The sequence below is a fragment of the Gambusia affinis genome, linkage group LG17 (genome assembly GCF_019740435.1).
Source record: "Gambusia affinis linkage group LG17, SWU_Gaff_1.0, whole genome shotgun sequence".
In the NCBI taxonomy this organism is placed as follows: Eukaryota; Metazoa; Chordata; class Actinopteri; order Cyprinodontiformes; family Poeciliidae; genus Gambusia; species Gambusia affinis.
Genome location: NC_057884.1, coordinates 6477226 through 6581774, shown reverse-complemented (window position 1 = coordinate 6581774; position 104549 = coordinate 6477226). Strand labels below are relative to the sequence as shown.

Below are 104549 nucleotides of genomic sequence, written 5' to 3'. Positions count from 1 at the left end.
TTGCAGAAGTTCTTGTTTGAATCTGACAACTGGCTGGAAGAGATGGGGATTGTTGGAGGGGGGAGGGAGAGGTTAGCTAGGAGGACAAACATCCACACACAGATACACACCTTGTGCAGATGGTGCGTTGACCATTGATCACCAGAGTCACCGGCGGCTCTTATCCTGTTCCATCGGCTGTCCGCAACGATTCACTTTCACAGTCTAATCAGCTCACAGTGTTTATCTCAAACTCGTGTTTGCTAACTCGGAGTGTGAGTGGGCGAGCGCAGGAGAGAGGGAGGTCAAAGGGCAGGAGTGGCGGAGTAAATGAGTAGCAAAGTAGAAAAGGCTGCAGATGGCTTCAGCAACCTCTGGCTCTCCATCTTGGTCAGGAGACTGACACCGTTCCCTGAAATCACACAGCTGAGGTGGTGTTTGTGTCACCGTTGTCTTTGTGTGTGCATTTATTTCCACTGTAATCTTAATTCATCTTTTCATACTTCAGATTATCTTTGAAATTTTGTCTGAAAATGTAAAATTATACATATATTCTCCATTCCTTAAGTTAGAATTACGTGGGATTTTCCTCAATAGTAGTAATACTGCTAATAAAAAAAAAACATTTAAATGTGTTAGTTCATAAGACAAACACCCAAAATGAGACTTAAGCCCTTCCTCTTTGATAAAACTCATACATAAGAGTTACACATCAAGGAACCTTTTCCTAACTCTGCTACATTCTGCCTCTACTCTCCAATTTAGCTTTTTTTTTTTTTTTTTTGCTGTTATTTTAGCGTTCAACTCAAACAATAACCGGCTGAGAACTTTTCAGTTTAGCTCTCTTCCAACGAATCTGTCTGTACAAGCTTACATTTCTCCAGTCAAAGCATTTTTCTGACTGTTCAACAACATGCTTAAAGAAAAAGGTAAGTCGAAAATCATCTACATTCTAAACTTAGAAGACTGTCATTTTAATGTTCTTAGCAAATGACTGATTATTGATTTCATTTGCTGTAAATCAATCACATACCATAAATCGTAAAGAAAACTATCCAATACATTTAAAAAGGACTCTAATTAGAGAGATGAAAGAGATCCCCAACAGGAAAATAAACTCTGACTGATTTTTGATTCACCCATTTTACTCTCAGTATTTACAGTTTTGCTTTATCCTGTCCAAGATCTCACCATCGACTCCACCGCCTACGAAGCTGTGTTACTTTACTTGGCCTAAAAGTCTTGATTTACACACTTTCACTCGCAGGACTTGAAGATTTCTTGTGCGCTCAGACAGTTAACCCTCAGTAGATAATATAAAACAGCTGCCAGAGCAGGTGGATGTAAAACCAGCCCCATGTTTGTTTGTTTCTCGCCCCTACTACCCGTCCTTTCCCCTCCTCCCTCCCCAGCCCCTTTCATTTATTCGGGGTTTCCTCCTTTCCGTCTCTCCGCTCCGTCTGTGGCAGACTGTTCCCAAGCCCCCTCTCACAGTAGGGATTCACACATGGTACAATAGTTGATGGCTAGATGATCTACTACTGTTTCTGACCTCGGAGAAACCTTGTGACACTGTAACCACAGATTTTGGGGGTTTCTGATGGCTGGATGGACTGTGAAAAATTGTTTTATTGTGTTTCTTGTCATCAAGAAAAGCTGTCAGGACCTTGCTGGGATTCCTCCGAGACACCTGTGTGAAGAACTTGTGACCCCAGTTCGATTTGTGTTTGTCTGGCTTCCAGACCAGAAGGTCACTCAAATACTCCAACAACAACAATAAAAAGAAAAAAAAACAAACAAGTGAAGGTCAGCACAGATTGGTTTGATTGCCCTGTCCTTTAACTGTTACTGCTCCTAAAAGCTGGTTTAGCATCTCAACTGTCTCGCTGACTTCTTGTTTGCTCACAACTCACATGACCTCACATGACCTCACATGACCTCACATGACTTTTGAAATCAGCTCAACTTTCATACACTGAAGGATCTGTTCGATCTGATCGGTGCGTAAAGCTTTTTGTTTTAGTGTTATTTTGGTAACGCCCATGCCCGACATGTCACTTAAATTCCCCAGACAGTTAAAATAGTGTCCCACATGAAGCATCCATCCATTCATCCATGCCTGTTCTGGGATCAATCACAAGTGAGACCAATAACCAATCTGGTTTTCTTAAACCTAGCAAACCTTTTTCCATGAAGTGGTACTAAGTTCAAAATGTACAGAAATATGTTTGCTTTACAAACCAAAACGATTCACAGACAGGTCTTTCTCCACTCTGTCCAGTCAGCACGTTTCTCTGCGTGTTACATGTGGATTTGCTTTAAACTGTACCAAAACTTGACCCTTAAAGCTTCCTCTCAAGTTTTATGAAGCATGTCTGCCTTTTCGTCAAACCATTAGCTCGCTGCTTGTGCTCTCCAGCCTTGTTCCCCACCTGCCTCACTGTAAGCTGATTTCTGTATATTTCTTGGCTATAAGACACACCAGAATTTTCTCATGAACTAAGAAAAAAACCCCAATTTATTTATTTTTCTTTCTTTTGCCACACAATCAGTCCTCTAGATTTCACAGTTCCAATGTTATGATGTGATTTTCCATTTCCACTAATCATCCCAGAATGAAAATTAAATGGAGAAACTTTTTTTTTGTATGATATCATGAATATTAAATACTCTTTGTGGAAAATTTTGGAAAACACAATTGCGATCCAATGTATGTTTTCTGATGGAATCCACCAGAGGTTTAACTAAAATCATCTGGTCTTTAAAGTCTGATACCAGGTGATATTTAATACAAATATTCAGTTTTTTACACACCATCAAGAAGTTTATTATTAGCGATGCATGTTTTCCTGTTTCACTGGGATAGAAATTAGCCATTTTCCACAAGTAAATAAATAAAAAATAAAAAATAAAAAACGAGATCACTGGAAATTCACACAATGGACAACAACAACACAAACATTTAGATCACAACAAGATTAGGCAAACGAACGAAGTGACCCAAACAGAAATGTGTTCATAAATAATAATAATAAAAAACAGAAAGTGTTTGCTGCTTGTAGCATTCAGTGGCATCACAGTCGAACCTCTGCTTCCTTGACCCGGGAGGTCCGCTGCCAAGAATGCTCCCCACCTGAGAGAGGAAGAGTGCGGCGGACGCTGGACATGAAGTCACTTCCTGTGGGGGAGTCTGAATATAGTTGCGTCTCGCCACAGAGAGAGGATGTTTAGATTATGTACCGCTGCTCTGACACAATAGGGACGGCTAAGGGAATGTTTGTGAAATGACTGCAGGCATTGTTGCCAAGGCACGGTTTTTTTGTCCTATTGACAATCCTTGGTGTAGAATTTGGGGCCTGTCGTTTTTTTTTTTTTTTGTTGCCCTGCATTGTCCTGGTGCATGATGGGATGTGAGAGTTCCATCTCGTCGCTGCGTGGCGGACATTCACGTCCGACACGGGAAAACCGTCCCAAGGTCGAGGATTTTAACTGCTGCCACCGCAGCGACTGGCATGACAAAAAAAAAAAAAAAAAACTGTCTCCGCGGACATGTAAAAATCGGTTTTGTTTACATGGAAACCAGCAGAAAACCCCCGTCGTAATTCACTCCCTGCTGAGGCTTACACACATGTGGGGCATCCGTTTGGATCTGACAGCAGGTGTTGCAGATTATCCGTGGGAAGCCGAGCTTCATGCAGGTTTCTTCTCCTGGCGGAGGAGCAAACCAGAACACAAACACAGTTGGTTCTGGTGTTTTGAGTTACCTTTGTCATATTTTATAAGAGCTTAACTTTTTGCCCTTCGATAATCATAATCCATCACGGAGGAGATGCTTTTGAAACGTTTTCTTCCTCTCTGCTCTGTTTTTACTCCATGTGGCGGCCAGTCATCAGAGTTTTTAGAAATCCTGGTTCACGTTTGATTTTTAAATTTACCGCAAAACAAATAAGACAGTAGTTTAAGATAATGTTTTTCCACCCACATACCGAGACTGGTGGTTGCACTTTAGCCTGTCAGTTAAAGAGCAATATGTTTGTCCCAACGGGGAAAGACGAAGCGTCTTTTGCTGTAGAATTTAACTTAATAAAATATCCAAGAAATTATTTGTCTCAAAGAAGCACCAAATCTTAAAGTCGGTATTCCATGCAAAACTCTAACACACCGCATGAAAATATCAGCACCAAAATATATCAATAAAATTAAATTGCCTAAAGATGGACCAAGTAATTGCTTGACGGTCACAATTGGCCAATTTTCAAACTGATTGATCCTCCCAGGTGAGCGACCAGTTGGAAAATCACAAATGAAATCTTTTTCAGAGCAATTAACACAACACACAAAAGCACTACCGAGTTGTGGTGACGACAACAATCTTCTCCAAGTAGAAGTGAACTGTTTAATGTCTGAGGCGGAAGAAATAAATAGATGTAAGAAGACATTTCAGCTCTCCGTTCAGGATGCTAACCAGTAGCGGTAAACTCAAGAGGGCGTCGGCCTCAAGGTCTTGGTAGAAAACAGGAAGCTTAAACGTACCCAACCTCACCTCTGTTGTTCATAGCATATGTTGGAGTTAGACATATTTGAGAAAAACATTAAACTATCCTAATATGAAGATGTTGATCAATTTTAAGGCCACACTAGGTTTGTCTTAAAAGGGTAAAACCGTGTTTTACTGTGACTGCTCTGCCCCGTATGGTGGGACGACGTCTCTGCTCAAAACGTGTTTATTGACTTGTCATGGCGGAAAAAGAAGAAAAAAAAGATTCTGCATTGACTAAACTGCAGATGAGAATTTACAAATATCTGATCTGTGAATCCGTAAAAATAAATTCCTGGGAAAAGACCTGTTAGCAACCCAGAACAGGGATTAGAACAAATTAAAAATCCAGAAAAACTACCTTAGCAGCTGCGTGTTAGACTCCTATTCTTCCAAACCAGAAAAGGAATTAGAGCAGAGGATACTTACTTATACTCATCTACCAACCCTGAATAGGAGTATCTAGTTTATACACTTTAGATCAACATTGGATTCTTTTTCTTCTTTTGCTCTTTCCTTTGGTTTATTTGGTTTGTATTTCCTTTTAAATCCTGTAAAGCACTTTGTATCGCCTTGTTGCTGAAAATGTGCAATATAAATAAAACTACCTTTACCAAGTTTATAGCTTTATTTCTTACTGCAACAACACTCCATTAACTGAACAAGAAGAGGTTAGATTTGGTTTTAGAAAATCAAGTGTTGTATATCGTTGCCCAATATTGAGATCAATTTAAGTTTTGTTCTCCCTTCTTCTCATCATATCAATGATTTTGAATTTTTGGCAGTTTTTTCTTGTACGCCAGCAGGTCACTCTTTCTTTAGACCAGAGTGACATTTGTATTGTTTTCATACGTTCATTAAACATGTCTGGGTTTTTTTGCCATTCCCCATTCAATAAATATTGCAACCAGGGATTGTCGAATGTGAGCCTCCCATTTCACTCCTGAAAGCAGAACATGATGGAACTCCCTATAGTTTCCGCCGAAGCTTGGTATCACTAAAATGTGTTTGCAGCGCCACCATCAGGAAGAGCTTAAGTCCCGCACAGATTGCTAGTTTTACAACAGATCAAACAGAGGCAACAAAATATAGCAGTGCTGCCCCCCTCGCAAAAATGTGTACTTCATTTTATGTTTTATATTCGGAGAGCAATATGAAAATTGCAATTTCAAAATGATTTAATTTCCTAAGGTGGCGGGGACATTAACACTGACATGACAAGTCATTAGATTTTGGGGTAATTTCTTTTTCCCAGTGAGACAGCGTGGGAGTGGGGAGCTGGAGGATGGAGGGAGCGTTTTAGTGTGAGTGGTGGTGGCACTGCTTTCTGTTTATAGAAGGATTAAAGGTTGACCTGCGCCCTCTGGTAGCCTTCTCCTAACTACTGTGGGAATATGCGCTGGAGAAATGAAAGGAAAGAGCAAAGAGCTCCAATCATCCAGTCATCAGCTCGCATCCACACGCTGCCTATTCCCACTCGATGACGGCTGAAACGGTGACCGGATTTTTCTGGAGGAAGTCTTATTAAAAAAAAAAAAACAACCTGCTTCTACAATTGGCTGCTTACTTGTTTATTTATCTTTTCTGAAAAGAATCTCCATTGTTTACATGTTGATCAATACCAACCTGGAGGAATGACTGATTTCAGATGCAACAGTATCTCCATGGCACCAGCAGTGATGTTTTATTTTGTCACAGTATTCATCCAGTTTCTGTCTTATTTTCTGCATCCTAATGGAGATGAGTTTTTTTTCTCTCTTTCTCTTTAATTTTTTTTCTATGCTTTTATTAAAGTTTGGTTGGAATTGTGTGTTTGGTGCGTTTTATGTCTGGTTCTGAATCAATGGGACCTCTCTCAGCTGTATTGTAGCGCCACCATGCGGCTGATAAGTCTCACTTAAATGTATTTCGTCTGGTGGCTTTTTTTCCCCTACATTTTGCACCTAACGTTAAAAAAAGTTGCATTTGGGTTTGTGGAGATATTTTTACTATAAGAAACCAGGATCCATTTATTAAGCAGATGACATTTCTTTTAAGCTTATTTTGCTTTATCAAGAGCTAAACAAAATATATTTTAGCAGAAAGGTTAAGAATATGCATATAAATAATTATTATTTTGTGATGTGAAACACTATGACGTGTCTTACAGCCACGTCATAGTGACCCCAACTGTGAAACAGTGGTGTTCATATGATCTCCAATGATTATATTTAAGCAACAATTTTGTAAAGCGATAAAAAAAAAAAAAACAATCAGTCTCGAGTGACTTGTGAGAAAGGTATGTCTGTACTCCAGGGACTCAGGGGCTGAAAGAGTTAGGGAAACTCAGCCATTAATGTCCAAACTGAACTCCTTTAAGAAGAAGAAGAAGAAGAACCTTTGGACCCTGACGTCACCAATTTAACAACAGCAGCTCTTCCCCTTCGAGACGCTTCGCCATAACAACGCCTTCCTCTCGGTTTTATCCCGGTTTGCCGTCGTAAAAGAAATGCAGCCGAGAAAGCAACACGTTCTGCTCCTCTGGTTGCTTTTCTACTCCAGCATGGCGGAGGCGCTGGAACCCATTAGCACCACTATCGCAGTAGGAATGGCTGCGGCTCTCACGGGAATTTTAGCGAGATACCAGAACATTTTCTACTACTTCCACGAGTGTTGCCGACCCGAGTGGATATCATTCAATATAACAAGTAAGCTAGCAATCCTGCAAAGACTACTGCTTTTCAATGTTGGTGGGGGTTTTTCTTTCGCTTTAATCATTATGAGTATCTAGTTTAAACAATTTTTTCCACCCTGACTTGAATGAAGCTCAAAACATATAAAAAACAAAAAAAAACAATGACGTAGGCGGAAGCGCCCGTGCAGGCTTTCCGTCGTTTTTTTTTTCTCTCTCTCGTGCTCTCCACACCATTTTATCCCGCAAAAACGTCTTATGTCGGAAATACACCTTGTGGCTCGACAATGAAAGTTCCGCATATCTGTTTGTGGGTGACATTGACATTCAGCGGGTTGGTGAACGCGTTTGATCCGATCACAACAACGGTGGTAGTCGGTGTCGGGGCTGCGCTGGGGCGGACTATCTTCAAATACTTTAAGGAAACATGCGATCCAAAATGGATAGCTTATAATGCAACAGGTGAGCTCGAATGCAACGTTAATACTTGATCTTGATGTAAAAAATCTACTTTGTTATTCATTTGCACTAACGGTAAAAGACGGTAAAATGGCGCTTGTGTGTGTGTGTGTGTGTGTGTGTGTGGCAATTGGGGGGTAATGTAAACTGAAACCGAAAAATATTGCCTTTTTAGCTAGTGGTTCTAGAAAATGTTGCAGAATTTCTGCATCTGTAGATTTCCACAGCAGTGTAGTGCACATTAGAGGGCTCAAGAATTAAAAAAAACTCCCTCATAAACAACAAAACGGACATCAATAGTTAATACAGCTTGTTATTCATTATCGTGGCATAGAGGTGTTGTTACCCCTTTTCTCCTTCTTCTGCAGCCAACTGCAGTAGCAGTCTGTTTCGCAACGAATCTGCAGAAACCTCTGACTGAAGACACTTTAACCTTGTCAACCTTATGGCACAATATCCAGGGAAAAAGAAGATATTTACAGTAGTATATTCGGGATGACATCTCCAGTTGTTGGCAAGCATTGCTAATCCGCCTTATTTGCTTTTGCAGCTCCTCTTTAAATCTCTGTCTTACCATATTAGTTAGAAATCCAGGCAGAGAGACATTGGAGTCAAGGTTGTGATCCTTCATAATTTTGATCAGTGGGAAATATCTTGTTGCCACAGTTACGCATCATGACAACCGTAGTAGGAAAGTGAAAAACCAAACGCAAGAAAAATCAGAATCGACTTAACGGCAACCAATCCTGATGCCTGTCTTGTCTAAACTCTCCAGGGCTCAAGACGGATCTGGACAACAAGCTGTTCGGACAGCACATCGCGTCTCGCATCATCTTAAAAGCCGTGAACGGCTTCATGAGCAACGCGAACCCGAAGAAGCCCCTGGTGCTCTCTCTCCACGGGTGGACCGGCACCGGGAAGAACTTTGTGAGCCAGCTCATCGCCGAAAGCGTTTTCGCCGAAGGAATGCAGAGCCGCTTCGTCCACGTGTTCACGTCCACGCTTCACTTCCCGCACGCGGACCACATAGCCACCTACAAGGTGAATTGTAGTCCATGTAGAGTTTTACAGCAGATTTCAGCCGTCTGACCTGTTTTACTTGCTTGCTTTTGTCCTCAGTCTCAGTTGCAGCAGTGGGTCAGAGGCAATGTGACCAACTGTGAGCGCTCCATGTTCATCTTTGACGAGATGGACAAGATGCACCCGGGCCTGATTGACAGCATCAAGCCATACCTGGACTACTATGAGAAGCTGGACGGGGTTTCTTATCGGAAATCCATCTTCATCTTCCTCAGGTAGACGACTAGGTCTTCAGAAGATTTTGCTCGTGTCTGAGGAAATGAATACTACTGGTTTTATTTTGATTTTTGTCAATGTAGTAAATGAAGAGAGACAAGGCATTTTTCTGAGTGCTCTATAGTGAACTACAAGTGAACTCCGTTTCCTAATTACAAGACTTCAAAAGGCGATTGGTTGCACTGGATTTTATGTACCGCTTCCGGTTTTCACCCGACAGCAACGCAGGAGGAGACGGCATCATCCAGACGGCCCTGGAGTTCTGGAAAGCGGGAAAAAATCGAGAAGAGATCGAGCTCAAAGACCTGGAAACGACACTCTCGCTGTCCGTGTTCAACAACAACAAAAGTAAGCCGAGGTCACGTCGCGGTTTCTTTAAACAAAACAAAAAAAAAGTAAAGTTCTTGAAGTAGTTTTCCGTTTCTCTTCCCTCAGGCGGCTTCTTTCGTACAAGTTTGATCGACAAGAACCTGGTGGACTTCTTCGTTCCCTTCCTGCCTCTGGAGTACCAGCACGTGGTACAGTGCGCCATGGCCGAGATGGAGGCCAGAAAGCTCACACCGAACCCCGACGTGGCGGACAAGGTGGCCAGGGATTTGGTCTACTTCCCCAAATCCGAGCGAGTGTTCTCCGTCAAAGGCTGCAAGACGATAGAGAGCAAACTGGACTTCTACACATAGATGTGCGCATCTGAAGGACATGAAAATGAGTCACTAAGTGCACTTTTTTTTTAAGAAAAAGAACTTTGCAGCCAAAATGACTAGAGACAGGAAGCCAATCTGGCTGAAGAGAGCTAAGTGACGGTTTCTCTGTCTGACCTTGTGGCCATCATGCCATCAGGAGCCCTTCTCACTTTCACTCAGCGCCAGCCGGATGAAATATTCAAGCGGTCGGAGCGATTTGTCGCTTGCTAAAGAGCTTAATCTCCGCTTTTATGTCGCCAGTCTCGGACGGTTGTGTCTGCTTGCAAAAACTCTTAAATATCGATGTCTTCTTGTCAGGGAAACCCGTTTCCCTTTGGAGCCGTTCTCCGTCGTGTTCTTGATGTGAACGGACTGCCTTAAATCTTTATCTCAGTTTCTAGTAGAATCAACAGCGGTTCATTTACCTCAATAAACGAGCAGCTGGAGGTGTAGGTGAGGTGAAAACAAGAAGTCTCTTTTTTTAAAAAAGAAAAAACTAAAAAACTTAAATCTAGTGTTTTTTATTCTGCACTGTTAAACCTCACTGCACTGCAAAGATTACACAAGAGAAATGAAGTGTTGTAACGTGATTTGTATTTGAGAAACTCAGAATGGTCGTCAGTTCTGATCGTCTGAATGGAAACGGTTTCGGTTGGCGTTTCCCAATCGAAGCGTTACATTGCGTGTAGCATACAGTGATTCTCAAAAGCGAGCGCTCGCTTCTGAAAACGTCAGGTTTTTGTTACGCAAAGAAAACGAGACCATGACAAATCGCTTTAAAACATTTTCACATGTAATGTTGGGGATAAATTTATCGTTACGACAACATAATGCAGTGTAGTCATTTTTAAAAGGTAAAGGTTTTAGGGAATTAACTTAGACATTGACCTGGAGCCATTTTGTAATAAATCCCTGCTAAGATGGACATTTATTTCATTTTTCCAACACTCAGACAGATAATTTTTGTTTTCAGTAAACCACAAGCTGAAAGACCTTAACACTTTATTTATTTTATTTTTATTTTTTTACTTAAACACATATCGCATAATTTTGTACAACTCTTAACACAGATCAGCTGAAAAATAAATAAATCATTTGGAAAGCATTAGCTTAGCTTCAGTAGCCTAGTTTTATAAACTATTAATTTAAACATCTGGGCATCTTTCATCCAGCATTTCAACTTGCAACAGTTCTCCAAGTCTATTTCATGAGGCGATTTACAGTTGATGTTTGTTCTGAACTTTAGCTTGGCCATGACAAAATATCATTGCAATATCAGTACGTGCAAAATCAAAATTAGCGGTGCACCGACAAATTGGCTGGCCAACAAATCAACCCTGATTTCTTTTGTTCGGCAATCGGCCGTCACGTACATAAATCCACCGATCTTATCTATCCCCGCAAAAGTCTGAAAATTATGTTTCGTCATCCTATTGCTGCCAACTTGGTGTCTTTGTTGCTGTATTTAGTGACTTTATAGACAAAAAAAAAAAAAAAGCCAAAATTGGAATCGGCAGGTCATTCATTTAAAAAATTGGTCAGTGATCGGCCAAAAAACTGCAATCGGTGCACTCCTAATTGAAATGGCAAAAATCTGCCTTAGACACAATATTTGCTCTTGGTGTTTTTGATGTATTTGACCAACAGGATGCTCTTAATATTTACAACTGATGTATAGTTTTAGTGGCTGAGCTGCCCATGGAGGACGATAAAATAAAATTTGGGGTAATAATTAATGTTGCTGGAATTTTCGGCAAATCATAGATTTTTCTGGTATTGTGCAGACCTAGTGTTTACTCGCATAGAGTGAATGATGAAATTGAATCTACCACATTTTAAGTTTAAGGTTATTCAGAATTATTAAACTGCATAAAACCTTTTCAACTGTTTTTTCTTTTTCCTTTAGTTGACTTGTACAGAATAAATGTTACATTAACGTTGGAAAAAGTTTAGATGATTCCTCATTGTTTCAGTGCTATAGGGGCATCTATTCTTTTTTTGTAGCTACTGTATTCCACCTGTTAAGCAGCGGGATGAAGTACACGCTCTGTTGGTTGTACAAGTGTTAAGAAGAAAGCAAACATTTGCAGTACGACTGCTACTGTTTACCTCTGAATGTGAACGTAAGTTTCTGCTGTGACACACCACCAAGAAATCATTCAGATCACAGCTAATAATAATAATAAAAAAAATGTTTTTGAATATCAGCTTTTCACTCGTTAATATAAAGGGAACACCACATTCCACCTGATTCAGTGGCCACTATTTCATCACTTCAATAAACCCTTCATGGGTTGAAAGTTGTGTAATCATCAAACATCTTGCATCGCATGACTGTGCAAAGTGCAACTTCGGGTGAAACTGTGAAATAAAAAGTGTAAAACTGATGCAGCAGGAGAACCACAAACACTGTAAACCAAAATAAGTTGGTTATTTTGTAGGAAAAAGGCTTTTTTCATGAAAAATTAAGTACGTTAAAACAAACCTCACTTCTATTTAGAAATAGCTTTGCACATTCAACGTGTATTATCATGCCATTATCAATATATTACTTGAAAATGGTCAACATTATCATTTATCCCAATAATTACTGGGACAATTTATTGTCCAGCAAAATATGTCATCATTTCAGGTTCAGCTAAAAACAGTCTTAAGATTAAATAATAGTATCCACAGATCTGAAAAGCTGTCTGTGTTCTTGACCAGTGTTAGTAGTTTCCAAGTTATCTTGTGCTGCTATTTCTTTGTTTTTTTCTTTTGTGAAAATATTATAGTTCTTGGAGGGAATTGTTCACAGTTAATTGCATGCCATTTGTAAGCTTTGTCACCGTTCACTTCTGAATGGTGGTGATTCAGAAATATGTCTTTGTTCATTTGTTATTTATGAGCAGAACTAGAGTTTAACAATAAATACCACGTTAAATGTATCATCCAAACATTTGCTCACACTTTAAAATTAAGTCCTAGCAGCTTACAGTGTGTAAATTAACCCGACTAATAAATGTTGGTAGGTTTCTGGGTACGTAGTTACGTGGCAGTTATGACGTAGTTTGTAGTTTGTTAGTTGATGGAAACTTTAAGGAAGTGTTCCTTTGATTACAGCTCGGCTATTTTGCATATGATTAATCTATCTTAAGTAAAGGGACACACACCACAAGCTTTTAAGATAAATGAAACAGTATAAGGCACCTTTGGACCGTTGCATGACCACTTTTACAACAACAGCACTTTCCCTTCGAGACGCTGGTTTTGTTCCTCTGTTCTTCGTGGTTTTAACCCAGTTTGTCTTGCTAATCGAAATGCAGCCGAAAAAGCAACGTGTCCTGCTCATCTTGCTGATTCTGTCGTCCAGCATGGCGCAGATGCTGGATCCCTCTGAGATCGCTTTGGCAGTGGGAATGGCTGTTGGCGCTGTTGGTGTCACAGGAATTTTATCGAGGAGCATTTTCTGCTACGTCAAAGAGTGCTGCTCACCCGTTTGGATATCCTTCAATAGAACAAGTAAGCGAATAAATTTCATTTCATATGAAACAGTACAGCTTCTGAGTGTTGTGGGTTTTTTTTGTGTCAAACGTAATTCTACAAAAACGTCTTATGTAAGAACAAAATCTGAGTGGTTCGACAATTAAAGTTTCACATGTATGTTTGATGAACGGGTTTGTTTGTTCTATGAAAGCGAAACTGAAAGCTGTTTGGCTCCAGCACCTGTGGCAATACTTCTACATATATCACCTCAGCAGACTGTGATCATTCACAATTTAGGATATTTTAAATTTGTTTTTGTTATTTTTTATTTGTTTGAAATAAACATTCATATTCAATATTCAGTCTGCCACAAAAGCTAAAAAGCCTTTCCTCAATCTCAAGGGCTCAAATCTGTTGTTCCAGTTTGTAAGAGGTATTCATTCTTATGCATTCATTCTTATTAATTGACAAGACAACAGGGATTACTCCACAAATTCAGAAAAAAAATGATGGCGTTCCTGCAAACCTTTCCTATAAGACTCAAGTGGTTCCAGCCACTAATCTCCTGATCAGCTTTTTGTCTAAACTCTTCAGGGCTCGAGACGGATCTGGACAACAAGCTGTTCGGACAGCACATCGCGTCCCGCATCATCTTAAAAGCCGTGAACGGCTTCATGAGCAACCCGAACCCGACGAAGCCCCTGGTGCTCTCACTCCACGGGTGGACCGGCACCGGGAAGAACTTAGTGAGCCAGCTCATCGCCGAAAGCATTTACAGCAAAGGAATGAAAAGCGACTTCGTCCACTTGTACACATCCACTTTTCACTTCCCACATAGGCATATGTTTAATATCTACCAGGTGAGGAATACCCCACATCTCTAGTCAAGTCAGTTTTATTTGTAGTTCAAAATTTTTTACTTAAAAAAAACATAATTCTGAAACCAATTAAATTGTGAACAGCAAGCAATGAACAATTATTACATTTTGTCAAATAGACTAGATATAATAACGAAATGTTTTAACATTTGGTGGTGTGATAATTGCTGTTTTTAAATCCTCTCAGTCTCAGTTGCAGCAGTGGGTCAGCGGCTATGTGACCAACTGTGAGCACTCATTGTTCATCTTTGATGAGATGGATAAGATGCAGCCGGGCCTGATTGACAGCATTAAGCAGTACCTGGAATACTATGACAACCTGGATGGGGTTTCTTATAGGAAGTCCATCTTCATCTTCCTCAGGTAAGACCACACAAGATTCCGGTTACATTTTAAAGAAGACCGCTATAGGCTACTGTTATTTTGAGTTATGATGGATATTTGTGATCATGAAGTAAATGCAGAAAAATACAGCATTTTTTTCCTAGTAGTTTTTATATAAACAACTCTGAAACTCTACTGAAAGTGGGTCTGGTATTCCGACACATGAATATGCTTTGACCAATGCTTCCATTGACGCTCTGACCGTGTTACTGGAAGATGAACTTCCACTACAGTGTGAACTCCTTTGCAACCTCAAGCAGGTTTTCTTCCAGGCTCCCCAAAAGCTGCCATGATGCTGTTGGCTTCTTCTGTGGTTTATGACCTCCATGCTCAGGTTCAGTTTAGGTTGGTAGCTTTGCTACTGTGTGAAGCTCGTCTTTTTTAAGATGATACGTTGTGAGATGTCCACAGCTTGGGATATTGCTTCAGAACCTAATCCAGTTTTTAAACGGTTTCATCTCTAACCTGTCTGTTGTGTTCTCTAACTTCATGAGATGGGTTTTTCTCTGATATTCTTGGAGACTTGTTAAAAATGTTAAATCATACAAGTGAACTCAGTTTTGTAATTACGAGACTTCTAAAGGCGATTGGTTGCTCTGGATTTTCGTTTTAAATTTCAGCAAATCGTTTCTGGTTTATATCTGACAGCAACGCAGGAGGAGACAGCATCACTAAGAAGGCTCTAGAATTCCGTAAGGCGGGAAAAAGTCGAGAAAGGATCACGCTCAAAGACCTGGAACAAACACTCTCGCTGTCTGTGTTCAATGACCAAAATGGTAATCCCAGATCTTGACAACTTTTCCTTAAAATCAATAAAAGTGCTGAGTCCTTTTCCGTTTCCTGTCCCACAGGGGGCTTCTTTCACACAAGTTTGATCGACAAGAGTCTGGTGGACTACTTTGTTCCTTTCCTTCCTTTGGAGAAAACACACATAGTCAAGTGCGCCATGGCCGAGATGAAAGCCAGAAACCTCAGACCGAACCGCGACGTGGCGGACATGGTGGCCAGAGATATGATCTATTTCCCTAAACATGAAGGAGTCTTCTCTTCCACAGGTTGCAAGACGGTACAGCACAAACTAAACTTCTACAGATAGATGTGTGCATTTGAAGGGCATGAGGATGAGACACTATGTGACGTGACGAATGTGAACAAACTACAGGAAGTAGCCGCCTTACATCTTTGTCTGTTTTTATTGGAAGGAACTTTGCACTTCAGCAGCTCTTTGTTTACCTCAATAAATGACCAGAGCTGTTAAATCTCATGGCACGCTGCTAAAAATTGTACAAGTGAACTTAAATGTCATAACAAGATTTGTTTTTAAGAAACTCAGGATTGTCATCAACTCTGATTGTCTAAATGGAAACGGTCTTTGTGTTGATGCTTCCCAAGCACTACATCATGTGAAATATGTCAGGTGATTCTCAGAAACAGGTTTTTGTTATGAAACAAAATCAAGACCATGATAATTGTTTTAAAGCAATAATATAATATATTATAATGTATTTTTATGAACATGTACAAAGCAGAACACATTGCAATCATATAGGGTAAATATGGGAATGTATTAATTTAGACTTTGACGTGAAGCAACTTCTGTAATAAAACATTGTTAATATGGAAATTCATTTAATTTTTCAGCACATATCACATTTTTTCCTAAGGTCATGCAGCCCTAGTAGAGAAGTAAATAAATCACTGAAATTCCCATGTTGGAGTCTGTGGAAGTGAAGACAGTACAGATGTACCTAAACTAAAATAATCAAGATCAGATCTTTCTAAATATTATAATTGTCACTTTTGGTTCATAATCAGCTTCAGAATTGTCATCTGTGGAGAAAAACAAAAGTGGTAAACCAGATTGATGTTTTGCACCCAACAGTTTATAGCACCACAGAAGTTAGCATTCATTCCAAAAGCCCAGAATTTAGAAAGGCAACTTCTGTTTTATTTTTACTAGACATTTTTCAAACACACCATCATCGCAATATTTTTGATTATTCATGTTTAATATGGCTTTAAGCGTGGGGCCAGCCTCTTCTCAGACATCATATGAGCTTCATGAAAGACATGAGCAGCTTCAGCTTTGAGTTCTAATACAAATTTTGATATGATGTGAGGTTATTATTCTATTGTTAGAAAGTCTACAAGGAAGACACAAAAGTCAGGGAAATATCTGGTGGCATTTCAAGTTTATTTATATCAAACAATTTCCTTTCAGTGTCCTTTTTGCTGCAGTAGACGTAGCCAATCACAGCTCCACCCACCTTCCCAACGGTTTGGTGAATGTAGGTCCACTGTTAATCAATGCTCTTGGTGTAAACAGGAGTAATCAGGCAGGTAGAGAGTCTTATACCAGAAGAACTGCATTAATACATCCATCGTTCTCTGGGTTATTTGTCACCTGGGCGTATTTACCTGAGAAAGAAAAAAAATCAAACATTTCAACGTGAAGATCTTCACTTGGTATGACGTATCAGACGTATCAAAAGATGAGGAATTTCTACTTTTGTTAGAAATATGCAAATAAAAAAACAGAAACAAAATTATACTGTAGTTATAGTAGTTCATAGAAAAATTTTTATTGAAGAAAAACTCACCCCAGATAACCTTTCCTCCTTGTGTAACCAGGCCCAGCTCACTGACATTAACCTCTATCACCGTTCCCTTGGTGATGACCCCCAGAGTGGTGTAGAGTGGTGACGAAGGGTTCTTCTTCACTCCCAGGATGGGAAGGCAGAATGTTGCTTTCAGTTCTGGGTGTGTGACGTGAGCCTTCTTAAAACGCAGACCCTAGAGAGAATGATATGTGGCTGACTGAGCTCAAAGTAGATCACAGGTTCTCACTACCAATACCGGAAAAGAATTTTTTATCGGTTATTGGTCACCATGTGACCGACCACTAATTCAGTCTAATTTTATGCTTTTTGCTTTGCTTGCTTCATTACTTAGTTTACATTATATTTAGAATTCCTAATTGCACTTTCTGAACCATTTGAAAGGATGTTTGTGGCCGTTTGTTTTTGTCAGCTTCAGTTTCTTTAAAATTTATTTCACAATGACTGTTGCAACGACCAAACAAATAAAAGTTGTGCTGTTTTCACATGTTTGACCAAGCTTGTCAAGCTATTGGTGCATTTACGTGCACTGTACTGGTGCAGAGATAAATTTGTGCATCAGTACTTATGTCTGAGTTTAGAAAAAGAAATCTTTTAAGCCAATTCAGCACTGTTTTTCTGCATCAAATCGGTACCGGCCGATACTAAACCTGATATATCTGTATCGGAAGTGCAAAAAGTGAATGGGTGCATCGGTAACGAGGAGTAGAAAACATTTTACCTCAACCTGTACTGTTGGCTTACCATAGGTCTGATGAAGCGTTCGTACTTCGGAGGTTTCCTTGTGAAACCGTCTCCAACAAAGCAGACTTTAGTGACCATCCTCTTCCAGGCTTTCTTTTGTCTCTTTCCTGTTCGGATGACTTTAAGAACTTCTGTCTCTCCTTGAGCGCGAACCTTTGGCAGGGGCACCTCCCACTTGCCCTACAAGCACAATTATGTTAATTTCATACAAATGTTTACAATTACGAAGAAGTAAACCAAAAATAGGTATATGAGCACATCATGAAACATCACTCACGGCTTTCTCTTTCCTCTTCTGTTTGATCATGTTGGAGAGGACCTTTGCTCGAGACTGTCCCTCTCTGTCCAGCAGATAGGCTGGGACGGCTCCTTCTGGGGTCTTGTCATCGTCCTTCTGCTTGGTCTTCCTCTGTTCGTGCATTTTGATGCTGAAAGCAACGAAATGAAATGTTACCAGGGTGAAAACAGAAGAAGACAGAATATCTTCCTCCATACTCACGTCTTCTTCATCTGGATCTTCTCCGCATGTCTCTGTTTGTGGTAGAGCTTGGCCTTCAAACCAATCATCTTCCTGGCTTTGTGGGACCGCTCGTGGGCTTCTCGGCTCTCCTTCTTCCGTTTCCTCTCATGGTGGTCCAGGCGGTAGCCATGCCGCTTGCGGTGCAACTCGATGTGCTCGTTCTGAGGCTGAGAAGCAAGACGGACACGCGCGTTCAAACATTGCTGTACGGAAATCAACTTTTACAGACTCGATTATAAACTTTTGTACAATAAATTGTGGCAGAAGGATCACAGGTTCTTAATCTGTTTGAGTACGATGTAAAAAGCTCTGTTTAAAGTTTCTGTCAGATATTTCTACAGTTGTTACCCTTTCAATATGTCACCTTTAAAAACAGACATTTTAAGGAAATAAGGTTGGATGGTTTCAAGGAAAAAAAAACAAATGAATATTGATTTAAGGCATTGAGACTGAGAACAAAATCACAAGTTAAAATTATTTTCCAAGTTCAATTTTCTTTACTTATGCAAGAAATATTTAATCACACGCAATATTTGTTCAGAATTTTTCATTAACCTTTCATGACTGGTTGCCTAAGCAAAAACTGCGTAGCCCTCCTTTCGTGTGTAAAATATACCCTAGATATTGTAATGACATCATAGACCTGAAAATAACACAATGAAGTGAATTTTGAGACAAACAGTTGAAATCCACCTTAGTTCACAGTAGCGCCTGCCCTCGCTGCCACATGCTGACGAAAGCTAAAGCTAGCTCAAGAAAAGCTAGAGCGTTAAATTGTCTCATACTGGCGAATAAACCGGATTTAGACGACTGGGTTTCTTACCATGTTGTTCTTCGGAAGATACTTGTTTCAATAAAGACGTTGCTTGTGGTTACGCCAAGTGAAGGCACGGTGTTTTTTGGTGTTTTTTGCTTCAGGCTGGGGCTCTTCTGATGTTGTTATCCCCGGAGCCGATACGTAGAGGAAGTGCGTCACCACGCTGAAACAACGTATTCGTTTTTATTTTAAATCTTTTTAGAATCGGCTTTGTTGTCAAATACTGTAAAACGTACCCTTTGAAAAACAGCTTTAATTTATTATCTTTGTAAAATGTGCTCAAAGATTTAAATTTACTTAACTGTAAAATAAATGTGAATTTACTTCTAAACGCGGAACCAAATGACGTAGCCTGAGGGACCCAGGGGATGTATTTTGGTGTCGTGCCTTAAACGAGCTCTATGAGTAACAAAAATGATTCTGGTCTCAAGGGTACTTTAATACATTTCCTTTTCTGTATTATTCAAATAAATTATTTCTATTTCTTCTGTAACGAATGAGGTGACAGATCTTCGTCCAGTCTCATTGTCTTTAAAGCTCCGACAGAAAGGCAGTAAGGAGCTTTTATAACAACCAGAGATGTCTGTCAGAGCCTTACAGACGCTCAAGGGGATCATATGGGTAAGACATATCATATTTATTTTACATATATGCTGCTATTAACTGATCCGATTAATAACGGTGTCGTTCACAGGGACGATGCTTCTTGAGAGCTGGATCACAGAGCTGCAGATGTCATTTAAGAAGACATTATGTCGCTCTACCAGGTGTGATAACTTAATACATATATTTTCATCACTATTAAAGGGCACTGTGGATGCATTACTATAGCAGAATATTTTGCTCCATTCCTTAAGTTTTTTTTTTTTAAGACTATTTGGGATTTATTTTTAAGGATTTACAGGAATATCTTTCTCCGTGCAGCTTGGAATTAAGTTGTATATTCATTTTGTCACTTCGCCACATCAAATTAAGATCCATATCTACTATTAGTACTCTTTCGTCAAGGGCATATTTGTTGAATACACAATGAATAATTGTCCTGTCAACAGATTTTATCTCCTAAGCTGTGGATCTCTGGTGCTCTGAAAATGCTTTTCGAGATTCATTAAACAATCATTTATTTAAGTGGATTTTATTCGAGGGTATTAAAGTAAAGTAGGTTAATACATTTGCACACTACACTTTTTAGATGCTTTTTCTGGTCAAATATTTTTTTCACAAAAAAGCCCAACTAAATACGTTGACATCTTGTGTCTGTAATGTTATAAAATGAGAAGTTCAAGAGCTGAAAATACATTTGCAAGGCATTCAAGGAATTTATGCAAATAACTCTTTTTTTTTAGACATTTTCTGTTTTTTTTTTCTTCCAGTAAGTTATGATGTACACAATCATTTTGGTTATTTTGGTACATTTATGACAAAATTCTTAATTTTCTTTAAAAAAAAAATACACCATTGATTAACTTGGATTTTTGTCAAAAACTCAGCATTTACCTTCTTGCTAACTGTCACAGATGATATCAAATCTCTGCGGGCTGTGCTCAACCCCGACATTTCCAAGTAAGGCGTTTTTATTCAGCAGGCTACTTTTATTGGCTATTTGCTACACGTTCTGTTAGAAGATCGGTGTTAAGGTGTGCTGTGCTTCTGCAGGATCCGAAACATCGGCATCATGGCTCACATCGACGCAGGAAAGACGACCACAACAGAGAGGATGTTGTATTACTCTGGCTATACGAGGGCATTAGGAGGTGTGTGTCAGACACAGACAGCAGCGTGTGGACGTCTGTTTTCCATGGTGTGAACTGCTGCCGCTTTTGTTTCTGTCAGACGTGGACGACGGGGACACGGTCACGGATTTCATGGCTCAAGAGAGGGAACGTGGCATCACCATCCAGTCGGCAGCGGTCACGTTTGATTGGAAAAGCCATCGCATCAACCTCATAGATACCCCAGGTGAATAAATAAAAATAAAAAAACTTTTTAAACCTAAAATATTGAAATGAAAGTGTAAAGGAGCGTAGAGTTTGTGTGTTTGCAGGACATGTTGACTTCACTCTGGAGGTGGAACGGGCGCTTCGCGTTCTTGATGGGGCTGTTGCCGTGTTTGACTCGTCTGCTGGCGTCGAGGTTGGCAAAGCAGATAATGTTTTTGTATTTTTAAAATCAATTTTCCCCATGTAGTTAGCAACTTCCGCCGCCTTTGGAAAACCCTAACAGGCCCAGACTCTGACCGTTTGGAGGCAAGCAGAGAAGCACCAAATACCCTGCATTTGTTTCCTGAATAAGATGGACAAACCTACAGCAGAGTAAGTGACTTAGACATTTTGTCTTCTACAAACTGTGAGTTTATTTTAGATTATATTAAAAATGGAGCTATATCTTATAATTTTTTTTTACAGCCTAAATTTCTCAATGGAGAGCATAAGACTGAAACTGAGAGCCAGTCCAGTCCTCCTGCAGGTACATCTGTACATCAACATTCTCTCTAAATTGTTCATTTTTGCTGAATAAAACCCTTTTATTTCCAATTCTTGTCTTCAGCTGCAACATAAACATCTTTGTAAATAAATATGAGGTTTTATTGCAAGCTTCTCCTAAATCCATCCCTGTCTAGATGCCAATTGGCAGCGGTAAGAACTTCACAGGTGTGGTGGACTTGTTGACCAACCAGAAGCTCATATGGAACCTGACATCGACACGAGACGATGGACGAACATTTGAAGCCAAACCTCTCGGCCAATCCGAAGACCCAGAACTCCTGGAAGCAGCCGGTGAGGCCAGGACGGCACTCGTTGAGCAGGTGCACATCCTGAAATTTGTAGCAACAACTACCTTTAAAAAAAGAATGGTGTTTGATGAGCGTTTTTTTTTTCTTCCCTGAATCCCAGGTGGCTGATCTGGACGATGAATTTGCTGAGCTGCTGCTAACGGATTTTAGTGACAATTTTGAGGCAGTTCCCGCGAAAAAAGCAAGTCTTCCATTCCAAAATAGAACTTTGTGTTCAGATGTAATAATATTTTACAAACGTACCTGCGTTAAATCTGATGTTCCAGCTACAGGAAGCTGTGCGGCGCGTGACGCTGGCCCGGAAAGGCGTCCCGGTGCTGTGCGGGAGCTCTCTGAAAAACAAAGGCGTTCAGCCTCTTTTAGACGCCATCACTGCTTACCTGCCTGCTCCTAATGAACGGCACCATGACCTGGTGTGAGTGACCTCTGAAACCTTTTTCAGTCATTTTATCTATTAAACAGATGTCAAATTATATGTAGAACCTTACATTTGTTAGGTCCCCTTTGGAACAGATATGGAAAATGATAAGGGGAGGAAATATTTTATCGGAAAAGTGTGATCTCGCACTGAAAATCAAACATTTTGTTTTAGTTTATTTAATGAAAATCATGAAGAAATATCACAGTAAGAATAGTTCCTCTCCAAAATAAAAATAAAGGACAAGAAAACATGATCCAATTAAGTGTGGCAGATAATATTCTGAATGTCTTCGTGTTGGGCTACAAGAAAATCATTTGTTTCTTTGCAAACAGTTAAAACAGCCACAGCTAGCAGGCATCTGATGGTGTAAGAAGAAATCTTTCTCTTTTTTTGCATCCATTTCCTTTTTTGCCAATTACAAAAAAATAGCTGTTGTTATAGAATATAGATGTTGCAGAGGTCATTACAAAATGATTTGGGTGCCAATAGAGGGTCATTAAAGAGAAAAATGTTCACAATAACACAGCTAGCGTATATATTTGCATATTTTTCACAAATATCAAATTTGTTAGCTGTTAATATATAAATCAATGCATAAAATGTACAAAAAGGTAATATTTTGATGCCTGAACTTAATTTGTTTGTGTTGTGAAAAATGAATGGTCACAGTGTTCTTACCTCCAGCAGCGGTTCCCAGATCAAGTAGAGGTTTGGTTTTAGCTCGCTATTTGGCTATTAGCCTGAAGCTAACATGCGCTGCTGTCGATAAAACACACAAATTACAACTTTAATTTTTTTAAATATTTAATTCTATTGTATTTTTCATATTTCAGTACAATTCTTTTAGGAACATACATTTTAAATTAATTTCTAAGTAAAATATTAAGCATATTTTAAGGGTAATTTTTCATATTTTTTAATATTTCTATGTTGTATCAATGTAAATATTTAACAAGATCTGGATAAACTTTCTTCTATGCATCATCGTGAATAATGTGATGATATTTTAAAAAGATTTTTTGGAGAGGTTCTGAGGGTTTTATTTTCAAGGATTGATTTACTTTATTTACTTGATCTAAAAGTGGGTGCTAAATTCTTAATTTATTATGGAAATTGCAGACTTTCAAATAACACGTTGTTGTTTTTAATGAACATTATGTCTGTGCCCGACCAGCAGACGGTGGTACAAAGACGACCTGTGCGCCTTGGCCTTCAAGGTTCTCCACGACAAGCAGCGCGGTCCGCTGGTGTTCCTCAGGATCTACTCTGGAACCCTGAAAGCACAGACGGCCGTCCACAACATAAACCGGAACAGCACGTACGTCGTTTCCATCCCAGCAGCCGCGGCGTCGCTTATTCTTACGACACGGAGTGATAGAAGTGTTCCGTCTGCAGGGAGAGGATGAGCCGACTGCTGGTGCCGTTCGCCGACCAGCACGTTGAAATCCCCTCCATGAGTGCGGGGAACATCGCCCTGACCGTAGGACTGAAGCAGGTGACCCGTTTACTCCCCACGGCTTTTTCGAATATTAAAGAGTTTGCTCACGTTTTTGCGCTTTCACGTCAGACGGTCACGGGAGACACCATCGTTTCCTCCAAGGCGTCCGCGGCCGCCGCTGCTCGTCGAGCGCAGAGCGACGGCGGGACGGGGACAAAGCGTGGAGACCGTTCCGACATCGGCATCGTCCTGTCTGGAGTGGAAGTTCCTGATCCTGTCTTCTTCTGCACCATAGAGCCCCCCACCATGGCCAAGCAGGCAGGTCGGTGCTAGAGTCAACAATCACACAATTAATATTCTTTTTTTCCTCTGAATTTAAATATTTCCAAAAATTCCCTCCATCTTGCCCACGCAACAATAGATTTTTTTAAAAAGAGTGTATTATTTTAATGAAAATTATACATGACATATAGCAACACCGTAACACAAGTCTGATATTAATATTTGCTATTATTTAGCTTTTTTGGGGAAAATTACTTTCTATTTTCTTGGTCTATAAAATGTTTTTAGTTTGTTCCCAGCAACAATTTTCTTTTAAAGCCTCTGCTGTTTTTAGCCAGTCAGTGGATGGGTCTTGTCCAGGTCTGTTGTATAGTGAAAAGTCACTGGATGTTTGTGGCCCCGACCTACTTTGACATAAAAATAAAACCAACCAAAAAGGCTAATAAAAGAAAAATTACTTGTGTTGCAACAAAAACTCTCATCCCAAAGTTGATTTTTAATTTTTTTTTCCACGTCACAATTCTTGCACCGCTTTGTGTTGATCTCCCGCGTGAAACCCCACCAAAATCCTTCAAGATGTATACCCGTAAAGTGACAACATTTTAGTATAGTGTTTATCTTCACTCCCGGAAATTTTCCAGTCTTTCAAACTTTCTGTATTCACTAAAAGATCTGGAGAATGCGCTGAACTGCCTGCAGAGAGAAGACCCCAGCCTGAAAGTCAGAGTTGACCCCGATTCTGGTCAGGTAATCGCATTTCTTGGATCTGCTAGAGCTTTGTCCAGAGCACAGCGCGTCAACGTTAAAGATCCTGTTTTTTCTTCGGTGCCAAGACCATCCTGTGCGGGATGGGAGAGCTGCACATCGACATCGTCCACGACCGAATCAGACGAGAATACGGCATCGAGACTCATCTCGGGCCGCTGCAGGTGGCCTACAGAGAAACCATCCTTCAGGAAGCCTCCACTGCAGGTACGCCGCTTTGACGTTCATTTCCAGTAGGCTGGAAATATCATCTAATGAATCCGCCTTTGTTAGACACACTGGACCGAACCATAGGGGACAGAAGGCATCTCGCGGCGGTCAGTCTGAGCGTCAGACCGGTGGACTTCGCCTCGTGTGAAGTAGCATTTACAGAAGAACTACGAGTGCAGATCCAGCCAGAAATAAAAGAGGCTGTGGAAAACGGAGTGCACAGCTCATACCTGCAAGGTAAAAGAAGCTTTGATAATTCTTCTTTATTTCTAAACATAAAACATCCAAACACCAAGGCAAAGGTTAGTATTAAAAATTCTCCTACAAAATGAGAAAAAAAAAAAAATCTAAATTCAGGACGTCAGTCTGCGCTCGCTGGAAACTGAAAGCTATCTTCTATTTTTTTTTTACCCCCATTCATTTTCTTTTATTCACTCAATAATAAATATGAATGCTTCACGTAACAACTGAAAAAGTATCATGAATGAAAAAGGAGCAGAAAGAATGATAAACTTATATCACATGAAAAGAAATCAACTATTTAACTAAGACTATTATAGCCGTATTTGAAATACACAAAACGAAACAAAAACAGCATATTCAAAGCCATATCGATTCACCAAATATGATTTTTTTTGTTTTGTTCTTTTCACCCCCAGGCCCGCTGCTGGGTTACCCCGTCCGGGGCGTCTCCTCTCTGATCCACAGCGTTTCCGTGGAGCCGGGGACGTCTGCAACCATGGTGTCGGCCTGCGTGTCCCGTTGCATGCTCAAGGTAGACCCAGAACGTTTGTTCACGTTAAAAAGCGCAGCGTGTTAGACGCCATCGCCTTAACGGTGTCGCTTCGGGAACCCAGGCCCTGAGGCTGGCAGGGGCACAGGTCCTGGAGCCCGTCATGTCCCTGGAGGTCACCGTCGGGGAGGAGCACCTCAGCTCGGTGCTGGGGGATCTGGCCCAAAGACGGGGGACCGTCAGAGAGATCCAGAGTCGCCATGACAACAAGGTGCTGCTGGCAACCGTGCCCCTGGCTGAAATGATGGTGAGATTCGGCATGATTTAAATGATATATCTGCCTCTACTCTCTGAAAATCATTTAATGATTATATCTGCTGACACGTTTAAAGGGCTATTCCACGGTCCTGCGAACTGTGACCTCTGGGAACGCCACTTTCTCAATGGAGCTGAACGCCTACGAAGCCATGAACCCCCATGACCAGAGCGCACTTCTTAAAAGAATCTCCGGTCTGATGTGATCACACATTTTTACAGTTTTCTTCATATTTTAGAAAAAAAAAAGCCATTTATTATGGTAAATATTGAGATTACATTGAACGAGGACAATGTCATACTCCTATTATGCTGCCAAATGAATCCGCAGCCGCTGTATTTCTGTATAGTTTTTTTTTTGCTAATAAAAACAAAAACACAGAAGCAATTACAATTTCAAGATTTATTGAAATCTTTAGAAACATTCGCACCAACAAAAACAAAAGCTTATAGAAAAAAAAAAAAAAAAAGAATCATTCATATCGACATAGAAACATCAGATTTGTGAATCGCATTCAGTAGGTACAGTGACAGCTCTGAAGCAGAAGCTCCTCGTTTGATTCCCCAGCATTACAAACCAAGCACAACGGTTGATTGTGAGTGCATGTGCTTCCCTTTTTTTCGGTCCCCAGACCAGCACGTCAGCGCTCAGACGCCTTTATATTCACGCAGGCAGAAGCTGGGAGACAGCGGCTCAGCTGGTATCCCACGCCTTGCAGAAAAGAGGGGGAAAAAAATAAATAAATCTCAGTATCTCTTGTAACCTTACCGTCCGTAACAGATAGTAATAATATCCGTTACGTACTTTAACGGTTTCTCGATACTTACTCTACCAAGCGACAGCGGTGTAGAGAAAGTCTGCTGTAGGCATCGCCGGTGTCTCTGACCTCTTTAGCGCTCCACAGACGCTCTGCTACAGCACTGGCTCGAGGCCTAAGAAAATATAAAATAGCATTCTGATATTATTTATGCTTACAGTGCTTTGAAACAAAAACAAAAAAAAAGTATCAACACTTGGAGGTCGACAACATGGACTTAGAATTTTCGCACGATGTTTTGTATTACCATTGAGAAAACGATAAAAATGAGGATTTAAAAAACCCCACTATGCATTACTTCTTCTTTTTTAGGTCACTGCATGGCACACAATTCATAGACCCACAAACATAAAATGTTGCTCTTGAAAGAAGTGATTATATCACTAATCTGCATATAGGGACTTCATTTAATCCCATTTTTATTGACACTCACATGGAACAGAAAAAAAGAAGAAATCAGTAAAAAAAATAATAATAATATATATATATATATATATATATATCAGTCCGTTTTTAAACATTTACTGGAATTTATTGTGACAGCGATAAATCAAAATTCAAGAATTGTGTCACGATAAACGATGTGTTAATTAGGTGTTAATTAGGGATAAATGCACATCCCTAATTAACACCTCTTGAACTTTTTCACACCGTGTCATAGTGCAACCAGAAACCTTCCCGTTTGGTAGACAGGATTTTGATACAAGAGACCAACAATCACATGGTTCATAATTGTAAAGAAGGAAAAGTGCCTACATATCCAGTACAATTTAAAAACCATGTATGTTTTTAAATGATGCACTACTTTGTGTTGATCCCTTAACACAACAAAAATACACTAAAGACGTTTGTGCCTATGAACATGACAAAAAGTGGAAAAAACAAAACAAAAACATCTTTAAAATAAGCCAAGACAGACGTATTTTACCAGAGTCTCGGTGTCAGATTCGTAGCGTCCACATACTCTCCCCACAAACAGGCCTCTCCACCAATCACAAGCTTCTTTTGTTCTTCAGTTCCTGTATTTTTTTAAAGCATATTTTCAGTAATTTCAACTTCCTTTTCATAAGCACAAGCACATTTTCCTGCTCTTTATTCAACAGGCTTACAAAAGTTTGCACAGGAGTGACAACACTGGGACATGTCGGTTTTAGTTACAGGATTTTGCTTCATTTTAGCCAAACGCCGGCTTAATGATAAAGCAGGGTAAGTGTACTAGTGCTGATCATAATCAAGGCATTCCCCGCGTTTCATACAGAATAGTGACACAAATCCATGCAAATGTATACTGTCTAAATATTTTCAAACATTCCCGGTTCTTGTGTTTTGGCTCCTATTGAACGGAATTTGAGCCAGAATTTTCTGGCCAATTGTTTGAAACGCAAAGTCTTCAATCTGGTTTTTCTCAAAATGTCTGTACGCAACACGGTTTACATCGTTAACACTTTGACTTTGACTTTTAAAAAATTATTTTTAACACTTGAAAAGGTAACAACCTCAGTGCGAGAAAACATTTCTCCCTCCGAGACATTTTAATTTTTACTTATCAAACTGACAGTTCGTCAAGCAATGAGCTGTGCTCCATTTACCTTTGCCCAGCTTTATCTCAGGAGGACAGTGGTTGATTTATGAATCTTTCTGTAAACAAGCCTGATCCATTAACCTTTGCATGCAGAGCCACATTCGAGTCAGCAAAGCGTCTCCAAACTGGAAAAACTTTTTGACTTTTAGACATTTGCAGCAATAAAACTTCTTGTTTTACGGGACTGTTGAAACACATGACTTGGTTGCAGATTAGCCTGTGGTCTCTAACGCCCGGGGCGTTAGCCAATCGCTGCTTTTCTAACTACCTGCAGATGCTAGCTGTGTGGCAATGCTAGAGCTAGCTTCCAAGTGCAACCAGGTGAGGCGTAACTAGACAAAACGGGAAGGTTTTCCAGCAACGAGTAGATAAATAAAATATTTATATCATGTGGACACAAACCCTGAAAATCTTGCGGGTCGGCTTTGTAAAAGCCCGGCCAATCCTGGCCGTAGGCGATACGGTTCAGGTACCAGGGAGCCGACAGCAGGGTCTTGTACCCTGCCAACGTAATTCTTGCCATCTCAGACTGGTATGCCTCCTGGGTTCCTTTCCAAATGTGGATTAGTGTGTCTGGTTTCAGCTACAGAGTGCACACACACACACACACACACACACACACACAAGTATAGAGAGGGAGACAGATTGAAATAACAACCCACAACTAGAAAGTGTGCATTTCCCATGAAAACGCAAGTGTGAATGCTGAATGCTTTTGTTGAAAATGGCAAAAGTGTTAGAAGCCGACCCGAGACATAAACTGTGGAACACAGCCGACATTTTATATTGTAATCCTCAATTCTGCCATGCAGCTGTTTCACCCACTTCTATGGGGTGAAAAATTCATAAAAAGGCTGATTATAAAAAGTATGAAGGTTATAAATGCCAAGAGATGCAGCCGGCATTAGGAGAGCAAGCTGAATAGTATAAAGGTTGAATGTTTAATGTAGCACAAAGTATACAGGAGAAGAAGAGCTGCAAAAAAAGAGCAACCAGAATAATAAATAAAAAAAAAAAACCAATACGTTTTTCCATCTGACCCCCCCCCCAAAAAAACTTTCCTGAATCTAAAAAGGTTCTGAGCACCTTTTGTCTGATGATAGATGTTATCTGACGTTATCTGATCTGATCATTGCGGAACCAAAGATTGAAGTCGACCAGTCGAAACCACCAACCACACTGCCCCATGTTCACACACTGACTTCTGTTGTCACAACTGTGCAGTTTCTTTAAATTTAAGCCTGTTGAACAAAAACGAGCTGAAAAGTGATCCCCCCAATCCTCAATCATGAGAATGATAGGGGGGGAAAAAATAAGAAAAGAAATCATCACAATCTTCATCATTATTCTTATTAACTACTAAAACTGACCGTTGAAGTTGAGCGGCTCAACATTGTAGTACTTCAGCCAGTCCTGTCCCGTGCTAATGTAATCTAAGTACCATGGGGCAGAGAGGATGGTGGTGTGTCCCGCTGCCGTCACATTGCTCATCTCTGAGTTAGTCCCACTGCCGATCCACACGTGCACTACTGTGTCGGGCTTCAGCTGCAATTGTTACAAGTCAAACTCATGTCTTCAACTCGCATGCGGAAAACATAGCTTAAAAAGAAAGGTGTTAACCAGCTGGAGGGGAATATATGAAAGAAATTGAAGATTTCCAGGTGATTTTTTTTTTTTTTTACTTACTGTAGAAAACAATTGCCAGTAGAGACTCATGTTTTATTCGAGTCCAACTGGTTTTGAGCAGCTACATAGAAATTTGAATCAATATGCAAATATTTCCAGAATGAACTGTAGCCGAGCTCAGTACAGATGTTACAAAGAAGCCACATGTTCAGCTTCCCAAATAAATGCTCCCATTTACAACTGAAGCAGAAAAATGCTAGTACTAGCACTCTGTTTGATATGACTTGTTGATAATGCAGCACTAAATTTCGACAACATTGTAAGGATGTTGCAATTGGTGGACCAAACCAACACCTGGGATTGGACGGGACAACATTAAACAACAGCAACTTAGAAGCATCTGCAGAGCCCTTATCAAATAAACTTTTTCTGAATTATTCAATAAAAGCAGAGTTAAAAACAACAGACTGCGGTTTAACAATCATTTGACACCATTTTAAGTGACAAATTTTGCATTCATTTTACAAAAATAAGAAAAATAGAGGATACCTTAACTCCATTGTCAAAGACCTCCTGCCAGATGATGTAGCCTTTATTGGTAGCAGCGACAATGTCCAGAAGTCTATTATATGAACAAAAAAAAATCAATCAATAAAAAAGAAATACATGAATATTATCTAAAAAAGAAACTAAAATAAGATGCACACTTTTGGATGTAGAAGGACTCCAGTTTCTTGTAGTCCTTTCCAAAGCCTTGCTGCTCCATGAACTTCTGAATGTCTGGATTGGACTGCCTGTAAAGATAATAAATAAGTAAAAACACAGCCGCTGACATCTCTCTGGTCCGTTAGACGGATCAGGGCTCCTCACCAGCACGTGAAGGACACCTCGTCACCTCCCAGGTGAACGTAAGCGTCGGGGAAAACCTCACTGATCTCTTTGAAGAACTGCTTCATGAAGTCGTAGGTGGAGTTGAGGATGGGGTTCACCGGTCCGAAGGTGCCAGAGGGCTTCGAGCCGGAGTAGCAAGGCGTGAGCAGGTCAGTTTGACCTGAGAAGGAAACGCGTGGAGGCGGACGTCAGGAGAATGTAGAAGCTGGAACTAAATGTGGACGGCAAGAGCGAGAGAACTCACCTTTACCCCAAGACTGCGTGTGTCCTGGGGTGTCAAACTCGGAGACGACCCTTATGCCTCTGAGGCGGGCGAACTCAATCACCATTTTCACGTCTGCGGGTGTGTACACGTGGGTGTACGGGTGGTAGGCGCCCTGCCAACATTGTGATGGGATACATTTGTGTCAACGCAGGGACATGAAATATTTGGGTCAACGCAGATAATAGGTTTGTTCTGGAACCTTTTGGCTCAAGTTTGGGAACGTCCGGCTCAGGTAGGGAAAAGACTGATCATCGACGATGTGCCAGTGGAAGACGTTGAATTTATTCATCGCCATGACTTCCTGCAGGGTGAAGTAAAGGTGGAATACATTTTTTAAAAAGTGACGATAAATTAACCACTTGGTACATAAACAGGTGGTTAATGTACCAGGTTTGTCAGGATGACTTTGATTGGAAGGAAATGCCGCGACGAGTCCAGCAAGATGCCACGGTGAGCAAATCTTGGGAAGTCACTGATAACCGTCGAATTGATGGTTTTCTGGAAAAAGGTTGCAGAAACAACATGAACTGCAGCTTAAACACTTTGTGTTGGGAAACGGTTCAGCAACAAGGAGCGAGACGCAATTCATCTGTCTCACTTACAGCTCCATACTCATCCTCATAGACCAACTGGCTGAAAGTCTCCAGACCTCAAAAAGGAGAAGAAGACATAAAAATACATATTCCCAAGCAAGTTCAACCCCATCTGGAAAACCCCTGATGTTTGGCTGCGAATACTTTTGCAAAGCACTGCAAATTGGTTTAAACGAAACACAGAGAAAAGAATCAGAGTCTGGTCAAAGTTCATTTAAAAATGTCCCGTACGTCTTATTCCACAGGATATAAGAACTAAATTTAATTTTGTTATGTCCTGCAACCTCACGATAGAGGGGAAAAAAAATTGCACTCGTCATTTGATGATGATTTAAAACCAGGCACATGGGTAAATAAACTCCTACCATGCAGGGCTCCCCAGACCTTCGGTGCTTTCAGGACAGCGAACGGCTGATCCACGGTCAGCTCATCTGCAGAAACAAACAGTAGCAGTACGACCTGATAAAGCTTTCCAGGAGGTTGAATCAGGACTGTAAGCCATGAAACATTTGGTCTGGGTTCATTCTTGAATTTGCCTTCCAGGTAATCTTTACTTCCTCCTTCCCGTCATGAGTAGGATAAAGGATGCATGCAACGTATTCACCAAGTAAAGCGCATCTTTTTTTTGTCCAGCTCTTTACAAATTCCTCTTTCATCAAATATTAGATCAAGTGGAGCCAAATCGCTCACTGAAAAAATGTCACCATGGCGACTGTTTAACGTTTCATCGGATAAGATTATCCAAGTGTCTCATGCTGACTATTAACTACCATTAGGACTTTCCTAATGGTAGTCCTCCCTACGCTTCGTTAGTCAGGTTTTGTCACTACAATGGGATCAGCTCCATGAAAATATTTTCATGATCGAACATTAGTAGAAAGCAGCAGAGATCAAGCCTATTATAATGTTTTAATTTTTTTTTTTTTTTTTTTTACTTTTTAATGCAGAAGCACAATATCAGGGTGAAAAACAAACATTTTAAGAAACCATTTAATTAAAATATTCAATGCAATGTGTTTTATGTGTCCTTTCCTAATAACTTGAGTCACAATCTGTGGCTAGCTTTTTTCTAATCCGATAAATGCTAATAAGTTTTGAGAAAGTTTTTTTTTTTTTTTCTTTTTTTTTTTAAAGCAATCCAGTACTTCCCATTTCCAGTGTGTAGGTACAATGGGCAAACTTCATTTAGCCACTCTTCAAAATGGGAAAGATGGGAGAGAACATGTCATTCTGGTAAAGGTGAGAGGCCAATTTCAAGGTACAGCTATGAACGTTTTCAGAACTACTCTGATATAACCCATGTTTTCCACAGCTTAAACACAATTTGATTTATGCTACACAAGACTCGGATCTTTAAAAAAAAGATTTAAATTTAGGGAGATAAAAACAAAGCAAAAATCTACAACGATCGCTGTTTGAAGTCTGCAGCAGAGAATGGCACCTTGGGGTTTCTTCAGGTTTGTCTCCAGTGATGATTACCATCCACAGACCAACCAGTAGCTGGGGAGGCATGCCAGTCATTTTTATTTGTAACTTTTCCACGTTTTCATGTCGTGAAAAGCCTAGCATGACTTTCCCTGGGACCTCAAGCTTTAATTAGCTAAAAAGATAGACACTTTTTTTGGGGGGAGGGGGGGGGGGTTTGAATGTATAACACACCAGGTAGGCTGGGGGGTAAAACACAAAACTCAGTGATAATCCTGAAAACGGGGCTTTCAGCAGGATAATGACCCACCACATGCAGCCAAACCAACGGCAGACGAAGTTTCACTTTGGTCCAAAGTCGTTTCGGTCCTACAGGAGCTAAATCTTTTAGAAGAGCTGCAATGTGAGCTGAAGATATATTGACAGTTTATCAATGAAAGGTCATTTTGTAAATTTATATTAATATTCATGGCATATTCCCCTGAATATGTGTACAAAATTTTTATTTCTTTGTCTGAAATTACGATATGATCACAAAAGTGAAATTTGTCTTTCAAGATTAAAATTGCAATAATACCATTATGTTGCTGAAAGGCAACAATACTAATGTTATTTTGATTAATTCAACCAAGTGAGTTTTTGCTATTCACACATTACATAGACAATATGTAGACAAAAACCAATGATAAATGAAACAGTAAAAGACGGAAAGCTTTGCTTTATCAGCTGCACCCTGCAGAAAATAAGTCATAAATAAAATACATACAAACTTTGATTGCGCACATGGACTTAGAGAGGCAATATTGAGCTTTTCTTCCGCTCATAAAAACTTAACTTCTCCAAAGTATATAACGTTATTTATTTAAAGACTTTTTTTTTTTTTTACATGAAGTGCTGCTGACCAAAAAATATTTCATCAATGAGGAAGAGACTCACATGACTCATCAGAAGACACACTGGGGTAACCGTCACACTCCGAGTCAGGTGATGTGATCCACACCTGCAGCTCCAGCAGGTCCGTGGGACCTGCTCTGGCGCTTCTATTCACCTTCTGCTTTTTAGAGCCCCAAAATATGTATTCATAATACCTGTAGAGAGAGATACACAGCAGATATAAATCAAAACAGGTCCGTGAATGCACCACGAACACAACTCAGGAAACTGAAAGAGACCCCCCCCAAATCACCCCCCAAAAAAGAAAACCTCTCCAGACCTCCTGTAGGCCAGCTGAAGGAGGCCGCAGCTCGGACCGGCTCCAGACTCTTTGGCATCAGTGATACTGAAGCTGGAGGAGCTCAGCTTGAAGGAAACATCCGAAATTTGCGCCTTCTGCGGCAGAGGCCACAGAGAGCCGTATTTGGAGGGCTGGAAGACGAGCTCGGGCTCCTCGTCGACGTTGTTGCCCTGATGCCCCCGGCAGGAACCGAGAGCCAGCAAGATGAACGTAAACCCCAGGAGGCTGCTCATGTTGACAGCAGAGCTTTAAAGTCACAAGACCTGGACGATGAGAATGACAAGAGATTTGTATGGGAAACGGGAGGGCGGGATTTCCCACACGGAAGTAACAATTTAAAGGGACCGTGTGTAGATACAGCACCCTTCACTTTTTTTTTTTCCTTTTTTAAATTTGGCGTCTCTAATAAAAAGGTAATTTAAAACTTAAATGCTTCTACTTTGTTCTCGTAATTTAATTACTCCTAGTGTGGCCCTAATACTCCGTCGTACCGTCGCACGAGTACTTCGTCGTAGTTAAAAGTTATTTCTTTGTCAACACGGTGTAGCCGCATAAGATGTTCAACAACATTCTTCATTTTATCGGAGTTTTAAGGGTGCTTTTTCTCGTTGGAGTTCCCATAACGACTTTAGTCTGGAAATTCTAACTTTATTCTTGTATTCCGTCGTAAAATACAGTGCCACTTTAAGTGGCACTGTATTTTACGCAAGTAGCGTAAAAGATTGTAGCTACTGCGCAAGTAGCTACAATCTTTTGTTGTACTTGCGCAGCATTAGGGTGACAAAATTTAAACCCAGAACTCAAGTTCCCAGACCTTGTGGAAGAGAAGCAGGCCCAAAGCATCACAGGTACTCCACCATGCTTAACAGTGAATATAAGGTGCTTTTCCAAAAAACACGTTCTTTATTTCACACCCTTTTTGTTTCGTCTGACTAAAACCCACGATTCTAGTCAAGATCCCAACAGAGTTCAGCAAGCTATCCATGTTTTCATGACAAGAGGACAAAAAGAAAAACCTTCTTCCTGGAATCGCTCCCACACAGTTAACACAAGAGTATTTAAATTTTCTATGGTGACCCCTAAGATGTCACTCTTTGCTGCAGTTCCTTTTCTGTGATTTTGAAGTAGGACGAGTAAGGTATGGAGGAGTTGTACAAATCCTAAGTAAAGATCTATGTAGTTTTACAAAGGTATATTTCCAATGTTACAGAATACAGACCTAATAATTCCTTCTGTTTGTGCCTGAGTCGGCAATGCATATCTACAACTGGTTTAGCACAATTTCTGCTTTAGCTTCCTCCGACAATGTGAAAATACGCTGAATTCATTAGCGATTGTAAAATGACCAGGTGTGAGTGTGAGCAAGCATGGTTCTCTGTCTCTATGCATCATTGCTGGTGACTTGTTCAGGGTTTGAAGCTCCCCTCAGTCTATTGTCCGGATGTCATGTGATCTCATCACTATGGGGTCCAAACAACAGCTCAAGGACAAAATTATTCTCGCTTTTAAAATGCTGAGCCTGCGAAATCTGAAGAGTTTTAAACAAAAGAATTAAACGCTTAGTGGTTTTCAAGGCAGCACCCAGAAGTGACAGTCAATCATAAGAAATCAATGATTCAAACAGCAATTTGTAGCAGAATTTCTCTAAAGTAGCAAAACTTTTTTCCCCCCGTTTTTTGACCTTGTTTAAAATGTGATCTTTTTTGTGTGTAGTTTTTTTTTCTTCTTATTTTAATCCGGTGGTTATTTATTTAACACAGTGCTTATAGAATATTAAAAGAAAGTCTGAACTGAGAGGTAAAGTGTGAAAACGTTTTTCTTAAACAACCATCTGGTTGTCACTCTGGCGATGATCAGATGTTTTCCTTCTGTAAACTTTGACATGCAAAGGTCAGCGCAGATGCAGGTGTAGATTACAAATGACACATTAACTTTTGTTATCGCGCGTCTCTAATGCTTTCATGGATTCATTTAGGCTCCATGAGCCTGAATGCAGGTCTACAGAATCTGCTGCAGCACCAGTTTCCTGTAGACTGGACTGCAATGAGGCCATCAGCGCAGGTCTGTTTGCTTTGTTGTCACAGTACAGTTCACTCTTAAAAAATCTTTAATAATATGCACAGTCATTACACTACTTTTCCTGAGAACAGTATGAGGGGGAAAAAAAAACTATTTTTTGACTGTTTTTATAGTGTTGTTGCAAAGGATTCCAAACTATTCCAAACCCTTGAAATTTTAAGGTTGGATTTTATGGGATGAACCAGAAGTCAGCAACGTTTACAACCCAAAGAGTCATTTTTGCCTTCGCTCTAGCTTGGCAAAGTCGTTTGGAGCCACAAACCCTGTATGACTCTTTGAAAAGAAACATGGCATTTTTTATAATATCTATTATAAGATTTATTTATTTTTATTTTTATTTTTTTTTACATTTCTAATCAATCTTTTGGAAAATAATCAGTTTTCCTTAAAAGGGATTTAAACTTGTAGTTTGCAATCAAAGACAAAACAATGACTTCACAAAAAACATTTGTAAAACTACTATACTAGATTTAAAAAAAACACTGCTGAGGCTAGTATTTATTTATTACCTTTGTGTTTTAAGCAATTTCTTAATTCTTAATTATTATTATTATTATTATTAGTAGTAGTAGTAGTAATAGTATTATAGTTTTTTTTGCTATACCAGATAAAAAAAAAATACTGCGGAGGCTAGTATTTATTTATTACCTTTGTGTTTTAAGCAATTTCTTAATTCTCAATTCTTTATTATTATAGTTTTTTTTATATATATATAACATGTATGTTAATAAAGTATAGTGGACACATTTTTTCAGTGACCTTATTCTTTTGTAGGCCCACTTTCTTCTTATTTTCTGCTGGATAATAAGAAGAATAATCATAAACAAATTCTGATATTTGGTTATTTAAGAGTTAAAATGTGTACACATCCAATACTGTTTACGTCTTTGGCACACGGAGCTAAGAGAAGTGATGGCTGTAAGTCAACCAATGGCCACTAGGTGGCCGATGGTCACATTACAGCTGAGAATAATCCGCATGTTGTAAACCAACAGCTTAAAACATGCCGCTCTGACTGAGAACATTTTTGGTTCAGTCTTTCCGAGAATCAAACACTGTGTGGTTTTCAGCTAAAGTTCAAAACAGGACACATCAGGCTTACCGTATAATAACACAAAGGGCGCCTGACTTCCTCTTAGAAGAAATCCAGGCCGTGTACTCCTCCTCCGCAGTGCTTCTGTTTACTCCAAAGTCTTTAATGGTTGTATGTATAAAGGCAGTCGCCACATTGATTCTCCTGCATTTTATCTTTGAAAAAGAACGAAATGAAATAAAAGCAACAGCTGAAGCAAACATTTGAATATAGTGATGAGTTTATACTGCTTTCATGCACAGTGTGTGGAAAAGCTGCTGGAAATCCTTTCCCGCAGGTCAGATATAAGTTCTGGAGGCCAGCACGCCCTTCAGACATGACAAAGGAACACCGTGGCTCCCGCTTAAGGCCGACCTCTGACCAGATGAGGAATAATCGCTATCTCCCGAGTGACCTGTGGAAACAATGCTGACGGCGTAAGTGGCACCAGCTGTCGGGTGGGCTCAGACCGACTGCCCTCCAACGGATCTGATGTGGTGCATGGTTTATACCAGCAGAAATAAGAACTATTCTAAGAAAGAAAGATGGCGACTAAAGAACAGCGACGTTCCCACACCTCCCTACAAAGGAAGGAGCCGGTCTTGTGCGAAATTCTGTTCCCCTGTGAAAATCTGTTCCCCCTGTGTCGGGAGCGCGCATCGCAGCCAGAAAGGCGGTCTTGTGCGAAATTCTGTTCCCCTGTGAAAATCTGTTCCCCTGTGTCGGGAGCGCGCATCGCAGCCAGAAAGGCGGATCTGAACATTTTCACGGCGCTTCTGATCGATTTCTCGGTAAAACAACTCATATAATCATGTCAAGGTTGTAACGTTCAGTTTAATCGGCAGCTGTTGTTTACAAAATTGTAAAGTAATTAAATAAACGAGGTCTTTTTACGCTGATTTGTGTTATTTTAAACGCCAAGAGAATCGGTCTTTCTTCAACTATTGTCACTTCAGCTTGACAGAAATAAAAGTCAGTCACCAAACAATTTGTCAACACGTAGTATGTATTTATAGTTTTTCATTGCTGATATAAGAGGATGGTAGCTGGCTGATAGCAAGGCACAAAAATTAAGACTTCCTAAAAAGATGAGAGTGTGGACTTTCTGGTAAATCTTGTTCTAATGTAAAATATGACAGATTACTGGATTGAGGAAATTTCTAGTATACTAAATGCTACCACACATAACAATTTTAACTGTGTTTATTCCTCTCATCATCAACGCATTTGCTCTTTATTTGACAAAGTTGGGGGGAACCAAATATTTTAGCTGTTTCCTAAAATAATCCGTTTCTCTATAAAATGGGAACAAATTAACTTACCAGAAAATCTTTTACTGTGCTTATTTCTCTCATCACCAACAATAAATCCTGTGAATTTGGTAGCATTTGCTCTAAATTTGACAAAGTTATGAGGGGGGAACCATATATTTTAGCCACCTAAAATAATCCGTTCCCCCTCTGTAACTTGCCCCCACCCCCAACTTTGTCAAATAAAGAGCAAATGCTACCAAACTTACATGATTTGTTGTTGATGATGAGAGGAATAAACACAGTTAAAGACTAGTTGGTAAGTTAATTGGTTCCCATTCTATGGAGGGGGAACGGATTATTTTAGGTGGCAAAAACAGCTAAAATATATGGTTCCCCCCTCATAACTTTGTCAAATTTAGAGCAAATGGTACCAAACTTACATGATTTGTTGTTGATGATGAGAGGAATAAACACAGTTAAAGACTTGTTGGTAAGTTAATTTGTTCCCATTTTATAGAGGGGGAACGGATTATTTTAGGTGGCAAAAACAGCTAAAATATTTGGTTCCCCCCCCCCCAACTTTGTCAAATAAAGAGCAAATGCTACCAAACTTACATGATTTGTTGTTGATGATGAGAGGAATAAACACAGTTAAAGACTAGTTGGTAAGTTAATTGGTTCCCATTTTATGGAGGGGGAACGGATTATTTTAGGTGGCTAAAATATTTGGTTCCCCCCTCATAACTTTCTCAAATTTAGAGCAAATGGTACCAAACTTGCATGATTTGTTGTTGATGATGAGAGGAATAAACACAGTTAAAGACTTGTTGGTAAGTTAATTGGTTCCCATTTTATGGAGGGGGAACGGATTATTTTAGGTGGCTAAAATATATGGTTCCCCCCTCATAACTTTGTCAAATAAAGAGCAAATGTTTTCAAACTTACATGATTTATTGTTGATGATGAGAGGAATAAGCACAGTAAAAGATTTTCTGGTAAGTTAATTCTTTCCCATTTTATGGAGGGGGAACGGATTATTTCAGGCAGCTGAAATATCCAATCTCTCCTCTCCTTCTCCCATAACTTTGGGGAATAAAGAGCAACTGTTTCCAAATTCTCAAAAATTGTTATGTGTGGTAGCATGTAGTATACTAGAAATTTCCTCAATCCAGTGATCTGTCATATTTTACATTAGAACAAGATTTACCAGAAAGTCTACACTCTCATCTTTTCAGGAAGTCTTAATTTTTGTGCCTTGCTATCAGCCAGCTACCATCCTCTTATATCAGCAATGAAAAATTATAAATACATACTACGTGTTGACAAATTGTTTGGTGACTGACTTTTATTTCTGTCAAGCTGAAGTGACAATAGTTGAAGAAAGACCGATTCTCTTGGCGTTTAAAATAACACAAATCAGCGTAAAAAGACCTCGTTTATTTAATTACTTTACAATTTTGTAAACAACAGCTGCCGATTAAACTGAATGTTACAACCTTGACATGATTATATGAGTTGTTTTACCGAGAAATCGATCAGAAGCGCCGTGAAAATGTTCAGATCCGCCTTTCTGGCTGCGATGCGCGCTCCCGACACAGGGGAACAGATTTTCACAGGGGAACAGAATTTCGCACAAGACCGCCTTTCTGGCTGCGATGCGCGCTCCCGACACAGGGGGAACAGATTTTCACAGGGGAACAGAATTTCGCACAAGACCGGTCCTGCTTTACTGCAAACACTTTCAACACATCCAACTGGTTTTTACATCTTTATCTTTCAGAATCTAGGAGTAACTGCAAGGTGAGGCAACACCAGCTCTCTCTCTTTTGAGTCGGCCATGATTACTTACCCACTCTTCGCTCATTATTCATCTCTGGCATCTCTCATAAGACAGGTAACAGTGTGTTTGTTTGTCATGGTCACACAAAAGAGCTTAGTCAAATCAGCTTAGTCAAGTTACAAGGGCATTGATGTTTGCCATTTAATTATTATTATTTTTTTATTAGTCCATCCAGATACAAGCTGCAGTGTGACATCCAGTAACGTAAAGCGAATAAATCCCAGGTTTTCTGATAAGGTGGCTGTTTATTGTGTAGCTGTTGTCATTTTTCCACCCCAAAAACTCTAAACATCTCATTTTGTATCATCGTAACATATTTTTCTTCTGTTTTGGTTACTTTTTTTCCACTATTTTCTGTTCCGCGTTAGCTGCATTTTTTTTGCATCTGCTCTATGCAGCACTAAACACCTAATATCTCTTCATATGTGTTGTGATATGGATTGTTCTGCATGTTGTTCTATGTTCTATCTTTTACTGTCACCACTTCACGACGTTTAAGGGTACAAGACTGCAAGGTACCTCCATTCTGATTCCGTGGCAAGTAGTTCAGACTTTGGCACAAAATACCCTTTTGACATTTGAGTCTGGACTTTGAATAGGCCGTTCTGAAGCATGAGTACACAGCTTCTAATTCATCTTTCTATCAACAACTCTGCCCTGCTTCCCCCGGCTCTTTTGAAGAAAGAGCCGGGGGAAGTCAGGGTGATCTCTTTCTCCTCTGCTTGGCAAACATTTTAAAAACTTTTTTTTTATCTAATATGTTGATTTGACCAACATATAGACCCCCCCGCACCCCCATACTTTGGCGATTTCTGTGATTAGGCCCATTTTAGGATCACCAATAATAACCCGCTAAATTTTACATTTATTCTGTAACATGTACACTTTATCACTGACTCTTTTTTTTTGTTGTTGTTGGACAAACCACATCAGTTTAAAGATGATAAACAAATAAAACACCACTGGTTGTTTTCTAAAACATTGTGAGCAGGTTGGGCAAAACAAAAGAGAAGAATTTGGGAGGAAAACCAAATGTTCTTCAATTACCTGCTTCATGTTTTTATATATATATATATTTCGTCCACTAGGTGTCCCTCTTGCTGCATGTAAATGCTGAGGGTTTAATGGCATATTATGGCCCCTGTTTACAGCGCTTTCCACGGTGCTCCTAATGAAGCTTGAGTCGTCATTTAATGTGTTGTTTTTGCAGTAATGGTGTACTGGTGATGTCACGGACAGCTGACGGGAAGGGAAGGCCCTGCGATCACCACATCACAAGCTCAGAGCAGATGAAAGCAAACAAAAATAGTGACATCACTGCCTTAAGGGTCCGACGAACAGTTTGGTCACAGCCAGCGACCACCACAGACATGACTCACGTTAAGACGGGTTATAAAATTGGAGCTGGTGTTTCCGGGAGCCCCGGCGAAGAAACCATAATGCTTTTATAATCCTATGGGATTGAACTTTGCACTCGGAGTCCCCTATAGATTATAAGTTCTGAAAATATGTCCCCGTAGTTAACGTCAACACTGGATTCTCATGTCTATTCTAAGCGCTGGACGGCACGGGGAACTATTCCGCTTTTACCGATACCTGAATCGCAAAGTCGTTTCAAAATAAAACACCTGTAACACCTTCGACAAGAATTATTTTGTTATGTATTATTTTCCACGAGGCCTAACGTCACCGATGAATGATTACTTCCCAAGAGTTCCTCTGTGCTTATAAATAGAAAAAAAGGTCCTAAAGAGGTAAAGTGGACAAAAAAGGGGGTTAATCTGTTGACCCGCTGGCAGGGGGTCACTCCACCCCCAAAAGCCCAGGGGCGCCGCCAGCGAGCCTTGAAAGGTCTGCCCAGAAGGGGGCCATGAATAAATTTGGGGTGTTGCTCCAAATTTAAAAGCCATGACAGAATGTCAGGAATTAGTTAAGTAAAGTGGGACATTTGAAATTTAGGTCCAATTAAAAGAAAAAAAAGAAGAAGAAAAATATTAAAGATCCTAATATTCGTCTAATGTTTACAAATACCGGGACAGAGATTTAAAGGTGACATGCAGGTAAATACAAGATATCCAGAGGTTTCAAGAGGTTATGGTTTGAAAACTGCTAAAGCATTTTTCCTTCTAATGGGACATGGTGGAGAATGCGCACTGCCCCTCCTCCACCTGTTGCTGGACACCACCAGTCAGAGGGTTGACGGATGGCTATTGCACGTTTATTGAACTCAATTTCTATTTATTCTACACTTATGATTAAGTCTATGTATTATTATCGAAATAACAGTTATAAATAATATTTATGAGGTAGTAATAATCATTGCATTATCTTCGAAGAATTGAGTATATTTGTTGTCTTCCTTCTTTAAATGATAGCAATTAGATGATGTTATGCATTTCTCACACATGCTCTGGAGCAAACACCGTTTGAAACTGGTACTTTTTAACTCGAGATCAGGTTACCATGGTGAGCTGCTTTTAGTTTCAAACTCTAATCATTTTCTCCACTAACATTGGATGAAGTGGATCTAAAAGTGAGATATTTAATGTAATTACTTTCTGTTTCTTTTTGCTGTCACCTTGTGAGACAACCTTCCCGTCCCATCTCTATGCATGCGAGCCCCTCTTTCTCTCTTTGTCTCTCTTCTCTCCGTTTCGTGCACTGAGACAGAAGAGCTGATCCTCCCCTCCCCGCCACTCAGATATGGCAAGCCAGTTTTAGATTTACTAGGTGGCTCTGGCAATGGAGCAGGCATCAACAAACCAATTATTTCGGTAGACGTGAACGTTTCGGACATTCATAGCACTCATCGTGCTCACAACTAACCTTTTTGATAATAACATTGTATTTGTGGATAACTTTGATCCATTCTGGTTATAATTTTGAGTAGTAGGCTATGTTTTTATTGATCTCTCAAATATGAAAATGTATAATAAGTTGAAATTACTTGAAATGAGAAAAGTATTAAATAAGATATCAACTAATTTCTTTGTTAATATCCATAAATACAACCATTATTCTAATTATTGATTCCTAAGTGGTTTTTAACTTCCAAACTCCATTGTTTATACAAACAAACAATAAAGTGAGTAAAAATATTATATGAATGATTATATAATATAATCATTTTCTTACACACAGTTACAAACATACAACGATCCCAAACAAGATCTAGTTTGAGGTTTAAGTTATTTTATCGAGGACGACATTATAGTAGTATGAGATAACTTGTACAAGAAACAAATTGAAAGACATTTCTGTTTTAACATTATAGAGCATATATATTTTTGTGGATTCATGAACATCATCTAGAATAACAACATATTACGATTCGATTTAAAGGCCTAGCAAGGACAAATTGAAGGCAGTTCTTGTAGGTCAAAGGTCACATTTGATATGTTGCAGCTCAACACACTAATAGGACTGAAGTTGTAGATACATTCAAACCTCTTATATATATATATATATATATATATATATATATATATATATATATATATATATATATATATATATATATATATATATATATATATCTGTGGTAGCGTAACGCTATAACGTAACACTCTTTAGTAAGAGTGTTATTTTGAAAAATGGTAATTGAATTATTGCTCTCTATAACCTGGCAAGGAACAGACGTGGTTCTTCGATTAAATATGGTAACGACCTGCCATAGACACCCCGGTCTTCTCGCTGTAAAACACACCCATTGATTTCCGTGGAAGAGCAGGCGGAGGAGCGACGAAGAGGAGCGGAGCGGAGCAGAGCTGGAGCTGGAGGAACGCCTCCAAACAGCTTCTCCTCTTATTATTCACCTCTTCTCCTCCGCATACAACCAGACCCAACGACCAGTCCGCGTATTAGCGAGAGCGCGGCTCTTCTTGCGAACTATTTGCTCGGAGATAACCAAAGGAGTCCCCCATCCACACCGCGCCAGCGCGTAAGGCTTTTGCATCGTGGCTCTCTCACGAGTGGCATGCGCGAGCGACCCGTCGGGCACGACTGAAGTCCTCCTTTCACCCAAAGAGGTAAAAACAACAAACAGTTTCTCCGCACACGCGCTTTATTTTCCCCACTGACTTACGAATTTAAAGTTGCACACAGTGAAAGGGGAGCGGGTCCGGGTCGAGCGCATCAGGGTTAATGGAAGCTAATTGTTGACATTCTCATTATGCCAATATTGTTTTTATTGTTTGCATTTTGGGCTTCCCTTTTTCCCCTCCCCTCTGGATTTCTTCCTCTTTGCTGGCGGCGTAAGGTGTTTTACGCCGCCAGCAAAGATTTTTCTTGAATTATTATTATTTAAATCGCAGCAGCTTGGATGAGGCTTTTATATATATATATATATATATATATATATATATATATATATATATATATATATATATATATATATATATATATATATATATATATATATATATTCATGCAGCCAATGAATCTGATCTTTAGATCGTTCCCTGCTGATCGTTCCCCGCACGTCTGCGGTCTTTGTTGTGCGTCTCGCTCGGCAGATGCTCGGAGCTAAGTCCACATAAGCCTGGTGTTTACTTTTGAAGTTGTCTCCCTCCCCATCCCTCTCTCTTTCCGTGTCCATGGTTGACTGTGAGCACCTGGCAATGATTTCCACCAGACTGCAGCCAGACCTTTTTCTTTCTCTCTCTCCCTCTCTCTCTCTCTCTCTTCCCCCTTCCCATTCTTGTATTTCTTTCTGCATGTGGCGCATAGTCTGGCTGTGCGTCTGTTGGATCTGGTTTCTTTTGAAAAGGATGAGGATGGCATTTTGCCTCTCATCCCTCTCATAGCCCAGCGAGCTACTTTCATCGTGTACGAGTCCTGGAAATGTGTGTTATGTTAAATTTGAAAGGAGGGGAAAAAAAACAATAGAAAACAGGGTAAAAAAAATGCTCATCAAAACTCCTCGGCATTGAAAAAAATGCATTCTGGATGCGGAATCTCACATTTTAGAGCATGAAGAGCAAGAAATTTTGGTGCTTTTTCTCAGGCAGAGCCACACACAAGAGATGATTCACAAACTCAGTCATGCAGTCAAAAAGAAAGGACTCCTTACATTGCAGAATGAAATAACAATGGAAACGCGCCACTTCCTCATACTTCCAAACACACACCTGACGTTTTGGAGGAATTTTCCTCCTTCCAAAGCGGTCTCGTTATACCTCCCTAAACAACAACAACAACAACAACAGAGAGACGAGTCAGTGGAGATGCTGCTGCTCAGATTACAGTAATTAGTTCTTAGACAAGGCAGGCTGAGCCTAACTTCTGGGTGATGCGTACAGCATGTTCCTAACAGGGCCAGCTTTGGTCGGTGAAGGCGATCTAAACGATCCTAATAACATGGCACAGTGAATCCATGTAAGCAGAGCAAATCCTGTAAAGGTCGACGTAAATCTTCATCTGGTAACGACCTCAAATTTTAATGTATTTCAGCGAGATATTATGGTGACGCATCAGGACAGTGGAGCCCGTGGTTTTTACAGTAACTTTTTTTCAATTATCCGTAAAGTTTGCCTCTTATTACCCCCTTTGAAAATGAAAATGCTGCCAACATTCACAGTTTTCCCTGTATGTACTGAAGAAAAGCCTCCCCACAGCATGATACTGCCACCACTGCTATGCTTTACAGTGCAGACGGCAGTGTTGCGCCTGCGAATCCCTTTTCAAGTCGACGCCTGGTCCGCCGCAGACCGTTTGATCCAAAACACGTCCTCCGGTTATTACACAGGACTGGATGTCATGTATAGAGGTTACAGTAGGAATTACAGTACAGATTACAGTACAGTAGGAACATTAAAACAAGAACATTTTGAAATTCTTCAACTCGAACAAACAAACATTCGGACAGCAGATTAGATTGCTAGCATTTCTGAGAAAACGGCCATGTCGCATTTTGTTGCGGAGATGTTAGAAAGTTTTAAGCCGCTGCAAGGTCAGCTTGTGGAGAAATTTACTGCGCAGTGGAAATTAAAAGCGAGATACTGAGGCTCAAGGTTATTTAGTCAAAATGCCATGATGCTGACATTTAGATTTTATCACTGCGTTTGTTTGGGTTTATTAGTGATGCAGATTCTCAGTTGTTGTTTTTTTCCCCCACTCTCAGTGTGATCACTAGCTCTACTTTCATTTGACATGTGGTATATTGGGGGCATATGAAGCTAAATATATCTGCTATACTAGAAAAAAGACACATCAAGGATACCACTAAAGAAAATGTAAATATGCTCAAATGAGAGATAAATATATGTTATATTAAGTATATTAAAGTTTATTTCAAGTCATTTTTATTTGCATAGTACATTTCAGAAACAAGACAATCCAGAGTGCTTTAGATGATAAAAACATGTCACAATAAATTATGCCAAGATCATCCCAAAGAAGCCCTTTGTGGTATAAATAAGGAAAATTATAAAATATAGCAGAAAATGCTCAGAAATGGCCATAAAAAGATGCATAAAGCATATCATAGATTCAAAATGACAAGGAAACAAACCTAGCTTTCATAACAAAATCATAAAAACGCGATCACAGTTACATGAAGGGTGATCGTAATAGGACAGAAAAACATAAAAAATACTGGCCTAAAGCACAAATTAATGCTTGCATTGGGACTGAAAAGATGAACAAAATAATAAGAAAAACCTCAGGACCAAAGTGACAACTTCTATGACTAGATAGGAAAAAATAAATAATCTATATAATGACTAGTGTAGTTTAACATGTTCATACTGGAATCTTGTACCTTTATCGTCATTGCACATGATCATCATTGTCCAGTTATTCATATGAGCTGCAGCCGTGTTCCTACTGAAGTCGTTTCTCTGCCTGACATGAACTGCGGATGGCCGTATTTATTAAAATGCTAATTAATAGCATAAGCAGAACCTCTCTAATTAAGTCCCGGACTTATTAGGTTCACTTACTCAAATCAAGCTACTTACAACTTCCAATTAGAGAAGCAGAGACAGAGTGTGTACATGTTTGCGTGCGTGTGTGTGTGTGTCTGTATTTAGGAGGTGGCACCTGCAGTTGAGAGACCAGGCGAGGATATTCCAATCATCGCTGATTCCAGGACATGACGTGTGCCTCGTTCATGTCTCTGCTGGAATGCAATAAAGCCTGTTGAGCGAAGTTAGCAGTTGGTTTTATGTTTCATAAACTGCTGACAAATAATGCTGGTGCTCCCTGTGCGAGACGCACACCAGAGCGAGTCGGTTTACCAAGCCGTTGGGAAAGGCTCCCTAATTTGGTTTCGCAAGTCGTTTGAGTTCAGCATGAAACCAAAGGTTTGTTAGGTAAATCGACCCGATGAAAATCATGAAGCAGGCGTGTGAGGCCAGCACGCGCCTGCTCTGAAAAGTTCAGAAAGTGCTTCACGCAGTAATGAAAAGAGCGACAGGGGGAATTTAAAGAAACTGACGAACTGCGGCCAAGGAAGAACGCTTACAGCCAAACGCTAAGAATTACTTCTTTGTGCGTCATGAACATCAAAGCTGGAGTTCAAAGGGATTCCTTCAGAATTCAGGGAGACCTAGAGCCAAAGGTAGAAGTGACAGTGCTCTTCACAAATCCTCGCCGCTCTTGCATTTGCACCTACAGGCTTCACACTTGATTTCCCTCCTCCCAAAACTGCATTCTGAGGATTCTTAAGCGCATGATGCAACTTATGGAAATTGGAAACTGTCCCCTCGCCTCTCTGTACTCCAGTTCAAGAGGAATCTCTTTTGACAAACGAGGTCTTTTGAACTCAAATCTAACGTGAATGTAAAATCCCTCACCACCGACAGGTTGGTGAAATATCTGCCCTCTGACAGCACTTAAAGGGATAGTTCAGGATTTTTCCTATCAAGGATGTGTTAAAAAATGCTATAAACAGTAAAATATTAGACATTACAAAGGTTTGCCTGTTAGCATCTTCATTTAGTGTAAATCCAGTTCAGCTGGTCTTGGAGGCTAAAGCCAACTGCAAGGTGGAAAGGAGCCAAAATTAAAGCAGATATTTGCCACATTTATTAAGCTCCAATCTTAAAAACGCCATAGTAAGCTATATAAACACAGTTTTATCTTCATAATTGCACTATCTTTCACAAAATGAAGGTAGGTTTTGGTTCACCGCCAACAGTCTTTCGGGGTGAAACGTGCAAGTATTTTGGTCGGAGTAAAGCCAACTGTTGCACATACGTCCATTTGTACCCACCAGCATTACATTCTTTGCCCCTCTAATTAAAGATGTTTTGTTGATTTTTAGTATTTTATCACCTTTTTATATCAATAATTCATTAAAATTCTTAATTAACATGAAAGGGAAAAAAACAAACTTGTAGGTATAAAATGGGGGAACATGTGGGCAAAGGGTTGAACCTGGAGAACTACAGTCAAACATCCGTATCATTACTTTGATGTTTAATTCTCAGTAAATGTTTCACTTAGGAAGATTTTTGGTGGCACACTACCTCCAACATCCATTTCCTGTGTAAATAATCATTTACTTTGGTGTAAACAGCTGCCGTTGCAAGCAGCACTATGGTTTAAAGGCTCATAGAAATGTGTTGCCTTCCATAATCTTATTAATATTTGGCATGTTTCACATGCTAGCCATTAGCTTCTTAGCTTGCAGGACCAACAAATATGGATTTATTCTAAATGAAGATGCCAGGAGAGATAATAACTGCTTATAAACCTTTAACAGAACCTCATTTCAAAAATCCTGAATCATTCCTTTAACTCTTTATTTACATGTGTTGGACTACACCTGTAACTGAACAAGGAAAAGAATCAAAAATAGTCATAGCGCTGGTTAATATGTAAATACTGCCATATAAGAAAAAAAAGCCTCTATGTTTGTATTAAATATAAAACATCCTTATTATTATTGTATGACTGATGCAAAGTGAAGAATTCTTATTTCATCTTAATGCGTCAAAACAATAACAACCAATATTTGGCTCGGTAAAATTGAATTTTTCAAAAAGGGTTCAGAGGGCATTCACATTTTCAGTCAAGTCAACAGAAAACTGGCGCGCAGAGGAAGAAATGCATCATGCCTCACAGGTGTTCAGAAAAGGTTTTCATGGATGTTTGGATGCCTTTTGCCTTCAATGTTTGGAATCCTTGGAATTCCCGGTAACTGGAAGGTCGGGAGCCGACCGCACACTGCAGCTGCTCGCTGCCAATAAGGAAACAACCAGCAAGCTGGATCTACTTGAAGCTCGGAAAGGGTGATTTTAGAGCTTATGTATTACATGCAATAGTGCGAGATCGTGTGAAATTTATTGAGGAGTGTGGATTTTAGGGCAGACACAGAATGTGGATGTTTTTTTTGTTTTGTTTTTTAAATGTGGATTTACAAGCTCACACAGGAACTTGGTTGCTATACAGAGAGACCACAAGGCAGGAGGCAGTTGCCATTGCTAAATAATTGGAGGGAATGAAAGCGTGCTGTGAGTGAGGGTGATCACAGTGAAGATGCAAGCTCACATTTTTCTTTGAAAAACAAACTGTTGCATGTCTTAAAGTTTTCTCTTAAGAAATGTTCAGAGATAAAGGTCTAATATTTTCTAACGAATACAGTCCTTGGCCAAGGACACACTGTGTACATGATGCAGTCTCTATCACTACTGTTTTCCCTTTTCCACTAAGTGCATGTTTTCTCACCCTTTTATGGACGCTAGCACTGAATGATTTAATATTGCCACCTCAACCTCCTGGTGTTTGCATGTGCAGCATTCACTGCTGAGAATTAAATTTGTGAGGCAAATTTGGCCTATTTTACTAGCTGAGTAATCTGTTTTTATGACTACATATGAAGAGAATCTATTCTCTTGTAACATTTTTCCTAAATTTATAGCTACAAGACATATAAATACATTATTTAAAAGATTAAGACTTGCCTAAAATTCATTACAGTAAAAGAGAACGTGTTTTATATCTGTTCTTATAGATTTTAAATATGTTGCATTCATTTTTTGATTTTTTTTTTTTTTTTCAGGATTCAATGAAAATGTCAGTGTGCGTCCATGAGAACCGGAAATCCCGAGCCAGCACCGGCTCCATGAACATCTACCTTTTCCACAAATCCTCCTATGCTGACAGTGTCCTTATGCACCTCAACTCTCTACGGCAGCAGAGGCTCTTTACAGACGTCCTCCTCCACGCGGGCAGCCGTTCCTTCCCCTGCCACCGCGCCGTGCTGGCCGCCTGCAGCCGCTACTTCGAGGCCATGTTCAGTGGCGGTCTGAGGGAGAGTCAGGCCAGCGAGGTCGACTTCCGAGACTCGATCCACCCAGAGGTTTTAGAGCTGCTGCTTGACTACGCATACTCATCACGGGTGGTGATCAACGAGGAGAATGCAGAGTCACTGCTGGAGGCTGGGGACATGTTGGAGTTTCAGGACATCCGTGATGCCTGCGCCGAATTCCTGGAGAGAAACCTTCATCCGTCCAACTGTCTTGGCATGCTGTTGCTGTCTGACGCCCACCAGTGTACAAAGCTGTCAGAGCTCTCCTGGGGCATGTGTCTAAGCAACTTCCCTGCCATTTGCAAGACAGAGGACTTTCTCCAATTGCCCAAAGATATGGTAGTGCAGCTTTTGTCACACGAGGAGCTGGAGACAGAAGATGAGAGACTGGTTTATGAAGCTGCCCTTAATTGGATTAACTATGACCTAGAAAAGAGGCACTGCTACCTCCCAGAGCTTCTGAGAACGGTTCGTCTCGCCTTACTGCCTGCCATCTTTCTGATGGAAAATGTTTCAACAGAAGAGCTGATTAATGATCAGGCCAAAAGCAAAGAACTGGTTGATGAAGCTATTCGCTGCAAGCTGAAGATCCTACAGAATGATGGCGTGGTCAACAGTCCATGTGCTCGACCTAGAAAAACCAGCCATGCCCTTTTCCTGCTTGGCGGACAGACATTCATGTGTGACAAATTGTACCTGGTAGACCAGAAAGCCAAAGAGATAATCCCAAAGGCTGACATCCCCAGTCCCAGGAAGGAGTTCAGTGCCTGTGCCATTGGCTGTAAGGTGTACATCACAGGTGGGAGAGGATCAGAGAACGGTGTTTCCAAAGACGTATGGGTCTACGACACTGTGCATGAGGAATGGTCCAAAGCAGCACCTATGCTCATCGCCAGGTTCGGCCATGGCTCCGCGGAGCTGAAACACTGCCTATATGTTGTTGGAGGACACACAGCGGCAACGGGCTGTCTCCCAGCCTCTCCGTCCGTCTCCCTCAAACAAGTGGAACAGTTTGACCCAGTGGCAAACAAGTGGACCATGGTGGCACCTCTTAGAGAGGGTGTGAGCAATGCGGCAGTGGTCAGCGTGAAACTCAAGTTGTTTGCCTTCGGCGGAACCAGCGTCACCCACGACAAACTGCCCAAGGTGCAGTGCTACGATCCGCAAGAAAACCGATGGACTGTGCCAGCATCCTGCCCGCAACCATGGCGTTACACCGCTGCTGCCGTGCTGGGGAACCAAATATTTGTCATGGGCGGGGATACCGAATTCTCAGCCTGCTCGGCTTACAAGTTCAGCAGCGAGAACTACCAGTGGACTAAAGTGGGGGACGTAACGGCCAAGCGGATGAGCTGCCAGGCTGTGGCATCGGGAAACAAACTGTACGTGGTGGGCGGGTACTTTGGTACACAGCGGTGTAAAACTCTGGACTGCTACGACCCCACACTCGATGCGTGGAACAGCATCACAACTGTTCCGTACTCGCTCATTCCTACTGCCTTTGTCAGCACCTGGAAACATCTACCAGCGTGAATCCTGAACCGTTGACTTATACCTTCTCCATTAGGTAAGAGCAGTGTCTTAGACTCTCTACTAAGCATTTTAACCCTCTGAGATCTAATTTAGGATCCCTTGACCAGTGGTCCCCAACCTTTTTATCATTGCGGACCAGTCAAGGCTTGGCAATTTTACTGTGGCCGGAGGGACGAGTGGGGAGGAGGTCACATGACACAATTTAAAATTTTTTGCCCCAATTTTCCCCTAATGACAATCTTGGAATGTTTCGAGTTCTAAGATCGTCGGTTGTGATAATCGTACAATTATCCTGTCTGTGGTGTGTAACGTGAAACATTGGACCGCTCCCATCTAAAATCGGGCATATTCAACATTGTCTTGGCCCAATTATCGCAGCCTGTGTGGTTTTTCCCTGACTGGGAGCGAGAACGCAGCCTGTTGAATGTGACAGGTAGCCAATCAGAAAGGGAGGTGAAGTAATAATGGAGGGAATCCCAAACAGTTGACATGGCAACTGAGAGTCCGGTTTAGTGCATAGTGCAGCAAATTGAGCGGCTGCTCCCGCAGTCTTTTATCCAATGTCTTTTGCTTTTGTTACGTCTTTTATCGTTTAAAACAGGGGTGTCAAAGTCAAATGGACGGAGGGCCAAATTAAGAATTTAGCTACAAGCCGAGGGCCGGACTGATCGATTCATTGAGATTATGACGCATTTGGTCTAGTGCAGCGGACCGGCCCTTCGTAAATTTACTGCGGACGGGGGTGCGCGCAGAGGATCGAACGGGGGTGCGCGTTGTGTGGATCGAACGGGGGTGGGGGGGTGCATCTCGCTTTTTTTTTTTCAGACGGGGTGCCGGCTTGCTACGGGCCGGTTCTAATAATAAATCAAGATCATCCCAGGGGCCGTAGAAAATCTTCTCGCGGGCCGGATGTGGCCCGCGGGCCTTGACTCTGACATATGTGGTTTAAAATGAGTCCACAAACTGTCACTACTGCTTCTACATCATCGGACATGTTTGTTACTCTAAATTCACGTATGGTATGTTGGGGTTTTACAGGATTTTCTTCAGGATTCGGGATGTTCATGAGTGAAATCGGTTGTGTGTGGTGTGTTGCTCCTGCTGCTGAAAATCGGTCCACAATCCTTAAATCGTGCCGTGTGAACCAGACCTAAAACTCACAATCTCCTCTCCACTCCTCTCGTCTTGACCACTGTCCTAATACTCTCTGACTCTGGTCGCTATGGTAATGTTTACATATTCCTTCAAAATAAGACACAGATGCGCTACAAAAACGAACATTTTACTTTTGTGAAAATTTTAACTCACAACTAATACCTGAGCTTGTTTCTCTGGACAGGGTGTTCATGGTCTCTACTGGCGAATCAGTTTGATTTCCCTCATTAACGAGCCGGTCACCATATCATGCAGAGCTTGGAATGTGGGAATCACCTACCGGGATAAATCCATTCTCTTGTCTCCTATCTGGCCTTTTCCCCTTTGCAAAGGAACTTTCCAAAGAATCTGATCTGTTTCTTACTCATTTTGCTGCTTGTGGGCTCAATGTTGGCGCTCAAGACGTAACCGAGAGAATCCAGTTAAATGATTTTCAAAATAAAAGCTCCTCCAGACTCACATAATACATAAAACGGATATACTTAATTATTTCTTGTGCGGCCCGGGGTTTGGGGACTACTGGCCTAGACAACCAGTAAGTGTAATTAATACTAACTAGAGTTACAATAAGAAAGGGCCTTTCAATCCTCATGTTCCAAAATGTTGAGTTGATGCTAATGCTTTAGGTGGGATCTTTTTTCTGGTGCTTGTTTCAGAATGTGCAGGAGGCTGGAGTTGTGTTAGTAAAACACGATCAAGAGTAAAGTTGCTAGACCTGTTAAGTGCTTCGGTGCTTCAGTTAAGTGAGGTATGTGACTGTTTGGAAAGGCCGAAGGACAGAAAGGGTAACTGAAAGAGAATTGGATACCTTTATAGCTCCCGTGGGGGGGGAGGAACTCTCAGAAGAAAAAAGGATTCACAAATTAGCTGTACCACACATCACCGAGCTTCAAAACCCTGCTGTCACTAATCCAATCTCAGTTCCCTCACACCACTCCAGGCCCCGCACCTTTGATGTGGGCGGCAGGGCTGTGGTCTTTACACCGCAAAAAAGGGAGGCAGCTTGCAACTCGTGTCGGAAGCCGTTTATCATCAGCTACATGGTGAAAAGGAAGAAGCGACAGCAGGGGAAGTGAGGAACGGGAGCTGGAGAGCTTGCAGGCACAAACCCCATCCTTCACAACTCAATCGCACACACATCATCCTTGATAGTCATTTTACTCTGAAGATTTACCACTTCGTCTGCTCTTTTGATGACCTCATTCTAACCCAGCACTCCTGCTCTGACGATAAGCAGGCCAGACGTATGTGGAGCATTGGTAGTGAGCTCAGATTCCTCCTCTTTATGTTTGCACAATTCCCAGATCAATGCCCCCACACAGTAAGAAGCTGTGCAAGCAATTCTTCTTCATATTTTAAAAATTTTTCCTAATGCCCTGACAGGCCTCGGCTCCTGAGAGTTAAACAAGAATAAAGTGGAGAGACTCCTCATTCTTGTAGCTCTGCGCGTCTTCCCTCTGATAATGTTAGGAGACAGCTCTGAACAGCTCTGCCACTCCTGCGTTGTAATGTTCCCTCCCTTCTTGAGATGAGACATTTTCTAGAACTCATTATCCCCCCTTTTTTTTAGTTTTTTTGTTGTTTTGAGCAACTCGTCTCGAAGAGGGACAGATGAGACGGGAGGTTTAAGCTAACTGTAAGCCAGAGCAACACAGCGTCCAGTGAAGTGAAAGATCCTGCTGCTAATTTCATTGAGAACTAGTTTCTCGGTGCGCCTGCCTGTCATGGCAACTGACAAAGTCCGCTCACTGAACGTGGTGAATAGAAGAAATGAGGAGGAATGTAAAAGAAGGCCGAGTGCTTAGGAATGAAAGGAAAACGGAAGTATGTTTGGACCTCACAGAAGGAGATTGTAGCTACAAGAGAGAAAGAAAAAAAGAAATGCTCTGAGTTTTTTCCCAGGAGAACAATAATGAACTGTGTGAGAGTTTCTCCTTTCTAGATTTGTTTCTTAGAAATTGTGTAGTGGAGACAGATGGCGTGAATTCCAGGAAAATAATAATGTTCTACTACCTTATATAACTGGGGACAGGGCAAATAAATAAAATGAATGTTCATTATAAAACACATAAAAACTAACTATGACACATGTTAGGTGAAGGTATGGTATAAACTGGCTGCCAATATCAATCTATGGTTACAATTTCTACAGAAAGTTCTCTGAAGCTGAAAAAGTCAGAAGTTTCTCCCTAACCCCAGCCTATAAATCCAACATGGCTACTGCATGTACTAATAGCTGCTGTTCTAAATTGTTTTTAGTTCAGTTTACATCAGACATTTGACTACAGAAGAATTGGAAATAGCCTCCAGCACTTGTTCTTGGTTTACTGTTGGCAGCTTGAATTTATAGTTATTAACTGCACTTCTTAGTAATTCCTCTTGGGATAAAAATCAATTTGCTTGAACAACTGTTTGGCTGTTAATTAGTACTTTATTTATCTTATAGATGAGTGTCATCAGAAAATGTTTTGAGGACCATTAAACGGAACCTGAGTACCACCAGTAAGAGTTGTACCACAATTTGAAATGATGGAAAAGTCTGGAGGTTTAAAGGTTAAGGAAACAGTGTGCAGATAAACATTGTACCTTCTCTGCCAAGACTTGAGTTGCTTTAAAATGTTAGAAATCCATTTTGCTCATGGCCTTGTTTTTTGACTTTGTGGCATCCCAACATTTTCTTTCTGTTTATCCAAGACGTGCAGGCAAAATTAGTTCCTTACGTCCTTCCGTAGCTATTGTTTATTCACGTTTTAAGCTAAGGAAATGTTACATATAACATACTCAGTCAATACTAATTTATATTTTTTAAGTACCAGTATTAGAGAGATTGATACAAATACATTTTAGACACGTTAGCCATCAGGATTTTAGCCATATGAGCTGTCAAGATAAGGGACATAATTAATAAATTCTTGAAAAATGAGAAGAGCAAAATGAGACTAACGGTAAAACACAGTTAGTGTGAAGTGATGTTGGCTCGGGAGGAGATGAGGAGCTGGATGCTAGCCAGACTATTCACAGGAAACAGAGTTTGGCAGAAAATAATGCTAGATGCACCACAATGTATTGTAATGTGACATGCACTGAAATTAATCCCTTCCCTTGGGTTTTATCTCCTGTAAAACCATAGTGAACATGGAGGCTGCTGTTTCTCTCGACTGTTGTAGATCACAGGATGTGAATAAAAGACACTATCTGTGTCTCGCAGCGTAAATTAAGCCAAAGAGATACTCTTTGCCCCGCGCTGTTCCTCCACTGCAATTCTTTGAAAAGACAGATTTTTTTTCAGGTTATCTGTAAATCTGATCCTTTCACTTTTTGTTGCTTTTATTATACTTTCCCTCCTCCTCATTCGTTTTGTCGGCCTGTTTAACGAGCCTTTCTTCTCTCTCCTCAGACCTCCCCGGTTTCGCGTCATCTGCCGGTCTCCTGACCACGAAGAAGCACACATTCTCTTTGTCCAAAAAGAGACGCCAAGCAGCGATGTACAGATGCCCCGCATTCATCTTGGTGTTGCAAAAAAAAAAAAAGTAAAAAAGGAGGGAAAAAAAAAAGACAAACACGCAGGAGCAGAGAACCCAAAGGTGGGCAGTCGTTGAGGAAGGCGGACATCTTGCTCCGGGACACCGAACTGACCGACGCTTGCTCTGCGAGGCTCAGACTCTGACCCTGTGTGCACATTGTGCTTTCATGCTGCCATAGGAGTGCTGCAAACATATCATGAAAAGCTGCATTCTTCATATGTAGTCATAACAGGCTTGTGACGATCTGTGAAGTTTTCTCTATGACAAAAAAATTATAGATATACACACACACACACATATATATATATATAGATATATAGCATGACAAATGCTTCGGTTTGACTGAAAAAGAACAAAATCAGTAGATTTTGACTGAATATTTGACTCATACAAGGAAAAATGAAGGAGCAAATCTTCCCCGTTTTGGATTTTTTTTTTTTTTGGTTGGTTTCTTTTCAAACTGTTAACAGCTTCTAATTTATGCTTCAGACCCGGAAAAAAAAAAAAAAAAGAACATTTGAGCATTTCTCTTACAAAAACTTTCCTGTCGCTGCCACTCACGAGGCGGATCGATGGGATTTGCGTGTGCCTGGAGGTCGCCCGTGTTTGGATTCTGCAGCTCAGCGGCGACGCCATAAAATAATCGCTCTTGTCCCGACGGAACCGCCGGCTCGCTTGCCAATTCACCGCCGAAACCCTTTTTCGAGCATGTTCTCTCACAGTGGTTCAGTGAAAAACTGGCATGCACTCGTCACAAAGTCTTGTCACCTTTACACAAAAAGCTGAACTAACTATCCTTTTTCGAAAAAAGGTCTGTTTGTTCTTGAACTTGCTGCAGTGTAGTCTTAATTTATATGGTACTGGTAACTGTGTCATGTTAATATGTTTAATCCTAGTTACTTCTGTTCTGCCTGCATTCAGACGTGAATGTACGTTTGGGTTATGTCGTGCATGGCCAAGTGTTGTGTTTTTTTTTTGGTCTCAGTGAGCTGCCTTTTGCACACTTCAGTCTTTGCCAGGAGAAACTTGCTTTTTTTTCCAGACGTAGCTTCGCTGTTCACTTCGTATCAAGTGGCTTAAAAAGAAAGAGACTTAAATCAGAGTAAGAGTTGCTAACCGTAAGATGGGGCATTCACTAGGGAATATGCTGGAAACTGGGATCAACTTCCAACATGAGAAGGTTTTGCTTAGAAAACCGCAAAATAAAAAAAAAAATCTAAATTTTTTTTTCCCCTTTCTTTGTTTTAAAGGCTCTTTACTAAAATGCCAGCGTATCGCGCCACCTGCAGTGCACGGTGAAGGTCAGCTTGCTCGAAAAGGCTAATGCCCACCTCCACCTTCCTACTAAAACAAAGACAAATTTGGCAGCTTTGATTTTTTTTTTTTTCCTCATCTATCGAAATGTTAAAATTATCACTTGAAAGATGCAATTGCCGTCTCTGCTAAGCAGCGGGCTGCAGGCTAGCCTCCTGCCCTTCAGTTGCAGGGAAAACAGTGATTTTTATGTATTTAAAGTAAATTTTTCAACGAGCCCCCCCCCCGACAACCTGCATATCAGTAAATTAAAATTATAGAGAACATTCTTATTCTTTAATCATGTTGTTTAGCAGCACTTGCTAACGTTGCTATTCCTTTATATAGCAGAGCAACTAGATAATCTGACGCCTTTTTTGACATTGTGGGTAAAAGCTCGCACCAGCCCAAATCTAGACCAATACAAGGCGAAATTGAAATAAAAAAACTAAACAAAAACCCAACCTTCATATTCTTGCTAATAATAAAAGCCCAAAAGAAAAGATCGGATGGCACGATGACAGATTGACCTCGACGTGGTTAAGGATTTGGCAGTGTTTGCAGCAGAGGCTGTGTGACACGTGCCAACTTGGCTCTCTGAGTGTGAACCCGCGGTGCCGTTAGCTGTTTGAGTTTGCCTCTGAATGCTGTGTAACGTTAAGGGCAGACACCACAGTGCTTTTCACCATTAAAAAAAATAAATAAGTAAAACACATTCAATGAAGCAAGTTTCTGCAAACCACAAAAAAAACACACCAAAAACAAAAAAATCAAACAAAAAACAGCAGCAACTAAAGTCTTAACATATCTGCTAACATCTTCTCAATGTTTTTGTCTGTCTGTCTGTCTAGGTGGCCTAAACATGTTGCACTTGCATTGTCAAATTCATTGACATTGTAAAAGGTTCTGTCTTGGTGGAATTGGTATATTTTGTTTCAGATCTTCTTCCTTTAAGACCCCCACACATCCCACTTTCCATTCACATCCTGTGGAAATCAGTCCCCTGTAAAGTGCCGCTCAGCCCTCCTTCGGCCATTCAGAAAAATACTCCTATTGTGAATTTGAAGACTATTGTGGGGACCATTGTGGCTCTGTAACGTCGACCACGTCCAACTGCTGAATTTAGAGACTCCGACCCAACCAATCAGATAATGGCATTTCTTCCCCCACCCCCAACCCCACACACTAGTCTCCCTGGCAACAGCGAGCAAGGAATCCCCCTTCAATTTGCACCTAATTGCTGAGCGGCATTTCCATCGATTTATTTATTTATTTATCCTCTTGTCTTCTTGAACTTTCACAAAAAGTCGTAAATGAGACGGGACGATTCTGTCAGTGTGCATCGGATTTCTCTTCTTTGATCAAGTAAAAAGTTTTGTTTCTATTTTTTACGGTGTTATTTTGTTACATTTGATTCTTTTTTTCTTTTCTTTTCTTTTTTTTTCACAATGTGAAATTCATGGCTAATAAACATAAAGAGTTTTTTCCTCTTGACTGTAACATTCCGCCTCGGTTTCTTCATTACGGAGGCGATTTGTACGTCTGCGCATGTTAATGTCACCGCGCCGATTTAGCGGGCGAAAGCAGCTTCCGACTCGCTCATTACCGAATGTCTCGCATATTTAGGCAGCTTTCAAATGAGCCGAAGTGTCTTGAGGTATTTAGGGCACTATATCATGCGTACAGGTTTTGTTCCGCCGAAAAGGGAGGGATGGAAATAGTCTTATCTATGCCTCTGGCTTCTAAGCTTCCCCTGCACAAGGACGGGTGAAAAGCAGCCAGATACTTTCCCTTTCTCCGTCAAGTCACCTTGGCAACGGCAACCTTTATCTGCAAGGAGGTGGGGGGTTGAGGACAACATGAAATCTTAAAAAGCACCTCGCCCTCCTCTCCTCACCCCCTCCAATGGAAAGCCTTCCCTATCAGTGTAACGCATTGCAATGCATGGAGTCTGCGTCTCCAGCAGGTCCACCATCATCCTGTTAGTTAGTGAGCGACTTCAGAGCACACCGCCACTTCCCTCCAGCTGTAGAGGAGCCCGTCCGCTTGTTGACATTCTTCGCCAGGACTCGACTCCTGACCGACGAGACGTGCTCGAGAAGCACCGGTTTTACTCGTTCGTGACCCCCTAGCAAACAAGATCCACTCCTATTATTTATTTATTTATTTTTTGCCGTCAGGAGTGTCGGCGGTTTTGGGAAATCTGTTTTCGTTTCTGACAATCACGGTGCCTTTAGAGATGGTGGAATAAGATGCTGAAATCCCAGCTTGGGCTATTTTAGTCCTGCTTTTCTCAAGCACCGCCGTGAGAGCCGGAGAGAATAAAAAAACACAACAAAAAACAAAGAAAGAGGGGGTTGACACTCAAGGTGAAATGTGGACGGCTCTGTGTGTGGGAGGCCCCTCTCTCTGTAGCTCTGTGTGATCCCACAGTTCCCCCCACCCCCATTAATCAAGACAGGAAGTTGGACTTCCTGTCAGCCAGGAAGTAGGTCTTAAACCCCCTCAACCCCCCGACATTCAGAACATACTGACCCTTCAGCACTGTGAATCCTCCGGGCGCTCTTAGCTTATGCGGAGTTTGGCCGAACAGACTGAACTCTTAGCGTTTTGTGTGGGCAGCATGCATGTGTGGCCCGGAGTGATGAAAACAAAGTACCTTATAATGTCAATGTTGCTAGGCAACACAAGAAGTGGCCCTGACTCAGTCACACATGAAAACATTGGCAGCTTAAAACCCACCTTTGACGAAAATTTAAACCTGGATACTCTAATTTCTCACAAATGGACGTAGATATATTTTAATTTTCACCAAAGTGCTCAGAAGGATATCCGTCCAGCATCACTGTTTTGGTAGAAATTGCATTTCTTTGTGGCAAGCAATTTGCTAACAGATGTAGCAGACACAATTCACTCTTGACTTTTTCAACGTGTTCTGTGTGAAAAATGTTTCTTTTTATTTTATAGCAAAGGCAAAATAAAAATAAAAAAGGAATGTAATGTCATAGAACAGAACAGAAATATCCTGTATTGTCTGTAAAATGTGGGCACATCAGTAGCAAAGTGACAGGCAAAATGGAAGCATGCAGATAAAGGTAAAAACCTAAGAAAAAAAATACAGTAATAAAATGTAAAGCGTTAGAAAAAAAATACTGTTTAATTATTAAACAGTCAGATAAATAAAGTGAGTTTCATAGTTTTTTAAAATGAACAAAACAAAACAAAATATGATGTATTTGAGCATTAAAAATACACAAATGAAAAAATCTGCAAAAGATGCTGAGAGTAAGGATCCGCAATAACGCTACTTTGTGCAGCTAGGATGCAGCCGTCCGTCACTGTAGGAGCTCAGTGACAGACTAATAAATAACCACCCTGATGATGTTTTCTGCCTGGGTTCTTCTGTCCCCCAACAACTGCGGTGGGACAGAGCTGCTTTTACCTCATGAGCTTATCTAGCCGCTTCCTCTGAGCCGTCGACAAACTGCTGCTTCACCGGTAAACTTACAGGAAATGGCTGATGCAGCCAGAGAGTCAAAGAAGCTATTCAGGATTGGTGTCCAGGTGAACATACAGATGTAAGAGTCCACTACATATTGGTAACAAGGTTATTATAGTAAACAAACACTAAGAAAAATAATGGAAACTGAAATCAAGAAATCAATTTTCCTAACTGAAGTAAATAAAAATGGTAACTAATGGAAACAAACTCTAGCTGGAACTATTGTGTGCCTTTATAAAACTAAGACATACTGAAATTACAGATATAATTTCCTTTGTTTTTGTGTTTATGAATCTATTTGCCAGCCTTTCGAACTGTTGTGAAATTGATTGGTTTTTTTTCCTACCACAAAAATAATTTCCGTCAACTTACTCGGCAAATTACTGCTAGTCTGCAAAATGGCGAGAGCAAAAGTTGAAAGAAAACGCCTGTCAGTTGTTATCCATCAATTATTGAATACATTTTTGAAAATGGTATCTCTAAAATATGAAAACTAATATTATAACTTATAAAAACTAAACTAAGACTAAAAACCATTTAACTAAGAACAACTAATAAAAACTAGCAAACACACTCTACAATCCAACTAAATTACACAAACAAAATGTCACAATGAAATAAAACTTAATTATGACAAAATACCCCCCCAAAACTATTATGACCCCGATTGGTTACAGTGGTTACAGTCTTTCTCTTAAAATCTGAGCAGAATGTGTTTTTCCCGATATTGCAATATTCCAATTTTTCCCTCACCTTAACAGAAATCGAGAGAGTGTGTCGTTTTTTTTCTTGACCAATTACAGGTTTTTAGTTCCTGCAGCCTTATATTGCACTTCCAGATGTGGCAGTAAACAAACAGCCATGACCGAGGGGAAAGAGTGGTCATCTGGACGGCAGCTTCCCTTCGTCCAGATCCTAAAGTGTCCTTGGTCAAGGAAACTGTATGAGTGTGTAAGCAATAGCAATAAATAATCTAGCTGTGAAAATGTAGCTAATCTGTGCTAGGATTTAAAAAATAAAAAAAAGTAACTACTTAGTCACTGCTGCGTGTCAAACTTTCTAATTAAGACCATTTCATTTCAGATTAGACAAGCTGTAGAACGAAAGTAACAAAAAAGATTAAAGGCTAACCCACAGACGGCCGACACAAAATATAACCTTATTGTTTTTGTATCGTCCAACCCACAGCTGAGGTTCACATCCAGAGAGCCAGTTGGCACACTGCATTAGCCAACATGCACCATAGGCTCTCTGCGTGTGGGTTCTCCTTAAGTTTATTATTATTTAGCTGTTTTTTTGCCGTCACAAATCACCGCTGCCAATGAAAATGTCAAGGGGATCCACAAATGGGCTACTCTATTCATGCTTATTTCCTACTCTAAACATGTAATCGTTTAGTTAAAAAAAAGGGGGGGAAAAAAGAAAAGCTTTTTGAGTGATTACATTTGCAAAATAAAGTCAGTCACAAAGGAGATATTTTACAAATTAAGAGGTTCAGACAACACTTCAGGATCATAATAGCATCCATGCAGTTTGAAGATTAAAGAGCGCCATCTGTGCAGGATGAGAGGCTTTATGGGTAATATTATGGGCTCCCAGCTCCGGTCCTCAAGAGCCCCCGAGTGTCCCTAGCTTCAAGACAGGTGATTCAAAAAGGAAAAAAAAAACTAATTACTTTCTCAGCATGTCACCAGGTTCTGAAGTAGCTCGCTAATGAGCCATTTATTTGATTCAGGTGTGACGGAGCAGGGAAACACCTAAAATATGCAGACACTGGCTCTGAAGAACTGGATAATATAATTTAAAAAGCCAGTCAAGGAACTTCGAGGTACTCGTGGGGAAGGAAGTTGAAATAAAATGTAATGAGGTAAGTGGTCATAATGTGAGAAAGTATTAAAAAGGGGGTATGAATACTTTTGCAAGGCACTGAGAGTGTCATTAAAGACATTTTTGTATGTCAGCCAGGGTCTAAAGACCATATAATGTTTGCAAAAATAACATATGTGTTCCCAACCAACTTCATTTATGCTTGGTTGGTCCTAAATGTATCACATTCCAGTGAAAAGAAAACAGTTTGCATGTTTTCTGCAACAAGTGGCCCTTGCAAGGACACCACTGTTGATTTGGGGCCACTGCCAGCATATTTTACACCGATTTCTCACTAAATTAGAGGTGTTGTAAAGTCCTGCTTCTATCAATTAAGCCGGCCCACCCCGCCCCATGCAGCCCGCTCTTTAAACTGTAATCCAAGCTTTTATTTCACACCACTCCGGTTTTGAGGTGAGTCAGTCCTGTTTGGAAACACTGCCGCCTGTGTTTCTCCCTCCTACTTGTGTTCTTGGCCCCTCTGGTTGGCCGACCAGCAGCTACTGCTAGCCAGGTACAGGAGAAAGCTTCTCCCTAATTGTAAAATCACCTACCCTTGCATATTTGAGAGGCTTCTTCACTGCCTGTATTTAAGCTTGCTTTTAACCTTTTGCTTTTGACTTCATGATTCTTAGTTTCACTTGATTTTTGATGGTTCTTGTGCCATAATTTTACACTGTTTTCTTTTAGCATATGCTTTCAGTATGCTGTTATGAGGTGCATTTTGTTTCAGCCGTTTCACTTTACTAATAAGGTTAACAAAGTTGATTTTGGCCAATAAAGTTGATTTTGATCACCCAGACTCAGGTTTGCATTCACACCAGCCCCACTTGGTCTGCTTTAATAAAACTCTAGTTCATTTGTCTACAAACTCTGTTTTGCTTTGGTAAAGCACGGATATGCAATCAAACTGTGACGTTGACCAAAAAGCAAACTATTGTCTCCCTACAAACCTGTGTTTCGGTTGGATTACAGTGAACTCCGGCACGGTTGACTTGCCGTAGCGTATGTGGACGCAAGCAGACTGGAGGCCGCTCCAAAGCAGGAACTGGACTATACTGTAGTAGGGCTTTTTGGGTGAATGGAACCCCAACTCACACAAAATAGGAAGAAATGGCTCCTGGTCTTTTACCAAAGGCAAAAGAGAAATCCTACGATTGATCAAATCTGACACCGCTGCGGTTTTGTTTACATTTTGTGAAGAAGGAAGTTGCACTCACGTCATTTTCGGATGTTTTCGTGTCATTTCCTTCAGGAGTTCTCGGTGCAGCGACACCACAGGCAAAGAGGAGAACAGCTTTATTAATTAGTGTGGATTGTTTCAGTTGAATTTTACTTACTCATATGACATATATCTACTTCGTTTTTCTTTAACTGTACGTTTTTGGTATGTTGCTATGAGCTGAACTTTGTTTCCGATGTTTCAAAGTTGGTATGGTATGACGCTGTGAAACTGAAATCAAACTCATTTTGTTCCAACATGCTTTGCCAACAAAAATGATTGGGATTGTGCTGGAGGGAACGCTACAGGTCAAGTGCAGGCGATCTAAAGTCCTTCCAAGCAACACCTTCGCTCAAAGTCCCGACCTGACCACCGTGCCGTTGGAATTTCATCAGCCAAGTGAAAGTGCGAGTTAGCCGGACACAAAGCCGTGGCGAGCTCTCTTACTTTGAGGCAGAAGGTTTCCATGCCATCCGGAGAGGATTTGGGTTTGTAGCGCTTCCAGACACACAGAGGCAATACGATAGCGTCAGGGATGCTTTCAGAATGAGAGTTCTGTCCACTGGGTTGTGCTCAGTCCTGACCTCGGCTTACATCAGCAGTCAGGCAGGCGGACGAAGACCAGCCTGCCTCAGGCGAGGCAGTGTGTCGGGGGCCAGAACGTTTCCAATCAGAAGCCCCGAGACGGACTCTTTCGCAACACTTCTTTATTGTGAAGTTCTTTTCCTCTAAAGATAGCAGAACAAAAGATATTCCATTTAAAAACACATAAATGTACCTCAGAGATTGCGTTTTATACCGGCCACACCTTCGAGCAGCGCCATATTTTCCTCATTTATTTAAAGCAACTCTATATTTGTGCTTCCGTCGGGAATCTGATGTGACTTTCAAGTTGTTGCTGGGTAAAGATTTTCCCGCTTATCAGCACCAAAAAGGCAGACTTTGGAGATAACATACCGGGGGATAAACAGCCACTGCTGGGCCGCTAAAGAAAAGTACATGTGAGGTTTTCAAAAGCGTTGCTTATCTCTTCTCCCCTCTATCTCGCAGGACAACACACACACACACACACACACACACACACACACACACACACACAGATGCCTGCGGAAAGGCTTCCTGGATTTTTCAATGTGGATTTTCTTCAGTTTTGTCTCCAGCAGCTCGCATTTCCGTCGTTATCTCCTAATGTTTTTCAAATACGTTTCTTTCAGCTCATTTGGTCCATGACTAGCGCATCTTTGTTAGTCCTCTGTTTACCCTCTGCAGGATGCCCCCTTTTGCCCCACGTTATCGTGAGACGGCTGAAAGAAAATGGAGGAGAGGTAATTAACTCAGAGGAGGTCTGCTCACATGCACAATGGTTCCGCACTTCTTTCTCCTTTCCAATCCCCCCCTTCCCTGCCTGCGCCTTTTGTCTCCCACTTGAGTCTTTACTGTAGCCTTCTCCCTGGAAAATCCACCGACCTCCTCCCCTTCCCTCGTCCCCTCAACCGCCCACCTTGGGATTTATGGAGAGAGACCCCGCTGATTGAGGTGCTCTACTTGCAAAAGCTAATTTACAGCTTTAACATCGGCCTAAGTGATTTCTAATCAGGTGAGGACATTTTGTAAAGAGCCGTAATTAATGGAGCACAAGGGAGCAACAAATACGTGACTGACCTTGACGCCGCCGACTTCTTCTGCCAAAACTTAAAAGGAGTTTCGCAAGCGGTAAACATTCAAAGCAAAAAGTTTGAGGTATTCAAAAAAAAAAAAAAAAAATGTTTTTTTTCTTTGCTGACGACATTTAATTATGAAAAACTGATGATCCTCGAATTACAAAAGCAAACTAATTATTATGTTTACCTATTTTTTTCCCCCGTTTTTCTAATTTGTAACCTTGGCTTTAACAAGAAAACAAAAAAAAAACATAAGTCTTGAAAACAGGAGATAAGCATAATGAGAGATCTGTAATCACACAACTGTGCTCACATATTTACCTCTTCTTTCTTTTTTTAAATCGGTACAACCTCACCAGAGACTAAACAAAATTTGCACAAAGCAGCAAAGGAATGTAAAAGGCATCCAGTTGCATATACTGAGCTCACCCTCCAATTTGAAGCAAAGAAACATGAACGGCCCTCCTGAGTTTTGTTTGCCCACTCCTGTCTCTGCTTTTGAAAAATATCCGTATCTTTTGAACCTTTTGGTGTGTGTTTTCTTTTTCTCGTCAAAAGCATAAACTTCGGCGCGTTCGGTTTGGGATTTTATGTGATTAATCAACACAAAAGTAGCAAACTGTTGAAGTGGGAGGGAAATATTGGGTAGTTTTCAGGATATTTTACAAGCAAGGCTCCGATAGGCTTCATCGTGTCAGACAATAGACCGAATAGTGTTCTGCGGGATGAACAAAGCTTGTCAAGATGTTGTTCTAAAAAAATTTTGTTACTTCTAAATCCCAGTTGAAGCGCGCAGCAGTAACCTGATATCCAGTTCAAATACATTGAAACACAAATAAGTCTTATGTTACATTTATTGGTATTCCCCACATTGTTCGGACGCCTTTGTGCACATCCCTGGCTTCAGGAGAAGAATGTGTTGTATGTTTGTTTGTGGCTCCATGGAGATAAGCATAACCTTTTGATGTATGGAAGATAACAGCTTGTTGCTGTTAGAAAGAGCTGCACAGCCAGGAGGAAGGTCGCCAACTGATTGAGCTAACCCAGTAAGAATGCACAGAAGACGTTACTGGTACGGTTGACCTGCTGGAAACAACTTCATTCCTGCCTCGCACCCGTTCCCTGGATAACAGGAGGGATTATTTGCAGTTGCCAGTCTACAGTAAGCATCGATATTTAGCAAGTGTTTTGTTTTCCACCGTTTCTGTGGCAACCTCTCTGAGTCAACCTGGACGTACTACAGCAGTCTGACATCTCGCACGCCATCGTCCAGATGACTAAAGCAGTGGATCTGCAATAAAACCTATCATTTTATATTGCCATTTTAAAACCAATGCTGTAATGAAAGGCGGCTAAAGTAGTAATGATACATCCAGGTTGCAAGAGGATGAATTGTATCATGTTCTGTATCAGGGGTGTCACGAATGTCGTCAAAGGGCCGGTTGTAGCAGAATGTACCGATTACCACAAACCAGGGGTGCCCAAGGTTGGTCCTCGAGGGCCGGCATCCTGCATGTTGTAGTTCTCGCCCTCATGGTAGTAACAACCTTTTCAGCATGTCAATGTTCTTCTTAGGCCTTCTAACAAGCCATCATTTGATGCAGGTGTGTTAAAACAGGGAGAGAACTAAAACATGCAGGATGCCGGCCCTCGTTTGGGCACCACTGACGCAAGCTATACCAATTAACAAACTGTTAAAATATCAATAAATATCTCTTTCTGCATTTGAAATTAAATAACATTGAACATCTTTACACCTTGATTGAATTTGACAGTATACAGATAAAAACTGTTTTGATTTGAATAAGAAAACAACGTTTAAGTCCACAATTATCATCTTAAAATGTCTATGTGTCTTGAGGGTAAAGATGGTTGCCCACCACAAACCGCATTGAGTTTGACACTTGCAGTTTAAATTCAAGACAATGGCGGAAACCGGAACACACAATCAGTGTCCCTAAATAGTTTGAGTCTTCGCCGAGCAGAAGGTAAAACACCTCATCTTCTGACAGAACACCGGGAATCCCTCCTGACCCTCCTCTGCACGATCCTACTCACGTTACTGCACTTCGAAGCCTCGCGTTGAGCGTGGGACAAACCCAGTTTGTTAGACAGAAAACAAAAGGCTCTTAAAGTAGATTTAAGTAGTGAGGGTGGGTTTGAAAGCTGAAGCTGGGCTGCAGTAAGACCTAAGATGCGGCTCACTGAACAGCTGTCTCAGTGGCAACTGTCCTGCAAGCCCCGTCTCTGTCTCTGTCTCTGTCTCTGTCTCGTTTCTTCTGCCTCTAGATTTACGAGCCAGCGACGTCAAACAGCGCTTCAGCCTTTAGATGTGCTGGAGCTCCATCAAGGACTTCCATGTTGATAAGACATGTTTGGGAGTCATTAGTACATACTTATTAACCGCTCAGGGATGCTTTTAAGGCCACTTAGCCTACCTCAGCTATCGCAGGCTTATCTTACGGGCTGGAAAACCACAGAGAGATGGAGTGCACCGCTTCATAAGCTGTAATAACAGTTTTCGGGTGAGTCACGGCAGGCGAGCGCGCTCGTGATATTGTTTAGGCTCTCTTTGAAATGCAGTTGGCGGGGTCTTTTAATCAGCGTGGCTCAAAGGCATTTGCCCTGCAATTTCTGTCATCGTACGGATTTTCGGCGGGGTGTGGTTTGGGGTGTGGGTGAGCGGCGGGGCAGTCGGAGGAGGGGCTCCGTGGTTTTCAGGTGGGCGGACGGGGTAAACTCACTTTGCTTTAATGCAGCGCTGGCTTTGATGGAGTCTGGACACAATAAACATCATTCAGACGTGAACGGGAAGCCAAAACAATCGGTTAACTTCTGCCTTCTAATTAAGGAGAGGAATTCACAGGTGGCGGGTTTAAGTGGTACCCTCTACCGTAACCTGTCAGCTTGACATCATGAGAAACTTGCTCACAGCGCCGACATATAGTATGTTATTGTTTCACATGCCATCGAAAGTAAAACTACCAAGCAAATACAAATTCCTCTCCTCCTCCACTCTTTCAAATTACAACCAGAGACTTCAGAATGCATTAATGTAGTAAATTAATGTCAAAGTTTGAATCAGTGGCATCCAAACGTTTTGTGCTAAAGTGGCAAATTTAAACTGCTGGCTCGCAACAAGATTCATTTAATAAAAACAAAAGATTTGTCTGTGACATTTTAATTCTTTCGAAATATGTTTATTGTTAAAGATTCAAAACATAAAAAGGGCTTCAGACTGTTGCCTTATTGAAAGAAAAAATATTTCCACAACTTTTGGGGTCACTTGCTGTTTTCTGCTTTGCCGGCCAAAATTTTTGCCACTTTTGTGTTGTGGTCGGGGGGCCGAACAAAATCATTCCAAGATCCTCAAAAGGCCCCTGGGCCACATCTTTAACACCCCTAGTCTGAACGACATTACACTTTAAAATAAAGCATGCCCTGCGCTCTTCGTAAAACTAAACGAACCTAAATCAGTTTGTGACATCTCAAGCTGGTCTTTGGAACAGGACGCAACTTTCTAAAAATGGCGCTCTGCTGCCTGGTTCCTTCTTCCGTTTCTGTTTCTGACTGAAAGCAAACATCAAGCTACAGACTGCAGAGCAGGGACAGGAGTCTTTTTGTTTTATTTTATTTTTTAAATCTTCCTGTAAGACAACTACCTACAGCTTAAAGTCCCCGGCAGCCCAAAGGAAATCTTTGAAAGCTTCTCGTTTTATCTCCGTCACAGACGAGAGCAAATAAGAAATCATCCCACTCTTTCATGTGAAGGTAAGCTCTGCTTTAGGAAGCTCTCTTTGAGAGCTGCCTTGCTGTTTCCCACAGGAAGTCCCCATCGTCTCAGTTTGTTCCTGAATCCAGATGGAAGTGAGATGTTTACCTGCTGTTTGCTCACAATATTTGATGGTTGTGTTGCCCTGTGATGGACAGCTGACCTATCTGGTGTGAACCTGTGACTATTACGTTCAGAACTTTTAGCATCGTTCTTTTATCAAAGTGGAAAAACATATACATTTCCTACATTAAACTACTTTTTCACAAAAGTGGCCTCAAAACGAATTAGTTTCAACTTAAAAAAATGTGTAGAATGAAGAGTTTAGTCACCTGTGCAACTAAGGGTTAATAAGCAGCAGCAGGACTCTTTCCATATTTGGACTTGTAATGAAATCTATCAAAGTCAACACACACAAAAGATGCTTTCAGAGTGAAAACAGCTCTGCAACCCATTCATTCATTTTCAATAAATGATGTCAGGCTTGCACTTTACTTGATAGGGCTTGTGCTGAGCTGTGATGTGTAATTGTGCTGCCAATAAACCCAAAGTAATAAAAAAAGATAATAATAATAATGATAGAAAAAATAAAAAGAAACTGCAGCCTTAAGCCAAACAGAGTTGGTTATTGCAGAATTAAAGCTGATTCAAACTTTTTATGCATCGCCCCTCTGGATAACAGGGTTGGGTCTAAATCATGTCTTTGACCTCTGTTCTACTATCCAAACCGATGGAGCTGTCAGCACATTGTACTCTAGCCTTCCACTTTTAAAAAAATAACCATTGATCTACTCAGCACGTATCAGCTCTGTTTGGAGTTTTACTCCACCAAATCCCACTGTACACTAAAAAAAGTTGTTGTAAATAAACTACCCATCTAAAAAGTTTCAAAATGAAAACAATCATACCATGTGACTTTATGTGAGACAAAGGGAGCAGTTTACAGTTTTCGGGCTTCTAATGCTTAGAGCACACTGATAGAAAACCACAAACCTTCAAAATGTCTGTGTCCGTCCACTGGACTGCACTCGGAGTTGCTGCAGACGCCCAGCCCAGGTTTGTGACGATCTCAGTTAAAGGATGGCTCTTTGTTCTTTCTTTTTGTTCATTTTCTTCCTTTCCTCATCTGAGAAGGGGTTGGAGTGAGAACGTCATGCCTCAGAGTAAAGCGGACTTTATACGAGGTCAAAGCAGCTCATATAGACGGACACTTAATGTTTTGTCAAGCCCTTTACCTCAGTGATTGGGGGAACTCCTTTAGTTTCTACATCTACACCATCCGTAGCCTTCTTTCAGTCAAATGGCCAGTGACTGACAGAAACAGGATGGGCAGTGCTTTAACTTCCTAAAGGTTCTCTGCTCACCCTGTTGGTTTCTCTGGGGTCAACTTTAGATGTCTGCAAATCATTAAGCTTTGGAATAACCTGATCCTGACAACAGGACAACATTCTGCCCTGCCAGTACTGGGCCATCACTTTCCCAGGCAATTCCACTCGATTTTAAATTCTCTTCACTGCACCGTCTGGGATTTCTCCCATTGAGCAGGATTTCTTTGACCAACCAGACCAATCAGCAAACAGAAGGAGAAGCCGTGAACGATGACGTCGAATTGTCGTCTGGCTGCAGTTTTAGCAATGGCAGCGGGGGAAGTGAATGGAGCCGTACGGTCCGTTTGGGCCATGCTTTCAAATACTGAATTAACGTCAACAGCCGCCTCGTTCGGCTCTGCACTTCCCTCTTCTCAGTGGAGGACGGTAGTTTACACCGAACCCAATTTCCGGTAAGCTTCATAGCATCAAACTGGTGCATTATACATGTCATGAGCAAATGTTGGCAATTGGGCAAAATTTCAACAGAGTCCATGCCTTCAGAAAGCAATAGTTTCTCAATAGCTGAGGGTTCAGACCCTCTGTACAAAACAAAGCCTAGAGCAAGGGGTTGGTTTTTAACCATGCTGAGTATATGACAATAAACTTGATCCGAAATGAGGGGCTGGTTTTTACCTGGCTAGCATACTAGTTACAATTGTATATTATAGCACTTAAATATTTCCTTTCAGGTAGGAAAAGGCCCAAATGCCTAATTTCCTTCCAACTCCAACTCCCTTCATCTCCCAAAACTGTCTCTCAGGTAAAAGTCGGTCTAGGCTCAGACCTTCCTCACTATCAAACCCAAACCCACAACTGAGAGAAAAGTCCAGACAACAACAAGCACCTATTCATCACTTAGGAAAAGGAATGTTTATGTTTACAGAGGCACGCTTCAGGATAATGCTGATAAATGACTGTTTGTGGGTGTGAGGTGGCCCTGCCACAGCAGCTAATGAATGAGTCTGAGGGCTGAGCAGAACGTCAATTTCTCAGGCATTTTCATAAGCACTTGCAGTCAGACTGTGGTCTGAAGTTGCATTTCTCACTCTCATCAATTAGGAGTCTCCTTAATTAAACGGCAGACTAACAGATGGAGCAGAGGTGAAGCTGGGAGAGGAGAAGAAGGGGCTGGTGAAGCCCACTGAGTTTGTAATTAGGAGAGTAATGCCGAAACCCCTTCGCAGCTGGTTAGTGTTTTGACTGTTTTATTTGTTGCTCGCCTTCCCCCCTAACTCCCCCGCTGATGGGGGGGCTCTTCAGTTTCACCAGAGGGTCTGACGGCGGGTGGGGGAACCCCCTAAACCTTCAGCGTTAATCACACAAAAGGATTCCTCGCCTGACTCGGGCATGCGGTCCCCTGGCCGGGGCCCTCGGCAAGGCGGAGAGAAGATGAAAGCCTGCCTCTCCTTCCTGCTCCGAATGTGCTCCGCGCACGCCAGCCCCGCCGATGAGTGTCTGCTTTTGTTCTGCGCCGGACCACACACGCGTCCATAAACACTGGAAACCGCACATGCGCTCGCGCACACTTCTGAACACCCACAGACGCGCTCAGCCAGCCACAGTTACTCACACACACCAGGTCCCTAACGTCCTGCGAAGAGTTTTACAAAACATCCAGAGCTCAAGTGTCAAAGACGACAACCGGATGGAGGGTGGAGGGGGGAGAGGCTTCGTGACACTGAGTTACCGACAGCTTTTAAGACTTGGCTGAGTTTTTGGGGGGATGTTTCTGTCTCTGTGACATATGGTTTCATTCGGATGAGTAATGAAGGTGGAGTACTGGTGAAAAATGGCTTTAGGGGAGTTTGGGGATGGAGGGGAGGAGGGAAGGAATCAAAGCAGGAATTTAAATCCCTATAAGTGGCGGTAAGACTTACATTTCCTTTATTCATTAGAATTTCCTAATGCAGGAAAGAGAGCAGTAAAACATGTTTGCGGGTCGTCTGAATGAATCACAGTGACAGAGCAGATGTGTGTGTGAGCAGAGTGGATCCGCACATGGGATGCATTATGGGAAATGACTGGCTCAGGAACGTTTGCGCGCAACCTGTGTACAATCTGGTGGGACCACAACGCAAGAATGCAGGAACTGGACCACAAGGGCCAAAACAGTATCACGTTTCCATCAGTTTAAATGAGCTTTGCTGAAAAGCTGACCTACAAAATGTGAGGGGAAGTCTGCAGAGAATGCTTGGGGTTTGTATTTGCAATGACTTTAAAATAATAATAATAATAATATTTTTTTTTTTTAAACTCACTGAGTTTGTGAATTTTTGGGATGCATTTAGAGCGAGACAACGCTTTGCTTTCTTTCAGATGAATAATTTAGCTTTAGGTATATTTTGATGTCTGTGCAAACTCCCAGTAAAGCGTCTGTTTTTAGCAGATGATGAATAATTCTCAAACCATTTTGTGCCCTCTTTTACATGACATGTGCAAATTAGCTTTAAAACAAAACAAATCTGCTCAAGATAAAGAAAAACAACATTACCAAGCTACAACAACACGGTTGTAAATGCACCCTTAAACCCCCTTAGACCACAATCTTTATTGAGCCTCCTCTTGATTCAATCCCAGCATTTAGTTTCCTTCACCAGAGGAACACCCTTTGTTCCTCTGGTGAGGAACAAAGGGTGTACTCAAAGACGGTATTTGTACCGTCTTTGAGTACGGTACAAATACTCTAAAGTGGCCCAGTGGTGCGCAGTCGAATGAAATGACTGCAGAGAGCAGAAGGAGACTATCAGCCGTCTGAATGCACAAAGTGGTGCAAATGTGAACTGTAGAATTGGAGTTGCACCGACCATTTGGCATCCGTAGAGGTAAATTAACCTTCAACAGTGTAGACAGAGTGTCTGCATACTGCAGCACGAGCCTAAGTAACATTATTGCTGAATTGTAACACTCACACCTGCAAATTTCTTTGACATGTCCACAAAATCCAGGACATTCCGACCTAAGTTGGTGGAACTTCACCGTTTTGCTGCACCGGTGACGCTCTCAGACGCCCCAGAAGTATTTTTCTTTCATGAAGCGTCATCCGCTGCATGCGAGTTGTGTACTGAATTCCACAAGTGTTTTACATAAACCTCCTTAATAAAAGGGGAGCTGTGGCATTAAAATGACGGTTTGGGGTCAGAGTGGATCCAGACACAACCCTTGGCTGGATTAAATGTAGCCCATTCTTCTTACTTAGAGCCTTAATCGTAATTGGCCCGTGCCAGCTACTTCTCCATCCTTAAAACTTGTCATCTTAATCTTCGCTAAGCCGTCTTTGTGTTTGCAGAAATTAGTTTGTGAACCGACCTCAATCTAGGTCAATCCTTCGGGTGCTTTGCAAAGAGTCTTGACAGGATCTCGCGTACGGCCCCGGCGGCAGATCCGACGGGGACGACACACGCGAGGGACGGACGGAGCATGGGGAGCAGCGATGGGCACCGAGCCGGGTCAACAGCTATTATCGGCATTTTAATTGAAGAGGATGGAGGATTTAGCTGGAGAGACCGCAGGGAGGCAGCTAGCTGCGGGTGCTGGCTGAGATCTTTGTGGGCATGACTTAGTGTTTCTCTGCAGAAGCTTTCGAATCTCGCTTCCTTACCCTGTGCAGAAGAAAGGAAACGAGAAAATAAAGCACTGTCAGGGTGATCCTGGGAAGATTTTCTCATCCTCTCCCTGACTCTTTGTGAAAACAAAAACTTTGAAATGACAAAGTGAGCGATATGACAGACAATTTCAGTTACGGTTCAAGATGAGTTTGCCTTCTGACAAAGTGACAGGTAATATTCTTACAGAGGATTCCCTCAACAGAGATGAAAATGGGTCACAGAGTAAAGAGAGAAAATAACAGTACTGGTAGCAGGCAGTATGGGGACCTACAGGGCAATATTCTTGATAGAACAGGGGTGACATGAAAAAAACATCTCCAGACCACAGAGTCTAAACCCCGAGACATGAGCTGCCAATGAACCTGTACATGGTGAATACAGCAACAAGAGGGTCGTTTCACATGACATTATCCTAAACGCATCAACAGGGACTCGAATTTGTTTTTACATTATTGACATTTTAATAAAAGTTGAATAGTAGTATGCAGTAATAAGAGGTTGACCGCAGATTTCTGAAGAAAGCATAAAAAAATCGTATCTATTTAAAACCAGATGAGATCAAATAACATAAACCAAACACATGTTGACGTATTGTTATGTATTGATAAATTATTTCTTGGCTTTGGCTGATATAAAAAGGGTGACATCTTATTCTTTGGTAGAAAATTTGAAAGCTGAGATCAACTGACTGCTCTGTAGACTGTAAATTACTGCATGCTGTATGAAAATGAAATTCCCTGACCATAAGAATTAATCATACGTCTTATAACTTTGTCACATTTTGTCTTGCTCAAAACCTCATTGTATTTGACTAAATTTCTGTAAAATACAATCCACTTTAAGGTTCCGACTTTTATATAAAAGTTGAAGGCAGAGGTCACGTTAACAGAATATTTCCCGTATTTGACCGGTTATTTTTTGAAAAGACAGAAAAATGTGAAGCCCGTCGGTCATTTGACAGATTATAATTCACACCCTTAACTGGTGTGAATTATAGATTTTACGCAAAGAGTTCATTGTAGAGGCAACTAAAATCAAGTAATAAAATATTATTTCTGAATATCATTTCATGGAGACCCATGTGTGCAGACAACGCAGCTTCTTCCACTGGTAAAGATAACTCTATCTCTATCAAAACAACTTAGGTCTCCTAACATTTGATTAAATACGACTAGTTTGGATTAGGTATCGCATTCATACTAATCATTTCAGGGTTTTGTAGAAGGACTGGTGCCTGTTTACTGTGGCCAATAAACCAGAGGTGGAGTGCGCCCAGGCCAGATAGTAACACAGAGATAAACAGGATAAGCAACGATACACGTTCGCATTCACACCCTTGTGCAATGTAGAGAGGCCAGTTGACCTGTCATGCACGTCTTTGGACTGTAAGACCAAAGCTGTGCTTGTGTTATACTTTATAGGAAACAAAGATATTTCAAAACCACAAACAGCTAGACTCCAATCAGCACCATCCTTCATCAGGACAAAGTACCGCACAGGAAGGGGCTCCAGGGGAACAACAAAGGCGGTCACCCAAACTGTAAACTGTGAAATGGGCCTCAACAAACTTCATGCATTATTAACCCAATGTGACCCCGAGGCGTGGGTTAAATTACACTGAACTGAATTAAACTAAACTGGGTTGAATTCAACAAAACTGAGTGAAACCACAAATAAGCATACTGGACTAAACTGAAACGAAACGAGTTTCAACTGTGTTTCGATTCTGATGAACAAAGGTCAGAGGAACTGTGTCTACTGAAGTGTAAAGCTTTACTTTTAACTCCAGATGCTCATCTTTCTATAATGGAGGGATGTTGACTTTTGTTCCACAGTCATAAAATAAAACTAATAATCCTGGTTATTGTTCTTTTTAGGAAAAAATGTTTAAAGTGAATTCTTCTGTCCGTCATTTTAATGTGTTATCAGGCAAAAAAAGAGACAACAACAACTGGATAAGTATATCCAGCTTGTGCTCATCTGTGCTTGGTCTATCATGAGGTTACATTGCTTAAAACCAACTTATGGAGCTAAATTGGAGTCAAAGTTTGCTCGATTTTTTTTTATATATATATATTTTTTTATTTTCAAACAGAGAAACTTTAAAAAAAAACAACAGAAAAATAGCTTTGAAACTTTAAAAAAAACTGAATACAGAGAAAGATTTGGAACTGAAAAAATAAAACTGGAAAAAAGAAAAATACTTGAAGCTGAAAAAATTTTACAACTACTTTTTAGATTAAAATTTTTCAATTTCAGTTTCTGATATGTCTCCCTCCACCCCCAAATTTTTCAATTAATTCTTTTTAGCTCCAAATGTTTGTTTTTCTTTTCATTTTCACATTTTTTTTTTTCTGTTACAAATTTTTCCTTTTGCACAAACTTCGTGGCCCCAACTTATCTCCATACTAACTGCATGCTATATAGGGCATTGATATTTTAATCCTTATTAGCAGACAGTTCAGCAAAAACTTGCGGTAAGGGGGAAAATTGGTTGACCTTCATTAAACTTGACACTTAGTTTTGTTTGCAGAACCAGGCTTACTGTCGGCCTTGGAACTGCGTAGACCTCATGTTATCCAATCCCCGTACAGGAACTGTGAACAGCTTATCATATAAATCATTCAGATTAGGCCACTACATCTGAAATTCCAGCAAACCGCAGATGAAACCCTGAACAGTCACTGCCCATCTACACATGTAAAGGCTCCATTGGCTGATATTGTGCAGGCACCAGCTGATAAAGGTGTTTTATTACCGCTATCTCATAAACACAGCACCCGCAGGTGTTTCCGTATGACTCCCGTCCCACGGCCCCGAGTGAGGGAAGTGGAGTTCCCCGAGTTCCACTCCTCCGTTGCAGGAGTGGAACGGTGGCCGGGGTGTGTTGGCGTGTGATAACGCCCAGCGCTCCATGCCAATAGGTGGGGGTGAGGGAAGATGTGGAGGATTTAACGTGATGCATTACAGCTTTACAAGGTTAATGTGCTTTAAAGCTTTTATCTCGTCTTTATTTTTTTATTATTATTTAGGAGTTTTCCAACAGATTCCTCTTCTCCAGAGCTCTTTCCACCTTCCTCGCTCTCATTTCTCACTGTCCTCCCAACCGCACATGACTCAACTCTGAGAATTTTTCTTTTTCTTTCTTCCAAATCTATGATATCTGTAAAGCTGCTGGTACATGTAATGAATGCTGCCTCTGTGCAGCGAATCTCTGCTGAAGGAAGAATTTACCCCGAAGATGGATTATTAATGGCGCTCTCAGATTTGTTAGGCATTTATGACGCTTCTGTGAGCCACGGATTATAAAAATAAATAAATAAATAAATAAATAAAAATCCCGTAGCCACTCGTAAATTTATACACTGTTGTTTTGAAGTTCTGAGTTCATCATTTTGGGAATCACCAATTCAGATTTTCTATCAGGCACATTAACAAGGAGCAGACATTTTGCAGCGTTTTTTTGTTTTTCTTTTTCTTTGCAGTACAGCATGGACAAGCCAAAAATAAAATATTACTAATAATATTAATATGATATAACATCATTTTATTTTTCCCCATTTTGTGTTTTTCCTTTTTCATACTCACATACAAAATGTCGTCAATTTAATTTTTATTCATGTTAAAGTATTTTTGACGAGAGGGTTTTATGAACATAGTCTTAAAACACAAAGGGCTGCACAGTGGCGCAGTTGGTAGAGCTGTTGCCTTGCAGCAAGAAGGTCCTGGGTTCGATTCCCGGCCCGGGATCTTTCTGCATGGAGTTTGCATGTTCTCCCTGTGCATGGTGGGTTCTCTCCGGGTTCTCCGGCTTCCTCCCACAGTCCAAAAACATGACTGTCAGGTTAATTGGTCTCTCTAAATTCTCCCTAGGTGTGAGTGTGTGTGTGAATGGTTGTGTGTCCTGTGTGTCTCTGTGTTGCCCTGCGAAAGACTGGCGACCTGTCCAGGGTGAACCCCACCTCTCGCCCGGAACGCAGCTGGAGAGGAACCAGCAACCCTCCTGACCCCATTAGGGTCAAGGGTGAACAGAAAATGGATGGATGGATGGAGTCTTAAAACACATCCAATTTCATGTCTGGTTTAATCATTTGTGTATTGTTGTGTGTGTATACGTGTGCCGAGTAGATGCTCAACAGCGCCACAGTAGGTTGGGCCAGGAATTGTAACGTCCCATTCACACACGACACCTTTTCACACACTGCACTTAACAATACAAAGGGGACTAAAGAAGCCTTTCAGACTAAATAGAATATAAAATCCACATTCAAATCATATTATATCCTCTTGCTGAGGAAACATTTCAGACAAATGTTGGTATCTGTAGTTTATATTAACTGAAATAATTAATCAACTTAAGTTGTTTTGATTCAGCTTTCATATTTTTTTGTCTTAAAAAAATTTATTCAGTTAATTTCTTCTGGAGTGTGTATGTCGCTCCATCCTATCTCAGTGGGGACTTGTGTCGATTTGCACCAGCCAACAGTGGACCCCTGTCGTTCTATACAAACCTAGTGGGGGCCTTTACTTTATAATGCAAATCAAATCCCCCTCTTTGTCTGCTAACAACGACATGGCAGCACCACTTTGAATAGTTAAAAGAAAGCGGAGCAACTTACCACATTAAGAGACAAAAATGTCTATTGAAAGTATATATGTGTCGTTTATACTGCAGACCTTGTTATTAATTCATGCCATCATTAAATGGCATTCAAAAAAAGTATGTGGCCATAATTTCACTTTTGGGGCAATATTTGTATTGTAAAGAATTAATTAAATAATGTTACTCAAGTTAAATCATCAATTTCTTAAAAGAGTTAAAGTAATTCATTGTAGTAAGAAAATACTCTTTAGGTCAAAAAAATGTGTGTGTGTGTGTGTGGGCGTGTGTGTGTGTGTGTTTCACCATTTCTATAGCTCTAATCTCAAACAGGGTTTGTGTAGTCAGCAGATAATTTGCCAATTTTAGCATTAAGGGTTTAAAATTGGGAAACAACACCTAGCTTGGACCTGTCAGCACAACTTTAAATCCAGCAACAATGCTCAAATCCCCACTAATTATCATTTTGTGATTCATTTAAAAGTTGCAAAAACAAACAAACAAAAACAAAAACACTAGACGTGCTGAAATGGATTGAAGTAGAAAATAAATGCCTCCACAATCTGAAATCCATAAATGATTTGACTTTCCTTGACGCGTCTTTCATAACAAGGCCCCTGATCTTCACCTAAAAAGGACTGTCTCCACATCCTCATGTTTTTTTTTTTTCAGACACAGGGAGAATTAAGGGCATTAAAGTATTTTTGCAGGTGGTTGCTGGATGAAGAAACGCTGCAGTTCTCATCCCACCCAAAAGCTTCACACCCAGTAATCCTCACAAACGAGAGCATCCCATAAAAGGGGGCCAGGAGGCAAAGAGGCGTTTGTAAGGCTTATGTGAAGATCTCCTTACTGAAAGTGTTAGTTCATCAGTAAATCTTCCCACCCTCGGTTTATGGTCTGTTCTACCATAAAACTGCTTTCAGCAGTTCAGCTTCTCGGCTACGCGCCGGCGAATCAAATCTGCTTCCTCCCTGACGACCGAATACCTCGACCGTTCTACGCAGTTTCTCCTGCTTTCCGCTTTTGTGCCCGAGGAGACCCTGACCTGCTTTTCAACTTTCAGCTCTCGCCGACTTTAGCGTGAGGAGAAATTCCCCATCTATCAGATGACATGCAGGGAGCAGACACAAGGCCACCCTTCCTACATGACTAATCATCGGCTGGAGCAGTCATGCCTCCCAGGCCGCAGCCCACCTCCCTCTCCCACATAAAATCCCCTCATTTAATAATCACGAAATCCAGCTTCCCTGTCAGATGACAATAATACTTCTAATTAGAACATTTTGGATCCAAGGCCTGGCGCGTTTTTCTGTGTGGAGTTCGCATGTTCGGCTTCCTCCCGCAGTCCAAAAACATGACTTTTTTGTTGGGTGGATGATCTAAATTGTCCGAAGGTTTGCTATGTGTTTCGCAGCGTTGCCCTGTGAGCGCTAAAGTGGGAACTGACTGACTCCGTTCTACAGACTGAGCTCAGACGTGATAATCAAATCAAACAAAAGTTGGCCGAGTGTTACCTATACCAATGTAGTGTGCATAAAAGTTGTAAAAATAATTTAGGAAAATAATAATTCTACATGTCAAACGTCAAAAACATAAGAGTGACAAGTAGGCCGCTTGTGAGACTTTGCCACCAGCGAGCTGCTGCTGGTCTGGTAACATAGAGAGTTAGCCTTTGAAACACAAAGGTGTGTGTTTGGAGTTATTTCAGAGAATGCCGATAAACAACATCCTGGTGTATAGGAGAGTTCTCGAAACTGACCGACATTGGCCGTATTGGCGGTTGCCCAGGGTGGCATGAACAAGGGGGTTGCATGAATTCCTGATAACGAAATCCAACTTATCTGTCAGATTTGCTCCTTTCATTTATTTTAATTGAGTGACATTGATTCTTTTCTGATTAATTGGGATGTGAACAGCATACAAAATATACACTTTCATATGGGACACGCCTCACTGTTAAACGGTTTGAAATAACGGTTTCGTCTAATTGAGCGCCCGCTTACCAGGTATTCGTTGATTTGTTTTTGTCTCTCTTAATTGAGACACTGAAAACATCATCATCATTTTCGACACAATTTTCCTGATAGTTGGTCAAAATTTTTGTTCTCCTTCCAAAGCGCTTGCTGCGATATCAGGAATGATGTCATTTTTTTTCTTGCATCTTAAACATTTCTCGTTTTATGAACTACTAAACTTATTATTTCAGCATTGCCTCTCCCCTCCCATCCTTGCATCCTTTCTCAATTAGCATTTACCGGCTGGACCATCAGTCTGGCTGAGGTCAAAGGCGCCTGTTCCAGTCAGAGTGACTCCGGTCGGGCATCGGTCCATCCCGTCCCCTCAGACAACAATTCAATAGCTGGATTTTTTTATGTCCCTCAGGCAGGTGGTGGGAAGCTTTGCTGCGCCCGGGCATAAGGTTTACAACATCTTCTCTTATCTGTGTCATTAAACATCCTGGAGCGAAAAAAATAAAAAATCCTGACGGCTGGAATTATTGTTGGTTTTATCTTCAGGTTGTGAGGCCAGAACAGATCCCCACGGCTTTGCACCGGGCGGTTTCTGACATCGCTTAAAGAGTCACCGGGCTTTTTCCGCCGCTTTCTGGGAAATGACTAGAAAATTGTAGACGAACTACAAAACCGGTGTTTTTCAGGGGAACTGACACCTTAGATAAATCTTAACGTTTTGCACCATAAATTCAGTTTTAAGGTCAGCCACAGTGAATTTCCACACACACACACGCGCACACACACACAAAATCCACTCAAAGTGCTTCTTTTTCATAAAATATTTGTCTTAATTGTTTTGGGAATTGTACATTTTCCAAATTGCTTAACTCATAAAATGTTTTTTTTAGTTAGTCACAGTGGAGTTTGGACTTACACTGGAACAGCTGGAACTGTCTTGTGATGGACAGTAACAGTGTTTTATTTGCAGGTAAGGACAAAAACACAGTTAAACACAAAAGCAATAAGCTAGGAATATTTTCTATCAAACAGAAAAACTGAAAACACAAAACGTTTTTGCAGTATTTCAACCATAAGAACTGGAGTATTTTACCACAACTTTGTTTTATTATTATAATTTTTTTTTTCTGGCTCTTCTTGGTGAGAATGGCCAGTGTGAAGGTCAAAACAGGGTCATTGATCCTGCAGCAGTCTTGATCAATATTCTGTATAGAAGAGGAGCTTCATGATCGGAGACAACAAATCCGCAAATTTTATCATTTTTATAGAGATGCTGCAAATGTCATGGAAATATGCAGCAGGACCACATTTTGGAGGGATTCTGTCAAAGTAGAGCTGCAAGTTCTCTTGCTTTTGAAGCCACAGGAGAGGGAAAAAAAACGGCAATGCTCGGCATTCCAGGCGTTAACGTAGGGCCACTTTACGCAGTTCATACAATCCAAACTCAGAGAAAGTTTGTCACATTTACAGACATAAAATAAGGCTTCCTGAAGGAGCCAAAGCCACAAAAGTGATCAGTATCAGCAACACCTTGTCTCCTAACGCTAAATCTAACAATCCAGGAGGCTTGTGGTTGTTTTTACTTTCATCTCAGAACACAAACCGTTTAAAAACACTGAAATATTACTTTTACTGAAAATATCCAGTCCATCTTTTACCACCGGTGGCTGAAATCAAATGCCATTTATTTAAATTCCATCACAGTAAATAGGGTTTCTCAGGACTGAAATGTAGAAAGAATCAATCAAACAAAAAAAGAAAAAGGTTTAACAATCCCCCTCCACAAAATTCCTTCTAAATGGGAAAGTTTCTGCCTCCCGAGCAGGCCCTGCTTCTGGAGGAAATCCCTCAGCTGGGGTGGGGCGGATCACGGTTCTGGTTGGCCGTCCTGCTTCCTGGAAAAGCGTCCTGAAAAGCTCCGTCGCTGGCTCTGTCCAACGAATCTCAATTAGACACTGAAACCCTCTCGGATGTAGTTTCATGCTTCAAGCTGCAGGTTCTCCCTCAGAATCGTCTTCACTGACTCCAAATCGGGATCATTATACCGATAGCTGTTCAATAGGTGTATCTCTGTTGACCTTTTCTAATCTACCCAGGATGCTCCTAACCTCTTATGCAACTCAAGTAGTTTTTTTGTTGTTGTTGTTGTTTGTTTGTTTTTAATGATCCACTTTGGTTTTGACTTGATCCTGTGGTAGTTTTTCTTTTTTTTTTTGCTCTCTGTAAAACTGTAACATGAGCCAAGCCGAATGTAAAAGGCTGTTAGCGGAGGAGAACATGCAGGATGGTAACGCAGAAACATGTAAATACAATCCAGTCCACCAAGACGTCCAGGTGCTTTCATGCGTCTCGTGTTCCTGCTGCTGAGAGGGTCGCAGGTTAAACGTTAACCCCACTTGTTAGCACAGTCAGGTAGCTTCACAACTGTTTCCAATCCCTCGTTTTCCTCCCTCTCCCTCGCTGCTTTTCTCACACACACACAACCCCTAACAAGCCTATTGCGATTCAGGAGAAGGTGTTTAATTTGCCCGGGAGCCCAGATCTATTCTTTTTTTTTTTTCCCTCCTTCTTTCTTTCCAGCTTGTGTACTCCATAATGAGATTTCCACTGCATTTCCCCAAGCTTTGAAACCATTCTCACCGCATTTGAATACAGAGAAATTGCTGCAATTCCCCCAGAAATGCAACTTTACGGTGAATAACAATAAGCGCTGTTGATTTTGCATCATTCTACTGCGCCCGGGACTCGAGGCTTTGAGGAAAGACACTCAGTAAAACACAGAGTCTTGTTTTCTCATTACTGCCAGTCCTCTTCTGGGAAGAAATAATGGGGCGAAATGAGTCACGCCGCAGCACTGTGGTCGGGCCGGCTTACTGTCGTTTGTTGTTTATACGCCTTGTTTTGGGGTTGAAATTATTACTAATCCCCGCTTAGACTGAAAAACAGTGATACTACATGAAAATTGCAACAAAACGGCCATAAACGTTTGCGATACTTGACAAGCAGAGCTAATTTGGAGCGGTACTAGTGGCAGTAAACATTAAAACTCCGAAGGTTTTTGCACATCAGCATCCGATCATTGGTCAAACTGACAGTGGAGGCAAAGATGCAGCGATGGGGTCAAAGGTCTGCATGACCGTGTAAACAAGTAATTAGTGTTTCCCTTCAAACATGGAGTCACAAGCGGGTGTTTCGTAAGAGCTAGTCAAGGTTTATGGGAAGACAGTCAAAGACAAATACAGAGTAATCATTGAGACAAATCTGCGGGAGTTTTGTCTCTCAGTCTCAAGACAAAAGCTCACATTCCAGCAGGTTAAAGATGCCAAACACAAAACTAGACGTGCATTGCAACAATTTAAATCAGAGCATGTTTTTTTGGCCCAGTCAAAGTCCAGATGCAAATCAACCCCAGAGTCTGGCAAAGCTATTAGCTATTTAGAAAGAATGCAAAACTGTAAAAATGGTTTAACGGATCTAAATACCTTTTTTTAAGGCACTTTATCTATACTTAACATACCAGAAACTAACAGTACAAGAAAAAAGGAACTATGTGTTGTATACCTTAAATATGTGTTATCAAACATAATAACATCTTATTTTTTTACTTCCGTTCATTATTTTAAATATTTTAGGGATGCTCTCTGGGAAATGTGCAACTTTACAAAGCTAAGCCTAGGAAAAGGAAATTCTTTACAAAATGTCTTCAATATGGATGCGCCACATTGAAAACATTTTGAAGCCATTCAAATTAAATGTCATCTATACAGCATGTGTGCCGATACCTCAGTCTGTTTTAAAGTCTATGTTGAAGCTTGAACCCTCACCGGGCATAGATATTAGTAGCAAATGCTTGCTATATTGATTTTTACTGGTTAATGAGACCAATTAAAGATCCGGTTGATCGTGTTTTATGCTGATAATCTGTAATTGATGTGGCAATCCACCCACGTTAGATTGGGTTTTGTCACAGAGGAGAGCAGATGTAATGCTTTAAAGAGGCCCGGACAGGAAATCGAGTGCGACTCAGTGGGTTTCCATGTTTGTTTTTCAACTTGGCTAGCTCAGTTAGCATTTCTCCGTGTTTAATAGATGTGAAATAGAAGTTAAATCAATTCAATGAAAGCAGTTTAAGTCTAAGGCATGTGTTGCCTAGTTTAAGGGTTTCTACGTCAGATTCTGACGGAGGTTTGTTTTTGTCAAACGGGAGTGGTTACGGTGGACGATGCCCACTCAGAATGAGGAAAAGAAATGGCAGATTCTGTTTTTTTTTAATTTTTTTTATTGTCATTATATCACCAGCTGACTTTGATTGTACTCAATAATTAGGTTTGAACTGCATGTGGCTATATGACTTGACTGAAATAAACCAAACCCACTTGAATTTAGATTTTAACTTCCTTCAGGAAAGAAAAACATGTTATAATTTGGTACTGTATAATTATACTGAATTGAATTTAGTTGAAATGGGTTGGGCTAAAACGAGTTCATAGTTTGAGGCACCACTTTAAGCTAAGATGACCGCTATGACATTTGTAGCATTGCCAAATGACGACACCATACTGCGGCATTAAGAAAAGAAACAATTCAAACTTATAAAATCAATCAACTAGCGACACCAGATTTTTTTTTACTGTTTTGGTGACGGAGTCAAGGAAGTAACTTCAGTCTCCAAGTCTATTTTATGCTATATAGTTCATTGGCACAGAACTATACTCCTTTTCCCATCATCAAACTAAAGTCAAGGCCGAGGTCAAACGGGTTGTTGGTGATGAGCTCATCCGTTGTGGTCGCTACGTTTTGCCAAGCTAATCAGCGAGGATGGAAAAAAGGAACAAGTAGCAATCATGTGTACAAAGTGTTGGCAATTTCTTTTAAAGATTACATTTTCTTGTTGATATATGAATGGGGAGAAATAATGTAAGGGTAATCCACAAGAGAAAAAAATGGTTTGCATAAATGTGTAATATGTTACAAAAAAAACCTCCAAAATCCACAAAATCAGAAGAATCGTCATAAACCAACAGCTGATGTATTATGAATACGACAGACAGTCTCAGCTGAATCGCTCACACATCAGTCACTTTCCGCTTTCCACTGATCTGAGAGAAACTAAATATGTCAGCCTTGTGACTGAATGAGAATCCTCGTTCTTTTAAGTGACTATCTTTCTAGGTCAGACAATGCAGTCTTACGGGGCCAGCACGGCATTGACCGAACGGCTGCAGTCACATTAACAAACACAAATTACACACAACTGACCGTCTTTCAAAGGAATAATATGTAAATGTGCAGAAATAAAATGCTCTTCACTTTTCCTTTACCATGGCACTGAAGCCGTTTTAGTTAGGATGAGGATGTTGCAATTTAATGGGTGTGCAACGTGTTCCAATGAAAAATCTTAATGTATTATAAGTACATTGTATGGGCAATTCGATGTTGTACATGACTGTAAAGAAAAATGATACAAGGTTTTCATTTTCTTTATGGCTAAAGCTCTGACTTATCTCTCTTGTACTTGTGTTCAGCCTTCTTGAGTCAAGACGTTGTCAAAAGAGACAATCATTCTTGAATCTGTGTATTTACATCCACTTGAACTCTGTGTTTCAGCAACGTTTCAGTCTTCTGGAAGCTCCCGATTAGAGGAACCTAAAAACCTGAAAGCTCGGTTCTGATTCTGGGGACGTAGATCTGATTTGGACCAGAGGACCTGCATGACCCAGGAGGTTGAAACCACAAGTGATTTGTAATGTATTTTGGTGCTTAGACACTCAATGATTTATAAACTAACAAAAGTATTTTGTGTAAGGACTTTAGAAGTGGGGAGATGTGCTCCGTTTTCCTAGTTTCAGTGGGAAAGCGAGCAGCTGCCACTGTCTGATTGACTTTTTAGGCAGACCTATGAAGACACTGTTGCTCCAATCAATGCAACTAAAGACAAACGCATGGATGAGTTTCTTAAGATCTTGTTGTCTTTATGTGTCTCAGATTTAGTCTATCACAATACACAGGTTTGGGGCCTGGTCTGTGGTATCTAGCTGTAAACGCAGAAGATGTGGGCTTACTCTTGATTGATCATCTGTTGGTCCAAAATAATTACTTAAGTTTTGTTTCTGTCCTCCTAAAGAAAGAAATGGCAGAACCAGGTATACTCACCTCTGTTCTTGAATGGGTTCATTGCCACCTGGTGACATTGTAATGTACAGCTGTGCATCATCTGCGTAGTCATGGCAACTTAAATTATTTGTAACAATCTGAGCTAGTGGGAGCATAGATATTAAATTATAGGGGCACCAAGATGGAACCTTGAGGTACCCCGTGATTTTTTTCCCCCCACAACTCTGATGAAACGCTACTAATTGACATAAAGACATCTCTGTCCTTTAGCTACGCCAGAGAGTCCGACCCAGATCCCCGGTCACTTTAGTAACATATCCTTGTCGACAGTGTCAAATGATGCACTGAGGTCCAACAGAACCAGCATGGTGGTTCTTTGACAGTCTACATTTATGTGGATGTCTTAGAAGACAAGTCACTTTCATTACTGTGTTGAGCTGTTGGGTAATCTTACACTTCCTGTTTGCCCTCCCAGTTACTCACTGGTCTGTTTCATGGAGTTTGACTTGAAGGTGGAGCCCAATAAGAAACCGCCCCAGATCTGTTAGTGTAAATAAACTCATTTAATCTCTCTTGGAGTGTAATCTGAGTTTTGGATTTGATTTGTGCTCGTCTCTTGTCTCTCTTACACAAAGGCCAGAACTGTGGATCCTCTGATTGATAGCAGGGATCAATTTAGGGATATCAGAGCAAAAGTGGGTAAATACAAATCCTGAACCTTTACACATTCCTTTCATTTCACAGCTGTATATTACATGATGTTGGTTTTTCAAAGAATGATCTATTAGTGATTTTGGTTGTATTGTTGCAAAATGTGGTAAAAACTTAAGGGGTGATGCTGTACACTGTTCGATCTGGTCTTCCATGAACCCAATGTCGCACACATAGAGTGGCCTCCTCCGTTTCTATTGACTATAGATCTAAATAAGGCAGCAACGCCAATAACCGATGTCTAAATCACTTTGCTTTAACAGATTTCTTTCAAGTCATTAATGTCATGCTTCACACGACTCATTCCTCCAACACCTGATTTCACAGCGCTGCATCACCCAGCACCCCATTTCCACGGCGCCATCTGACAACGTCTGTCACATATGTTTAGGGAAACAGCCTGTGGTCGTCCTGCGGAGGTAGGGGAGACTACTTAACCTCTGCCGATTAATCCACGAAACAGACAGTCTGCATGATGCTAAACATACAGTCTGCCGTGACATTTCTGTGTAGTTTTGCTAGGTTAGAGAAACCTTTTTAAATGAGCATCCAACACAACTGCTGACTTCATTCATGGGTGAAACTTCATTTATCACTTCCCGATACCAGAAGTAAGTTATTCCAATGAGTTTTGTTTTCTTTTGGTTTCCTGCACAAAGACTCCTCTGTTCTCTCTCCTCTGTTTTCTCACCAATGCACCCCCTCCCCCGTCACCTTGGCTCTGCCGTCGCTGGTGTCACCTGCTGGGACAGACTGTCATCCACTTGTTAGTTCCCTGCTGGCCGTCCATTTGGAGGACCGAAGGTAGCAACAGAGAGGAGTGTCAGGGGTTTGATAAGGACAGGCAGATATTTTCTATAGATACTGATTCCTGAAAACATGCAAACTGGAGTCACTTCAGGTTGAGGACTTTTGGATTAATGCTGAAGTTGAATGTAATTATTTATGTCTTTTTTTCTAATGTGCCACTTGTTTTTTATTCATGTTTTAATTCAAGGATTCATTATCCTTACACCGTCCTTGTAAGGCTTTAATTTGCAAAAAGTGCTATATAAATAAACTATACTTGCCTGGTCTACTTCTGCCCTTGTTGCACCATCTTTTCACTGTCCTGAAGGGTTGTGTAGCAGCAGCTTTTCTTTTTTTTTTTTTTTTTTAACATGTTATAGATTCATATTTACGGTTTCTTCACCTGTCATTTCAAATTTTTATACTTTTCTAGAGTAAAATTTCTAGATCATTCTGTGAGGTCCTCCAACATGATGGAAATTAGAGCAGAAAGCATTTCCCTTCAGATATAACTCTGAATGTGCCAGAAATCAAGAAACAATACAAAGCTAAAATTAGCTTCCACCTGCACAATGTGGTGAAGGGCTTTTTCACAGCTTTTCTTGACATGCCGACTAAATTATGTCATCTCTTCTTTAGAATACGTGCTAAGACGTTTCACATGACGTAATACTAGTTCTTTTAAGCATAGTTTGTGGTTATTGAATATGTTTGGTGTCATTGTTGAATATGAAAAAAAAATCAAATTTTCTTTAACGCTGCTTACGTGAAGCTAATTGGGAATTGTGGTGTTGCATATTTGAGAAACCACAAGTTTAAAGGGGCAGCGTTACGTAAAACAAACCTGGAGTGCTGCTTTGATTCTGTCATGCTTGTTTGAGAAATCTTTTAATCTCCAATAGCAACCATTCGGCTGATCAAAACGCCTGCATTGACCTAGCTCCGCCTTAGAGGCACAGCTCCTCCTCCTCCTCAGAGCTGCAGTCTCCAAGTTTCGGCATAACAGAGAAGCCCTCCTCCAGGGCTAACCCCACTCAGCTCCTTCAGACTAGCCAGCAGCAATTAGCAAACACCTGATGGAACTGTGTGTGGCTGAGCTCATTATATGAGCTCCTTCTCAGTGCAAAGCTTGTCAAAAAAAAAAAAAAAACTTTGTCAAAGGGTTAATAGAGGAACAATGTTGTGATGACATTCTGAAGGCGTAGTGTCAGGGAGTTTCTTAAAGAGACAGAAGCCCAATTTCAAGGTGCTGAACCATGAAGGCCAAATTTATATATATATATAAACACTATGTGGCTGGAAAATACATAATACTGCCCCTTTAAACTGTCAATGTACTCCAAAAATAAATAAAGGACGGGTCACAAAATATTCCACACACAAGCTGAACGACTATTGAAACGTTAATATTCTACTGGCAGGAAGACGCGGTTGTGTCTCACTTCACTATTTAAGACCACTATACGAGATGGATTGTCAAGCGGATGAAAGTATGACTACATCTCCGATTACGCAACCCGTCCATCCTCCGCTGAGGGAGCACATCAGTGATTTGAGATGTACGGCTGCTGGGGAGTTTCAATAATTCACTGTTTTCAAAGTTGTGTTGCACACAGGGAGAAGTTGTGGGCGTCGATATCTGACGTCCTCCTTTCTGGCGCGGCGCTGATGGATGACCCGCGGTGTCGGTGCGTGTCGGAGTTATTCATCAAACTACTGTGGGAGAGGGAGAGAAAAGAGATGGGAGACTCATTCACACACGGCGTCTCCAGGTCAGAGGTGTTTTCTCCTGCTTTTTTTTTCTTTCTTTTACTTTCTTGCCAAAGTGATCAATTCTTAACAGACTCCTCCCACGGATAAATCATGAATTATTTATTGGAAACGGGGCGGGGAGTGGGTTCTTTCAGGTCATGCAAATTATGCACAACTCCAACAGCAAAACTAGACGCATAAATATTGTGAGGAACATAACAGCACATCCCCTGGACACGGGTCACTATTCGCACCACAACTGCTTAGACGATGCTTTCTCCGCTGCTGAATCTGATCTGAACTTGTACGCACTCACTCAACTCCCCTGTCCTGTGATCCGTCTCTGAAGTGAGGCGCTGGTATCAGATGATGAGAGTCGCGTTTCGTCCTGATTGGACTGAACTCCCGATGAGCTCTGGGGTGACCCAGCTGCCAACCCAGTTAAGGTTTCCCCTCGCAGGCGATTCAAACAGGAGAGCGGCCTCTCTTTCCGGGGGCCTGTGCTGGAAAGCAATTACTGCTTCCTGACGATGACTGAGACGGGACGAAATCTGACCAGAAGGAGAAACATCCATGTTGCTTTGTGAAAACCTGCGTCGTTTTCACAAAGCAACATGTGAGAACGACAAGATATCACAATAGATCTCTTGTGAACATCTATTCACAAGATATTAAGATGCAAATATGAAATGTAAAAACATGCGTAAAATCTCAGGAGCATATTTAGAGGCTAAATATTCTGATTGAAAAATAACGGCAGGCAGTAAGAAGAGGGTTTAAGCTTGTACATGCCTAATATTTTTTAATGTAAAAAATTCAATCATATGAAATGTAATGAAGTTACTATGAAGTCATTTGCAATAAGTGAGAATATCATTGGAAAAGTTCATTTATTCCCATATCTGCAATCCACCAAGTGAAACACGTTATAGAATAATTACGCTGATCTTTTCAAGCCATTATTTCTGCTACTTATGATGGGGTTTTTTTTTTCTACTTTTTTTCCCATTTATGGCTGATGAAAACATCACACTTAAAGAAAAAAAAAATTACATCAGACCAATAAAGAAAAAACCCCAGTCCTAATAAAGAAATGTGGACTTAAGGAAAGGTTGGCTGAACTCCTGCGCGGTAATCCAAGCCGTTCACCGAGGGGCTCCGAGACCACAAAGGTCATTCAGGTGGAGCTCCAACAAACTGCAAAAAAGCACTTGTACTTCTAAATTAAAAGTTGTTTACTTTGGCATAACTTATAGCGACATTTTCTGGTGATTTCCTTTTTTTAAATTCTTACCTGAACTCTGGCAATTCCCCATTTACTCCTAATTTGCCACGCCAAGCCTTACATGATGTATTTACGCCTACAACTCTTCCCTTAATCATTTCCAAGTGTTGTTTCTTTCAGAAGGCAGTAAGTTAATCTGATAGCAGACTTTATGTGGCCGTTACAGTTTAAGTCTAAATCTCTAACTACAGCCAAGGTTTCTGGGATTCTGTGTAATTTTTAGCTCTTTTATTGAATAATTAGGACCAAAAACAGAGACTTTCTGCATTGAACTGTGAGGAATGCTTGCCCATCCGCTGGTCACCAATAAGACGGAAACATTAGCACAGTTAGTGTAAGGTACTGTGGTCATATAGTTACTCAGCGCAGAGTTTTATCAGTAAGAAAAAATGCAAAGCTGTAAAATTGAAGGCCGGGACGAAAATTAAAAATATAGATAAGAGCTGTTACCTTGCAGCAAGAAGGTCCTGGGTTCAATTCCCGGCCCGGGGTCTTTCTGCATGGAGTTTGCATGTTCTCCCTGTGCATGGTGGGTTCTCTCCGGGTTCTCCGGCTTCCTCCCACAGTCCAAAAACATGACTGTCAGGTTAATTGGTCTCTCTAAATTCTCCCTAGGTGTGAGTGTGTGTGTGAATGGTTGTGTGTCCTGTATGTCTCTGTGTTGCCCTGCGACAGACTGGCGACCTGTCCAGGGTGAACCCACCTCTCACCCGGAACGTAGCTGGAGATTGGAACCAGCAACCCTCCTGACCCCATTAGGGAAAAAGGGTGAACAGAAAATGGATGGATGGATGTAAAATTGAAGCCAAGGGGATCATGTAGATGTTAAATAAAGATGGTGCGAGAATATAGCCTTGAGGAACCCCACATGTAATTAAATAGGTTGCAGCAAAACAAAACAAAACAAACAAAAAAATTGTTTGTTTCAGTTTAATATGCATTTAAATATTAGATGGTGATTAGCCTCAAATGTAGGTTCATGAATCAGTTCACTAAGGTAAACTGAAGACAGATGACTCCTTTGACGAAATCAGATTATTGCACTAATACAATTTAAGCAACATTAAATGGACAGAAAGGTAGTTAAATTTCCCTCTGTGGTTTCTTAGCGTACCATCTTCATTCCTCCGCAAGCCTGGCACCAAGTGAAGCAGAGCTTTATCAAACTAATCAGGGCGACTGAAGAATGAGGTCAGACGCTTGTCAAAGCGAGAGAACCGCAGGCAAAAAAGTTATGATGAGGACCTGAGATTGTGGGTGGAAAAAAACCAACACTTTTCTCGTAACTTTGAAGTTGGTCCGCATCCTTCAGCTGCTGCGCCGACTAGAGAAGTGTCGTTATGTGCCGTGTGCGCAATTTGAACTCGAGATGATTCGGATTTTCAGCTAAAGCAGACGGCAGTTTCAAGAGACGGAAACGATAACAACGCGCCGCGTCTGACTGCACGACTCATCTCAGAACGAAGGGCCAGGTGTGTCTGCGTCCTACTTTCTGGACGAGAGGCAGAGTAGATCATTTGGTCTGTAGAAGAGGAAGCAAAAGTAGAAAGAGTAGCTAGAAAAAGTTTTCATAGTGCTTTTATGTACATATATATATATATAAGTATATATATATATAAATATATATACAGTATATATAAAATCACTTTTCTTGGGATTTGCCAATATGCCAAAATTGCCAAAATGCAGCACATAATTGCAATGTGAAGGAAGTTTTTTCTTAGTTTGTTTCACAGATAAAATTGTAAAAAGTGCAATAAATATGTTTACAAGAATAAAGTTGTACATCAATGAAGTCTAAACAATGCAGGAATAAAGTGCGACAAAAAAGTCAAAGATATGAAAAGAATCTTATACGAGAATAAAGTTGTAAAGTTGTTTAGCCTCCTTTCCTGCGACGCCTCTAAATAAAATCCAGTGCAACCACCTCTCCTCATTAGTCTCCCTAACAGTGGACACCTCATATGTCTAATTCTAACGCGGTATAAATGCAGTAAACATGTGAAAAGGTTTGAGATCTAGAAGTCTTAGAATGGCCCACCCAGATCTAGATCTTGTCAATTGAGAAAATATGGCAAATCTTATAAATTGCTGTTTACATGTTTTTTTTTTTTTTTTTTTTGTAGTCAGACTGATTGAATTGATTGCAAGGAAAAAGGGGCAACATTTTGTTGTTTCAAAAAAAAAAAAATAAAATGTTGCTGAAAGAGATATAGATTTGTATTTTATTTTTTACACTGTGTGTAATTCTTACACATTTTCTCACAGGACTTTTTCTCCATTTTGTCGAACATCTTTCAAATTCAGCAGATACACAAAAGCAAATCCATCAAACCATATTTTTCCACTCAACCGTGTTGGTTTGGGGAGCTTTTTCTCCTCACAAACGGAAATCATTTGAATTTGCTCGATGAAACGCGGGGCAAAAAAAAAAAACAAAAAAAAAAAACTAAAAAAATCTAATCAGGAGGGACAAAATAAAAGTTGTGGTAAATGTGGGTCGAAATGATCTTCATTAGAAGCACTCTGGAAGACAATGCAATCACAGAGCCGGTGTGCTGAAGGGAAGAAGGAAATGAGGCTGGGAATGAAAAAGAGCGAGAGCTTCAAGGTGAAGGGTGGTCAGATTGATGGCAGCCTGGACAGGTATAATAGACTGAGCCTGTATAATAGCATGATGAGGTCAAGATCACAGACCTCATGCTCTACCCAGACACACACACACACGCAAACGCACACACACACACACTTCTTCCAATCACATCAGTTCAGTTGGCATCAAAAAACTTCTTGCTTTGCAGAATTACGACCGATTTTTGAACTGATCTTAGAAGAAACCCGCTTTAAACAACCATTTGTTCACATTTCCAACATAAATAACGGGTAAATTATAGTCAGAGCTAACAAACTCATTGCCAAAGCTATTAAACTCAGAAAGAGGCTTAAAAATGTTTTTGTTTCGTTTCCATTTGCTTCAGGTTTGCCGTACCTGCTGGAGGTCGAGGGATCATTTGTCTGAAAAACAACACATAAGCAGCTCGCCGCTGCCTGAGTAAATGCTATCCATCATTGCAAATGAGATCATTACATTTTTTTCCTCTCAACCCTCCCCAGTTCTTTTTTTTTGTTTGCTTCGAACTCAACAACATAATTCTACAGTCGGTGCAGCTGCAGTTCGTCATCTCTCCCGCCACCCTGTTTTAACATCTCAAGCTCGGGCATCGCCCAGTTAAACGCCGCCGTTCTCGTTGCGACGACAATCAGCCGACGGCGCTGGAACCCGCGAGCATGTTTCCCGTGAAGGCCCCGTGAAACATCCGTTTATGTTTTCTGAATCGGTTCGTCACGACGTTCCGGCTCCCTGTACTTCCTACGCGTTCTCATCTTGCTCAGAGTGTGCGCGTTGGGAATGTTTGTGATTATTTGCACCTGTGGAATTAAGGCCATAGAGAGGAAAAGAAAAGCATTCCTCTATGCCTAATAAACCGAGATGAAGGGCGACTCGTGCAAGAGTACATTTTTTATTGGGGAAAAAAAAAAAAGCAAAAATGCAGCACTTATTGGAGTTTAAAAGTCTGAACTTTCTCCTGGGCTGTTAATGTCCCGACACTCATCCAACAGGCCTGCGCTAATGAGAGCAGAGGCGGCCAAAGTAAACGCGCAACAAAAAAACCCAAAAAAAAACACTGCGAGTCCAACGCAAAATGAAAAGCTTAAACTTTCAAAATCTGCTTTTGCGCAGTTTTTGCTTTATTGCTCTTCCTCCCCACCCCCCTGCTTGTGGGCGCCGCAGGAGGGTTTATTTACTAGTGTTTGCTCTCATTTTATGCAGCCAGTCTGAGATCACTCGCTGTAATTAAGCTTTTCTAATTCATCATTTAGACCAAAGCGCTTCACACACAGTAAAGATTCATTCTGGAATACTTTGGTGCAATTTTTCGCGTCTCGCTCAGAGGTGGGTCTTCATCCAAGGTGGAGGGAGAGCTGAAGTCAAAGCGAAACACTGGAAGTGTTTTTTTGCGAAACCCCTATCTGCACCGATCAAATCCTTTGTGTCAGTTCATTTCAACGTTAAATGCATAGAATCTGCAACCAATGGTGTTAAACCACAACAAGAGCAATCCAACAAGATGATGTTCAATGTTTGCACAGTCATAGTACAGTTTAAAAAAAAACAACGTTTGTGCTTCTATAAAAAAAATGAATGTATTCTTTGAATGCAACTCCTAGAATTTACAACAACAACAAAAAATCATGTCAAAAAATTAAGCTAAATGCTACAATTTGTAATAGTTTAGGATTAATCGATGCCTTTCTGCCTAAATATACAATAGCCTAATTTCAGATCAGTCTTCAATCTTCTCTTTTTCCAATTAGCGCAGCAACAATGATAGCATCAATAAAGCATAAACAGCTCCACAGAAAAGGTCAGGACTTGGTTACAAGCAGCAGCAGTCAACTCTCTTCGTGTCTTCATTTGTTATAAATCCAGGTTAGCGCGACATGGAAGCAGAAGCTAAAGGCTAATCTGGCAGAGGCCAATGTCTTCAATTCGAAAATATATGATTGTTGTTGATGCAAACTCGTAATATTAAACTTCTGCCATGTTTGCACTGACAGTAAAGTTGACAAGGAAAATAGAACATGCAGTGGTTTCTGGTGTACTATACGCACGTATTAGCTAACTTTGGCCAATGCTAGATATTAGACTACATAAAGCACACGAAACATAAAATAAAATATTCGACAAGGTGTCAAAATAGATTTGTTGGCATTTAATAGTATGGTAAATAAAAAGCTGAAACTTTCTTTTTTGTCTTCTACAGTCAGGATAGTGTTGACTGTAAGAAAATTTGTATTTTGACACTATTAGATATATATCTATTTTTTTTTAAATCTTCCAGTAACTGTCTGCATGAACAGAAATTTGTGACTTTAAGAGTATAATTTTCAGCAGAATAAAATACTATAAACAACATATGCTACTACAAGAATAGTTGGAAAAATAAATTGGTGGTTTACACAGGTACCCGGAAAATAAAACGGCTTGAGAGGAAAGTGATCCTAAACAAAAGAGATTTTCCTGCGTCACAACTCTCTCGCGAGGACAGAAAGCAAACATGACGTCTTCAATAAAGTGGAAAATCTGAACTGAATGTGTGTGACGCATCTTTGAGTCCCGGATCGTTAGAGTACAATCAGATTGAGCGAATAAAACTTCAATTTGAGGGCAACTGGCAATGTTTAAATTCATAGTCTGTGACGGAGTCGGGGAGAATCATTTTAATCAACGTAAAACAAGCCCCTAACCTAGACATAAACTGTTGAAATAAGAAGCAGTAATTTGTTCAATGGTTATTAATGGAAAGGCTATTATGCTGCCATCTACTGTGTCTTCTGTGTACTGCAGTTGTATTGTACCGCTGTTCTAAGAAGGAAAATAAATGAACGCACGTTGAAACGCCTGTTCTCTTCAGGTTATGGGCCCAGAGCGTCGCTAAAAAAGTTCAGTAAGTGAAGTTTTTTGAGTCAGATAAACGGAATTGTGGGATTCACAATGGATGATAAGACGTTTATCGACAAGCTGAGCGGACCAGAGAACTGGGCAACGTGGAAGTTTCAGATGGAGCATTTGCTAAAAGCTAAAGGACTATGGGGCATGCTAACGGAGACGGATATGCTAACTCCAGATGCTAGCGCACAAGCGCAGGCGGAATTCGAGAGACGGAGAGAAAGAGCATTTTCCATGTTAGTGCTAAATGTGAGTACACCCCAGTTATATTTAATAACAAGCTGTCAAACTCCAAAAGAGGCTTGGGACATGCTAAAAGGACATTTTGAGAGAGACACTTTAGCAAATAAACTGTTCTTGAAGAAGAAATATTTCAGATGTGAAATGAAAGAAAAGGACAGCTTAAATGACCATTTAAAACGAATGAAGGAACTGACTGATCAGCTAAGAGCAATAGGTGCTATAATTGAAGAGGAAGATCAGATTGTAACACTCCTGGGTAGCTTACCACCAAGCTATGCTACGATTGTCACTGCTCTCGAAACTAAGATGGACAATTTGACATTGCAGTTTGTTCAGCAAGCATTAATCAATGAAGAGCAAAAAAGAGTCAATGTTAATGATGACTACAGTGCTGCTACATCAGGTGGTGCATCAGCCATGTCAACACAAATTCACAGAGAAATGCAGGACCATTCAAAAGTAGTGGGAGCTGAAAGACAGAGTTCATGGAGATGTTACAAGTGTGGCAAAGAAGGACACATAAAGCATAACTGTCCAAGCTGGAAAAACGAATAAAAAATCACAAAGCCAAAAATGCAGTTTGTGAAAATGAAGAAGATCCCTCTGATAGTGCCTTTGTTGCAGAAAATGCAAATCTAACTGAAGGACCAGGACAAGATGTGTGGTTGATTGATTCTGGAGCATCAAAACACATGACCTGTGACAAAGAAATTCTTCAAAACTACCAGCAGTTTTCAGAAACACAGTCTGTAAAACTGGGTGATGGCAGGAGGTGGAAGCTCAAGGATTTGGCATTGTTAAATTGAACATGACCTTCAAAATAAGTGATGCTAAACCTGCCACAATGTATGATGTGTTGTTCGTTCCAAAGTTGTCTGGAAATCTTTTTTCAGTGGGAGCTGCTACAAGAAAAGGAAATACAGTGCAGTTCAAAAATCTCGTGCTACATTGGCAAGGATGGAACTCTTCAAGGAATGGGAACACAAAGATCTGATGGACTGTATCAGTTGGATATTAAAGGATCTTCGCAGGTCTATCATAGTGCATCAAGTGCATCAGTAACAGCTAATCTGTGGCATCAGCGATTAGGTCACACTACCAAACTAAAGAAACTAGAAGATCTGGTGAATGGAGTGAAATTCTCTGCAGACAAAGAACTTCCTTTCTGTGAAGCCTGTGTGGAAGGCAAGCTCACAAGACAGCCATGTAAGGCAGTGGGAAAAATTAGTTCCAAACGTAAGCTGCAACTGATCCATAGTGATGTCTGTGGACCCATGCAGACTGAATCCATCGGTGGGTCAAAATACTTTGTAACATTCATTGATGACTTTTCTCGCTGTTGTAAGGTTTACTTCATGAAACAAAAAAGTGAAGTCTTAAGCAAATTCAAGGAATTTGAGAGAACATTCTCCAATGAGTGTGGACACAAAGTTGCAAGACTGAGATCAGATAATGGTGGGGAGTACATTTCAAGTGAATTTCAAGAATATTTGAAGGCTCAAGGTATCCACCATGAGATGTCTGTACCTCATACACCTCAGCAAAATGGAGTTGCAGAAAGAAAAAACAGGACATTGGTTGAAGCAGCTAGAAGTATGTTGTCACATGCTAAACTACCAAAGATGTACTGGGCTGAAGCAGTAGCAACAGCAGCCTACATACAAAACAGATTGCCAACATCTGTTCTGAAGCAAGAGACACCCTACCAACGATGGTCTGGTAAAAAACCTGACATGAGCCATGTGAAAGTGTTTGGTTGTGTTGCTTATGCACATATTCCAGACGCTGAAAGACGAAAACTTGACAAGAAAGCTGTAAAGCTCAGGTTTGTGGGATATGCAAACAACGCAAAAGGATATCGTCTGTATGATGAAGAAAAAAGAAAAATTCTGATTCGAAAGGATGTCATCTTTAATGAATCGGACTTTGACTGGAAAGAGAAGGAGGAAATTTCCTGTCCAGAGAAAGAGGTGATTACCATCACAGAAGAAAAGGAAACAACTGATGATGACGTCACTGTTGATGAAACTATTAAAAGAGGAAGCAGAATCAGAAAGGCTCCAAAGAGATATGGATATGACGAGTTCGCAGATATGGTGACTGTTGATCATTGTGCTAATGTGTGTTCTGTCACAGAACCAATCACACTCAAAGAAGCATTAAAGGGTCCAAATGCAAAAGAATGGCAAGAAGCGGCTGATTTGGAATACCAGTCACTGGAAGAAAATGAAACATGGGATCTGGTGGAACTACCAAAGGACAAAGAGGTCATTGGGTCAAGATGGGTGTTCAAAGTCAAGCATCAAAGTGATGGAGAAGTGGAGCGATACAAGTGCAGACTTGTTGCCAAAGGTTACTCACAGCTCTATGGTGCTGACTACTATGAAACATTTTCACCTGTAGTACGTTTTAGCTCAATTCGTACGTTATTGTCCTTTGCCATCCAGAATAACCTACATGTACATCAAATGGATGTTGTCACTGCATTCTTAAATGGACACCTGGAGGAAGAAATATACATGGAACAACCTGAGGGATACATCAAACCAGGTCAGGAGCATCTTGTATGCAAACTAAAAAAATCAATCTACGGATTAAAACAGTCTCCTCGTTGTTGGAATAAAGAGTTCACAAAATTCATGATGGATCTTGGATTTAAGCAGAGCACCTCGGATCCTTGTGTGTTTGTGAGGTCATCACAAGAGCTGGAGATAATTGCAGTTTATGTAGATGATCTGATGCTGATTACAGAGTCAACTGAACGCATGGATGTGTTAAAACTGACTCTCCAAGAGCGCTACAAAATGAAGGACTTGGGTGAACTGTCCTACATCCTCGGCATCTCAGTTATTCAAGACAAAGCAAAAAACTGCATCTTTCTTCACCAGAAACAGTACATTGAAAACATTCTTCAGAAATATGGGATGGATAAAGCAAATCCTGTTGCAACCCCTGCTGACATCAGTGTAAAACTGAAAAAGGATGATTCTGTCAGTAATCCTGTCAATCCAAGCACATATCAGTCTATGGTTGGAAGTCTACTGTATGCGGCAATGACAACAAGACCAGACATAGCACAAGCAGTGAGTGCAGTGTCAAAGTTCAATGCAAATCCAAATACTGCACATCTGACTGCTGTGAAGAGGATTCTTCGATACCTAAAGGGAACTGTTAACCTTGCTCTAAAGTATGACTGTTCAGGGAACAAAGATTTGACTGGTTTCTCTGATGCTGACTGGGCTGGAGATCAGGACGACCGCCGTTCAACAACAGGCAACATATTTCTACTCAGTGGAGGAGCAGTGAGCTGGCTAAGCAAAAAACAAGCAACGGTTGCACTTTCAACAGCAGAAGCTGAGTATGTTGCTCTCAGTCAAGCAGCTCAAGAAGGTACCTGGCTGAGAAGATTACTGAATGATCTTGGAATGGTCACAAAGCCTACAGTGATTCTGGAGGACAACCAAGGAGCCATTGCAATAGCAAAGAATCCGGTGGACCATTCAAGAACCAAGCACATAGACATTCGTTACCATTACATTCGTGAATGTGTGCAGAATGGTGAAGTCAAGTTAGAATATTGTCCAACCGACGATATGAAGGCAGATATCTTGACAAAACCTCTTGCAAGACAGAAGTTTGAGTATTTTAGAAGAAAGATTGGACTTTTTCCAATTTAAATCTGTGATAGAATGTCTTGCTTTGTAGTTTTTCATTATAAAGTAAACAATATTTTTTGTTGAGTACGGCAAGACAAAAAAGGTTAACTATAAACAGAAAAGGAATAATAAGTTAGTCTCGCAAGTTGAGTTAAAAGTTATTTCAGCACTATGTTGTGTCTTAATACCATTGTAAAAATTAAGTGGGAGTGTTGAAATAAGAAGCAGTAATTTGTTCAATGGTTATTAATGGAAAGGCTGTTATGCTGCCATCTACTGTGTCTTCTGTGTACTGCAGTTGTATTGTACCGCTGTTCTAAGAAGGAAAATAAATGAACGCACGTTGAAACGCCTGTTCTCTTCATAAACCAGTCATAGGGACAGCATGTCCAGGTGTTTTTCCCACGACTAACCATCCTCCATGATTCACAGTCGGCGGCTGTGTGAGCTCTGTTGCCAACGGTGACCATGACATGCAGCTTAACAGCACCGCGAAGCTCCACATAATGAGAGCAGCCCTCTCCAAATCCAAATCCCTTCAGCAAACCAGGCTTTCTCCTCCGCCCCCCCCAACCCGTTTCCACCGAAGCAAGACGCTCATCAGAAGCACGGTGGCTTGTGTTTTTTTTTTGGTGAAGCTCTCTGGCCTCTTCTCCTGTATTTATGTCAATTCTCTTGATGGAGGACAAGCCAGGCAGCTGATTTAGTGAGCTGCCCTGGCGCTCCGGCCTTTAGGGAATTGATTGCGGGGATTGAGGCCTAATGGTGACAAGCTACACATAACAAACGTATCCTGATGGAGAATCACAGGGATTCGGAGGATGTCTGACATTTTGTTACCCGGTGCAATGCTCCCCAGGGAATGAACCAACTCCTGAAAAGGGTAATTCTGACAAAAACATGTTACTTTGTCACTCAGACATTGCTGCATCCAGGTGTCACATGTCTTTTCCAACACTGGTGTTTAAAAAAAAAAAATACTATTTTTGTTCCCCCAGTCCCACAAGTAGAGATAAACATGGCGCTTAAAGCTGAGGTTAGAAGTGAACACAACATGAAAACAAGAAAGGTGAGTGGAGTCTTTCACATGGAGTCACAACTATGGGGTGGAAATTTGCTGAATCATTTATTGTTTATAGTTTATCGTGACAAATTCCTGTTGACGTTTTTCCAAAACTGTATTGTCAGGATTGTCATCTTTTGTTATTTTCTCCACTGTTTGGTCAAAATATGATTAAATGAAGTAACTGTGTGCAGTTTAGTGACACAAATAATCATTTATTGTGATAAATTTCTTAGCATGATAAGACTTTTGATGCATCATTGTCATGATAAATTCCTATTGATGAATGTTTTTCAAAACCGCATTGCCAGGATTGTTATTTTCTCCATTGTCTGTTCAAAACATGATTAAATTAAGCAGTTTAATGACACAAATGAAAATGTTTTTTTAAGTTTTATTTACCTAACTGGGGTTCTAATGAAGCATACTACAAAGTAAACTAAAATGTTTTTTATGGTTTTTTTTCCAGAGCTGTATTTGTTTTTGTGGGACAATGAATACAGCTGCCTAGAAAAGAAGCAGTAAATTGTTCTTATCGTCACTTTTATAGTTATTGCAATAAAACCACAAAATATCACGGTTAAACTTTAAGTCCATATTGCCCACCCGTAGTGACAAACACTGCTGAGCTTCTTCTTCTCTGTGTCTCGTTGATTTATAAAACTAATACGCTAAAAGATGAACATCTAATCCGCCATTGTTGTCATTATGTGTGATGCATTCGGGGTTGTAGGTGTCAGAGTTTTCACTAAAAGGGCGTTTTTGCCGACGGCTCTGGCAAAAAACTTTTACTTAACTCGTTTTTGAAGAAAAACATTTCCGTGTGGATGGACACGGAAAAATTGTGAAGAGCTACGAAACATTTCTAAAGCCTCTATGCGCCTCTGTGAGCCATCTCTCCTCTAAATGTGACAGTCTCCGTGTTCCAACTTTCGCAAGACATTATCTGCCAGAACATGTTTATTAAAAGCAGACAAAAGCTCTCAGCTCATCGCAGAAGGTGTTATGTGCCTGTGTTAACACTTCGCAAGATTGTGAATGGCGGAGAAGAAAAAGGAAGAACACATGATAAAGAAAAATAAATAATAACTCCAAGGAGTTCATTACTGCCTCTAGAGAGAGCATTGTCAGGAGACGTGATGACAAAGGAAGGACATCGACTCCGAGCTCCGATCAAGGACGAAAGATTTCATTGTCATCCTACAAGAAAAGGAAGAAGGGCAAAAGAAAAAAGAAAGGGAAAAAATCCCCTAAAAAAAACAAAAAGTCTTGTTCTTCCACAATAGGCAATTTACTTTTTATCGCGTAGCTGGATGTGACGGTGTAATTCTATATCTTAAGCAAGGTGACGTGATGACAAAGATGAAAAAGAAATGAGGACAAGCAGGGCATCAGGGTACTGCTGA

At 40.8% G+C, this 104549-nt stretch overlaps 6 protein-coding genes across 10 annotated transcripts; 4 read left to right on the top strand and 2 right to left on the bottom strand.

Annotated features, from left to right (window-relative positions):
* The first annotated feature begins 6878 nt into the window (after positions 1–6878).
* Positions 6879–11827, top strand: LOC122819224 (torsin-1A-like). Of its 2 annotated transcripts, none has more exons than XM_044095781.1 (5): positions 6879–7203; positions 8422–8687; positions 8766–8941; positions 9163–9290; positions 9378–11827. In XM_044095781.1, exons 1-5 carry the CDS (start codon positions 7005–7007, stop codon positions 9620–9622), a joined length of 1014 nt encoding a protein of 337 aa, XP_043951716.1. In that variant the 5' UTR covers positions 6879–7004; the 3' UTR covers positions 9623–11827. The 2 variants fall into 2 exon arrangements, with proteins under 2 accessions (XP_043951716.1, XP_043951715.1); XM_044095780.1 differs by lacking the exon at positions 6879–7203 and adding an exon at positions 7362–7649.
* Positions 11828–12722: 895 nt separating this feature from the next.
* On the top strand, positions 12723–15958 carry LOC122819222 (torsin-1A-like). Of its 2 annotated transcripts, none has more exons than XM_044095778.1 (5): positions 12723–13126; positions 13685–13950; positions 14156–14331; positions 15001–15128; positions 15204–15958. In XM_044095778.1, exons 1-5 carry the CDS (start codon positions 12796–12798, stop codon positions 15446–15448), a joined length of 1146 nt encoding a protein of 381 aa, XP_043951713.1. In that variant the 5' UTR covers positions 12723–12795; the 3' UTR covers positions 15449–15958. The 2 variants fall into 2 exon arrangements, with proteins under 2 accessions (XP_043951713.1, XP_043951712.1); XM_044095777.1 differs by having other exon boundaries at positions 13664–13950.
* A 569-nt stretch (positions 15959–16527) lies between these two features.
* On the bottom strand, positions 16528–22266 carry nsa2 (NSA2 ribosome biogenesis homolog (S. cerevisiae)). The gene is made up of 7 exons (XM_044095779.1): positions 22089–22266; positions 19058–19214; positions 18214–18401; positions 17992–18142; positions 17715–17894; positions 16953–17145; positions 16528–16770 (listed from the first exon to the last, which is right to left on the bottom strand). Exons 2-7 carry the CDS (start codon positions 19058–19060, stop codon positions 16703–16705), a joined length of 783 nt encoding a protein of 260 aa, XP_043951714.1. The 5' UTR covers positions 19061–19214; positions 22089–22266; the 3' UTR covers positions 16528–16702.
* On the top strand, positions 19377–26246 carry gfm2 (GTP dependent ribosome recycling factor mitochondrial 2). Of its 2 annotated transcripts, none has more exons than XM_044095771.1 (20): positions 19377–19672; positions 19746–19818; positions 20569–20614; positions 20708–20805; positions 20885–21010; positions 21096–21184; positions 21275–21363; positions 21457–21517; positions 21672–21857; positions 21946–22026; positions 22112–22260; positions 23441–23584; positions 23662–23761; positions 23834–24026; positions 24657–24733; positions 24820–24958; positions 25025–25198; positions 25621–25736; positions 25819–26001; positions 26087–26246. In XM_044095771.1, exons 1-20 carry the CDS (start codon positions 19631–19633, stop codon positions 26213–26215), a joined length of 2295 nt encoding a protein of 764 aa, XP_043951706.1. In that variant the 5' UTR covers positions 19377–19630; the 3' UTR covers positions 26216–26246. The 2 variants fall into 2 exon arrangements, with proteins under 2 accessions (XP_043951706.1, XP_043951707.1); XM_044095772.1 differs by having other exon boundaries at positions 19381–19672; positions 23444–23584.
* Positions 26247–26397: 151 nt separating this feature from the next.
* On the bottom strand, positions 26398–34750 carry hexb (hexosaminidase B (beta polypeptide)). 2 transcript variants are annotated; one of them, XM_044095774.1, is made up of 14 exons: positions 34423–34750; positions 34146–34297; positions 32150–32215; positions 31794–31840; positions 31579–31689; positions 31391–31492; positions 31171–31303; positions 30906–31086; positions 30743–30829; positions 30585–30657; positions 28812–28992; positions 27756–27846; positions 26838–26942; positions 26398–26721 (listed from the first exon to the last, which is right to left on the bottom strand). In XM_044095774.1, exons 1-14 carry the CDS (start codon positions 34674–34676, stop codon positions 26658–26660), a joined length of 1647 nt encoding a protein of 548 aa, XP_043951709.1. In that variant the 5' UTR covers positions 34677–34750; the 3' UTR covers positions 26398–26657. The 2 variants fall into 2 exon arrangements, with proteins under 2 accessions (XP_043951709.1, XP_043951711.1); XM_044095776.1 differs by lacking the exon at positions 28812–28992 and adding an exon at positions 29780–29954 and having other exon boundaries at positions 34423–34747.
* A 9655-nt stretch (positions 34751–44405) lies between these two features.
* enc1 (ectodermal-neural cortex 1) lies at positions 44406–58357 on the top strand. The gene is made up of 3 exons (XM_044095773.1): positions 44406–44715; positions 50694–52509; positions 57028–58357. The coding sequence occupies exon 2, from the start codon at positions 50700–50702 to the stop codon at positions 52473–52475; it is 1776 nt and encodes a 591-aa protein (XP_043951708.1). The 5' UTR covers positions 44406–44715; positions 50694–50699; the 3' UTR covers positions 52476–52509; positions 57028–58357.
* The last annotated feature ends 46192 nt before the right edge of the window (positions 58358–104549 follow it).

Bases quoted from the DNA above. Each gene is read 5' to 3' on its own strand.
- LOC122819224 (XM_044095781.1), top strand. From the start codon at position 7,005: ATGCAGCCGAGAAAGCAACACGTTCTGCTCCTCTGGTTGCTTTTCTAC. The intron at 8,688-8,765 runs GTGAATTGTAGT...TTTTGTCCTCAG, and splicing joins ACCACATAGCCACCTACAAG to TCTCAGTTGCAGCAGTGGGT. The intron at 8,942-9,162 runs GTAGACGACTAG...TTCACCCGACAG, and splicing joins TCCATCTTCATCTTCCTCAG to CAACGCAGGAGGAGACGGCA.
- enc1 (XM_044095773.1), top strand. From the start codon at position 50,700: ATGAAAATGTCAGTGTGCGTCCATGAGAACCGGAAATCCCGAGCCAGC.
- LOC122819222 (XM_044095777.1), top strand. From the start codon at position 12,796: ATGAAACAGTATAAGGCACCTTTGGACCGTTGCATGACCACTTTTACA. The intron at 13,951-14,155 runs GTGAGGAATACC...AAATCCTCTCAG, and splicing joins ATATGTTTAATATCTACCAG to TCTCAGTTGCAGCAGTGGGT. The intron at 15,129-15,203 runs GTAATCCCAGAT...CCTGTCCCACAG, and splicing joins TGTGTTCAATGACCAAAATG to GGGGCTTCTTTCACACAAGT.
- hexb (XM_044095774.1), bottom strand. From the start codon at position 34,676: ATGAGCAGCCTCCTGGGGTTTACGTTCATCTTGCTGGCTCTCGGTTCC. The intron at 32,216-34,145 runs GTGAGTCTCTTC...TTGTTTCTGCAG, and splicing joins TGTGTCTTCTGATGAGTCAT to ATGAGCTGACCGTGGATCAG. The intron at 31,304-31,390 runs GTTCCAGAACAA...CAATGTTGGCAG, and splicing joins TCCCAAACTTGAGCCAAAAG to GGCGCCTACCACCCGTACAC.
- nsa2 (XM_044095779.1), bottom strand. The intron at 18,143-18,213 runs GTGAGTATGGAG...CGTTGCTTTCAG, and splicing joins AAGATCCAGATGAAGAAGAC to CATCAAAATGCACGAACAGA. The intron at 17,895-17,991 runs GTGAGTGATGTT...TTGTGCTTGTAG, and splicing joins AGAAGAGGAAAGAGAAAGCC to GGCAAGTGGGAGGTGCCCCT.
- gfm2 (XM_044095771.1), top strand. From the start codon at position 19,631: ATGTCTGTCAGAGCCTTACAGACGCTCAAGGGGATCATATGG. The intron at 21,011-21,095 runs GTGAATAAATAA...GTGTGTTTGCAG, and splicing joins CAACCTCATAGATACCCCAG to GACATGTTGACTTCACTCTG. The intron at 21,364-21,456 runs GTAAGTGACTTA...TTTTTTTTACAG, and splicing joins ATGGACAAACCTACAGCAGA to CCTAAATTTCTCAATGGAGA.